The sequence below is a fragment of the Mytilus galloprovincialis genome, chromosome 4 (genome assembly GCF_965363235.1).
Source record: "Mytilus galloprovincialis chromosome 4, xbMytGall1.hap1.1, whole genome shotgun sequence".
Classification (NCBI taxonomy): Eukaryota; Metazoa; Mollusca; class Bivalvia; order Mytilida; family Mytilidae; genus Mytilus; species Mytilus galloprovincialis.
In genome coordinates, this window is record NC_134841.1 from 59137413 (window position 1) to 59281591 (window position 144179).

The 144179-nt window shown below is 32.4% G+C and overlaps 3 protein-coding genes and 2 long non-coding RNA genes across 11 annotated transcripts; 4 read left to right on the forward strand and 1 right to left on the reverse strand.

Annotated features, from left to right (window-relative positions):
* Positions 1-288: 288 nt before the first annotated feature.
* Positions 289-7120, reverse strand: LOC143072560 (uncharacterized). The gene is made up of 3 exons (XR_012977235.1): positions 3157-7120; positions 1997-2115; positions 289-307 (listed from the first exon to the last, which is right to left on the reverse strand). It is a non-coding gene; the product is annotated as an uncharacterized LOC143072560 (long non-coding RNA).
* Positions 7121-9651: 2531 nt separating this feature from the next.
* Positions 9652-73079, forward strand: LOC143072558 (uncharacterized). 7 transcript variants are annotated; one of them, XM_076247554.1, is made up of 16 exons: positions 9652-9859; positions 14078-14301; positions 15298-15404; positions 16815-17000; positions 29381-29486; positions 38287-38400; positions 46194-46314; positions 47520-47588; positions 59428-59560; positions 60235-60393; positions 62371-62564; positions 63329-63455; positions 66187-66409; positions 69364-69551; positions 70623-70757; positions 72240-73079. In XM_076247554.1, the coding sequence occupies exons 2-16, from the start codon at positions 14085-14087 to the stop codon at positions 72993-72995; spliced, it is 2835 nt and encodes a 944-aa protein (XP_076103669.1). In that variant the 5' UTR covers positions 9652-9859; positions 14078-14084; the 3' UTR covers positions 72996-73079. The 7 variants fall into 7 exon arrangements, with proteins under 7 accessions (XP_076103669.1, XP_076103671.1, XP_076103668.1 ...); XM_076247556.1 differs by having other exon boundaries at positions 9652-9839; XM_076247553.1 differs by having other exon boundaries at positions 9652-9817.
* Positions 73080-109709: 36630 nt separating this feature from the next.
* Positions 109710-113876, forward strand: LOC143072561 (uncharacterized). Its single transcript, XR_012977236.1, has 3 exons — positions 109710-111033; positions 111678-111827; positions 113648-113876. It is a non-coding gene; the product is annotated as an uncharacterized LOC143072561 (long non-coding RNA).
* Positions 113877-122263: 8387 nt separating this feature from the next.
* Positions 122264-131748, forward strand: LOC143070677 (ileal sodium/bile acid cotransporter-like). Its single transcript, XM_076244877.1, has 4 exons — positions 122264-122324; positions 127299-127730; positions 128202-128406; positions 131167-131748. Exons 2-4 carry the CDS (start codon positions 127330-127332, stop codon positions 131629-131631), a joined length of 1071 nt encoding a protein of 356 aa, XP_076100992.1. The 5' UTR covers positions 122264-122324; positions 127299-127329; the 3' UTR covers positions 131632-131748.
* A 1767-nt stretch (positions 131749-133515) lies between these two features.
* LOC143071055 (uncharacterized) lies at positions 133516-139483 on the forward strand. The gene is made up of 3 exons (XM_076245132.1): positions 133516-133644; positions 134265-134378; positions 138175-139483. The coding sequence occupies exons 1-3, from the start codon at positions 133516-133518 to the stop codon at positions 139357-139359; spliced, it is 1428 nt and encodes a 475-aa protein (XP_076101247.1). The 3' UTR covers positions 139360-139483.
* Positions 139484-144179: the final 4696 nt, after the last annotated feature.

Here is a 144179-nt window from a genome sequence, read left to right on the forward strand (position 1 = left end):
TGGCCCCAATAAAGGTCCTATCCCCCCTCTTATATGTAAAACATATTATTTTTAAGATGACTTCATCAAAATGTGTTTGATGTAACTGCTGTACAGTCAATGTGATTTGGAGTGAATTCTATACAACAAAATATCATTTCTTGTCTATAATAATGTAAATGCAATTCATCACATGTATAAATCTGGTATGGTCATTCTTTGAACTTCCATTCCTGTCGACACATCGGACACAGTTGATTAACCTGCTGGGAGTTTAACCATTTCATAATACAATGGATATGGAAACAGTGAGAACATTCTCCCCAAACTGAAATTGAAAAAGTTAAATATGAATTAGTAATTACAGAAATAATGAAAGCTTTATAATTCCTCATAAAAAAAATTTTTACCAAAAAATATCATGAGTAGAAATATTTAAAAGTTTACATAACTTAAAATGCTTCACAATACTTAGAATTGTCTACCCAAGGAATCGATTACCTAATCATATAGTCCGAGATTACTCTGATGTCCAACGGCTGTTTTGCCAGACAAGCTGGGGCCGTGGCAAAACAGCCGTTGGACGTCAGAGTAATCTTGGACTACTAATCATATAATTAGCTGTGTTTGGGAAAACCGTTTGGATCTTTGTATGTTTTAACGTTTTTGATTAAGCAATCCCGATGAGGATTTACGGAAAACCGTTTGGAACTTTGTATGTTTTAACTTTTTTGATTAAGCAATCCCTGATGATGATTTGTACTCAATATCCACCCCTGGCATAGAAAATTTTAAGCCTGGTATCTATGATGATTAAATTATACAGTGCCATTCATGTCTCAAAGTTGTTTATATTTCTACTTGTTTCTACTAGTTTCAATAGCATAAGATTGTCTCCAATAGTTTTTTTTTCATTTTCTCTATGTGAATGTTGTGTTTATATATTGAAACATATAATGCAATAAAAAATAAATAAATTAGTAAGCTGTTGCTAAATACAATTGAAGGCCAGTACCGGTATTTTTTTCTGTTAAACATATAATTTGTTTGACTAATATGCATGAGTTTAGTTTGGTGTCCATTATCACTGTACCATTATAGATATTTGTTTAGGGGCCAGCTAAAGGACGCCTCCATGTGAGGGAGTTTCTCGCTGCATTGAAGACCTATTGGTGACCTTCTGCTGTTATCAGATCTATAGCGGGGTTGTTGTCTCTTTGACACATTCCCCATTTCCATTCTCAATTTTATCCATCTACTAAGTAACACTGAACATTTTTCTTTCAATCAAAATCCTTTTAATGTAACACATTTAAATTTACATATATATTGCTAAACAGGTGTCAGACCACTAATTAAAAATCCCTATCTGTCCAACCAAATTTTGCAATTTTCACAGCTTTCTAATTTTTTTACCTTAAATTTAACTTCATAGAAACCAGATACATCCCGAATTGTACATGTATCAGCTTTCTACTTGCCAATTTTCAACATACCTTTAAAATTATATAAGAAAGAAGAGGGTTTCCGAATGGAGGGACCACTAAAAATAACCCCTGGTTTTCTGGAAATCTAGTATACTATGGAGTGCATTAATCTTCAATGTTGAATGTATAAAACTCATAGACAAGTAAATTTTGGCTCAAAATGGTCTTACTACATTTCTCTTTCAACAAAAGTTTCATATCTGCCAATTTGTTGGTTAGTTTAAGTAAACAATGATATCAAATGCACTTTTTTTTGTCAAAGTAGGCCTACTTTCACATACATTCTAGATAGGAGGGAGTAATTGGTGGTCTGACACCTATACATGTGTTTCTGGAATTACCCTCCTCATGTAAGCTTGACATCAAATAGTCATAAACATACTTAACATAGCAACCTCAATGGTTTGAGGCTAACTTTATCCAGGGAGTGAAGTTTTCTTCCCAACTTTTGTAAACATAACACCTAGCAATGCACTTTAGTTGATCTTTATTTTCATATATATACTAGTATATATGTATCACTAATTTACCTAAGGGACAGTCATCTCCAGGTAGCTTGCAGTCTGGACAACAACCATCAAAAGCCATCCTACATATTCCACAATTCTCATCATTAGCAACCCATCTCCATGTAGCCACAGCTGTCCAACTATCAATAAATACATATGATCTTGATTTATTATAAAATCATTTTTTTTTATTCCTACAGGGCTCAGACCACAATTATTCTTCCCATTGGTTGCAATGCATTTTTTGATAAAAATCAAATTGAATTTAAAAATTTGAACCGCAGCAATCATGAAATAAATTTAACTGTTATACAGTTATATGTCCCAGGACAATCCATCAGTGCTTTTTCTTTTAAGAGCCATATTAACATGCCAATGGTAGGATTTGAATCTTGAATACATGGTGAAGGCTAATTTTTACCCTACTTTCATTTTGGCCATATCACTACTTTTACTTTCAACAACAAAGTTTCTCAACATGTTTTACTTATTTCAATATATATGCAACTGACATGACTGATAGGACCACTTAAATACCGGTAGTAAACATTTCAAAGAAAATAATAGTCAGAATACTTAAGAAAAAATACCCCATATAATAATTTGGAACTATATTCCTAGACCACAAACAAAGGGAATGTATTGTGGTTTGAAGCCACATTTGTATGTTGTGCGTTGAATTGTAATGATTGGTTTATGGCTTCTTCATCTCATTATTAACAGTTTAAAAAGGTTTTAATTTATAAAACTTAAGGGGAATTTGTTAACAAAATTGTTTGGGTTAATAATCAGAGCTTTTTCTTTGTGATATTTCACATCAGGTTATCCTGATGCAAATTTTAGAATGCTACTAGTATACAAGGGGGGAGGGAATAAAAAAACAACCACGATTGGTCTAGGCTTGAAAGTTATCTCATTGGCAGTCATACCACTTCTCCTTTTTTTTTAATATATGTATGAATATTAACTGTTTGGAATATGTCAATAATAGAAGTCTGACAGCAACCATTTAAGATTGATTGATTGATTGATTGATTGTTGGTTGCTTAACATCCAGTGGCAAAACCATTTAAGATAATATAATACAATAATCATGATAATAGTCAACCCACATATTTATATATATTTAAATAAAAATAATATTTATTCAACTTGATATTCAGATTCTCATAAATACTTACCCTGAAAGTTAACAGTCAAATGAAGCAGAATCAAATATGAAAAAGAAATACAATAAACATGATATAACATTAAGGTTGTATATTATATACATTTATAAAGCTGTTTCAGTTTTTGTCTCTTTAGAAATTGAAGCTTTTGAAATATAAATAGACAAAATCATGGAAATGAATGGCAATAATTATAACTTCCATCAAGCCATGGAAGTTAAAACAATTGACAATGATTGAACAAAAATATATTCCTTCAAACTGGATATGTATTTATCAAAGTTGTACAAAATGGAACATGTAGAATGATGTTTGTTTTTAGTTGACATGTGTTTGGTTAATTATAGTAAGGTCAGTTCGATTGGGATACTGAGATCATGCACGATTGAAGTTTGAACTCCTGTGGTTTACAGTCAATCAAGCCATTGCAGTCAAAGTGCACAGTAGCACAGTAACATTTTGCCAAATAAATAATATTATCAATTATATCATTTATTTTCTGATTTGAAGACCACAAGTATGGGGAAACCAGTACAAGCTGCTTAATACCTGTAAATTGATATGAACTTTCCACAATATCATACTCATATTTATCATGTTTATAATGAATTAATAAAATGTGTGCTTGTCTTTGCAAGTGGCGACTCCCATGTAAGAGTTTGTGGTTATTAGATAAACATGCTTGAGTTTACGAATTAGAATTTAAACCTGCTTCCTTAAACTAGCAGGGAGACTTGTACCTGTTTAAAATTGTACAAGCATCTCTATATATTCTTATCTACATCTACATGATATACATGTACAGCATTGAATCTCTATGCTCAGCTAACTGGCATACATTTAAATTTTATGCCAAACAAAAGCACATATGACATAAAAGAATGTCATCTTAATCCAAATATTTGATAGCATGGAATCAAAAAAGTTGTATTAGATAGATGTACAGTACTGGGTATACTGAAGCAAATTGTTCCTTTCAATTAAAAAATGTACTATGTAAATGAATTATAATCATTTAGTACGTGTACATTTGTAGTACCCTCCAATTCATACCCTTGCAAAAACCATTTCATACCACAAATATCTATTAGCCAAACAGGAGTCACAAAATTACTATCAAATCTAAACCCCAACAAAACATGTGGACCTGACAATACAAACGGTAGAGTACTGAAAGAATTAAAAGAGCAAGTGTCACCAATACTTAAATTAATATTCAGTAAGTCATTAGAGTCGGGGGAAACACCTAAAGATTGGAAGCATGCAAACGTTGCTCCAGCTTTTAAAAAAGGGGAAAAATATAAACCTGTAAATTACAGACCCATATCATTAACATGTATATGCTGTAAAATCATGGAACATATCATTACAAGTAACATAATGTCACATTTAGAACAAAACAACATTTTATATAACCTACAACATGGCTTCAGAAAAAAATTGATCTTGTGAATCACAATAAATTAACTTTATTCAAGAACTATCATCTAGTAATAATAGTAACATACAAATTGACCTTATCATTATGGACTTTGCTAAAGCGTTTGATAAAGTTCCTCACCAACGATTACTTTACAAACTTCAATACTATGGTATAAGGAAAAATACAATTTTAAATGAATTATGACTTCTGAAATTAGTTTTGTAACGATGAATTAATTAATTTAATTGATTAAATTTATAAATAATAATAGCCTTCTAAACACGAGCGTATGAACTTAAAATTGTACTATTTTATATTTGAATTAGAATCAGTAACCTTTAATATTTGAAACAGATCATTACCAATTGCAATGATATCTTTATTTACATATTCAGGAATTAATGTTCTCATCATAATGCACAAATACTTCAGCTATTTTAAAAATTTGACAGGAAATTTAAGGATGTTCTTTAGAATGGAATCGAAAAATAAAGAACAGCTATTCTTTTCAAGTGTGAAAAACATCAACAAAATTTCTACATAATCAGGAATGTCCTTATTAAAATAGTCTTTGTCTCACAACGTATAATACTTTATTTATTTGACCAACGATGTTTAAAAAAAAAAGACAGAACGAATTTAATGTCATCTTTACCTATTTTTCAGTGTTATTATAAGTCTGTTTTAACTGTTTTAAGAATAACCCTAAAACGGACAACTTGAAGCAGTTTATTCTTTAAATTTCTGTTATTGAATATCAAGAAAGAAAATAAAATCCTGAAATTGATTTGAAACTTTGATACTTAATAGTTTTCCTGGAATTAAAATATTCTCATCCCTTGGGATAATTAGTGTACATTCAGTTGCATATAATATTACATGCATGTCGGAACAATTGTGATGAGGCCTAAATTAATATATTGTTTGTTTCCTCAATCCCGACCCTGCCTAGCCAGGTGTGGGTAGGTAGGTAGGGAAATAATTTTATTTTTCCAAAAAGCTTGAACATTATCGGACGATCCAGCAAGCCTGAAAATCAGAAATGAATAAAATAATAATTGACTTAGTTTTGACAATAAAATTTTATGAGTAGCACCATTTTTGCAGGGTCGGTTGGGATTGGGGAAACAAACAATATTTTATTTTAGGCCTGATGACAAATTTATTCTTTTATTCAAGAACAATCTAATTGAAAATAAATCTGTGATTTTACTATGTCCATAACTTCGATGAACCAAAGCAAGTTACATGTATTTAAATCAAATTGGTTTTTCTTCTTCTTCGTTTTCTTATTTTGGTATACAATAGTCTATCAACATTCGATGATTACATACTGTTGTCATACGTGGACTAGTCTATTTACAAAACTTTTACCCCAATTTACACAAAATGTATGTTTCTTTCTTATGTATACATGTATATATTTTAAATTGCGCTATAGTTCCGTAACTTTATATCCAGGCGTATAAACCAATGGTCGTCAAGTGCGTACATTTTTTTAAATCAATATTTCTGGTATGTTCCAATCTGTCCTTCACTATTGACACTGAGTATATACTTACATTTTCCCAAATTTACTCTTGGAAAAAATGTGTAAATAGATTTTTATATACTCAAATCTTTTTTTTATTTGGTATTATTTAGATTTTTATAAATAATATTCTTTACACCAGAAATGTTATTTATAAACAAGGGTATGAGTTTAGTAATGACTGGTTCATCACTTTCGGACACGCAAGACAGAGATGTATATTATACACCTGATAGTAAAAAATGGAAAGCTACAAGTTATCGGCCCTGTACACTCCTCAATACTCTCAGAAGTGAAACGATGCATGAACTTACATGTCCGACAGGAAATCTTTTGAATACCTGGAAGTGTCACCTCACAATACCTTTGGGGTAATACCTTTAGCCATGCTGGTGATCAGATGAGGGAAGGTCCGAAGGTCTGCATTTATTTAAATCACATATAAAAATGTCATAATGAACAAATTAGATTTTCGAAAACAATTTTCACGATACACTTTTTTATGATGATCTTTGACTTTTAACTAATTCCAATATAAACAGTTTTAAAATGAGAGACCATGGTTATTTAAAAAATAATAACATTTTCTGTATCGAGTTAGTTACATGTAGTTGGATAAAAAAAAAACGTATGATTGACAAGATATTGACCCGCAATTACGACTACATCAGGTGACTATAGTTTTGGTCCTTAGACATAATGGTCTCTTAACGGGATGACAAAATGGCAGCAAGAAGGGAATTGACACTCTAAATTTAAAATCGATGGTGATCTCTTATCTAGCAGAATAAACTTTAATATCTATGAATTTGAGCATTTTTATACAGAATGGACATAAATATATCAATTTTTGGTTTTTTGCAAAGTTTTCCTTTAAGACTCTTTGCTGATGATAGCATCATATATAAAGAAATTAAATCTCACTGTGATAAATTACAAGAAGATCTAAATGCTGCAGCAAAGTGGGAAGCAAATTGGCTTATGGCTTTCCAACCTGATAAATGCACTTAACTTACAATATCACGTATGGACCATAATTTGGTATTCGGCCTTTGGTTTCTTTTTGTATCCTTTTTTATAAGTTCTAAAACTTTAACTTTTATTCTGTGGGTTGTGTTGATGTTAGAATAGTATTAATGGAACAATTGAGTTTTTCGAAAAAAAATTAATACATTTTGATTCACCGTTTACGTGACAGGAAACAAAACAGGAAACCAATCTTTATTTTCTTTATTTTGCACAATATATTTCAAAAGACATAAATGAACACCATTACTAGTGTTACTTGCTTCATGTTAATATTTAAAATCTGTTTTCAATGTTAAATTAAAGTTTTTTTTAAACGCGACAGGAAACAATAAGAAACCGAAAGCATTTTTTTAGTTTTATTTTATTGCAAAATCTGCTTAAAATGATCTGAACAGTATACTTTTTCTTAAAATCCATCTTAAATGTAACAGTATTATAAAACTCCTAAATATGTGCTTGTTTTGAAAACAATTAGTACAATTTATTCAGGAATTTCCGTATTTTCTTCATTGATACAGGATACCATAATCGTTGTATCTTGATGTTTTAGCCAAAAAAATGTATTTATATTTGGTTTTGAAATTCCAGTTATATACAATTTATTCCAAATCATTGGTAATGTAAAATTCTTTAAATCTAGTAAAGAAAACAACTTTTAACTTGGAATTAGCATCTTTAAAACAGGCACCATGTGATATTTGTGACCTGTACACCATCTACATGGTTTCCACATTTTAACCTACTTTAGTGGGCTAAAATCAATAAAGTACTTCCTTTCAAGTCATGCATGGTAAAAGTTTACTTTTCCTTTGACAAGTTTATTGCGTTTCTGATAAGTGTTTGCAGAACATGAATAAAAAAAATTAATTAAAAATTGTGACAAAGATACCAACTTTGTACATTCCAAGTGTAACGGTACATTAACATGTATTTTTTATTAAATTATCTTTATTCACCTTAATATCCAGTAATATTTACTGCTGAAGCTAAATCAATCCAACGAACATCGGCACCATGATAGGAGACGTAATTTCGATTGAATTTTCCAAGGACCCTTTACATCGTTATTGGGAAACGAAGTGTGTTAAAACGTCGGTCAAATCTGAAATCGATTTTGTCAAGTCATTGGGCATTTATTTTCACACAAGATCGTATGTAACATTATGCACATAGGAAAAATAATAGACCCCCGGCGCAATCTCTTTGAAAATTGTATTATCCTTTTTTAAACAAGACGAAACAAGCCTACAGATTATGTTTGCTTACATCCCGTTGGAAACAAATACAATGTTTAGACCTAGTATTTTGTATATCCGGCTGTAAGGGCGTGATCACATGTTAGTCACATGTTTCACGTATGACCGGAAATGATTAGAACTTAACGACAAAAACAATTTTAATAAATAAATGGACTTCTGTTTCGTGTGAAATGTGACGCATAACGATAACGTCATTTTCTAACTTAATTATTACGAAGAACAAAACAAGAATGTAAATCATCTCTGATTTACCTGTTTGAACATCTCGCGAGAGTTCGTATTTGCATATTGTTGCAAAGAATTCTTTTACAACAAAGCAGATTAAACCATCTAAAATGTGCGTTACGAAATGGGAAACCAAAATAACGACAGTGTTCTTACACCTGCTACAGAAATACTTATAGTTCTTGGCATTTTCTTCTCACTATTCTTATTGGTCGATGTTCTTTGTTATTTTAAAGCAAAAATTACGAATTTGCCGGTGACGATTATCTATAAATTAGTCAGCGTTATGCACTTCGGACGCGAAAAGTAACGCGAGAAACGACACACAAATACGGTCGTATAATCTTTGAAATTTGTTAATTTCAATTTTTTTTCTAGGGAAGAGTAGCATACACTTGTATGTTGATAAAAATAATGGCATCTTTAGATGTAGTTACAACTTTTCTTACAGTAATTCACATTTTATTACTTTTCTATAGTTATAGGAAACGGAGCCCAATAGCAAATTATGGTCCATATAAAGGAACCATATTTACACTATAACATCCTCCATAGTCACATTCTCAAATCTGTTACAAATTATATATGTACAAACATTTGTACATGTGTACAGAGACATATAAATTATACATGTATTATATGTCTCTGATGTGTATTAGAAAAATTACTTTAATCATCCTTGGCTCATATAAACCGATTATGACACTCTTAAAACTGTCTAGTTCTATGGCCTTATTGGTTGCTCTGAGCATTATGCGGTATTCTGTATTAAGTATTGAAAAACTTGCTTTTTACAGTCACTTTCATGATTACAGCTTGTGTCTGTTGTCAGTCTGAGTTGTGGTGATTGTATTATCTCCCTTATGACTGTTCAGGGAGACTTCATGCTACCAGATTTATCAGTTACTGTCTTTTTGTTATCTGCATTTAAAACATGACAGTAAATACGACAATGTATTAATGAAATATTTAAAGTATTCTAAGAAAACCAATTAGACATTTATATTATATGATTGCAATGTTAACATATAACAGTTATTTCAAAACTAAGGGATCCCGGGAAAATGGCGCCGCCCATGAAAAACATTTCCCAAACTTTCTGCAGGTTTAAATAAAAATAGCGGAGCAGGATAATGAAATATAGGAAAAAGATTGAACTTCTTAAACTACTTCCACTTTAATCCGTCACACATGCAACTCTTTATGGTACAGACAGATCTCAGAATGAGTCCGTTTTATGAAATTATGGTGAAATTTTAAACACATGCATGACTAAATTTTAATCACCCAAGTGAGATCAAAACTACCTGTAATTACATGAAATTGTAATTAACTAAATATCTAATATCTTCTTAGTAACAGTTACAAAAGAACCAGGTTTATAACTAATGTTTTCAGAGGCGGATTTAGAGGGGGGCCCCGGGCCCCCCCTTTTTGGGAAAAAAATTGGTTGCTTATATAGGGAATCACTGAAGTGTGACTGGAGTGGGCCCCCTCTTAGGTCAGTCAGTGGGCCCCACTTATGAAAATTTCTGGATCCGCCACTGGTTTTCATGTTCTATTTTTTAGTTTGATTACCTCCAAGTTTTGTTTTCTATGATCTAACTATGCTTATATAAATGTGCAAACCCAAAATACGCTTACCTTGCATTTACGTTTTCAAAAATAACATTTTCCAGATTACGGTTTCAGTGATATTGATTTTGCTTTAACACGCAAATAACTATAACAAAAGCAATACTCTTGTGAAGTTTTACGATGATCTGAGAAAAAATACCGTATGAAAGAAACGGAACTCTGATCTTTTTCACACAAAAAGTTACGTAGGACATTAAGTTATTGCATTTACGTAAAAATTGGATAACGGGCGGATCCAGCCATTTTAAAAAGGGGGGTTCCAATTACATGTCCCCATTCAAATGCATTGATCGTCCAAAAAAAAGGGGGGATCCTCTGGATCCGCGCCTGGATAAATGAGTGTTATAATTCCTGTTTTTTTAATTGCGGTTCCTTTTTTTTTTTATTTTCATGTCTAATTTAATAAATTCAATCAGAAATCACTATATTTTTATCGAACTGACGAGGATACATATTTATTTTTATGCTAATCTATAGCAAAATGGAATTGGTACCAACATCGTATGCAACTTCAATACATTCTTTAACACGCACACACATCAATCATTAAAACATCTTTTGTCAATAAACATAATAAATGAGAAAATCACAATAACATTTCAAATAGAAGGTAACCATATATCCTCATTTAGAAATATCAAATTCAACTCATATAAAACATATAATATGATGGATATAAATTTATTTTAATACATTTTTATTCATTATTTTTCAAAAATATTTATCATATTCTCATTATGTTAAATTTATATACACTTTTTTATACAGTAAAGAATTTTTTTTAAAAGTCATAAAAAAATCCATTAACATCCCAATTCACTAATCGTAGTCCAAGTTTGTTCAATATATTTCTGCATATAAGTAATGGTAGGCTGAGTTTGTTATAGTCCGATTTTGTGATAGGCTGATTTTGTTTTAGTTCGAGTTATCCAGCAGCGATATCAAACATTTATTTTTTCGCTTCTGTTAGGGTCAAATCGGTTTAAATTTCACCTTGATTCATCACAATATCTTTATCATGTTTCGTCACAGGTCTCAAACAATTATTGTTTACACCTTTATGTTAGGAAAATAATTAACATCATGAATATCATGAACATGATTTGTCAAAATCAAATGATTTTTTATTTTAGAAAGAAAGTGTACATTTTATCATCATACATCAAAAGTTACTGTTAACGCCATTAGGCAAAATTTTCAATGTTATTCTATATGAAAGTATTCACATTACAACCCTTTTACCTGTAAAAGTGAACGAAGTCAGAAACCTTTAGAATACTTTACCATTTCCAGTAGGTAAATGGAAAAAATATAACAAAATTGCTTGTAAAAAAGGTTACAGGAAATAAAGTCATTAATAAGAAGCATCAGTATGTTCAGGGGTTCAAATTAGCGGTGGTCCGAGGTCCGCGACCTTCCACTTTTGCAAGCGGACCTTCGTTTTGGTTACTAGCTACGCCCGACGGACCTTCGATTTGAAAGAAATTAAAAAATAACTTGGCAGACCTTTTTATCAAAATTTCCAAATAAACGATCTCAAAATAAATTCTCATCTTTATTATTCATGACAGCAATATTCATTTTGTCCAAACGCTAATTTTATACCGAAAATCGCAAACAAGTAATTTGTAAATCCGAGTGAAATCGTATCTGACTGACAACATCAACATTGAAAAACAATGGATGCCATATATAAACCGGAAATGAAGATAATTACAATACCGGACCAGTTTCCGGGACGGATAAGGGTAATTTCGGGTTTGCCGATCAAATACAATAAAAAAAAATGTCAGGCTTGAAGTTGTGACAAAATACATCTAAGATTATGAAATATAATCACTAGAATTGAAAACCAAAAGATATATGGAAAAGAAAGAAAGACCAGAAAATATTTTAGGTTGAAACTCAAAATTACTTAAGTTTTTTAGTTCACAAATTTCCATGTCAACATCCAATACAATGTGACAGCATTTTTCTTTTTTCATTAATACATGTGGATATGACATGCAGATGTTTTTAAAGTGTAAACAAATTACTGCAATTCCAAGGGGTAATTTCTTCTCAATTTTTAGGGGCCTGTAAATAGCTGGAAGTTTCGTACTTTATTATCAAAAATAGTGCAACTAGATATGATACAATGTAACAAAGTAACAAGCTCTAGTGGACTTTTAAAATCGAGTTGAAGTAGTGTGAGCCCTGAGGGAATGATATAATTAGTAATTAATTACTAATCTTTGTTACAACACACCTACCAACAGTGACACCCTACCAATTAAAAAAAAATAAAGATGATATGAATTCATAATATACAAGACAATTATATTTATTAATTTATTGAACATATTATACAACAGTGACACTGACAATGTAACAAGATAACCTAACACCAAAGGCACAATAATTTTGTATCTTACTGTGTTATAGAATATTTCAAGTAAAAGTAGGACCTGCAATTTAGGCTGTGGACCTTTCAGTTTTGAGTGTCAAAGGTCCTGGACCTTCCAGTACCAAATGTTAATTTGAACCCCTGATGTTGGAATGCACATAAAAAGTCACAAACAGCACAGAACCAAAATTGCACCAAGTACTCAATTTGCAACCATTTGGCAAAAGTTGTAAGAAAAATCTAGACTAAACAATTGGTATTTATGTGATTTGACATTATGCAAGTCTTACAACATGTACAGCTTAGTTTATTTAAATAAATATGTATACACAAAAAGTTCACTGTATATGTCAAAAGATATCTAGTTTTCATGTTCACTCCTAAAATTAAAATTAATTGAAACGTTGCCATGCGACATCAACTAAACTTCATCTTTTAAAAATGAGTGATTCAATTATGTTACAGGAATTCATTTTAAAAAAAATAACACAGACATACCTGCCAACTGTCACTATTTGCAGGGGATTTCCCCCATGAAAGGTCAATGAAAATTTTTAAAGAGTAATTTTTGTCAACATTTTAAACAAAACAGTTAATTTTACAATACCTTAGGCTTCAAAAGGTATGAAGAAGCCAAAAAAACAACAATAAGATATATTTGGAGGCCCCCTTGAGGGTTCTGTAGGATTGTAAGAGCCACCTTGCATGTAAAATCCCCATGGGCATTTTAAAAAGTTGGCAGTTATGAATACTATTGTCAAATTGTTCTAAATAAAGAATTGAAACAAAACATTAATTATTCGAATTTTACGGATGCGAATATTAGCATGATCAGCATCGATGCAATTTCGGTACTCCTCATTACATACATATAATACTGAATCATGGATCATTTGGAGGTTGGTTCAAACCAATTTTACTATATTTCGGTATGGATTCAAAATTAAACTGGTGGAACTACATGTACATAGTAAATACATGAAATAAGGATACATGTACATCTTCAAAATAAACACAGAATGGAAACTTTTGTCTGGATCATTAATAAATGTAGGTGAAAAAAACTGCAAAAAATATGTGCAATTTGGGTAATCTCATAGTATGTACATTTATGAAATAAATAACTAAATGGAGTTTTTGAATGTTTAGAAAAAAGTTATAACACACCTTATTGCTATTTGTCTGCCATTATGATTACTGGACATCACAAAGGTTCCTGTAAAGGTTTGACGACATATTAGAAAATATCTGACACCTCAATGAAAAAGTGATTGTTAATGTATGACGTCAATAGTTCAATAGGGGCTAGTAACACAGATTTCCAAATAGCAATCATATATTTTTATTTCCTAAACATAAATTGGTACAAATATACTAGAATTAGACAGACCTTTCCCACTTCATCTATTACATGATTAATGAAATAAATGCTTGTTTTGTAGATGTGATATGGATTTCCCCGACAAATCATTTCCGTACCAACTGTACAAACCAAGTAAGAAAAGAGAAGTATTCCTTTCCTATGGTTCTCATGACAACATAGATGTTGATAACATAACAGAAAAACAGTTTTATCCACAGAAGATTCCTGAAGGTTTTTTGAACAAGAAGATCTCATTGAAGCCTTGTAGACCAACACTTCCATTGCATGAAGAACCACAAATTGGTAAGCATTGCCATCTCTTTGCCATGTCCTATGCTAGATCTAAACCCAAAATCTTTAACTTGTAATAGAAAGGTAGAAATACAACTGGCATTTGGTTAACATTATAAGCCATGTTTCCAGTCATCACACATTAAGTATGGCAGATTTTTGTCAGACTTATAGATAATTGAACTTACAGCATATATACATGTAACCATATGCATGATACCTGTAATAATATAACTTTGGGTGAAATTTTGCTGTGGTTTTATTTAAATTAAATCCATTTTTCTTATTAAAAATATTAAAAGAAAACCTCGCTATAATTCAGATATACAGATTTCAATTTTGCTTTCCTACACCCTTATAGGTTGCATTTTGTAAATACAGTTGTTTCTCAAACCATGCCTCTTTTGGGAAGATTTAGAATATTCATAAAAAATTAATTTTGTTTACATACTGGTTCCCAGTAATGCTCTCTGTGTTCCATCTCATAGAGACATAACTTGGGAATGTTACTAGTAAATATACATGTGCATATTGTTTACATTAAAATCTGTGGTAACCCTTCATTCAAAGTAGGGGTAGTTAAGAAAACTAGTTTTAGTTTAAACTCTGAAAAGTTCAGGGCATATAAACATTGAAAATATGACGCACAGCCCTATATTTTGACCTTTGAAAAAAATAGAAGTGCATATGAACTTTCAATTCTAGGATAAGATTTTTTTCAAAATTTCATAGTAAAAGTGGTATAGTTTTAGCTGAAAAAGGAGTTCCAATGGGAAATTGTATTTGGCAAAATTAACAGAAATGCAACCTATAAGATGAGCATTTTGCTTCATGACATACATGATTTCATGATTTTCATACAAAAAGTTAACCATTCCTGGTTTAATTAGGCAAACTTGTTATTATCTAGTGTGTACTAACAAAACCCACACAAAATTGGTATCCAACAAAAAATAATGAATACACAGTAGTCAGTTTCTTATATATTTTTTTCTTTCTTTTTCACAGTTGAATACCCTCTGAAGGACAGAGTAACTGATCCAGTAACAGATGAAAGGAAGGAGATTGTTAGTCTGATTCATAATCTAAAATATAACAGAGGAATAGTTAGAGTGGTAAGAAAGGCTAAGTTTGTAGCATATGAAATGCAGGAAATTTATAACAAGGGTACTAAACTTTAAGGTACAATTTAGAATAGCGAATGGAAATCAGGGAATTTGTTTACGAGACAACAACCTGACCAAAGAGCAGAAACTAGCTCCATACCACCAATGGAACTTCAACACAGTAAGAAATTCCCACACCCGAAAGCCAGGGTTCTGCTGACTCCTAAATAATAATGTAAACTATAGCTACATTTTTTTGTAGTTCAGGATAATGCATGCAATAGCCACACTAAACTCATACAAATGAATCAAAATTGATAATAACACGGGACTTTTAAACAATATTAATGTGCAACAGTATATCAATCTTGTTCGTATTCATTTCATATTCATTTGACATAATCAATGCTGATTGCCTTGATATAGACTTATTGTGCTGCTGTAAAAAACTCCAATTAATCAAACGATCTGATTTTAGAATGAATTTATTTCGAAAGTTGACATGTTTTTTAGGTAAAGATTGCATGAAATGCAAACAATATAAATGGAAGTTTTTAACAACCTTGACTGGCTATACAGCCCATGCACAGTTGGCAATGCAATCAAAACCTTATGTGACTGACTTGATATCTAAATCTTCCAAGGCTTATCACTACCTTTTTGATACACAAAATATAGTGCATTGATCATAATATTCTATGCATCCTATCCATGAACATTTCCAGAAATTATATGCTCAGATATTCAAGACACAATATGATGTCACAATTGTCAAGAAAATAACATAACTTTTGCAAGGTGCAGGAATCTAATATCTGTTCTAAAAATATAAATGATGTCATTTTTAAAGTCATGAAAAAAAAAAAGAGTTATCTTCCTTTGTCTAGAATTGCTGTTAAATAAACAACTACTAATGCAATAATTAATTTTACTTCCTACTGATAAATTGAAGCAATCTTTACCATTCAGTGCTTACAAGCACTTTGATTACTTTGAGGTGGTTTGCATAATCTTAATTACAACTATCACAGAAAATTGACAAGAAGCATTACTCTGTTTTTTATGTTTATGAGTACTGATTATGAAGATTCTCAAAGTTTTTGTGACATTTCAACAAAATTTTGGTAGCTATTGAAATAAAACATTGATAGTAGAGCTTTTGAGACAGTAATATTTCAAAATATGCTCAATTTTTTGTGGAAAATTTCTCCAAACTCAAAAAACAAAACAATTCCAAATTTTGAATACTTAGTTATAGTATGTAAAACTTCCAATATATGTGAAACACATTTATAAACTAACTTTAAACTATCATAACAACAAATTATAATTCTACTTTGTTGTAATTTTTAAAAATACTATAAAATATCAGCTGTCCAATAAACAATTATCATAAATAGTTTCAATTTTTATTTGCAGAAACCTGGAAACACCTCAAGAAAATCTGCAAATTTCAAATGCTTCAATGGTTTAAAGTCAAGACTTGAACAGTTCAATGTTCAGGATGAGAATAGAGATGATATTATGGTCAATGATTTTTTGCCAAAACAGTTTCACCATTTAGAGCATCTATACCACAAGTACAAAGATATTACAGAAATACAGGTATATTGTTTTATAATCCTATTCAAAGAGAAAAGGTTCTCTCCATGTATTTATTATAAATGTGTCCATTTACTCATCGTTATTGCCATGGTGAGCCCAATTATGGAAAATTTATAGTTGCTTTATAAATTGACTATTACTTGTCTCCTTGCTTTAAAAATCCAATATAAGGGAACATATTTTACGTAAACATCTTAATGATTGTAAAAGTAAAAATGTCTACCATGTAGTTCAAAAGAAAAATAAAGAAACTGAAGAAGGCCAATGTCCGAAACGTCTTGAAAATTGGTTTAATACTACAATTATATTACTTGTCTGTTTGAAAAAATTGATAGTGGAAGTGATTTTTAAATATAAATTATATTAATGTATATACAGTAGAGGGGGGATAGGACCATTATCAGGACTTCAGAATCAGGTGCTTTTACGCTCAGGATTTCAGGATTGAACCTACGGGATCCCGGAATTTTTATTTTGAATTTCGGGATGTCGGGATTCAAATTTGTTTAAATTCGGGACCTCAGGATTTCCTGTTTTTAAGCACGAGATTTTGGGATCTGTATGTCAACAATTGATATAATATGTGTTTTTCTATTGGCTACATTATGTAGCAAATTATGTGGCAAGAAGCTATTGTGTTATATAAAAAAACAAATAATCATGTATTGTCTTGGTCTCATTAAGAAACTATGAAGAGGCATTAAAGGGAAACTCCGCAAAAAAATGAAAAATTGATATTTTGTTCTTGAAGCATAATAAACCACATGTTCATCAATAAAAAAGTTTAATTCTGTATGTAAAGAGATCAAAATCAATTTTTGAAATTAATTATCAGTTCTTGGAAATCGCCATCTTGTCGGCATGTCCGATATAAAATGTCACGTGACTTCTGATGATATCTATAAACCACAAAGAACAAACAGATTCGGGGATTACCGACCATGCGTTATCATCAATCAATCGGGTATTGCCGTAGACGTCATACATTGTTAAAATGTCTTGCTAAGTGTAGGGTTGTTCTGTCAAACAAGGTTGTGACAAAAGTGTACATAGTTTTCCCGATCCCAGTTCCACAACACAAGAAAGACATGCATTGCATGGTTGTGCAGCCTTAAAGTAATAGCAAAAAGTTTCATCTATAGCAAGCTAAGTTGGTGTGTGACGACCATTTTGAACAATCTTCTTTTGAGAGAGATTGGTAATTATATTCTTTTAATAACAAAATAACCTAGCAGTGCTGATAGCTATAGTTATCAAATCCTTATATGATAAGATCTCGTTGATAAACACATATATAGATTTGATGAGGAAGAAAAGTTTCAATTATAAGAAAGACAAAATTAATGCAGTGTTCTTGTAACAATCAATGATATACAAAAGATTCATTAGTATGCCTCTTTTATTTAAAGTACATTGATTTATATCAAGAATATTCCCGTATATAGACAAGGCAATTTTTCAAATTAATAAAGTTATACTATTATAAATAACATTTTTTTTTAATTATGTTATTCAACGGCTATTGACAAGGAGCGATGTTAGGAAGAGCTTTAGCTTGGACATAATATGTTGATATACAAATGAAATATAATATTTCCAATTCCAGGTTATAGAAATGTAAATATCAAAATATCGGAAATTTCAATTTCTTTATTAAAAGAGTTGTTTTTTTTAACTTATCTTTGAATGATATACGGAATCAATTCAGAATGGTCATTTGTAAAGACACTTTACAGTAAAATGTGTGAACCTATCTGGTATATTCGGTGAAAAATGTATAGGTTTTGTTTCCTTTTTAGCTCACCTGGCCCGAAGGGCCAAGTGAGCTTTTCCCATCACTTGGCGTCCGTCGTCCGTCGTCGTCATCGTCTTCGTCCGTCGTCGTCATCGTCTTCGTCCGTCGTCGTCGTCGTTAACTTTTACAAAAATCTTCTCCTCTGAAACTACTGGGCCAAATTAAACCAAACTTGGCCACAATCATCATTGGGGTATCTAGTTTAAAAAATGTGTGGCGTGACCCGGCCAACCAACCAAGATGGCCACCATGGCTAAAAATAGAACATATAGGGTAAAATGCAGTTTTTGGCTTATAACTCAAAAACCAAAGCATTTAGAGCAAATCTGACATGCGGTAAAAGTGTTTATCAGGTCAAGATCTATCTGTCCTGAAATTTTCAGATGAATCGGACAACCTGTTGTTGGGTTGCTGCCCCTGAATTGGTAATTTTAAGGAAATTTTGCTGTTTTTATTGGTTATTATCTTGAATATTATTATAGATAGAGATAAACTGTAAACAGCAATAATGTTCAGCAAAGTAAGATTTACAAATAAGTCAGCATGACCAAAACGGTCAGTTGACCCCTGAAGGAGTTATTGCCCTTTATAGTCAATTTTTAACCATTTTTTCGTAAATCTTAGTAATCTTTTACAAAAATCTTCTTCTCTGAAACTACTGGGCCAAATTAAACCAAACTTGGCCACAATCATCATTGGGGTATCTAGTTTAAAAATGTGTGGCGTGACCCGGCCAACCAACCAAGATGGCCACCATGGCTAAAAATAGAACATATAGGGTAAAATGCAGTTTTTGGCTTATAACTCAAAAACCAAAGCATTTAGAGCAAATCTGACATGCGGTAAAAGTGTTTATCAGGTCAAGATCTATCTGTCCTGAAATTTTCAGATGAATCGGACAACCTGTTGTTGGGTTGCTGCCCCTGAATTGGTAATTTTAAGGAAATTTTGCTGTTTTTATTGGTTATTATCTTGAATATTATTATAGATAGAGATAAACTGTAAACAGCAATAATGTTCAGCAAAGTAAGATTTACAAATAAGTCAGCATGACCAAAACGGTCAGTTGACCCCTGAAGGAGTTATTGCCCTTTTTAGTCAATTTTTAACCATTTTTTCGTAAATCTTAGTAATCTTTTACAAAAATCTTCTTCTCTGAAACTGCTGGGCCAAATTAAACTAAACTTGGCCACAATCATCATTGGGGTAACTTGTTTAAAAAATGTGTGGCGTGACCTGGCCAATCAACCAAAATGGCTGCAACGGCTAATAATAGAACATAGGGGTAAAATGCAGTTTTTGGCTTATGACTCAAAAACCGAAGCATAAAGAGAAAATCTGACAGGGTTTAATTGTTTATCAGGTCAAGATCCATCTGCCCTGATGTTTTCACATGGATCGGACAACCCGTTGTTAGGTTACTGTCCTGAATTGGTAATTTTAAGGGAATTTTGCCGTTTTTTGTTTTTATCTTGAATATTATTATAGATAGAGATAAACTGTATACATCAATAACGTTCAGCAAAATAAGATCTACAAATAAGTTTACATGACCAAAATAGTCAATTGACCCCTTAAGGAGTTATTGCCCTTTAAAGTTAATTTTTAACATTTTTCATAAATTTTTGTAAATTTTTAGAAAATATTTTCCACTGTAATTACTGGGCCAAGTTCATTATAGTTAGAGATAATTGTAGCAACAAGAATGTTCAGTAAAGTAAGATCTACAAACACATCACTATCACCAAAACACAATTATGTCATGAATTTATCCGTGTCCATTGTTTAACATGCACAAGACCAAGGTGAGCGACACAGGCTCTTTAGAGCCTCTAGTTAAATTTTATTTCGTTATCTTATTAAATATATTTTGGCTTCCTCCCGAATTGACAAAAGGTATGTCAGAAATATTGTTAGATGTAACGTCAGAGTGACAAATTCAGCCAGGTATTCCAAGGACGTATATTCGATACATGTCCCTGTGTATTCCAGTGACATCCTGTCGACTAAAATTCGTATGACACAATTAAACAATAAAGGTTCATGCATGGTCTCTTTATTGATGTACCCGGTGTGCACAGGTAACATTTAATGAACCACATATTTGTGTCCGACAATCTGTTTTAAAACAATCATAAACATGATCTTTGAAATTTTTGAGAACTTAGATAATGTTTTGTCATGATTATGGAGCCTTTTTGTGAAAAAAAAAAATATTCATGCAAATACAAGCTTTTGTCGATTGACAAAGATGCAGATATACAGTAATGGAACACTTATAGTCACTTGAAGATAAGCTTAGAATCCCTTCTATGTCTGTCCGGTTTTTTGTCGAGCCTGCAACTTTTGTTGCAGAAAGCTCGACATAGGGATAGTGATCCGGCGGCGGTGTTAGCTAACTTCTTAAAAGCTTTATATTTTAGAAGGTGGAAGAACTGGATGCTTCATACTTTGTATATAGATGCCTCATGTTACGAAGTTTCCGTCAGTCACATGTCCAATGTCCTTGACCTCATTTTCATGGTTCAGTGACCACTTGAAAAAAAAGTTCAAATTTTTTGTAATGTTGAATTCTCTCTTATTATAAGTAATAGGATAACTATATTTCATATGTGCGTACCTTGCAAGGTCCTAATGTCTGTCAGACAGTTTTCACTTGACCTTGACCTCATTTCATGGATCAGTGAACAAGGTTAAGTTTTGGTGGTCAAGTCCATATCTTAGATACTATAAGCAATAGGGCTAGTATATTCGGTGTATGGAAGGACTGTAAGGTGTACATGTCCAGCTTGCAGGTGTCATCTGACCTTGACCTCATTTTCATGGTTCAGTGGTTATAGTTAAATTTTTGTGTTTTGGTCTGTTTTCCTCATATTATATGCAATAGGTCTACTATATTTGTTGTATGGAATGATTGTAAGGTGTACATGTCTAGCGGGCAGATGTCATGTGACCGTGACCTCATTTTCATGGTTCAGTGGTCAATGTTAAGTTTTTAAGTTTTGGTCTTTTTATCTAATACTATATGCTATAGGTCAACTATATTTGGTGTATGGAAATATTTTATGATCTTTATGTCAGTCGCGCAGGTTTTATTTGAACGTGACCTCATTTTCACGGTTCATTGCACTGTGTTAAGTTTTTGTGTTTTGGTCTATTTTTCTTAAACTGTAAGTAATAGGTCAACTATATATGTTGTATAGAAGCATTGTTAGCTGTACATGTCTGCCTGGCATGGTTCATCTGACCTTGACCTCATTTTCAAGGTTCATTGGTCTTTGTTTAGTTATCTTGGTTAATGTTAAGTTTATGTGACAGTTGTTATAAAGCTTAACTTAATACTTAGGACTATCAACATAATATCAATGATTAGTATAGAAGGCGAGACATTTCAGCGTGTGCACTCTTGTTTTTGTTTGTCTTATGTCCCTTATATCTTTATAAGGATTAGGATGACACGGGAATTTGTCATTGTATTAAAATTAAGAAGTGTCGATAGAGTGGCATATTGAAAACAATATATAACCGAATAGAGAAAAAATAAAGAGAAAATGGGAACTAGTTATTGCAAAGAAGCGGATATAAAAAGAGAGGCACATTGGGAAACAAATGTTTGCATGACAAAGTTATTGCTCGCTTTGATATTTTTAGTTATACAAAATCACACATCGTGTTCCTAATTGATATTCAGGTGCACTTTACTTGATGTCTGCATAGCGGCATGGTTATTACTTAAAAATAATTAAGTTTTCCATTTGTTATATCGTAGTGTTGCTGTGTTTCTTTATTAATGATTGTGTAAACTGTATAAAGAATCTTCATACCCGTTTAGTTATTGCCTATAGACGTTTGATTATTGTTACATACGATATATAGAGAGAGAGAGAGAGAAGAGAGAGAGAGAGGGCATGGTCCGAGATCATGTAATGACGCTCATATTTTTTTCTACCATCATCATTTTATTCATGATAAACTGCAGTAAACATCGATGTTTTTACACCCAAACAAAATAGGAGTAGTATATACCTTCAGAGCTTCTTCGTGGTATATATTTGTGAAATATATACTTTTATTGAGAGAACACTCACCAAACCAAAACGAACGATATAACCATGCAGGCATTAAGTTTTCGTCAGACACAAGATAAAATATCACTCTCAAAAACGTATATATGCATGCAGTTTCGAATATCAAGAACAATTAGCGGGCGATGTCTATAGGTGACTGTTTAGTCCGTTTACAAACTGTTAGAGTCAGACATGCCACTTGTACATTCTTGGAAGCCATCATGAACCACATTCGACGATGGGAACTCTTCTCTGATGGTGTTGACAACATAAGCTTATATGGTAATTCTGGTTATCTGTATACAAGTGGTTGGTCTCGTCTGTCCCAACAATCATATTAACGGAACGCTACTAGTCTGCTTTTTCTGGTAGAGAGGACCTCTGGAACTCATCCTCAATGGCACTTATACGTCAGAAAACTTACAAGTATACAAGTAAAGATTGTTTCAAGAACAACGAGGTTGGGACGAATTAATCTATATAAAATCGTCAATAGCAGTTATACATTACTAAGATATGCCTTTTATTACAACTACTGTACTCACTAATTTGGATAATTGACCGCTATCCTGTTCAACATTGCACGCAATTATCCTGCATAGAATATAAAACAAACTTGTAAAAAAAATCCTCAAACAAAATAATGTATTAGATAAGATTTATAATATATGTATATATCCATTAATGAAATAAACGATAATTTATAAGCATTCTTTTCACAAATGATTTAGTTAGTAATTGTCAGATTAATTCAAATAAGTAAGAACTAAATGTTAAAAAAAAAATCATGCTAGTTGCACTGTTGTATTTTTTTCAATTAATCACTTTAAAATTGCGAAAGAATTGCGATACTTAGCCTTTAAAAATCGCCAGATTTAAACACAAGTTAAAAAATTCCGGTAAAGTAAATCAGATGTGCAATAATTTTTATTTGGGAATCGCAACATTTAATTTTTAAGGTTCTTTCAACTTAATATTTTACTTGTATGTTAATTGCATAGAACTAGAACATTATCTGAAATTGTTCCATTTTTATATTGCATACACTTCCGAAATTAAAAATTTATTTTCAATAAATTTATACAATTAAATTATTGTTTCTCTATTGTCATCGGTGTATTAAACTCGCTATACCCTTTCTGTTAATTCATTCGAAATGACAACATTCACAGCTGTGTACAATTGAATTCACACCTGTGTACACCTGAGGCTAAATTGCTGCAAGGTAAAGTTCAAACCAATTCTACGCAAATCGACAAATATACAATGACTCTACAAAATAATATACACCGTCTTTCCACACATATTTTTCATTGAAATGGTTATCAAAGTTATAACGGTAAATAAAACGTAAAATATTTTCAGTTCAAGATCAGTAAAAATGTTCAACAGATATTTTATGAAAAAATCTGAACTATAATTTTTGAAATTAATTTGAAAATATTTATATTTATATAATTATATAGGAAGTTTTATTCAATAATACAAAACGGTACACGCACGTTTATTTTGATATTGTGGTTATTAACTACGACCAACGATCTGTGCGCTTTTAATTACGTAGTATTGTGAGAAGAAATTAAGACTTTAACAGATTTAATTTTTTCCCATGATTCAACAAATCAGGCTAAAACGTCACAACCCACTCTCGTAGGTCAAGCAAAAAAGCTACAAATACTTGATTTTCTCCGTTATTAGAAGGAATATAAATATAAAACTTTGTGATTGTGTTTTTTATGTTAAGACCAACATATTAAGATGATAAGTAAAAAATCGCGGAATTTCCCTTTAATTGTAAAAATCCTGTCAGATGTAATAAAAATTGGTAATGTTAATGTTATTATCTAATTATTTGATTTAATGTCTTTATTTCTGATAGACAGATGAATAATGAATTGAATTAATTACTTTTGGTCACTGTGACCCTCTGACTATTTGACCTCTCAATACCTCATATTAACAATATGTCAATACATGATATAATATGTGTTTTTCTTTTGGCTACATTATGTAACAACAAATGATGTGGCAACAAGATATCATGTTATATAAAAAACAAATAATCATTTATTGTCATGTAACAGCATCAATTTGTGATAACAATAGGCAAATCAGTTGGATAAGATTAAAACTATCAATAATTTGTCTTTATAATGGTATTAATTAATATTTATAGAAATGTTAGGACAAAGGAGAAAATTTGGTAAGGGTCATATTTGGCAATTATAAAGTTCAATGTTACATGATAAAAAATGTTTTAAGTTGACTGAAAGACATGTGAGAAAGTTTTATTGAACAATTTCTGTCATATTTTTTTTTCTAAGTGGCGATTTTTACATCCCAGTTAGGTCAAAATAAGGGATTTTGGCAAAATTTGACAAAATCGGCAGGATTTCAGGCAAATTTAAGATCAGGAAACATAGAACACAGCTGTTGACAACCTAAATATTCAAGTTAGAGATGTAAAATGTCATTACAAACATTATTTTTAAAGATCTTTTCTGTCATGCACGGGAAATTTACCAATTTTATTGGACTTTTTTGAAAATCAAAATGGGTACTATTTGTGACAACACAGGTATGGTGCTCCCTTGATGTTATTTTGGTGACAAGGTTGAATAACATATAAAAGCTAAAAGTTGTGTACCTTTGAAATATGATATAAAATGTACATTTAAATGACATTGATGAACAAGTATGTTCAAATAAATAGGAAGTCAACAAATTTGTTACCTTAGTTGTAAAGTTTTCCAATAGTAAAGGTATAATTTAAATGTTTAAGGAATCACTAAAAATGTCAATGCTGCATTGGAAATACAAAATGTTCTCTTAACTGTTACATAATACTAGTATTCAACTAGAATAAACAAATTATTCATTCTTTATAACATATGAAAAAAGATAATTTTAGCTCATTGAATGATTTAAGTTTTAAAAAGTTTTAGCATTGAATTTATTAAACTGAAATGTTCTTCGAATTGTTATATCAATTTTATCATCCTCGTTAAAAGCCTAAAGGATTTTATCAAAAATAAATTTCAAAAAGATATGGTTCAGTTTTTGGGCAAAAAGATTATCATGAAGACTGCCCCAGTTATGTGCTGTTCATTGCCAGGTTATTTGTACATTATTAACAGTGACTTGATTTCAAGCATATTTTAAAGAGGAGAAGAGGGAATGTTCATCCTCAAAAGGAAGCTATTTAAAACCAAGAGTTCAAATTTAAAGTTGTGAAGTTGAAATCATCCCTTGAATCAAGAGTTGGTTGACCATTAAAGAATATCTATTTCACAGATGATGACAGATTAGTTCCCATTGTTGTAGCCCAATCCCATACTCCTTTCCCCCTTAATGTGACCTACCAAGTGAGACTATCACCAGGTTTATTATTACATGAGCAACACAAATGGTGCCACATGTGGAGCAGGATCTGCTTACTCTTCCAAAGATCACCCCTGGTTTGTGTTTCTCAGTCTTTACTTTTCTATGTTGTGTTTTGTATACTGTTGTTTTGTCATTTGGTCTTTGTTTTGCCATGGGGTTGTCTGCTTATTTTCAACTTAAGAGTTTGTATGTCACTTTGGTATCTGTAGCCTCTCTTTAAGTGAGCAGGTCAGGATCTGGTCATTCTGATCTTTTTTCATTCACCCACTGTAATAAACTAGTCTAGATTATTTATGGATTGGACCATTATCAATCATGTATCTTGTAATAAAAAGATATACATATCCAGCTAGTCTGCTTCAGTTTTTTAAAAAAAAGACAGATTTGGTAATGTTGAATACAATAATAAAATTAGCATTAAAATAAGTATCATGTTTAATACTTTATCTTGCAATGATGTTGTCATAAAGTTCTTCTGCTGGTATCCTACTTCTGTTTTGAGCTTAGTAAACGGTTAGGTAGCAATACACAGTTAGGAGTTTAGTTTCGCATTATGGCCCCTGTGGATTTTTCAAATAGGAAAGCTATTGTGAAATAAAATTCATTTTTAGACAGATGAGTGTTAATTTAGCCTTCGAAGGTAGTTTATAAGAGCATCAAGATTATTTTTTACATGTTTTATGGGCTGTTTTCTGTTTGACAGTCCGTATTTTCATAGCTAGACCGGCCATCGGTCCAGAAATTAATGTACTGTTTACAAACACTCTTTTTCTACACGAAGTTTTTGACGCAATTTTACAAACAAATGAGATGAAAGACATATGATTTTCATTGGATTTGCTGAATGATATATGTACACAGTTTCAGAAAAGGTATTACTTCAAGCAATTGAAATTCTACTTTTAGTCAAATTTTGGGGAAATATGTGACATCTTTCCCCCCCTTTTTGCAATATTTTATAACAAATAAATGCAGATTGTTGCCATGGATACACCAAAAAGAAATTATATTTTACCATTTTATATACTGGAAATAAAATCTATGAAAGATTCTGATTACATACATATGCCCATATATGACACAAACAGTAAGCTTGATATTGCAAGAAAGCAATGAAAAGGGAATGGTAAAATTCATAAGGGCTAATTTTATTATTTTTTCCTAACTGTTTATTGCTACCTTATGGCATACTTACCAAGCTCAGAATTGTATAATTTAAGACTTTTCATGCCACAAATCTATTGATATTTAGATTCAAAATCAACTTCTGAGTAAATTAAGTGTTTAACAATGACAATGTGTGTCAATTTTATTGTTTACAGTCCTTAGCAACCAAAATTAGACATTTTGACACTAGGCTTTTATTTGTACTCTTTCGGCTTAACGCTTGCTTCTGATGGATTGGGCTGCATGTAGTAGCACAAGTATTGAACGCGTTGGTTTTTTTCTTGCGAATATATCATATTATTGTTTTTATCAAGATTTCATGTTACATTTTGGCATATATTAGATGTATAGTTAAATCAGATGTAAGAAATTGATCCCCATCACCAAGTTTTAATCAAGTCTTTGGTATGCAATAAGCATAAAGATTAACATTTTTATGATTAAAATTGCTCAATTTTGTACAATGGTGCATCATCAGAGATCTTATTATGATATTCAACATTAAAAAACTGCCAAAAGAGGTACAATTTTTAAGATTTGGCTAAACATTGAGGTAGAGACAAGATTTTACACTTTGACTTGGCACCTTTCTTAAAATCAGTTTTTGTCGCGTTTCAGTGTCAACTGCTAACCTTCATAAAATATTCATTACTCAACCAATTTTCAAAAATAAAAGGCCAATTTACTCGTTTTAGCTAGCAGAACTCAGAAAATAAGTTAAAAGGGAGATTTTGAAAAAAATATTTACTATTAAGGTAGCAATACACAGTTAGGAGTTTAGTTTCGCATTATGGCCCCTGTGGATTTTTCAAATAGGAAAGTTATTGTGAAATAAAATTCATTTTTAGACAGATGAGTGTTAATTTAGCCTTCGAAGGTAGTTTATAAGAGCATCAAGATTATTTTTTACATGTTTTATGGGCTGTTTTCTGTTTGACAGTCCGTATTTTCATAGCTAGACCGGCCATCGGTCCAGAAATTAATGTACTGTTTACAAACACTCTTTTTCTACACGAAGTTTTTGACGCAATTTTACAAACAAATGAGATGAAAGACATATGATTTTCATTGGATTTGCTGAATGATATATGTACACAGTTTCAGAAAAGGTATTACTTCAAGCAATTGAAATTCTACTTTTAGTCAAATTTTGGGGAAATATGTGACATCTTTCCCCCCCTTTTTGCAATATTTTATAACAAATAAATGCAGATTGTTGCCATGGATACACCAAAAAGAAATTATATTTTACCATTTTATATACTGGAAATAAAATCTATGAAAGATTCTGATTACATACATATGCCCATATATGACACAGACAGTAAGCTTGATATTGCAAGAAAGCAATGAAAAGGGAATGGTAAAATTCATAAGGGCTAATTTTATTATTTTTTCCTAACTGTTTATTGCTACCTTATATTCATATTGCTGTTTACCACACAGTTCAATTTGGGGCCCTCATTTCAGTCCACTTTAATATAAGTTGTATTGATTTCATTCAAAAACACATTCATCTTTAAAACACTTTTAATTTTAAATATTTAATTTTAACATAAAACAATATTTGTAGGAAAATTCAAAATGTATTTGTTCTTGCTACCAAAAAAGGGAAAGGCTCGGCAGTCTTGCTTCCCTTACTATTTCAAAAGCTCAATTTTTTTCTAATATTTTCCTACAATATATAAAAAAGAAGATGTGGTATGATTGCCAATGAGACAACTATCCACAAAAGACCAAAATGAAACAGACATTAACAACTATAGGTCACCTTACGGCCTTCAACAATGAGCAAAGCCCATGAAATGAGCATACCGCATAGTCAGCTATAAAAGGCCCTGATAAGACAATATGTATTGTCTATGTATATTGTACTATATTGAAACTTACATGCTGCTCTTTACTTTTGTACAATACTTGTATTAAGATATTTACAGAATACCATTAAAACTTCTGTTTTTTTGCAGAAAGTGAATTCTTATTATGCAGATGGTTGTCTGGGTTACCTGCCTTCAAGTTCACCAGAGTCAGCTGGGTGTTTAATTAGACCATGTGGAAGTTTTCAAGAATTCAGTATCCTTTATCATTTGAAAAACATGTCAGGTTTGAGAAACAAATTATTTAATGTATATAGTTTTTTTTATCATTTTGTTCCATTTATTTTTGGTAGGGCTATTGCACATACATTTATCTTAATATTAGTAAAGGAGACAACTTAATCAATTTTTTAATTTTTCTTAAATGTAAAGAATTTAAAAGGCTAAAAAAATTCTGATTATATATACAATTACTGATATCTGACTCACTAAAGTTTTGTGAACATCATAAGAATACAACATGATAAATATTGATGATACTGTGTGATCTTTTCTATTCAAAAGTTTAAAAAATGTTTATTTTTATACAATTTTTAGAATTTGTATTTTAAAAAAGCATTAGAGTGTTCTTACTTGAAGGCGCCATCCTTTATTCAATACCACCATAGATTTATTTATTATTTATTCCTCATGTTTCATTTACTATTATCTAAAATGACAACTTTGCTACAATATTATTGATTTACAGTTTTTAGATGTGGGTTGTTTAAGTTTCTGTCAACATATCAATTTCAAATTTTGTCATGATATTTTTACAGGAATTTATTTTTTTGCTTTAAATTTATAATACTGAACTAGTCACAATTCTGGTAATATTGTTTGTCCATTCACTTGTTAACATACCATTCACTGAAAAGCCTTACAGGACAAATGAAAGAATTTTACAGTAGTAGAGGGCATTAGGTTTTCTTGTCTGTCTATTTTTTTCATCTCTTGGCCTGTTCACTCTTACATTATTCTGCTCGTCAGTCCGTACCATGTTAAAGGTTTTGTTTAATGTAGTTAACTTACCATGAAACTGAAGTCACATCAGATGCAAACAAATTACTACTGCACATGTACATTATGAATTAGGAATTTGACCCAGATTTTGTGGTTCACAGAACATTTTTACAAAATGTGATTGTGTAAAAGGGGCATGATGTCCTATAAATATATACTGCAGCTGTGCTTTTTGCACAGTCAAATTGCATTGAGGGTATTCATTTTTGATAAACTGTAACTATATCACTGTGTTTGTAATGTTTGTAATGTTTGTACATGTATTTTTCCATAAAGTTTTATTTATGATGTCAAGGAAGAATACACACTTACAGCAGTTAACATTTATTTTTCATAGAATTTTTTTTGTATTTATTATAAAAAGATCGATATTCTGACCATCATGACTGTAGGTAAATATTCATACAAAATTCCACTGATGTAGAAAGGGATGGCAAAAAATGAGATTTCCTGTTGAATAAAACTCAAAATTATTGCAAACTATTTTAAAGCAATATCCCACAAAGTAATAACGTAATTGCCGTAGACTGAAAAATCCCCTAATTGACAGTAGAGCAATTTGATTGGGTAGAACGAATTGACATCACATGATTTTGACGCCATTGAAATTTGATTGTAAACAAACAAGGTCAGAAGGTTCAGTATCATGGACAGCATCGTACATTGAGTTACTAAGAAACAATTATGAGTTACCAAGCTTGACAATGCATGGTAATAAAAAATGAAAGCTAAGTCTACAGAAAATTTAAAAAAAAAATAGCCTTAGGATAACGACTTATCAACATACCTGGATATATATAGATATGTTTATGTTATATGATATGATGAAGTCCAATTAAGCTGACTGTATATTATTCCATAAAAAGCAATATGGCCTTCAGTACCATAAAAACAGGATCAATTAATTTGTAATTTTAAAAAATATATCATAACCAATGTAATATATCAATACCAAAATTGTTTTTAGAGACTAATTTATTTTTAATCAAGACATCCATTATGATACAGAACAATTCATGTCAGTTTTAGCCGGAAGTTATTGTTAACAACTATGTCTAATTATTTTGTTATTTTCACAATTCTGAGTTCATAGTAACTACATCATGGAAGAGCTATACTTTTATCAAGATGGTGTGCACTGAGTGAATACTATCTTTTTTTTCATGCAAGCAGTGTACAGAAAATTTAAGCAGGAGGCATTTATTTTCGTGGGTACTAATTTTCTTATTGGACTAAAGAAAACTTGCATGATCCTGGAAATTTGATTTCATGGGTTATTCAAAACCTGCATACAAGCCTACAGAAAAAATTTCATTTGTTGAACATTTAATTTCGCGGTTCACATGTACCCACAAAGTCCATGAAAGTTGATATCCAACAAATAATAATGAACCCACAGTATATCCATAGTATGTACAGATTATAACATGCCCTTTTCCATATTGGCCCTGGTATCATCCCGAGACTCCCATATCGGCCTCGAGGCTTTAGCCGAGGGCCGATATGGGTCGAGGGATGATACCAGGGCCAATATGGAAAAGACATGTTATAATCTATTTATCAGATATTTAAGTTTGGCAGAGAGGAGAAAAAAGTTCAATTACAACACCGTCATTGTTCGCCGTTGTCGTTAAGGACGCAATGATGTCACGTCATTTGGAATCAGGGCACAATATCAATATACTCTTTTTTGCCCCGGGCAATTTTGAGGTTATTGCATATGCAAAACCTAAGGTATTCATAACAAATATGTGATAAATTAATTTATTGCTAGCCAGGCAGTGATCCTTTCTGCTACTTATTTTAGTATGATAGTGAGACAACAGTTATGTTCATTGTCATTTATAATTCAGATGACTGTTGTAGTGTATTATTTCAATACTCAAATTGGTTTGAATTTCTCTATGGTAAAGGTTTGCTTCACTACATTAGTAAGTACAGTGTGGATTGATAAGTGCTTCTCTGTTTATATGCCTAATGAATAATCAACTTGTGTCTGTCACCAATCTAATTAAAAACCGATCTCTCATAGCTCCCGTTTTCTGATATGTTGCGTGGGAGATCTAACGAAACCCGCTTTGAGGTCACATGTGAGTGACCTTGTAGGTGTGCCTTTTTCGACCAATGAAATTGAGCCTTCCACAATCTTGGAAGTTTAACGTAAGGTAAAGGGATGTAACTCATTTTATTTACGACAAAATCGTCAGTCAAAATAATTCATAAACTTTTTTGATTGGCTTATTAATAGGTCGTCAACTCATTTGCATATCATTATAAATTCATAACTTTTAGTTCACTCACATGTGACCTCAAAGCCCGTTTCGTGAGATCTCCCACGCGACATATCAGAAACAGGAGCGATGAGAGATCGGTTTTTAATTAGATTGTTCTGTCACACAACCATGTGGTAAATCTGAAAACTAAGCAAGTTGCCTTGCCTGTCCCTGTTACAATTTGGTCCCTTTTCTATCATATAACTTATGTGGTGATATTTAAAGAATATATTGCATGCAATTTGTTCACCTGAAGAAATTTTAACTTTTGTTACAATAATAGAGGGGCATAATGTTTTCTGGTCTGTGCATCTGTACGTCCATTTATTTGTCCATTCTTTCATTCCTTCGTTCATTTGTCTGTCCATCTGTTCCGCTTCAGGTTAAAGTTTTTAGTCAAGGTAGTTTTTGATAAAGTTGAAGTTCAATTAACTTAAAATTTAATATACATGTTCCTTATGATATGATCTTTTAAATTTTAATGTCAAATTAGATTTTTGACCCCAATATTAGGGCCCACTGAACATAAAAAATGATAGAACGAGTGGGACATCCTTGTACTATGGACACATTCTTGTTTATTTCAGCATATATAACAAAAACATGTCATTGTAAAGAGAAAAATTCAGTGCTTCTCTTTCAAAAATAGATTGAAGTGAATGCCTTTTAATCTCTTTTTTTAAAACAAACAAAAATCATCACAGCTTTCTAGTGTATACAAAAGTCATGAAAGTTTAAATTGATTGTTTTTATGCCCCACCTACAATAGTAGAGGGGCATTATGTTTTCTGGTCTGTGCGTCCGTTCGTCTGTCTGTTCATTTGTCCGTCCGTCTGTTCGTTCGTCCGTCTGTCCCGCTTCAGGTTAAAGTTTTTGGTCAAGGTAGTTTTTGATGAAGCTGAAGTTCAATCAACTTGAAACTTACTACACTTGTTGCTTATGATATGATCTTTCTGATTTTAAGACCAAATTTGACTTTTGACCCCAATTTCAAGGTCCACTGAACATAGAAAATGAAAGTGGAAGTTTCAGGTTAAAGTTTTTGGTCAAGGTAGTTTTTGATGAAGCTGAAGTCCAATCAAATTGAAACTTAGTACACATGTTGCTTATGACATGATCTTTCTAATTTTAATGCCAAATTAGATTATTTTCCCAATTTCACAGTCCATTGAACATGGAAAATGATAGTGCGAGTGGGGCATCCGTGTACTTTGGACACATTCTTGTTAAATTACAGTCTTATATTTCTTCACCTTATTATCCTGAAGTTGCAGAATAGTTTCCACTAAACTTAAACCAAAAACAATTGATTAATCAATTAAATTGCTTATTTCTAGGTAATTATAATTTCTCTGATACTTTTTTTAAATTTCTTCAAAGTCTTTTTGAACTGATCAAATCTAACACCCACTCTACTTAGTTTCTAAACTTGCAAAACCAAAGCTAAGCTATCAATAACCAGAGCATTCAAGAAGGCACATGCATGCATAAAGATTTAAGCTGTTTTTCTCAAGTTTATGCTTAATGTGTTCAGAATTTGGAGCAATGATTTGAAAACAGTAACATAAACTTGAATTAGGTTCCCAAATTTCTCATTTAAAAATATATTGGTTTCTTTTATCTCTACCCATTCAGTGGCAGATACAGAAATATTCATAAGTTGGGGCCCACTGACTTCCTAAGAGGTGGCCCCGCTCCAGTCATGCTTCAGTGATTCCCTAAATAATCAACAAAATATTTCCAAGAAAAGGGGGGCCTTTAATATAGGAGTCTTTTAGGACAGATATAAGTTATTGACTATTAGAGATTGAATATGAGACATTTCTCTTTTGTCATTTGTTTTCCCTTAAAAATGTCTTCCTTGAAATAACCCCATTGCCACTTGGGATAACTATAACCATGATAACAACTTAATTGATCCTTATTTGATATCCTTGTTTTCAAGAATAGACTAATTCATTAGTTATTGAGTTATAGTTTGTGTCAGTTTCCAAATTAGTAATTGAGATATTTTATAGGATTTTTCATTATTAATGCTATTGATTTTGGATTAAATGATGATATTATATATATGTGTTAATATATATAAATCTATATTATATATCACTTGCCATAATTGAACTTGATAGTTAATTATTGTCCAATCACTGATTGTGGGCTTTCTGTATTGGTATGATTGACAGCTTTGCTAAGACCATATAAACATATATTCATTAAAGATTTATCAAATAGAATAGAAGTTATGAATGTATACTATAAAATTCTTAAAGATCAGGTGTATAGTTTCCAGTGAATGATCTCTTAAATTAGTGTTTGAAACAATTTATTTCCAAGCAGTAAAAATTCTTTGTGGCTATAAGTTAATTTCATTGTGAATACAGAAAAGGGTTTAACAACAGAAAAACTGTTAAGAATATGCATTAGTTCGATTTTTTTAATAGTATATGTTTTTATTTTAATAGATTGTGAAAATTTCATACTACATACAAATTATCTTTGAAAATTGGAAAAATGGTCTCAGTTAAAGACAATTTATCAAAGACATTCGAGGAGGATTTAAATCTAACTGAAATATTTCAACGCTCTTTTTACTCAGTGAAATCTACACAGATTGAACTAATTACGCAGTTTGTTACATTATCCATAGTGAATTTTGTTGTTCTTATTCAAGATTTTCTGATAATACGTCTAATTTGTGCGAAAAAGAACCTCCAAACACCAGCTCATTTCTTAGTTGTCATGCTCCTGACGTGGGACAGCGTAATGTTATTGATATTTTCACTTTCGTCATTCATTATATTGTCAAATGGTGGCATATGGATAAGTGATACTGAATGTCATTTGCTTTATTTTTTCATGCGACTTTTTCGAGGATTCCAAATCGGCAACTTTACATTAATTGCTGTGGAAAAGGCACTATTTATTATTTTACCATATAAGTATGAAGTTATTTTTGATACAAAAATACCAAATATTATTGCTTTTGGAATTTATACTTTAACCAGTTTGTTGTGTGTAACAAGTTTTTTTGAACCGGTGCAATTTTTGAGTGGACCGTTAACATGTGTAAATGGAATATTTTCAAGTAATAGTCCTTATCTTACAATAGGAATAATCGTAAGAGGAATTCTTTTCTTCATTTGCATGCTATGTCTCTTCTTTGTGGCTGTGTTTGCAGCTTATTTTAATCGTAAAGAGAAACGAACAATAAAAAATATGACCAAGAGCGTTCAGAAAGAGTTTTTTCATGGCATGCTACGAAATATAGCCATTAATTTATCATTGACTTGTTTTTGGGGTACGCAGTGGGTGTTTATCTCACTGATGAATAATTCTGAAAACAATGAAATGCTAGGAAGAATTGCTGCCATATTGTATCACTGCTTTGTTGCCATGGTAAACCCAGTCATGATTCGACTATGTTATAAACCTATCAGAAATGCTATGAAAACTAATTTTGTTAGTCCAACTGATTCTAAAGAGGAAGAGCTAATGGACGAAAATATGTCAATACATGGATTTTTGCTTGGCACCAGTCGAACGGAACTATTTACTGTAGATATACAAGACAGTCATCTGAGAGATGCTACTTCTAATCAATTAAAAAATACTATGTCATATGTTTAACTATAAAGCAAATTAAAAAAACAAATAGAATAATTGATATCAGTTTGTAATATCTATGTTGTAATCTTACTTGTCTCTTCCCTCTTCCTCTCTAATAAAACAGTGCAAATATTAGTTTTAAAAATGCTGATTAGGACTTGGGTGATAATTATTTGGTCACGGAGTTATGGTCTTTCGACTTTGAAACTTTTGCTTAGTTTACATGTATTAACTTGTGATTTGGTCAATTTAAGGGGAACTATTAGTGGTAGATCAATGATATAAGATGTGCAGTTGTATTAGCATTGGCACATTTCATTTCCTTAAAGATTTATTTTGCACTGCCCCTTCAGTCATGGTCTATTGACTTTGAATGTGTTGCATTATTTGCATGTTAAGGTGGTACCTAACACTACAGGGAGATAACTCTGTAATATCAGCTAAATGTTTTAATTACATTGCGTTGTGAAGGCAATATAAAGCTTCTGAATGATCAAAATAAGTGTTTGTCAAACTGCTATATAACCAGTGTAATTTTTCTGATAAAATGCTTGGTTCAAATTTTTTGAATTTTTTATATTTTTGTAAAAGGGTCAAAGTAAATACTTTGTCAAAATTTTATGAAAATTAAATGAGCCAAATTGATTTTAGTGTAAGTGTTGGGTACCACCTTAATGTTTGTAATTGAATGAGTTTAAGATGAATGATTAATGTTAAGTCAAGATGTTTGGCATGCAGTTGTAATTGCATTTGCATATTTAAAAATGTTATAATTTATTGAAGACATTGAGCCTCAATGAGTATAATGAACATCAACCCTTGCCTCCATGGATTTTTTTAAATACTTGATTAGCATAGGATTTTTTCAATACAAAAAAATGATCATGATTAAAGTATTAATCCATTGTGAAAACTATTATTTCATCAATGAAATACCAGTCAGATATTCTCATAAATATCCTTTTTATATAGATACAAGTTTTATTAAATCTGATAAATTTTTTTCAACTGAGGCACTACACAGTCGTCAAAAGGCGTCATTATGGAAGAAAGGGTTAAAGGAAACCAGGGCTGTTATAACAATCTGTTTTTTCTTGATCTTAATTATCTTAGATTGGTATGTCACTGTACTAGTTGCTTCAAAAATGTGAGTCCATAATCAATACATTAAGAAAGTTCATGAATGTTCTTGGTTTAAACTTTAAATCTGCTCACAGAAATGATGTTGTTTTAAGTGGAAGAAACATGTCTGAATTTTGAAATATTGTAAATTCAAAAATTAATATGTGCATTTATTATTGCAATTTTGTTATTTAAGACTCAAAATGCAATTTTAATTTTTGAATACAGAGACAAATCCTGTTTAATTCATATGAAACAATCAAAATGCAAGTTTAAGTTATTGCGAATATACATGTTGCATTTTTCACAATAATAAAACATTGCAATAATTTCTGAATTTACAGTAACAAAAGAAAAGGAATCTCTCTGAAAGTATTGAAAAATACTTATTATAAGAGTACAAAACTGCCTTTGGGTCAGATAACTTATACCCTGTTGTCATTAGTTTATATAAAAACCTGACTTTCATTTTCTTTGTTTTGCTCTTAATTTTCCATTTTTTTACACCATTTAAAAGTTTACCATGTCCCAATGAGATAATTACAAGTTCTTTGCATGTTACCAGAAAGAATGTCAAGGTGTGTCATAATGTCTAAATAACTAATTCTAAAACAGAAATCTATGAAGGTAATCTCTGTAAATGTTTCTACTCTTGAAGTTAGAAACATTATGAACCCTATAAAAACACAGAATTTTCCCCCTCTCTGTCACCTGAGGGCATTAAGTGTTGCCCGCTTGTCTGTTAGACTGTATGTATGTCCCAAAATTGGTTTCTGTTCTTTAACTTGAGTTTACCTCACTTAATTTTATGAAACTGATACACAATGCTTATAAACTTAAAGCACATATCAAGTTCTAATTTGGGTGACATCACTGTTATCCTTCTTGAGTTATGCCCCTTTATAACATTATATGCAAGTGGGTGCTTGTATAAAACCTACATACTTTATCTGTTACACTATATATGAAGATTATTTCTTCTTTAACTGTTAGAAATATCATATTTGGATTATGATGAAATGGAATGTGTGACTGTAAAAAACATTGGATATATAGATACTTGTGATGAAATATATGGAACCACTGCTGGCTGTACCAGAGGTAAAGGTGGGTATAATGTTTTTTAACCGTTCTAATTTTAAATGATCCAGCATTTTGGAGGTGTGGCATATATTGTCAAACCATATGTCTATATGGGGGTAAGAAGGGATGTCATCCCTTGAGTTCACAGAAAATTAAGCTGAATCCTGAATTCCTGAAAAAATAAAGCATACTGTCCAAGAACTTAAAAAATAATCTTTAATTTGGTAGGGCTAAACAATATAAATACCAAAGGAGTAGGGGCATTAAGGCCTGGTTTTGGCCCAAGAAAATAAAATGTTTGATAACTTTTTCAAATTGGCACATAATCTTTAGAAATGCATAGGGTCAAGAAATATAAATGAAAAACATTAAGATTCTTATGTGATGACGTCACAATTACGTCACAATATGTACTGTTTTCACAAAAACGATGAAAATTCAGAATTTATGCAGTTTTCTATCTTTATTTCTGTTGTGGAAACATCGTGCGCAGCCAAGAAACAACAAAATAATTTAACTGAAGCTTTATTATTACTATTGACAAAATCTCACCAAGTATAAAGTTGTTTCTTGGGTGCGCACATACTTTTCCAATCGGAAATATACTTAAAAAGTTGATGAAAAACAAGGAAAATCACAAAATTTTACAAAATATGCAAATTAAGGCATGATTTGTTGCCAGGGTAACTTGTTCAATGTCCAAAATTATTTTGTTTTTCTATATACCTTCTACCTGAGATACTTTTCAGTAATTTAAAAATATGTATGATAACTTTTAAATTTGCAGTAATTTTTGGGGCAAATAAGGGCCTTATTGCCCCTACTCCTTTACCCTCAAATAAAGACCCAATCCCAACATTAAATCTGAGAGAACTAGCACTTTCTGACCTATAACAACTAATAGAAAAAATTCATACATCTAAGACTTAAATATCAATCAGTACACATCTTACATCCAATAGATTTAGTGTAACAGTGAGAGAAAACATAACCTTGTTTCTTAATGTGAATTTTCATACAAGCAATTTTTTTACTTAGTAAATTCAAATATTTAATAAAATAAATACCTTCATGTGCTACTTTTACAGATGAAGTGTAAATTTCTGTTTTTCATGCACACTTGTATATTCTTATGGCAGATAGCCAACATTTTTGTTTCAAAGATAGAAACATGCAAATATTTGTTGAAACATTAAGAATATCATTTTTATATAAGTGTGTTATATTGGTAAAATTAAAATTGAGAATGGAAATGGGGAATGTGTCAAAGAGACAACAACCCGACCAAATAAAAAACAACAGCAGAGGGTCACCAACAGGTCTTCAATGTAGCGAGAAATTCCCGCACCCGGAGGCGTCCTTCAGCTGGCCCCTAAACAAATATATACTAGTCCAGTGATAATGAACGCCATACTAATTTCCAAATTGTACACAAGAAACTCAAATTAAAATAATACAAGACTAACAAAGGCCAGAGGCTCCTGACTTGGGACAGGCGCAAAAATGCGGCGGGGTTAAACATGTTTGTGAGATCTCAACCCTCCCCCTATACCTCTAACCAATGTAGAAAAGTAAACGCATAACAATACGCACATTAAAATTCAGTTCAAGAGAAGTCCGAGTCTGATGCCAGAAGATGTAACCAAAAAAAATATACAAAATGACAATAATACATAAATAACAACAGACTACTAGCAGTTAACTGACATGCCAGCTCCAGACTTCAATTAAACTGACTGAAAGATTATGATTTCATCATATGAACATCAGGCACAATCCTTCCCGTTAGGGGTTTAGTATCATACCATCATAACATATATGAGAAGAACATAACCCGTGTCATGCCAACAACTGTTTTTAGAATAAATGTGTTTAGTTCCGATGCAAAGACCTTATCAGTGAGTCAATATTAACGCCAAAATATGTAGTTTAGTTTGAATCGATCTAAAGTGAGCCAATCTCACTTCAAATGTGAATGATTACCATTGCATAGAAATAATTTATGCGCATTTACAGCGGCAAACCTACACATCCCTGTATATATATTATCAGTTTTTCATTGTTTAACCTATATTTCTCTGTTTAATGATCTTTGTGTACATGCATATGAAAACAAACTGAAAACATGTTGTCTTGACCATAGCATAAATTTGCGAAATCAATGTCTTCTTTTCATTTGTTGATTCTGCTTTTTAAGAACCACAATTATTTTGTTATGTTGTAACTTGGTTGCTACAGATATTGTTTCAAAATTAAAGAAAACACCAGTATCATAATTTTAACTTGTGATTCAAGAGAAACAATAACTTCATCCAATTTTTAGCTCACCTGACCTGAAAGGTCAAGTATGCTTTTCTCATCACTTGGCGTCCGTCGTCCGGCATCCGTCGTCCTGCGTCCGTTGTTCGTAAACTTTTACAAAAATCTTCTCCTCTGAGACTACTGGGCCAAATTTAACCAAACTTTGCTACAATCATCCTTGGGGTATCTATTTTAAAAAATGTGTCCGGTGACCTGGCCATCAAACCATTTTTCCAAGATGGCCACCATTGCTAAAAATAGAACACAGGGGTAAAATATATATTTTGGCTTATATCTTTAAAACCAAAGCATTTAGAGCAAATCTGATATGGGGGTAAAATTGTTGATCAGGTCAAGATCTATCTGAATTTTCAGACAAATCGGACAACCTGTTGTTGGGTTGCTGCCCCTGAATTGGTAATTTTAAGGAAATTTGGCAGTTTTTGGATATTATCTTGAATACTATTATTGATAGAAATAAACTGTAAACAGCAATAATGTTCAGCAAAATAAGACCTACAAATAAGTCAACATGACCAAAATTGTCAGTTAACCCCTTAAGGAGTTATTGCCCTTTATAGTCAATTTGTCATTTTTTGTAACTTGTACAAAAATCTTCTTCCCTGAAACTAATGGGCCAAATTTAAACTAACTTGGCCACAAACATCCTTGGGTATCTTGTTTAAAAAATGTGTCCGATGACCTGGCCATCAAACCAAGATGGCCGCCATGGCTAAAAGAGGGACGAAAGATACCAAAGGGACAGTCAAACTCATAAATCTAAAACAAACTGACAACGCCATGGCTAAAAATAAAAAAGACAAACAGAAAAACAATAGTACACACCACACAACATAGAAAACTAAAGAATAAACAACACGAACCCCACCAAAAACTAGGGGTGATCTCAGGTGCTCCGGAAGGGTAAGCAGATCCTGCTCCACATGTGGCACCCGTCGTGTTGCTTAAGTGATTACAAATCCGGTAAATAGTCTAATTCGGTAGGTCATATTCATGAAAGGGAAGGGGATTGTAGTTACGACGTAAGGAACATATCCGATATCATTTGTGAAACGGTTATTCCATAACGGTCAACCAACTCGTGATGGCGTCCGTAAAATTTACGAAGGGATGATTTCAACTTCACCATTTGGAACTCTTGGTTTAATAGCTTCCTTGTGAGCAGCAAACCTCTATCAAGAAAATCATGATAGGAAATGCAAGCACGGGAATATCGTATCAATTGGGAGATATATACCCCGTATGCAGGTGCTGCTGGAATGTTGCTACTTAGAAATGGAAAGTTCACAATTGGAAAGCTGAAATCATCTCTTTTGTCGTAAAGTTTTGTTTTCAACCGACCCTCATTGTCAATTTCTAGATGTAAGTCAAGATATGAAGCCGACTTAACTGTATCTGTAGTATCCTTTATCTCTAGTTCGATTGGATAGATGCGTTCCACATAGTCACCAAATTTTGAATTGTTTAGTGAAAGAACATCATCTATATAGCGGAAAGTAGAGTTAAAGGATATTGCTAACTTCTTATCTTTCTTCCTAAGAAGTTCCTGCATGAAGTCAGCCTCATAATAATAAAGAAACAAGTCGGCGAGTAGAGGGGCACAGTTTGTTCCCATTGGAATGCCGAAAGTAGAACACAGGGGTAAAATGTAGATTTGGCTCTTATCTTCAAAACCAAAGCATTTAGAGCAAATCTGACATTGGGTAAAATTGTTGATCAGGTCAAGATCTATCTGCCCTGAAATTTTCAGACAAATCGGACAACCTGTTGTTGGGTTGCTGCCCCTGAATTGGTAATTTTAAGGAAATTTGGCAGTTTTTGGTTATTATCTTGAATACTATTATAGATAGTGATAAACTGTAAACAGCAATAATGTTCAGCAAAATAAGACCTACAAATAAGTCAGACATAACCAAAATTGTCAGTCAACCCCTTAAGGAGTTATTGCCCTATATAGTCAATTTTAACAACTTTTTCGTCATTTTTTGTAACTTGTACAAAAATCTTCTTCTCTAAAACTACTGGGCCAAATTTAAACTAACTTGGCCACAATCACCCTTGGGTTTTTAAGTTTAAAAAATGTGTCCTATGACCTGGCCATCAAACCAAGAAGGCTGCCATGGCTAAAAGTAGAACATAGGGGTAAAATGTAGATTTGGCTCTTATCTTCAAAACCAAAGCATTTAGAGCAAATCTGACATTGGGTAAAATTGTGGATCAGGTCAAGATCTATCTGCCCTGAAATTTTCAGACAAATCGGACAACCTGTTGTTGGGTTGCTGCCCCTGAATTGGTAATTTTAAGGAAATTTGGCAGTTTTTGGTTGTTATCTTGAATACTTTTATAGATAGAGATAAACTGTAGACAGCAGTAATGTTCAACAAAGTAAGATCTACAAATAAGTCAACATGACCAAAATTGTCAGAGAATCCCTTAAGGAGTTATTGTCCTTTATAGTCAATATTGAACAACTTTTCGTCATTTTTGTAACTTGTACAAAAATCTTCTTTTCTAAAACTATTGGCCAAATTTAACCAAACTTGGCCACAATCATTACTAGGGTATCTATTTTAAAAAAGTGTCTAATGACCTCGCCTACCAACCAAGATGGCCGACATCAGTAAATATAGTAACAGGTGGGCGACACAGGCTCTTGAGAGTCTCTAGTTTTCAAGTGTGTGTATAAACACAAAAATTGGATAAATTAGTTCAATTTATACACAGTGTTTACAGTTTTCCAGATAAATAGGTCAGATCAATTGCATTTTTAATTGTAGTGTGAACGCACTGGTTCAGATTAGACCAATAGAGATTGTTATGATAAAAAAGATATTGTGAATGCTAACTGGTTTTATTTTCATGATACAAATTAGATATATTTTGTCACCTTGGCCAATATGAACACTTTAGAAACCAAAGGTTCTATTTCAGTGATAAGTTTTTTAAATAAGTGGAAAAATAGATTACACCTGAAAATAGAAAAATGATAGATGGTTAATTAGGTATTCATGCTGATTAAAAGTTATTTCTAAACCATAATACTACATTTAATAACAAAATATCTGTTAAACTAAGCTATTTGAAACATCAAAACAAACATTCTCGCTGCATTTAAGACCTGTTGGTGACCTGCTGTTGTCTATTCTTTGGTCTGGTTGTTGTCTCTTTGACACATTCCCCGTTTCCATTCTCAATTTTATTTTACATTGGTTGCCTTGGGCTGTTTTCAGCTCTATTGTCAGATTGTTGTCTATTTGACACATTCATTTCTCCATTCTCAATTTGATATATCTTATTATCAACATTAATAGGATAACTGCATTACAAGGTTTCTACACTGAAATTTAAAAAATTTTAATCTTTGCTGCATATTGAAGGAAAAAAATGTAAAAAATCATAAATGATTCCAGTAACCAAATTTTTAGTGTTTATACTATATAGTCCCTAGAATGATAAAGCTTCCCAAAATAAGCACTCCATATTCTGTGTATTACTATAAACACTTTCAATACATTTTGTTCATTTACTATAAACACTTTCAATACATTTTGTTCATTTACTATAAATACTTTCAATATGAAAATTTCTAGATTAAAACATGGTTTTTTAAAAATCTTTCATGGGATACTACATCCAAGCAATTAAAGGCATAGACTTTTTACTGAAGATTTTTTTTTTATTATTGAGATCTTTAAAAATTGAGTAAAAATGTCAGACTAATCATTGCAATTTTGGGATCAAATTCACACATACATATGTGTATCCAATATTAGAAATATTATTGCGATACTTGACGACATTATTTGCCTCGATAAAAACCTAGCAATAATTTCTTAACTGACATATATATTATTAAAAGTCTCCAGTTATTCCATTATGACAGAAACTAAGGAATAACCCTATATAAAATATCAATGGTTTGAAGTTTGATTTAATTATATCTGGTCTCCTATATAGAATCAATGTAAGATGTTAATGTCTTTGTACTTTGGTTAATTGATCTATGTTTGTTATTGAGAATTTTGAAATAGTTTTCTTGTCCATCTTACAGAGTTCATTTAATGTTCACATCTTTATGAAATAAGAAATGAGATTCTCGTGTTTTTCTTATACCTGTAATTAGACTTAATTCAGCATGAAAATCAATCATAATTTTTAGTGTCAATAATAACAAGGACGTTGCTTAATGCAAATCTGATGAGTCAATGCCATTTACAGTGTGTTCTTATTTTGTGCTCTTAAACTGCTCTTCTAGGTTAAGGGAAGGTCGAACGTTCACAAGCAAGTCTTAACCTGCCACATTCTTTATGTGCCTATCCCAGGTCCGGACCCTAATTTAGGGTTTTTCATCACAAAAGAAGCTTTTTTTGTCATATTTGTTTTTTCTTTATTAAGTTTTCTCTTAAATCAGGCTGCTTGTTCTCTCAGCTTGAAAAGTTTTACATTTTGCAATGTTGGTGCCTTTCGAAGGTGACTATACAGTATGAGTTTTGCTCACTGTTGACTGCTGAACTTTGACCTATAGTTGTTTACAACCATGTGATGTAGACTCCGGTAGATAGTTGTCTCATTAGCAATCATTGTTGAAGGCCATACAGTGACCTATAGTTGTTAATGTCTGTGTCATTTTGGTCTTTTGTGGATAGTTGTCTCATTGGCAATCATACCACATCTTCTTTTTTTATATACCACATCTCCTTATTTTTAAAACACTTACTATAGTTGAGACATTGGATACTGTTGATTCATTATTATTTATGGGGTACCAATTCTATAGGATTTTGTGTGTATATCACAAATTAAAATTATCAACGTTAACACATTTTTTAGAAGGCTGCATGCAGACAGACATTGGCAAAAGCATGAAATCAAATATCCACCAAAAAAAAGTTATTCTAAATCCTTGAGAGTTTGTACCCACGAAAATAACTGTATCCACAGTATCTAGGTAAATACCTGGTAATTGCTTAATGAAATCAGAGAAGTAAACTCAGAGTTTTGGTGAACTTTGTTATTCTTTTCCTCAAGTTTAAAAACAGAAGATGATAAATTTTTAGTGTAAAATGTCTGAAAATTTTTGAGACTTGAGGAGGAAAAATTGAAATCTTTTTAAAAACCTGTGGTTTCAGCAAATTTTGTATTATACAAACATATAGGAAATTTGAAAGTGTTTGTACACTTTAATTTGTGGTACACTAGGATAAAGTCCCTGATACACAAGATACACAAGTAATTTAGTACCCAATCAATAATAATAAAACAATTCAGTGATATCTATCAGAAACAAAGAAGATTGGACACCTTAAAATAAATAAATTTATATGGCCTTTTTAACTTTTTTGGATTTGAGCGTCACTGATGAGTCTTTTGTAGACGAACTGAACATCTGGCGTATATACAAAATTTGATCTGGGTATCTATGAAGAGTTATTTAATGACTTTAGTCATCATTGAAAAGTTTTCATAATTGAGATTTTTTCTGTTGTCTCTTTAAGGTTTTATTGTATCCAGGCATTTAACAAAATGCAAGATGTATAGTTATGCAGATGATTTGAATCTACCACTTGTTGGTGAATTACAGTTAGAGAGTTGTCATCCAACATCACAGTGTCTTAGGTTAGTAGTTATTTTCTAAATCAGACATGAAACTGGCATTTATTTTATTTGATTCCATATTTTAAAAAAAAAATGGATTTAGAAGTTTAGGATGTACAAATGTCAGGTAAAGGACTTTTTGTCAGATGTCCCCCCCCCCCCCCCCCCCCTTATGATACAGGATAAAATATTTTGCCCCATGTCTACCTCTTTTTTCATATGATACATGTATCTTATAAAAGGTCATTTATCAAAATTTAAGCAGATTCTAGATTTTTATCCTTTGAAATGAATCTGAACCCATTCACCACCCCTCCCCTTTTAAGTAAAATAATCTCAAAAAAAGAGCTCTGTAACCTATTAATATTTAAAGCTTATTTTGTTCCTAAACTAATGCTCTTCTGACTTTAAGTTCAATTTAAAATTCTAGAGCTTTTTTTATTTCAATTAAGTACATTCATAATAAAAACTTAATGAAGGTAGCCAGGTGATGGTAAAAATATATTCTTTTTTGTCACATCTATTTTTGTTAGTAGAATTTGAATAAACGAAAAAATGAAAGGTCAAAAATGATATTTTGAATATATCCTTGAATAATTCAAATTTATTTAAAATCATAACTCCTTCACTACTTTTTAGTACTACTGAAACTTTCTCAGAATCTTAACTATGACAATTTAAGGAGGCTCGAGGGTACAAAAATTTCAGTAAAAATTTAAACATTTTTTTTTTCATTACAAATTTTATTTATTATTTTAGTAGTTGTTACTTTAAAATATGGTACAAAAATCAATAAAAAAAATCAATTCGTTTGGCCCCAGATGACTTTTAAAATGTACATAAAATTGAAAAAGCTCCAAATTATCTCCCTTTGGTACACTTTTTTCTGATTTATTTACATTTCCTCTAGTTTTACTTAACCTTTGTGGTAGTAGTCAAAGGATTTAGTCAGACTGTCCTACTGTAAAAATGCTGTCCATGTTGTCCAATAAATAATTATTTAATATTTTTAGACATTAATGATAATAGAGTGAATTTAAGGTTGTACAGTGTTGATGAGTGGTAAAAGTTAAAAAAGGAAAGATTCAGAAGCTGAAGTGTATCTTGATCATTCTTTACAGCCATTTACTTAAAAAATAGAATTAAAATTTTGATATGACCTTGCAAAATATTTTTAAACAGAATTGTTGTCTTTGCTATCACAACTTATTTTTTTTTATTTTCAGTCCATATATACCTGGAGAATGTTTGACAGCAACTAATATAGGGTCTGTTTACCTGTGGTCTCAAGAAAGGTAAATTTGGAAACTTAGATTATAGAAAATCTTGATCAAATACTGTTTGTTGGATCATTATTATTGCATACTAATTTTCATGGGTTTCGTGGGTACAGATGAATGGCAAATAAAAATGTTTAATGAATGACAAATTTTCTATCAGGTTGAATGTAGACTTTGGCAAAACCTCAAAATCACATATCCATGAAAAGGCAAGTTTTATCTGATCAAATTGAATTTCATACCTGCCAAGTTTTCAAAATGCCCATGGGGGTTTTGCATGAAAGATGGCTGCCATACTCCTAAAAAACCTTCAAGGGGGCCTTCAAATTCAGTGTAATGTTGTTTTTTGGCTTCTTTATACTTTATACGTCTCAATTCATTGTAAAATTAATTGTTTTGTTAAAATTTTGGACATAATTGCTCTTTGAAAATTTCAATTTGGGAGCCTCCATGGGGGAAATCCCCCGCAAATAGTGACAGTTGGCAGGTATGGAATTTTTTTGGTAGATCAACACAGTCAATAGATATAAGAAGATGTGGTATTAGTGTGTTGTGATCATATTTCGGTACGTGATTGTTGTCCGGTATTTAGATAAACCTTGATGTTTTGAGTTCTCCCATCTGGAATGGTAAATATTTCATAAATAAAGCGGTTAAGTGTGTGTTCATTGTTGATTGAATATTGTAAATATTGTATGATAAATTATATGAATTGACTAAGATTACATTAGTCTGTGTATTATTTTAGTTACTTTAAGTTCCTATTGAGAAATTCTGCGAGTCATTTAGATAAACCTTGATGTTTTGAGTTCTGCGAGTCATTTAGATAAACCTTGATGTTTTGAGTTCTGCGAGTCATTTAGATAAACCTTGATGTTTTGAATTCTGCGAGTCATTTAGATAAACCTTGATGTTTTGAATTCTGCGAGTCATTTAGATAAACCTTGATGTTTTGAGTTCTCCCATCTTGAATGGTAAATATTTCATAAATAAAGCGGTTAAGTGTGTGTTCATTGTTGATTGAATATTGTAAATATTGTATGATAAATTATATGAATTGACTAAGATTACATTAGTCTGTGTATTATTTTAGTTACTTTAAGTTCCTATTGAGAAATTCTGCGAGTCATTTAGATAAACCTTGATGTTTTGAGTTCTGCGAGTCATTTAGATAAACCTTGATGTTTTGAATTCTGCGAGTCATTTAGATAAACCTTGATGTTTTGAATTCTGCGAGTCATTTAGATAAACCTTGATGTTTTGAGTTCTGCGAGTCATTGATGTTTTGAATTCTGCGAGTCATTTAGATAAACCTTGATGTTTTGAGTTCTGCGAGTCATTTAGATAAACCTTGATGTTTTGAGTTCTGCGAGTCATTTAGATAAACCTTGATGTTTTGAATTCTGCGAGTCATTTAGATAAACCTTGATGTTTTGAATTCTGCGAGTCATTTAGATAAACCTTGATGTTTTGAGTTCTCCCATCTGGAATGGTAAATATTTCATAAATAAAGCGGTTAAGTGTGTGTTCATTGTTGATTGAATATTGTAAATATTGTATGATAAATTATATGAATTGACTAAGATTACATTAGTCTGTGTATTATTTTAGTTACTTTAAGTTCCTATTGAGAAATTCTGCGAGTCATTTGGTTTTACGGGGAAAATGGCATGTTTTGATGTCAGCCGGGACTTTGGAAAACAAACTTTGGAAGCTAAAACTTAAATGCCTAGCTGATCGAATGTTTTTCTGAATTACATATTTGTATTTTATTTACATATTTCCAGTAACTATTTCGTCATAAAACAGTGAAATCCGTGACTGATATTTTCTGGAGTCTGAGTCAATGTTATTTAAACTAGGGGGTTTCCACATTTTTATATTCTATTGATATTTATTACTATTTAAGCAGACTATTTGATTATTAGATTGATTGTTATATTCTATGTTTTCATGAAAGTCTGAAGTAATAATAACGATTTAGAAATTGAAGTATGTTCGTGACTTTTTATTTGCATTTTGAATAGTTATGACAAACCGCTCGCAAAACGCATACATTCAAAATAAGTGGAAGGTGAATTGTAAGCTGTACATGTCTGCCTGGCATGTTTCGTCTGACCTTGACCTCATTTTCATTGTTCATTGGTCAATGTTTAGTTTTCTTGGTTAATGTTAAGTTATTGTGCCAGTTGTAATAAAGCTTTGTATTTAAGACTATCAACATAATATCAATAATTAGTGAAGAAGGCGAGTCATTTAAGCGTGCGCATTCTTGTGAAATTTTACCATGAAAAATAAATAAATTGGGTTTGATGTTGAAAATTGAGAAAATCTGGCAGTATGCACAAGTTGGTCGTAACGTGAAACAGACGTTTTTGTGTAATACTGCGTTTGCCCTTAGATAGATATATTGTGATTATACTGGTTGACTATAATAGGTTGTCATATTAGAATTGGTCCATAATTTTGATTTGTGTCACATTTTCTTTGAAAAAGTGAAATGTTGCTGTTGAAGGAGTACTTTTGATAGATGCACTGTTCTGCCATTGAATTTCCATAAATAATACAATTCTTTAATCCTATTTTTCTGTTGATAAAAGAGTATAAGCATACTGGATTTGAACACTTCAGATCTGAAATGATAATATAAAAGATTTTCTCTACCTATTATATTTTTCAAGATAAAAAGACCTCCTTTTCCATAGAAAATTTGTAAACAAATTAATATTATAGAAAATTGAACATACTTGTTGAACTTTTTCTGAGATTTGAGAATTTGATGTTGTCAGCTTTTGTGCAGATTTCTATTTAAATTCATGAATTTTGAAATCATAAAGCAAATACATAAATCAATATTCAAACCATATCAAGGATGTCATATGAAGAAACTATGATGCTTGCTTATATTCTTATGACCTTTCAACAAAAAACATCAATCACTCAACACAAAGACTATGATATAACGTTTCTTTGATAGAGTAAAATTTCAAAGGGACATTGTCTTTTGAAATATAGCATAAGTCTTGATAAATTAAATCTATATATAAAGGAAGGAGGGAAGAATATACACAAAAGCCTTTGTAATTTGAAACCATGTATACTTTTTTTAATGGCTGTTTATTATGTCCATATATTTTTTGAAAATCAAAACTATTGATTTCCAACCAGTCTAAACTGGATCTGAGCATTTGTATCAGAAGCCTGTTCTTGTTAATGTTTAGTAAATATAAATAACTCAGAATGCAAAGGAATCTGGATGGATGAAATTAGCAGATTTTTTTAAAGGTTCTTTTGTTATAAGATAAACTAGAAATCTTTGTTTCGAATGACACGATGACAGCTCAAATAATTGACTTGAAATTGGTCTCTGGTATAGAGTTGTATCATTGGTAATCATACCACATCTTCTTACTATTATTATAAGTTATTTAAAGTAGAATAGAATCTGACCTTGACCTCATTTTCATTGTTCATTGGTCAATGTTTAGTTTTCTTGGTTAATGTTAAGTTATTGTGCCAGTTGTAATAAAGCTTTGTATTTAAGACTATCAACATAATATCAATAATTAGTGAAGAAGGCGAGTCATTTAAGCGTGCGCACTCTTGTGAAATTTTACCATGAAAAATAAATAAATTGGGTTTGATGTTGAAAATTGAGAAAATCTGGCAGTATGCACAAGTTGGTCGTAACGTGAAACAGACGTTTTTGTGTAATACTGCGTTTGCCCTTAGATAGATATATTGTGATTATACTGGTTGACTATAATAGGTTGTCATATTAGAATTGGTCCATAATTTTGATTTGTGTCACATTTTCTTTGAAAAAGTGAAATGTTGCTGTTGAAGGAGTACTTTTGATAGATGCACTGTTCTGCCATTGAATTTCCATAAATAATACAATTCTTTAATCCTATTTTTCTGTTGATAAAAGAGTATAAGCATACTGGATTTGAACACTTCAGAACTGAAATGATAATATAAAAGATTTTCTCTACCTATTATATTTTTCAAGATAAAAAGACCTCCTTTTCCATAGAAAATTTGTAAACAAATTAATATTATAGAAAATTGAACATACTTGTTGAACTTTTTCTGAGATTTGAGAATTTGATGTTGTCAGCTTTTGTGCAGATTTCTATTTAAATTCATGAATTTTGAAATCATAAAGCAAATACATAAATCAATATTCAAACCATATCAAGGATGTCATATGAAGAAACTATGATGCTTGCTTATATTCTTATGACCTTTCAACAAAAAACATCAATCACTCAACACAAAGACTATGATATAACGTTTCTTTGATAGAGTAAAATTTCAAAGGGACATTGTCTTTTGAAATATAGCATAAGTCTTGATAAATTAAATCTATATATAAAGGAAGGAGGGAAGAATATACACAAAAGCCTTTGTAATTTGAAACCATGTATACTTTTTTTAATGGCTGTTTATTATGTCCATATATTTTTTGAAAATCAAAACTATTGATTTCCAACCAGTCTAAACTGGATCTGAGCATTTGTATCAGAAGCCTGTTCTTGTTAATGTTTAGTAAATATAAATAACTCAGAATGCAAAGGAATCTGGATGGATGATATTAGCAGATTTTTTTAAAGGTTCTTTTGTTATAAGATAAACTAGAAATCTTTGTTTCGAATGACACGATGACAGCTCAAATAATTGACTTGAAATTGGTCTCTGGTATAGAGTTGTATCATTGGTAATCATACCACATCTTCTTACTATTATTATAAGTTATTTAAAGTAGAATAGAAGTCAGATGAAAGAAATAAATGTTCAATTAGGAAGAATAGAATAAGTATTTATACTGAAATGTTCCACATTTTAAAAAAAAAAGTTCACTCTACCCTTCACAGGCACTTGTCTCAGGCAAAAAAAATCCTATATTATATATACCTTATTATCGCTATTTTACGAAATTTTCCTGTGATCTGGCTGACTGATAATTTCCTTTCTCAAGGGAGTCGAGCGATATGCAAATTATCGCTAGAAACTAAAGGGGCATGTGGCGTTAACCTCAGCATAGGTAAAATAGCGATAAACAGATTATCATTTTTCATCTGAACTCAATTGCTTTTCTCACTTTCGCCATTACAGCTCAAGCGAGAAAATCAATCTTGTTGGGATGATCAACGATAATCTATAAATATAACAATTATTATTAAGGTTTATAGGGGAAAAAATTCTGAGACATTAGTGCCTTTTCTATCCTTCTATTTACAAAGGTTTCTGACTGGATTTATCTTGATCATAAAGTGTCAACAAGTGTAGGGTTTTCTTTGATATCAACACAAAATCCACCTACTGATAGTAACAATAGTATTATTACCCTTGTGACAAAGTTGAACATACAATTTGCTCCGTCAGGTTATTAGCAGAGTTTTCCTTCATTTGATTGATAATTCATTGTCACTTAATTAATGTTACTTATTATAATGAAATTCTCATATTGCAGATGTGTTATAGTTGTTATGTATATTGTGATGACATTTTTGGTGGTTTTCATAAAACAATTCAGGTAATCTAAGTCAGATTGAAGTCAATAATTATAAGGATCTGATAGCTGTTACACTTCATGTTGATTACTTGATTTTCTGAATTCCATGTAATATTTGTTCTAATTGATAAAACGATTACGGCCATCTTAGTTAATGTACATCCCAAATTATAAAGTTGTGGGTATTTGTTGCCGCTATCAATGTTCGCTAGAGGATGTTGCTGGCTAAGCGGCTAAGTGGCTTCTTCTGCAGTAACTACTAGCTTGTCAACACTGAGGTTGTGACTTGGGCTCTTGGCAGGTATATTCATAGATTTCATGGTTGTAGTTTATCCCAAAATTAAATGACAAGCAAAGCACAATGGAGAAGGGCCTTATTTAGCTTAAATATTAGTGTAAATTGAAAAGTTACCATACATTTCTTGAAATTGCCTAACTATGCTTAGGAATTTATAAATACAAATTAATCTAACATTTAACAAGTCACCATGGCAACAAACCATGACAAAACTGTATATTTTGTAAATTGTCATGATTTTCCTCTTTTATATCAACTTTTACGTATATATACAAGAATGGGAAAGTATGTGTGTACCTGATAAACAACTTTATTATGGTGAGAATATTTTAATATTTCCATTGAACTTCTCTCAAATTGTTTTGTTGTTCCTTGGTTGTGCATGGTGTTTTTACAATGGAAAAAAATACAAGAAAACTAAAAATTTTTTTTTTGGTAGTTGTGTTTTTTCCCGCATAAAAACAGTGGATATTATAAAATAGTGCAACAAAATATATAGATTACTAAAGTTACTAAACAGTAAACAACAAAAATGCGTCACAAATAGTATCAACAGGTCAAATTAACAAGAAAGTACCATTTGAGACATGCATTGATATCATTGAAATCTAGGGTCCATATAATTTCAGACTTGTAACATATGGTATACGACCATCATGTTAGTTCATGACTATCAGTGAAAGAGAGTAAGAAAATTGAATGGACAGCTGAAGAACTGTACCCTTTCTGTACTACTATTTAAAATTTCTGGACTCTTGTTGAGAGTTGTCTCATTGGCAATTATACCACATCTTATTTTTATCAATAAAGTCTCACTTAAATAAAGTACTCAAATAGTTTATGTGTAATTAGTCTTTGCATTTGTACTGCTTATAATCCTCATTTAAATCTTCTTATGGTATTTATATTTCAGTTATTATCTATATTATTAATGCTTAGGGTATCTTGCAACAGAAATCCATATTAATTTGTGACATACTGTCTTTCAGTATTTCATTAATTATGTTTCGGATAAGGCTGTCAGGATTTAGACATTAAACATGAATAGAAAAAGATGTCTGACAAACAGGAAGTAATGTATTATTCCTTTAGCTGACATTACTTTTCCTGTGCAAGGAAATTGTTAACAAACTCTATCACTATTATTCTTTTATAATTGAATAATAAATTCACCTTTTCAACTTTGGAACCTGGAAAATATTGTATTGAACAAACCCTAACACAATCATAGATCATAAGCCTTGAAGTATTAAACTATTTGTAGAACTTTAATAACTGATTTTAAGTGTCCTGAAGTGACAGCTTGAAAACAATATGTGCTATGATATTAATATCTTGGTAAATATAAAAGACATATAGATTCCACAACTGCAACAAGTGTGTTACGATATGTCCCCACTCAAGACAGTTTTAATATTTAAAGCGTGAAGCTTGCCAAGCTTTTTAAATAATTAAAATTTAACTGTCCAGAATGGAGAAATATTATAATAAAATTGAGAAAGGAAATGGTGAATATGTCAAAGCGACAACCACCCGACCATAGAGCAAACAACAGCCGAAGGCAACCAATGGGTCTTCAATGTAGCGAGAATTCCCGCACCCGTAGGTGTCCTTCAGCTGGCCCCTAAAATATGCATAATAGTACAGTGATAATGGACGTCATACTAAACTCCGAATTATACACAAGAAACTAAAATTTAAAATCATACAAGACTAACAAAGGCCAGAGGCTCCTGACTTGGGACAGGCGCAAAATTGCGGCGGGGTTAAACATGTTTATGAGATCTCAACCCTCCCCCTATACCTCTAGCCAATGTAGAAAAGTAAAACAATAACAATACGCACATTAAAATTCAGTTCAAGAGAAGTCCGAGTCTGATGTCAAAAGATGTAACAAAAGAAAATAAATAAAATGACAATAATACATAAATAACAACAGACTACTAGCAGTTAACTGACATGCCAGCTCCAGACCTCAATTAAACTGATTGAAAGATTATGTCTTCATCATATGAATATCAGGTACAATCCCTCCCGTTAGGGGTTTAGTATCATACTATCATAAAATATATGAGAAGAACATAACCCGTGTCATGCCAACAACTGTTTTTTTAGAAATAAATGTGTTTAGTTCCGAAGCAAAGACCCTATCAGTGAATCAATGTTAAAGCCAAAATATGCAATCTTTAATGACCTGACAACAGTATCGTAACTATATCCCCTTTTAATAAGTCTATTTAAAGGTTTTGTTAGTTTCTGAGGAGAATACTGACATTTTTGTGCTTTATAAAGAATATTTCCATAAAATTTTGGATGTGAAATACCTGAACGTATAAGATGTCTGCATGTTGAGTTATATTTACGAATTATTTCCTTATACCGGTGATAAAATTTAGTAAATGTTTTGACCAGTTTGTGATATCGAAAACCCTGGTGTAATAATTTTTCAGTAATACATAAATTTCTCTCGCTAAAGTCTAATACATTGTTACATACACGAGCGAATCGTACAAGTTGAGATATATAAACACCATAAGATGGTGACAAGGGAACGTCACCATCTAAAAATGGATAATTAACAATAGGAAATGAAAAATCATCTCTTTTATCATAAATTTTTGTATTAAGCTTCCCGTTTATGATATAGATATCAAGATCGAGGAAAGGGCAGTGGTCATTGTTATCATTAGCTTTATTTAAAGTAAGTTCTACAGGATAAATTTCTTTAGTATACATACTGAAGTCGTCATTATTTAGAGCCAATATATCATCCAAATATCTAAAAGTATTGTTAAATTTTTGTATCAAATGTTGTTTTGATGGGTCTTTGCTAATTTTAGTCATAAATTGTAACTCATAACAATACAAAAACAGGTCCGCAATAAGTGGTGCACAGTTAGTCCCCATTGGAATTCCAATAACTTGACGATATACGGAATCTCCAAAGCGAACAAAAATGTTATCAAGTAAAAATTCAAGTGCATAAATAGTATCAAAGCATGTCCAATTGACATAGTTCTTTTGTTTATTGCTACTAAAAAATGATCTAAAAGAGTTTGAACATATGTACTCGCATTCCGACTTTTTAAATGCCCAGTTAATTAGGGATGTGAATTTTTTCTTAATAAGAATATGAGGCAAAGTGGTATATAGGGTAGAAAAATCAAAACTTTGAACAGATTCAAAATCACCAATATATGCATGCAATTTATCAAGTACTTCCAACGAGTTTTTGACACTCCAAAAGTAATTAATTCCACTATTTTCAAAGGCCTTATTTGAACAATTTATTATCAGGTTTTTTATTGTACCAAGTGTACTAGTAAGTAAAACAGACAATTTAGTAGTTGAACAATGGCTGGAAGATGAAATAAATCTATATTTGTAAGGTTTTTTGTGCAGCTTCGGAAGCCAGTACATAGTTGGGACTTTCATTGTGTTTGGTTCTGCTTGTAAAGAAGTAGCTAAAAGTTTATGTTTGTTACAGATGTCGTTTTCTGAAAATGAAGTCAGTGGGAATGTTGGTGAATTGGTGATTTCCTTTTGCAGAACCTCTATATAAAATTTACGTCAAACAATAATGATATTATTAGCAGCTTTATCAGCCGGAACAAAAACAAATTCCTTGGCTAGTTCTGTTAGTTTATTTTTGATACGCGTAATAGGGTTTTTATAGTTTTTGTTGAGGGTAAAATGTTCTTTAAAATGTTGTATTCGAATATCAACTATCTTCATTACTGAATTAAAAAAAGAGTCCAAAGATTTTTTGTCAGCTTTTTCCCGTTTTACCCATTTCAAACAGTAGGCGCGGAGTGAGTCGTTGATGATATTACGACACTCATTCCAGTTAACAGTTGACGGGGGACGATATTTAGGTCCTTTACTGAGGAATGATTTTAACTCTCGGTCGCGAACGATGTTAAGGTCTCCTGTTATAACATGGGAAATTGGTCCATAGGTGTATTCTGAATTACTGCAATTACACGACATAGGTGTATTTTCAGTGATATTTACATCTTTACACAATTGGCTATAATTAAACACATATTTTCGGGTAGATTTCTTGTAAATATAACAAATGAGAGGGAGTTCAGTATTATCAAAATATCCAGGAATTTGGTCTTTAACAGAATGGTCGTTAAAAATACCGGCAATATTTACAAAATCAAAACCTTTATTGACATACTTTATTTTAATAAAATGTTTTTTATGATCTTCAGGGCGATCAATTTTTGGAAACAGTTTAGAATAACAATATGCCATTATAATTTGGACAATTTCATACTTAGGACTGTAATATGAAATTGTGTTGCAATCCTCTAAAATTTTATTTAATTTATTTATAGGTAAAGAACAAAGCTTGGTTAACAGATAATGTCTGCCGTTGTTTTTTGAAATGGAAATTAGGTCCGAAATATTTGTATGGTTGGTCCGAAATTTTCTTTGATTGCGATTTTTTCTGCGTCCATGAGAACGATTTTTACGAACAGTTTTAGAAACTATATCCAAAATGTTAACAGAATCGGTTCTTGATATATTGCCAATTCCCATGATATTATCATTAAGACCGAGAGGGTAGACTGTCTGTAATTTTTTAATCCAATTTAATTCATTTATTTTTCGTGATCGTACAAACTTGGAATGAGATTCACCAGGCTGCTTATTTACTACTTCTAAAGGTTGAACTGTTAAATATTTAATAGGATGACTGTGCTTCTTAAGATGTTGATAAATGATACTTTTGAATTTATTGGGTCTTTTAAAACGATACAGGTGTTCTTGCGTGCGTTTAGATAAATATCGCCCAGTTTCACCTACGTACTGAATACCGCATCCCGGTTTGTTTCATGTGAGTAAATAAATAATACTGTTAGTTTTTCAAGTAATATCAGTTTCAAAATTTAGAGAAAATGTGCGACCATTAAATGTGGACCTTACTGTATTGTTGGTGGAAAGACGGGGACACGTAAGTCATTTTTTGGCATGACACTTATCGATAGAAGGGTAACCACGATTTTTATTGTTAAAAACGTTAGCTATTGTAGTATTTTTAGATAAGCGATTCTGAAGATTGAGACGTGTAGATACCCTTTGAACGAGTTTAGTATTTAATATTTTTCCATTTCTAGGCTTCATATTTGTTTTTTGGTATGTAGATTTATTAAAAAGGAGCAAAGACTGGCGTCCAGAATATGAACCATCACACAGTAGATTAAATTGTGTAAAAATGATAAAACTGTTCGGCTCAAGACGTCACACAAGTTATAGTGGTGAAATCTGTTTCTCTAATGATTTTTGTCCTTCTTTTCAAAGATTTGAAGAAAGTTGTGTACTTTTTATGTAACGTCATCAGACATTATCGCCTTTTTTCATGACGTCACAAGAAAACTTAACGTCACAATTGAACTTCGACCAATGATATGCCTAGAACAGATTTTTCACTTGTGAGGAGAAATATTTTTCTCACACGGATCAAGAAATGTGAAAATAGCTTAAGAATTAGAGAAAGTTGATTTATATAGAAAAATTAGTTGAATATATTAAAATGTAAACTGATAGATGTGGTGCAATTGCAGAAAAAATCAATGTCAATCAAAATTTGGAGGTATCAAGTCAGAGATAAACTTATATGAGATGTACAGAGACATGCAAAAAGTATTTGGTCACAATGGCGTCATGATTACATTCTTACAGGTGACTGACTTTTAAATGGCCTAGCCCCACATCATTCATGTCACTGAGTATTACTGTACTAATCTTTTAGTGTTGTGCATCACATGGGCTACCATCATGTGACGTTTACTGTCATCTGCCATTGTTGTTTTGTTGAAACAAGTAAAATAACAAAATGAGTAGAAAAGGTCATCAGAAATTAAGACACATATTTTAATGAACTAGAGGAAACACCTTCTTTTTTCTCTGTTCCCATGTACCTATGTGAAATTGTACTAACAAAAAATGTAATTGCCAACATTCTTGCTTGAAATCTAAGCAGAAGTAGAATTTATTTCATTCATGAAAGTATTATGCAATTTCAGAAAAGAAGAAATGTTAAAACCAAATGAGCACAGATTCTCCTGTCGAGACCAGTGGCGACAAGCAATATTTAGCAGCCATCCAAGGCAGCTTTTGTCAGCTGACTGTACTAAAGTAGAATTGTTTGATTTGAGGGTAAGCGTAGGAAAGAAGATTGCACATTTACCAAAGCAAAATTCTGAAAGACATATTTTTGAATACATGAGTTGCTTTAGTTATTTTTATATGAAAAAGATATTGAATTTTAATGAAAGCACTCTGTTCATTTGGAAAAAAAAATATTACTGGACATCACAAAAGTTCCCCATAAATTTTGACGTCACACAGTGAGATCTACAAATAAGTCAGCATGACCAAAACTATCAATTCATCCCATAAACAGTTTTTGCCCTTTAAAGTCAATTTCTAACAACTTTGTAACAAGTTTTTGTAAATTTTTACAAAAATCTTTTCCTCTGAAACTATTGAGCCAAGTTCGTTATAGATAGAGATAATTGTAAATAGCAAGAATGTTAAGTAAAGTAGTATCTTAAAACAAGTCACCATCATCCAAACAGAAAATTTTCATACATTTTATTCTTTGTCTATAATGTGTGTCCTTTGTTACATATGCACATATAGACCAAGGTGAGCGACACAGGCTCTTAAGAGCCACTACTTAATAAAGTTAAAGAATATAACAGTTACAAAAAATATAATAAAGATAAATGTTCAGTGATTTACACCCTGCAATTGTAGTTTTTATGTCCTAAAGTTATCTTCTTTAATAAAGTTGAAAAGTTTTATCACCAGGGAACCTTTCATTTCAGAAAAAATCCAATGATGGAGTGGACTTGTTTGCCTTACCAAGTAAATTTCTACATCCAAATGAGAGAATACGGATAATTAAACAACATTCACCATTTTTGTATGTTATAGCAACAGACTACATGCTGATTCTTGTAGACGAACGTTTTCCTGGGCATCCTGTAAGATATGCTTTATTTAGGTCAATGAAATTTCCTCATCTGTAAACTTCTTTATTCTTCCAAAGTGATTTCAATAACCAAGATTTTCACAAAACTTTTATTATTTAAAAGATATTTCTAGTTATGTTCTCCTTCGCTTTGCTCATCGGAACATAAAACTTTTTTGATTATTTCAAATTAAGACAACTGAAGACAGGTATGTATTGCGAGACACACCTAAGCAGTTTTATTAAACATGTGAAGTATTACAACAATATGTTATTTACTCATTTTTAATTCCAAATCATTGGCACAATCCTAGAATTACAATCTACAAATACAAATAATATGAATTAGAACAAGAAAAACTTTCATATAAAATCATTATAATAAATAATATCTAAATATAACTGTCGAACTTGCTTTGGTGTTTTTTGGATAATTAGAAAAAAGTACAATAAGAATTGTATAATGATCTTGAATGGAATTACTTCTTATAACGCAAAGAAAAGTAAATAAAACTTTTATTAAATAAGATATATTAATAATTTTCTTTTAATGAGATAAGAGAAAAAGGAATTAAAATTTGTTGCATTGATTGATGACACAAAATTGATACATGCACTTATCTATATAGTTCTTGGATTCAATAAATGTTCAGTGTATTTTTAATAAATATATATCTTAAAAACGATACCATTGAAAAATTCTACTGCATTTTGGAGAATATTTTCAACTATTACTCATTTTAATCTGATATTCTATATGAGGGGAGTACACATACATTACTATCAATGAACAATAATAAATTATATGTCAAACAAAATAATGCTAAACATTTTTATACTGCACTCGTTCTATTTGAGCAGTCAAAATGCGTTGACTGTATATTTCTATGTCATATACAGTCACTGACCCGATATCACATTTCCTCATGAATATTTAAATAGAAATTGCCGAAATAATATTGAATTATTCATATGACCTCTTCAACCTGTTCTTGTTTCAAATGCATACAACGATGGGTGGAAAGACTCAACATTGTTTCTTTTGCAATTATTGGGAAAACATATTTAATTTGCTTATATTTTTTGTTTGCAACCTATAAATCATTATGTTTTATGCTTAAGGTTGATATTTAAGTCCATACTCAAACGATTTCGTTCACCATCGAGTGTTGGTTTCAACAGGTAAATGTAAATTTCATGGTGTTGTATATTTCTCTGCGAGCATGATGTGAGGTCTTTTTAAAGGGTGTTTCCCCTAATATTTAAATCAAATAAATAACCTTAACGCATTAAACAACAATTGAAAATGTTTTTTTTAGATTGCAGTATAAAGACAATAATAGTGCATTGACTTGACATATTAACGATATAAGGATTCGGCCCGAAACGGGGAAATAGCTCGGCACAGCCTCGCATTTCCCCGTTTCTAAGCCTCATCCTTATATCGTTGATATGTCAAGTCAATGCACTATTATTGTCTATGTCTGACACTACCTAGTCTCACCACCGTCAGGCCTTTGGTCAATTGTTTGAAATTACTAGTGTTATATATCATCCTCTTTAGTTTTTCACCTCAGATAGGAAATTAAGAATAATTGGTTGGGTGATTAACCCATGTAAACTATAAGATATCTTTTATTCAGGTGTATCTAAAACATATATAAGTAACTAAATAACACTTACATGATGTATACCACGTTCACAAAAACATATATATTAGTAACTTAATAACACTTACATGATGTATATAACGCCCACAAAAACATATATAAGTAACTTAATAACACTTACATGATGTATACCAGGTCCACAAAAACATATATTAATAACACTTTCATGTATACTAGGCATGTATGCATTTGAGACTTGGTTTCCATGTCCTGAAATCTCTAATTTGAAAATGCTTGCAAAGATTGAATACACAGAAATAAAAATGAGGTGGTAAAAAAATTTCAGGGAAAAAATTAAAAAATGTATACCATAATTTTAGCTTTTACAGTGGCAACATTTATTAAGAAATCCTCCTCAGTATATGTCTGTTCTGGCTGATATAGGCAAGGAAAAGCAGAGCCTCATTTCCATTGCAAGTCAGAATCCTATGGAAACTTATTGTTATATGTTTCAAGGTGGAGTTCACAAAACACTCCAAGGAATTGGATCACCCTGGCAGTTGACAAGGATTGAGTAAGTTGACAGTATTTGAAGTGGCTCTCCCTCAAGGTAATTAGATATAAAAAGATGTGGTATGAGTTCCAATGAGACAACTCTCCATCCAAGTATATATGTAAAAGTAAACCATGATAGGTCTTCAACAAATATCTCTTGATCTTGGTGGGTACCTACTGTTGTTTTCAGGATTTGACATATTAGCTTGATAATTTAATAGATAGACAGAAACCATTTACAGCAAAAATGATCAACTACAGTATACAAGATTTACAAAACTTCCTATTTGACAGAATCTGTCATTTGACCACTTAGAGTATTAATTATCTATAAATGACATTAATGACATATCAATTTATGCCCATTATCTTGCAATATTATCTTATAATAAAACTGGGTGAGTAGTTAATTCCACGATTAACACCCACATACAGCAGTAGCGACCTAATTTCAAGCTGTGTTTAAATATGATTGCGTGAAATTGAAATCGACATTATGCAAATGAATATCAATACTTCTGATAACCTGTTTCAGGTGGATAAAAATTTCTATGCAAAGTCTGTTACTGTTAATATTATAACCCTACAAAGCAGACTCGAATTCAATTTTAATTTCGTATTTGAATGCTCCAAAATTAGTCACAGTCTTATATTTGTATATGTATATGGCACTTGCATAAGGTTGATATCTATCTGATACAGCTCTTGTACAATGCATATGATCTTATCATGCTTCAAATTATAGGCCTTACATTGATGTACTATGATGATTAAATTTTTCAGTGATTTCACCAAATTTGATGAGATATGTAAAACAACAGATAAAATTTCTGTGGAACACAAGTACAAGAGAGATTCTTTATTAGGCTTACAGTGTGTACCATTTAAAGATGGATTGGTAGCTTATCAGGTAAACATACAAAAATCACCTCGTTCTAAACTCACAAGTGTAATAAGTGTGTAAATAGGTGATAATGAACTATTGACACATGCTGCAGAATTGATTTTCGGTATCTGAAAATGCACACCGTATTAAGACAATCTATATGTATTTGAGCAATATTTTGTATTTAGATGAAATATTATATGCTTTTTAGATAAAAATTGAGAATGGAAATGGGGAATGTTTCAAAGAGACAACAACCCGACCAAAGAGCAGATAACAGTTGAAGGCCACCAATGGGTCTTCAATTTAGCATGAAAATCCCGCTATCGGAGGGATGCATCAGCTGATTGAAAGATTATGTCTTCATCATATGAATATCAAGCACAACCCTTCACAATCCCTCCCATTAGAACTTATCAAACTGGATCTCAATTTTAAATGAAATGATATGTGTAGCCTTTATATGTTCAGAGATGCAATCAATTAAAAAAATTGTGAAAGTTCTATAAATGTAAACAATGAATGTAATATCCTGAAAGTGCATTTGTTCACATTAAATTGTGATTTTTCGAAAATCTGTCCTAAATTTTGTTTCTTACATAAATCCTAAATACCATCCAATTATATTACTTATACTTAACCTTGAGATAAAATCATAGCTTATGATAATTAATTATAAAATTGCATGCTCTTGTAGTTTAATCAACTTAGGGAGCTTAGTTATTGAACTTGTTAAGATTGTCAGTAACAGGAATTAATTTCTGATACCTTTACGTTATTGATTCCAATTAAGTTTACAAAGATTATATGATGTTAATAAGAGAGACCATGTCAATACTTTATATAATCATTGCTGATACTTAGCAAAGTCATGAATACTCGTATTAATAGTAATGATCATCAAAAGAAGGTGTTTATATAACTTAAGGGGGCTCCTGGGTATAAATCAATTTTTTTTTCTAATATAGGATTTTGCTATATTTTTTCATAATTCAACTTTTTAAAAGAAAAATGAAATAAAAAAATGGGGTCACCGTCCATTTAAGCTCACAATCTGACTCCGGAAGAAGCATACATTTTTGTTCATGTCCTTTTTTTCTGTTGAACTAATAGGAGAAATAAAGGTAATATCGAAATAAAAAAATAACCTAATTACAGAAATCGCTTAAATTTTACAATTATTTAGTTAATTTATAGCTTATTTGAAAACAATGATAAAAAAATATAGGTCACCGATGAGTTAAAAAAGATATTTCAAATTTAATGCTAAAAAATGGCATTTTTGCACCAAAGGGAGATAATTTGGAGCTTTTTCAATGATATAAACATTTTAAAAGTCATCTGGAGCCAAACCGAATCAATTTTTTGGGTTGATTTTTGTACCATATCACAAAGTAATAACTAATAGTGTAATGAATAAAACTTGTAATGAAAAAAATAAAGGTTTAATTTTTTGCTGAAATTTTTGTACCCACGAGCCACCTTAAGTAGGTTCCTCATCTGAGTTTGTTTATGTTTATACCTTGAACCATTCATAGCATGATATATGGTTTTAACCTTTGTATATTTTTTTAAGAATTAAAGGTATGTTTGCTTAAATTTCTTTTCTGGTATAATTGAGTGTTTTTAGTCAGATATTCCATTGACAATATATCCTACATGGTGTATTCATTATAAAATAAGAAGATGTATTTTTGCTAATGAGAAAATTACTCAACAGTCCAAATGAAGGGGATTTAAGCATCTATAGGTCTTCAAATATAAGGAAAAGCAATAGAGTATAGCCATCTAGCCGACATGATGAAATATGAAACAATTAAATAAAAAAATCAACAGTCTGTGATTTATGACAAAACCAGTAACAAATATGATAGACAGCTGCAACCAAGCACTGAGGCTCCTGACTTGGCACTGAGGCTCCTGACTTGGGACAAAGACATAAAGAAAGTTCTAATATCATAGATATAAGAATATGTGGTATGAGTGCCAATGAAACAACCCCATTCAAGTCACAATTTATAAAAGCAAACCATTATAGGTCAAAATACAGCCTTCAACACAGAGCATTGGCTCCTACCACACAGCAATTGTTTAAACGTTTTAATGGTACCAAACCTTCACACTTATCTGAAACAAAAGTGTAACAACACAACATAGAAAGACACACTATAAAATATCAATTGAAATGGCTTAACTCAATCAAATGACTTATAAACGCAGGTGAACATACATTGAACGAGATGAACTTATAAACATGTTTGTGAGCACTCAAACATTCCTAATTTTGGACAGTGGGTAACAACACTATTGATTATTTCTGATTCTATACCGGGGAATGTTTTATACCTGTACATTTTAAAAGTGTAGTCTTGTAGCTTATGCCCCTTTAAAATCACTTTTGACACTATCAGTGGATCATTGTGTCCTCGTGCACTTAAAACCGCCCTTTGAGATTCTGAAAAGTTGGCAACTATACAAAAATACCAAAGATCCTATGAAAGACCAGGAAAGAACCTATTACTTCTTAGCAACTTAGAAATCCAAGATGGTTGTCTCCATGGAATATAGTTTATCAGGGCATACCATAATATGTTTTTCACAGAACTCCATAGATCATGAGATAAAGGATCAATAAATTGGATGAATTTATGCTTTTGACCGTCCTAATAAAAGTGAAATGACAAACATCTTTGATGCAGAATTGATTTAAGGAAGAAGTAGTTTAACAACAAGATGAACTCACTTTTAATTTCAGTTGGATGTTCATGGGGACATTTACTACCAAGTATTTCAGCCAACCAATCAAAATACTGATAAAACATATGCTGCAGGACCAGGCATGAATGACCTTGTTCTTGATGAAGTCACATTAGAGAAAGGAAGAAAATGGATAAAGGGAGTTAATAAGGCTTGGGATGAATGGAATGATGATGAGACCAGATTTGTACATTCTTCAGATGTCACAAGTTTTTTTGAGGGTATTATTATGGTGTAAATTTTATTAAACAGTTCAGTCCAGTTCAGTCAGTTTCATATATTTTCCTTCATTAAAAGTGGAGCACTATTTTAGGGTACAGTCATGAACACTATATACAACTGTTTTATAACATAAAAAAAAGAAAGAAATACCTGCAACCATTCAAAGTGAAAATTGTCATATAAAACTAGAGCATTTAAGAGTTATCATACTTAAAAGTTCAAAATGTACAGTTTGTTACATAAGTTGTACATTTCAAACACAAAAAAATGTGCATTATTTAGAGATACTAAAATCAATATTGCTAGGCATTTATTAAAAAACATGCTGGGTTTTGTTTTCAAAGATCAAAAAATATAAAAGATTACAATTTGATGTAGTTTAGTGCCATTGGTGTACAGTTGAAGGTACATATTCTTTATCTTTTATTCTACATTGTTTGCTCTCTAGTAGAAAGTTGTCTACTTGGCAATAATTCCATGTTCTTATTTTAATTTTATGAGTTCTACTGTATAATATACCAAAAAATATTAATATGCAAAGGATAAATTATCATCTCTAATATTTATGAAATATTTATTTGAATATCCAAATATATTTGAATTCCATGTGATCAACATTTTTATTCTCGTCCTGATGATTTTTCTGCATCTATAATTGATATACATATATAAGCATTTTTATTATATACTTAGTAGTAAATACAGAAAAATTGTATGTGTAATACAATCAATGACATCCGTGCTGTATCAGCCACCCGTGATGATATCGATATCAGCACGGTTGCAAAAGCTTTATCACACGTTTAATCTGTATGACGTCATTCTCTATCTATTTCATTATAATAAAGTAAAAGGCTGTTCCAAAACATACCATTGACGAAATCAATAATGAAAATGATAAGTGTAAGGCATATCCATTGATATAACATGCACCAGACCATACACCATATTGTTGTTATATCAGTGTATGAATTCCAGACAGTTTGGGTTTATATCTATTGTATTATTAGTTTTGTAAATGTAGTTGTGACAAGAATCTCACATGTACTTACACAGGTAACAACCATTCCAGACAGAAGGGTTATTGAAATTTTGTAATGCAATATATATACAATATATGTGTCATAAGTTAATTAGTCACAGCATATCAAAGTGGCAAATGTATTTCTTTCCTTTTGAAGTTGCAAATATATTTCTTTCCTTTTGAAGTAGCAAATACATTTCTTTCCTTTTGCAGTTGCAAATATATTTCTTTGAAAATTGAAATCCATTGAGTATGATTAATATATATAGAATAATAGGTAGTGTCGTTTTTGATACTGACTATATCATGTGCAATATCTAAACTCGCCCTTCGGGCTTGTCTAGATATACCACATGATATAGTCCGTATCAAAAACGACAATTTATTCGGTAATTATGACGTCACACAATGTATTGCCTAATATTTTCAGTGATACAGCCAGTACGTTGATACTCGAAAATATAAAGCAGTAAGATCAAAGGGAAAATATATGAATTGCCGATAAAGTAATTTATTGGAAGTAAAATGATTTGCAATAATCCTCAGAAAATATTTTGATATTTATAAAACTGAATTGCTTTCATGTAAAACAAAGAAAGCAAATAAGTTTTGAAATATTTTTTTGGGGAAAAGGGGGGCTAGGTCTGGGGGTTTAAACATCCCATTTTTGTTTGACAGTTAATGCTCATTTATGAAGACATATGGGTGAAACCCCTCCTTTTTATATGACGTCCATGTGTTAAAACCCCTCTTCTAAAAATGTCTGACTCCTTTAGATATTGTCAAAACCATGAAATCATATATTGACAAATGTGCAAGTTTTCAGCAATCCACGAAAATTGATACCCATGAAAATAAATGAATCCACAGTAACACACTGGATTGGTCTTATTTTATTATTATAATACAATTATTGAAACTTACAAAAAATTAGTAGAATAATCATGTTATATTAATATAATTTAATTTTGGATGTAACGCGTCTTCTGATTGGCTGACGTTATTTTGTTATGAGCCCATAGACATAATTTAGTCATGTGACCGTGACGTCATCAACGTTTTTTCATGGTTTTCTACGGTTTGAAATGGAATAGAATTAAATTATAAGAAATGACTGTAATATTTTTTCTGTATATTCGAAATAACATAAATAATGTGGTGCACACTGTTAAATAACCTGCTACGGGCGTTATTCAGTGTGCACCAAATTTTTTATGTTATTTCTTCATAGACAGAAAAAATATTACAGTCATTCCTTAAATAAAAAGAAAATAATTTTAATTTTATGTTAATATTCTATTCTAAAAAAAATCTGCCTTTTTATGTCATTTTGTCTCTCTATCTCAGGTAGCCCAAGAAAATTATAGCCTTAATAAAAGAAAATTGTGTGGATTATCTATTTTATTTTCATTTCCATGGATTGTTGTTGTTCTTTACATCAAAACAGGTGGTTGTTTCAGAATTAAATAAATGTTTATGGGTAGTCAGGGTAAAAAAAGGTGCTTTCCCTTTATTCAGCAAGCAAACACTTTTAAAGAAACCATTAAACAAGTATTGTTCAGTTGAATTTTGGAGTTCAGAAGATGCGTATACTATTTTAAGAAGAAATTTTTGAAAACTGTTATCATTTTTCAATGTTGGGGCCTTATATAGCCGACTATACATATTAGTTTTTTTCATTGTTGAAGGCTGTACAATAGCCTATAATTCCATACTACCACTTCTTTTTAACTCAGGTGGATAGTTGTTTCATTAGCTATCAAACCTCATCTCCTGATGTTTATATTATTATGCTTTACAATGTCTTAGTTCCAACTTCATAAAACATTAAAATAACTGAGAATTGAATTTGAATAAATGAATTTTAACTGAACAAGAGAAGTTGGACATTTAGTATTTCCAGTCTTATTTTAGTATTTTATTTTTTAGAGATAGTCCTGGAGAAACCATCCCATATTATGTGTCAGCTTTGTAATGGAGACATAGATACTAATGATGCTGGTGATGATAATATGGATGGAAGCAAACAGGACAAGGGAGATAATTCTTATGAATTTTGTCATGCCTGTAGACAGTACTTAAGGACAGGAAAACTGATTGCTAATAATGCATCAAAAGTAAGCTAGGAATTGAACAAAAGTAGTATTTCTGATTGTATTTGTTTTATCTCCAGTTTTTAAAGTATCCTGTTTTGTGTTTTTGATAAAATTAACATTTTCATTTCTTACTGTCTTTACAAAACAAATCAAATATTGTTCTTTTAGTAAATAAGAGAATAAAAAGATGTGGTATGATTGCTAATGAGATAACTCTCCACCAGTGATCAAATGACATAGAAGTTGACAAGCATAGGTCACTGTATGACCTTCAACAATGAGCAAAACGCATATGGAATAGTTAGCTATTCTAAGTGTTTTTGAGAAATTAGAGAAGATTTGTATTCTTTCTCTGTTACAGGTAACAACTGTCTACACTATCATATTTATAGTGAAAAGAAATGATTTTAAAAAAAATCTCATATGGTATGATATTTTTGTGATGTACCTTTGATTCAAGAAAAAAGGAAAATACCTCTAAAAATCAACAATATATAACCCCTGAAAAATAAACCAAGGAGATGAAATTTATAACAATCATTCACCAAGGATCAGAGGAAAAGGATGCAAACTACAGGGCCTGTACAGCCTTCAATAATGAGTAAAACTAATAAGGCCAAAAAAAAGTCTATGTCTGTTTAAGATTACATCATCAAAATAAGTAGGGTAGGTAGGTCGGTATTTCTTTTTTATTATTTTTTCCATTTTATTTTTTGCACCATGATTTTGAGTTGTGTCCGTCTTGCAGTGGTCTGAGTTGTCCATGGGTCGAGTTTACTGGTGTTTTAAAGGATTGGATTATTTCCCTTTGTTATTGACTGGGGGAAAAAATGGCAGCAAAATGTTTATTTCATCACACGAGTCACTAATTTCCTTAAAACAGCTATCATATTCATGATTATGAACATTGGGATGTATCAGGCAACACTATCTTCACTTTGAACACGAGTTCAGAATATTTCTCACTTTACGACGGAATTAAAATGGCTTAGGGTCACCACTCAAAATAGGGTAGGTCGTGTAACCGTAAACAGACATATATTTTTTTTGGCCTAAGACTTTAATAATATAATCAGACTTATCTTTTTGCAGGATAGAGTTTGTAGTATTTCTTCAGAGGAACTGAGGTCTCTCCCTAATGTTGCCTCCCTCCCTACAGATGTTCTCAGTCAGATGATAACAAGGTTATGGAAGGAGGAACCTGTTGATGACTTACTGCCTCTAAGGGTAATTAATGGATTTTATTTTTCAATGTAGGCTAAGAATTCTATAAGAGAACAAGAGTACTAAAATACTAGATATATTAAACACCAAATTGAGATAAACTTTACTTGAATATACTTTTCAGGCTGTCATGATAAATTTAGGATGTATTCTTCTGACATTTCAGTCTTGTTAAAATCTGGAATTATTTCCAAAATATGGGATAAAGTGGAAAATATCAATGAATTTAAAAAATGTTATAATCAAACTTAACTCTGTGAAAAATTGTGTACTTACAAGGAGTAGTTTTTGAGTAATCAATTTTTCAAATTTTATTACCGATCAAGTCAGTCTTTTTAGCCAAAAATTTGAGAAAAGGGGTAAGGGATACGATAAATTATTTTACCAGAAACATGAACATTCCATATCCCTTTTTTTTTTCAAAGGACAAGGTATGATAAGGCCCGTTTCCCCCCCTTTTTTTTCTCATTTCCGAACCCTGCTGACGGCCATCTTGGATGATGGATCAGCTACAAAGAAACAACACTTGGTCAGCACCCCATAAGGAACATTCATGCCATGTTTGGTTTCATTCCATTCAGTGATTCTCTAGAAGAAGTCATTTGTATGCATTTCCCATAGGTTCCAATGTAAAAATAAGTCCCCCGCTGGCGGCCATCTTGGATGATGGATCAGCTACAAAGTAACAACACTTGGTCAGCACAGGTCCAAAATTAAACTTTGTTTAATTTCAACAAAAATTGAATATATGGGTTCTTCAATATGCTGAATCTAACCATGTATTTAGATTTTTTATATTTGGGCCTGGTTATCAAATTGATCCACATTGAGGTCTAAAGGGTCTTAAATTGAACATTATTTGATTTCATCAAAAAGTTGATTTCTTGGGGTTCTATGATATGCTGAATCTAACCATGTATTTAGATTTTGGATATTGGACCATAATAGGTAAATGTCCAATTTAAAATTTTTAAGTTTTTAATTTTATGTTCTTAGACCACATTCATTCTGTGTCAGAAACCTATTATGTGTCAACTATTTAATCACAATCCAAATTTAGAGCTGTATCAAGCTTAAATGTTGTGTCCATACTGTCCCCAACTGTTCAGGTTTCGACCTCTGCAGTCGTATAAAGCTACACCCTGCAGAGCATCTGGTTGGTCATGCTTTTAGATACTAGTATTGTTTAAAAATTGCGATATAGTCTTACTCATGACAAGTTACAAATCAAGTTTGAATGTTGTTCCAGTCTGAATATTTTGTGCAGGGTTAAGGTCCTTAGACTTTAGAAAATTCACTTAAGTAATATTTTTCCAGCACTTTTTATTCATGCTTGAAGATATTGACTTGATATTTCAAATTTATTTCACACCATGATTGAGTTAGAATTTTGTTCCAATACATTTTTACCCTCTTTGAATAAAGGATTAGTGGGTTCAACATGACTTTCTTAAATGTTAATTTACACTTGTATATCTTTCTCAGGATGAAGAAGTAAAGAAGAAGCTTGAAAAGCCTAAAGAAAAGAAGAAAAGACCAGTTAAAGAAATAAATATTGATGGACTCCCTGCAGCCCTTATAGAGATGATGGTAGATACAGATGACAACAATTTTATGGATGACATTGAAACTGGTGGACTTATGACTGCAGGAGATGATAGCATGGACCTATTTACTGATGAAGATTCTCAGGATAATAACGAGAGCATTGAAAAGGGAGATAAATCAACAATAAGAAGTACTGAACAAGAAAGTTTGGAAACAGCAAGGGATACTCTAAAACTAGGAACTATTAATGTATTAACAAAAGAAAAAGTAATGAAAGACTTGTCAGCTCAGAGAAAGAGACATTCTTCTGTATCAAGTTTTTCTAGTATTCAGAGTTTGGGATCAACAAGATCAAATTCTCTTCCTGGTTTTATGAGAACACCCACAAGGAAATATCAATCACCTGTGAAAAGGCAGACGGTCATAAAATCTGAACATGATTCCGATATATCAAGTGCAGATCTTTTGGATGAGGAATTTTTATCTCAGGAATCCAGACAAACTATACAAATGTTTTCAAATGTGACAGTGCAGCCAAGTTTTCAAGATCTATCTGATCGACAAATTGACTCTGCTTCAAAACGTGTCAGAATTGATTCATTACCTAATAGTTCAAATATATCACAATTAACACCGTCCATGTCACCACAGAAAAAGAACAGAGTGAAAAAGAAATTTGTATCAGGGTTTTAATACAAATTGATTTTAACAGAATATATAAATTTAAATTATATGTTTTATTTAAATATGTAAATAAAAAACATCCTTTTAAGCTCATTCTTACTAAATCGATTTTCTTTATTTAGACCTTGATTTTTGTCTTGACTAGACAGAGTCAAAAAGCGACACATAAGTATGCTGTTTCCAGGGCGTCTGGCATCAACAATTGTATTAGTTTGTAATTAGGTCTAGTTTATGGTGAGAAAATTGAGTAAGGTCAATGTTGTTGTATTATCATTAACACATCTTATTTTCATGGTGATTATTTGGCCCTGCCCCCTTAGTCATGGTCTACTGACTTTGAAACTTTTCTTTGTTTTCATGTATTAGTTTGTGATTAGGTCAGTTTATGGGGAACCACTCACTATTGGTAGGTCAGTAATATTTGGTATGTACAATTTGCTTGTAGTTGTAAGCATTGGCATATCTAATTTCCATAGAGATTATTTGGCTACACCCCTTAGTCAAGGTCTATTGACTTGTGAAAGTTTTGATTAGTTTTTGGGATACGATTGCTTTCAAGCAATCTGTAGACTTATACCGGTGGCTCAGAGCATTGCCCTCACGTCAATCGTTTTATTCTAAACATTAAAGAACATCTCAGATTCTTATGATTGTCTTGCTTTAAAAGGTAAAAACAAACAAAGGGATTGAACTTCAACAACTTTCCTATAATGTTCTTTTCATATCTTCATGTTTGATAATTCCCTTGACTTATATGCGTGTTTTAAACAACACGGAAAATCAGAATTAAGCAGTATTTATATTTAGTATTTTTATAAATTTAGAAACACGTCAGAGGGAATTCCCAGTTTTGATAAAATACGAGAGTTCTCTGAATTCCGATAAATCTATTTCCGTCATTTAAGAACTGAAGTGGAGTTTTTCTTATATGTTACCGTTATGAAACTGATATTTGAGATTGTACTTCCATAAAGAAATAGAGAACCATCTAGGTCGTTTAATAAACATTTAATATATGTTCTTGCTCAAGGGTTTATTTTGGAAATCATGCGCATGCGTATAGTTTTCTTGACTTCAAGGGGTTTTAGATTGAATGGTTGCTGTGCATTCTCCACTCAATTAATTAATTTATAACTCATGGGATCTTTTCTATGTATTTCTGCTATTGAAGGTTATTGTTGTTGCATAATTTTAAATCATATGCATCATTTAAATTAGAATAAATGTTGTCCTCATCATCGAACACCCCTTCAGACGAAATGGAGTCTTCCATATTATCGTTTCGAGTTGTCTCCCTTCCGGAAGTAACTTCCGTGAATTCTAAATCAAAACAAAACGTCGAGTATTAGCTCGTTCTGTCAATAAACGTCGTATTGAAAACGATCGCATTTTAAACCGATAAATGTGTACGGAAAGGAGTCATGATCACTGACCCAAAGGAAATTAAATATTTAAAGAGTTAGGAATGGGGTTCCTCCTAGAATTAATGTAGGAAAATAGGTGATAAGATACGAAGTGAAATACCTTCTCTCAGTTTGAGCACATCGAAGAGAGAAGCGAGAGAAGCTCTACTGTGATAAGCGACTTTGGTATATTTTTACCCCCTTATTGATAGGATTTCAAACTCCTGTGGTCTGAGCACAGGCAATTGCGTCTATCCATTGGAAGACCCACTATCAACGTATATTTACGAGTAAATATATGTTGATAGTGGGTCTTTCAATGGATAGAAACAAGTGCCTGTGAGTCTGAGTCTCAGTGACTGCTGTGGAAAGTAAACTTGGAATTGATAGTACAAAAATAAAACATAGGCCTGATTACATTGTTCATACACTTTTATCCGTGATTGGCTATTTTGTAACTATTTTAAACGTACAGTTGAATTAGTTTTGAAAATAATATTATCCAGCTACATGTATACATGTACATGTGTCAATGAAACAACGGCAATCGTATCCCTCAGAGCAATCTGCTCTTTGATTATGTACCGGTACTAGTTTGTGATTATTTATAGAATAACTAATCGAAGAATTTAAATAGAGAAAAATATTCAACGAGTGACCGAACAACACATTAATTCACGAATGCGCGTAGCGCATGAGTTAATTATCAGTGTTGTTTGGTCACGAGCTGAATATTTTTCGATATTTAAATTCTTTAATAAGTTATTCTTTTTATTACATTGGCAAATGGCTTTTTTTTAAAGAAATTAACGTAAAACATGTAAGGAACTATATCTTTTTTCTACGCATTCACAATTTATTTTGATCCGCTGTTATCGACGTCTTGACAACGCCTATTGTTGTATCACGTCAGAGAGTGAAACAACCATGTTTATTTCACATGTGAAATTATCGGTTTTTATTTAACTGGGAAATCAATGTAATTTATTGCAACCAATGTAATAAGTCAGTTTAAGGTGGCTCACCCCAATAGTGACCCCCTTTAGATTTTTTTATTTTCACATTTTCTGTAGATTTTTTTATGCTGAATCCAAAAATGCACAGAAAAAAAGGGGGTTACCAGGCTCGTTTTCCCCGTAAATTGAAGCGAAATGTGCGATTTTGACCCTAAATCCAAACATGTCCACCCTTTCAACAATAATGGTTACATCAAATTCAATGATTTTAAAATCAAGTCAGTATGATTTTTATGTGAAAGAACATTACAATTTGAAATGTAAACCTTTCCTTTGGTTGTTTTTGACTTAAAAATTCTTTTATTTTCAGATTAATGTCTAAATTTTGCATTTTCTAATTTCAGTTTAAGGCAAAAAATATTGGTTTAATCGATTTTTCGTAAAAATTTCCCCGGTAGATTTTTTCACAGGCACTCTTCTCAGAAAATTTTTTTCCTATATACCTTAAGGTAGATCACAAGTATATATTTTTAGAGACAGATTTTTTTTATAATTTGCCAAAATGAAGATTTTACTATGCTCTTTTCAAAAAATTAATAAAAAGTATGGGTCACCGTGCTATTTTTCAAGCTATGAGGCGTTGAAAATTGCCAAAATTTGGTTAGTTTGTTCATGGAAAAACACATTAGTGTGCATAAAAAAAATTCTATGAGATAGAATTTTGAAATAAATTGTGAGAAGAAAGGTTTCATAATATGTTTTAAGAAAATAAAAAGAAAACATGGTGTCACCGAACTTGTTTTCTTGCTACAAGTAAAAATAAAAAATTTCCCTATTAGCCCAGTATAAATTTTGTACTTAAAGAGTTATCTTCCCTTAAATGGCTCATTTGAAAAAAATGATTTTAAAACCAAAAAAAATTATATTTGTTAAAATATTTTGTATAATACGATTAATTAACAAGTTTTCTTTAAAAGGAACAAACAGTCTAACCATTGAATTGCAAATCTGTCTCCAAATTTGCAGATTTAGGCAAATAATTAGACCGATTTTGTACTGTGATTGTACAATCCAAGATGGCGGTATACCATGGATCTACCTTAATATAAGTATATAGGAATTTTTTTTTCTGAGACAAGTGCCTGTGGATTTTTTAAAAACAGATATGTCAAAGCTATGAACTTTTCGAACATTTTAAGGCAAAATAAAATGGGGGTTACCAGGCTTTTAAAAAAGTTGCGAGCTTTTGTTTAACCCCTCTACCCCATAAGGTCTGATTTCAATGTACTCCATTAATTACTTAATTGTGAATTCTTTATTGATGGCTTTAATAAAGTAATGTTTGTAATTATATCAATAAACGATGGCTGAATATAAATGTGGTTATCGTATTACTGTTTGTTATCAAAAAGCGATATTTTGATTATTTTGGTGAAATACGGTAATTTTGTCTGGCGCGAGTTGCTTCCCTCTAAATTTGGCGCCATTATCGGACCAGAGGAACTTCAAGGTCGCCATTGCCGAGCAGCATACTATATTGATGAATACGACCATGTATATGCATAACAAACATTGTGGCGAATATACAACGATGAAGGTAGAGTTAGTACATAAGAAAAAATAAATTTCGATATATTAGACAGCCAAATGTTATCAGTATCACGAAAAATACAAACTTGGGGTTGTCTCAAAATACTCTCACCCTACTGTTGAAAATCACTGCGGCTGAAACCTTGCACGGGCTCAATTTCTGTTCCATGTTTAATCGTTATAGCTGTTATCTTATTGATGTGTTTATTTTACCCTTTACAGAGAAGTTGTAAACATGTCTGGCCAGTTTTGAAAAATATCTGCAAACGGCCGAAGAGGAAGGGGTGACATCTACTATGAAGCACCACAACTGTCATTTTTACGCTACCGTTACTGTTAGTGTCAATGAATTAGTCTTTGTTAATCATCATTTGTAATATCTAATTTCGTAGCCAAGTTAGGGTCATATGTATGTGGGGTACCAGGGTTGTCTTTAGGGCCGGGGATTTCGCCCGGCAACTTCGGCTTGTGGACCCGGCTACTCTAGCGGCAAGTATGACCTGACTTTTTGAAAAAAAACACAGAGATCAATATTTCTCCGTTGCAAGTTTTTGTTCCGTGATTTTAATTGTGTACAAGAGATACATCGAGTAATCCAAGTGAATTAGAGTGTTTTGGTCATTTTTACAGGTTAAAGCTTTTCTACGACGCTGCGAGTTTTTATCACGATGACAACAATAGAGAGTATCATTAATTGATAAAACAAAACAACAATTCGCTGAAGGCATGTTTTCAAAATGTCAATACAAGCCAAAGACCAAAAAGTGACAAGGACAGTTAGTCGCCTTTTATGGAGACAAAAGCTATATTCATAAAAAGGCTTTGGGGTTTTTCAATTGAAATAGTAGCAAGCTGAACTAACTTGAAAGATAATAATTAGAGACAAATCTCGTCTGTACTAGCCAAATTTTACAAATTTAAAGTTGTAAAAAATCATATCATGAAATTGAATGATGGTTAATTACATTTTTTGGGTAATCAGTAACACCCCATGGTTCTATTATTTCCATAGGAAAACACCTGAGATGTCCCCAAATAATATAGGTGCTCCTATCATTGGAGGAACATTACACAGTTGTGTACACACACATGGCGGCACGGAACACGATCGGAAATCCATTTGACGATATCTAAACGTATCGAAACGAAGTGAAAAATATTGTGCGCCACGTGGGCGCTTACATAAGTCACTCTATGCGCCATTTCTGGTCGATATGTGCTATAGGCACAGGGCGCACGACCTTCCCGATCGCTGTAAACAATGAACAAACAGTAAAGTCCTATTATCATAGGAAGTTAGCACTCATATAGAATAAATAACATAAATCAACAATTTTTAACATATATCTTATCTATAACAAGGAAAAAACATATTTACAGCATAATAAAAATATAAAATCAAAGTAAAGAAGTACTGAACATCAGATGACCGCAGGTTCTTGTGGATGGTCAAAAGCACATGTCACAGAAACAGATCACATCTCTATACCTGAAACTGAGGTTAATTTACAGAGATATTTTTTTCTTATACAAGTTTGTGCTTGGATGATGAATAAATGACAGGAAATTCACCGTCACCGTAATAACTATCATATTGTAGTGATACAAATCAGTATACCTTGGACTATTATACTAATATAATAATAGTCCAAGAGAATACACTGGTTTGTTGTTATATATTATATTAATATTACGGTTGCATGTATCATGTATTTTAATATATAATATGAGGCAGGCCTGTGAATAGGGACGAAGTCTGTATGAATTAATTTTTAGCTCACCTGGCCCGAAGGGCCAAGTGAGCTTTTCCCATCACTTGGCGTCCGTCGTCCGTCGTCGTCCGTCGTCGTTAACTTTTACAAAAATCTTCTCCTCTGAAACTACTGGGCCAAATCAAACCAAACTTGGCCACAATCATCATTGAGGTATCTAGTTTAAAAAATGTGTGGCGTGACCCGGCCAACCAACCAAGATGGCCGCCATGGCTAAAAATAGAACATAGGGGTAAAATGCAGTTTTTGGCTTATAACTCAAAAACCAAAGCATTTAGAGCAAATCTGACATGGGGTAAAATTGTTTATCAGGTCAAGATCTTTCTGCCCTCAAATTTTCAGATGAATCCGACAACCCGTTGTTGGGTTGCTGCCCCTGAATTGGTAATTTTAGGGATTTTTTGCAGTTTTTGGTTATTATCTTGAATATTATTATAGATAGAGATAAACTGTAAACAGCAATAATGTTCAGCAAAGTTAGATTTACAAATAAGCCAACATGACTAAAATGGTCAGTTGACTCCTTTAGGAGTTATTGACCTTTATAGTCAATTTTTAACCGTTTTTCGTAAATCTTAGAAATCTTTTACAAAAATCTTCTCCTCCAAAACTACTGGGCCAAATTAATCCAAGCTTGGCCACAATCATCTTTGGGGTATCTAGTTTAAAAAATGTGTGGCGTGACCTGGCCAACCAACCAAGATGGCTGCCATGGCTAAAAATAGAACATATGGGGTAAAATGCAGTTTTTGGCTTATAACTCAAAAACCAAAGCATTTAGAGCAAATCTGACATGGGTTAAAAGTGTTAATCAGGTCAAGATCTATCTCCTGAAATTTTCAGATGAATCAGACAACCTGTTGTTGGGTTGCTGCCCCTGAATTGGTATTTTTAAGGAAATTTTGCTGTTTTTGGTTATTATCTTGAATATTATTATAGATAAAGATAAACTGTATACAGCAATAATGTTCAGCAAAGTAAGATTTACAAATATGTCAACACGAATGAAATGGTCAGTTGACCCCTTTAGGAGTTATTGCCCTTTATAGTCAAATTTTAACCATTTTTTCGTAAATCTTAGTAATCTTTTACAAAAATCTTCTCCTCTGAAACTATTGGGCCAAATTAAACCAAACTTGGCCACAATCATCATTGGGGTATCTAGTTTAAAAAATGTGTGGCGTGACCAGCCCAACCAACCAAGGTGGCCGCCATGGCTAAAAATAGAACATAGGGGTAAAATGCAGTTTTTGGCTTATAACTCAAAAACCAAAGCATTTAGAGCAAATCTGACATGGGGTAAAATTGTTTATCAGGTCAAGATCTTTCTGCCCTCAAATTTTCAGATGAATCCGACAACCCGTTGTAGGGTTGCTGCCCCTGAATTGGTAATTTAAGGGAATTTTTGCTGTTTTTAGCTCACCTGGCCCGAAGGGCCAAGTGAGCTTTTCTCATCACTTGGCGTCCGTCGTCCGTTGTCGTCCGTCGTCGTCGTCGTCGTCCGTCGTCGTTAACTTTTACAAAAATCTTCTCCTCTGAAACTACTGGGCCAAATCAAACCAAACTTGGCCACAATCATCATTGGGGTATCTAGTTTAAAAAATGTGTGGCGTGACCCGGTCAACCAACCAAGATGGCCACCACGGCTAAAAATAGAACATAGGGGTAAAATGCAGTTTTTGGCTTATAACTCAAAAACCAAAGCATTTAGAGCAAATCTGACATGGGATAAAAATGTTTATCAGGTCAAGATCTATCTGCCCTGAAATTTTCAGATGAATCGGTCAATCGGTTGTTGGGTTGCTGCCCCTGAATTGGTAATTTTGAGGAAATTTTGCTGTTTTTGGTTATTATCTTGAATATTATTATAGATAGAGATAAACTGTAAACAGCAATAATGTTCAGCAAAGTAAGATCTACAAATAAGTCAACATGACCAAAATGGTCAGTTGACCCGTTTAGGAGTTATTGCCCTTTATAGTCAATTTTTAACCATTTTTCGTTAATTAAAGTAATCTTTTACAAAAATCTTCTCCTCTGAAACTACTGGGCCAAATTAATCCAAACTTGGCCACAATCATCTTTGGGGTATTTAGTTTAAAAAATGTGGCGTGACCTGGTCATCCAACCAAGATGGCCGCCACGGCTAGAAATAGAACAAAGGGGTAAAATGCAGTTTTTGGCTTATAACTCAAAACCCAAAGCATTTTGAGGAAATCTGACGGGATAAAAATGTTAATCAGGTCAAGATCTATCTGCCCTGAAATTTTCAGATGAATCAGTCAATCGGTTGTTGGGTTGCTGCCCCTGAATTGGTAATTTTGAGGAAATTTTGCTGTTTTTGGTTATTAGGCCAACTAAAATTAATTAGTAGATTTTCATCCAAATTTTTGAAAAAAATGGGGCGGGTGGGAGGATTTTATTTTTTAAATTTTATTTCATATGAAACCTTCTGGTCACGGTTTATTCATATATGCAAGTGTAATAATAAGCTTATATCATGTAAATACATCCATAAGGTTCTTGTATAAGACAGTAACAATCAAAACCAAGGAGTAACCAAAGACTCATAAAACCAAAAGACATTTACATCAACAGTTACAAATAATAAGTAGGAAACAACACGAACTCCACTAAAAACCAGGAGTGAAATCAGGTGCTCCGGAAGGGTAAGCATTTCCTGCACCGTATACGGCTCCCGTCATGTTATTTCTTTGTTCAGTTCGGTAATGATGGAAGGTTATTATGACTGAGGAAGAATATCACTGAGATATGATTTCTGGCACACTTTTGTCATAATGGCCAATCTGCTCATGATGGCGACCATAAAATTGCTTGAGTGATGACTTTAATTTGATTGATTCATAGCCCTGTCTTATCAACTTTTGAGAAAGCAGTATTCCTCGTTCAACAAATCAACGTACTTTGAGCTAGCTCTAAAGTAACGTATCAATTGAGACACATATACTCCATATGCTGGTGCCGCTTTTTCAAATTCGTAAATATATATCTCTGATTGGCAATCACTGTTATTCATGTAATTGCCGCTTTAGATACCTATTTTATAGTAAACAGCAGAAATGAGGAGAAATGCTCTCTTCGGTTGGACTACCTCCATCAAATGTATTTTGCTTTCTAAGCAATGTTTTGTTGTCCTAATAAAACGAAGCAAATGCATTGGTATGCAACACGAGTACGATAAGTACAGAATAAAATGAAAACTTAAACAGTGTTGAAATAATAGGGTTGGTCCTTAGTATGCAAGATGCAAATATAATTACAATGTAAAACATAAAGTTGTTTAATGACTCTATTGTGGGTATTGTGACAGAGGATGTTTGCTGTTTTTCTACAAAAAACGAAAGGCATGGCTAAATCTAAATCTCTAAGAGCTTGCTATAAATTAATAAATAAAAAATGCGTATGTTTGTCGAGTTTCTGAACTCAATATACCGTCACCAATCTAAAAAGTTCATGCTTGTGTCAATTTCTTTATTCCAGTCAAATGTGTTCCACGATTCTTACGCTTTTGGGTTTCATTCACAGTTCAAATTTCTTGACACAAAGTCATTGTATAAATAAAATAAATCCAAGGTGTTTTATTCACAAACATTTGTGTCATTTGTGACATACGGCGATTTGCGTTTTTGGACACAGCATATTACTCGTAACCCGAATATTTCATTTTTGTCAGCTAATGTTCCTTGACACAGATAACAACGAGAAAACCTTGTATAAATGACCAAGATCAAAGAGTCTGAGCTATGTTTGCTGTTAATAAAATACAAGTTGAGTAAAATGTCATTTATTCAGAAATTAATTTAAAATGCAACTTACATCTTAACAATTATAATAGTACAGCATAAATGACAATGACTTTAATAAGCAAAGGTGGGGTTGAAAAAGTGCCACACCGTAACAAAATAAACATAAAAAAAAATGACAAAAATAAAAGTGAGTTGAAAAATTAACTCACCAACATATGTATATACAAATTATATAAACAAGTATACATGAATATTGTAATTAATTCATGTTTAAAGAAAAAAATAAATGTCCTATATAATAACACTTAAAAGGGAGGGAAATGGGAGGGTTTTCAGATAAATTCAAAACGATCTTTTCTTTCTCCCAAAACAAAGGCGAATGACCGCATGTCCAAGCACATGTAGAAATTTGATATTAATTACCGATTTTAAGAACTGACCAATCAGATAATGTAATTAGATGATCATGCATTGAACATGATGTAGTCCTTGACCTCATGTTGATATACTTAAACAAAGAAATGCCTTCTACACACATGGCATTAATAAAATCAATATCATCGGAAATTCCAGCCAAAAAATCTTTTATTTACAATAAATGTTAGCCCTTCTCGTAATCAATCTCTATTCTCGGTAAATGATGTTGTCATCATAGATCAGAATATATCGACTTAATGATTTTAGTAAGAATACTCTGAGAAATACGAAAACCGTATTTTAAAACAGGAAGTTTTACATGAAGCGAAATTATCGACAGTTACCGGTAACGGAAATGAACAAAATCCGGAAATCATAATTTTTTCAAAAATAAAAAAAATCGGGGCGGGAAGATTTCAGAGGGGCGGGCGGGGATGAAAATCTATCAATTAATTTTAATTGGCCTTATCTTGAATATTATTATAGATAGAGATAAACTGTAAACAGCAATAATGTTCAGCAAAGTAAGATCTACAAATAAGTCAACATGACCAAAATGGTCAGTTGACCCGTTTAGGAGTTATTGCCCTTTATAGTCAATTTTAACCATTTTTCATAAATTAAATTAATCTTTTACAAAAATCTTCTCCTCTGAAACTACTGGGCCAAATTAATCCAAACTTGGCCACAATCATCTTTGGGGTATCTAGTTTAAAAAATGTGTGGCGTGACCTGGTCAACCAACCAAGATGGCCGCCACCGCTAAAAATAGAACATAGGGGTAAAATGCAGTTTTTGGCTTATAACTCAAAAACCAAAGCATTTTGAGGAAATCTGACATGGGATAAAAATGTTTATCAGGTCAAGATCTATCTGCCCTGAAATTTTCAGATGAATCGGTCAATCGGTTGTTGGGTTGCTGCCCCTGAATTGGTAATTTTGAGGAAATTTTGCTGTTTTTGGTTATTATCTTGAATATTATTATAGATAGAGATAAATTGTAAACAGCAATAATGTTCAGCAAAGTAAGATCTACAAATAAGTCAGCATGACCAAAATGGTCAGTTGACCCCTTTAGGAGTTATTGCCCTTTATAGTCAATCTTTAACCATTTTTCATAAATCTAAGTAATCTTTTACAAAATCTCCACTGAAACTACTAGGCCACAATCATCTTTGGGGTATCTAGTTTGAAAAATGTGTCCGATGACCTGGCCATTCAACCAAGATGGCCGCCACGGCTAAAAATAGAACATAGGGGTAAAATGCAGTTTTTGGCTTATAACTATGAATTCAAAGCAACTAGAGCAAATCTGACAAGAAGTTAAATTGTTAATCAAGTCAATATCTATCTGCCCTGAATTTTTCAGATGAATTGGACAACTGGTTGTTGGGTTGCTGCCCTCCAATTGGTAATTTTTAAAGAAATTTTGCCGTTTTTGGTTATCTTGAATACTATTATAGATAGCGATAAACTGTAAAAAGCAATAATGTTCAGCAAAGTAAGATCTACAAATAAGTCAACATGACCTAAATGGTCAATTGACCCCTTAAGGAGTTATTGCCCTTTATAGTCAATTTTTAACAATTTTCATTAATTTGGTAAATATATGTAAATTTTTACCAAATATAGTTCTCTGTTACTAATGGGCAAAGTTCATTATAGATATAATTGTAAGAAGCAAAATCGTTCAGTAAAGTAAGAACTTCAAACACATCACCATCACCAAAATACAATTTTGTCATGAATCCATTTGTGTCCTTTTTTTAATATGCACATAGACCAAGGTGAGCGACACAGGCTCTTTAGAGCCTCTAGTTGGTTATTATCTTGAATATTATTATAGATAGAGATAAACTGTAAACAGCAATAATGTTCAGCAAAGTTAGATTTACAAATAAGTCAACATGACCAAAGTGGTCAGTTGACCCCTATAGGAGTTATTGACCTTTATAGTCAATTTTTAACCATTTTTCGTAAATCTTAGAAATCTTTTACAATAATCTTCTCCTCTGAAACTACTTGGCCAAATTAAACCAAACTTGGCCACAATCATCTTTGGGGTATTTAATTGAAAAAAATGTGTCCGGTGACCCGGCCATCCAACCAAAATGGCTGCCACGGCTAAAAATAGAACATAGGGGTAAAATGCAGTTTTTGGCTTATAACTCAAAAGCCGAAGCATTTAGAGAAAATCTGACGTGTTAAATTGTCTATCAGGTCAAGATCTATTTGCCCTGATATTTTCACATGGATCGGATAACCTGTTGTTAGGTTACTGCCCTGAGTTGGTAATTTTAAGGAAATTTTGCCGTTTTTTGTTATTATCTTGAATATTATTATAGATAGAGATAAACTGTAAATAGCAATAATGTTCAGCAAAACAAGATCTACAAATAAGTTTTCATGACCAAAATAGTCAATTGACCCCTTAAGGATCGAAGTTATTGCCCTTTATAGTTAATTTTTAGCATTTTTCATAAATTTTTGTAAATTTTTAGAAAATATTTTCCACTGTAATTACTGGGCCAAGTTCATTATAGATTGAGATAATTGTACCAACAAGAATGTTCAGTAAAGTAAGATCTACAAACACATCACCATCACCAAAACACAATTATGTCATGAATTTATCTGTGTCCCTTGTTTAATATGCACATAGACCAAGGTGAGCGACAGAGAGCCTCTAGTTTTGTAACTTATATAATTGTTAAAAAAAAAAGAAACAGAAATACCGTAACGTTTCCGATTTTGGTTCTGTTGTTAGAGATTTGACTTGGGACGTTATTTAAGTTATGACGTCATGTTCAATGTAAACCAAGAAACACAATGTATCAGGTAACGTTAATTCAGTATAATCAAAGACAAAGAATTATTAAAAATGAAATATTGGTATTGTGTTCCTTGAGTTCCTATATTTTACTAGACAACTAAGTCTCAAAACAACGAGACCGGAAGAAGGCAGTAGATTTCTGCGTTCTGCACAAATGCAGGAATTAAAAAAAGCAAATAAAAAATTTATGCATGATGGAAATTTAGGCGATAGTAAGACATTGGAGTGACCTCAAGGTCATCCTCTGTAAAAATATATGCCCTGGGGGTACTTGTCACAGTATTAAGGTGAGATAATCAATCCAAATGACTTCGTAGGGGGTGAACAATAAAGATTTGTTTTATACTGTCAGGTTTGAGGTAACGGTAGGCTATACTTTGTGTATAATGTATTAAGGGGAGATAATCAATCCAAATAACTTCATAGGGGGTGAACAATAAAGATTTGTTTTATACTGTCAGTTTGAGGTAACGGTAGGTTATACTTTGTGCATAATGTATCAAGGGGAGATAATCAATTGAAATGACTTCATAGGTGGTGAACAATAAAGATTTGTTTCATACTGTCAGGTTTGAGGTAACAGTAGGTTATATATACTTTGTGTATAATGTATTTAGGGGAGATAATCAATCCAAATGACTTCATATTGAGTGAACAATAGAGATTTGTTTTATACTGTCAGGTTTGAGGTAACAGTAAGTTATACTTTGTGTATAATGTATTAAGGGCAGATAATCAATCCAATTGACTTCATATTTGATGAACAAAAAGATTTGTTTTATACTGTAATGTTTGAGGTAATGGGAAGTTATACTTTGTGTATAATGTATTAAGGGGAGATAATCAATCTAAATGCCTTTATTGGTGGTGAACAATAAAGATTTGTTTTTTACTGTCAGGTTTGAGGTAACGATAGGTTTTACTTTGTGTATAATGTATTTAGGGGAGATAAACAATCCAATTCAATTGACTTCATATGGGATAAACAAAAACATTTGTTTCATACTGTAATGTTTGAGGTAAAGGAAGGTTATGCTTTGTGTATAATGTATTAAGGGGAGATAATCAATTGAAATGACTTCATAGGCGGTAAACAATAAAGATGTCTTTTATACTGTCAGGTTTTAGGTAACGATAGGTTATATATACTTTGTTATAATATATTTAGATGAGATAATTAATCCAAATGACTTCATAGGGGGTGAACAAAAAGATTGTTTTTTACTGTCAGGTTTGAGGTAACCTTAGGTTACACTTTGTGTATACTGTATTAAGAGGAGATAATCAATCAAAATGACTTCATACCGGGTGAACAATAAAGATTTGTTTTATACTGTCAGGTTTGAGGTACAGGTAGGTTATACTTTGTGTATAATGTATTAAGGGGAGATAATCAATTCAAATGACTTCATAGGGGGTGAACAATAAAGATTTGTTTGATACTGTCAAGTTTGAGGCAACGGTAGGTTATACTTTGTGTATAAGGTATTAAGGGGAGATAGTCAAACCAAATGACTTCATAGGGGGTGAACAATAAAGATTTGTTTTATACTGTCAGGTTTGAGGTAACGGTAGGTTATATATACTTTGTGTATAAAGTATTGAGAGGAGAAAATCAATCAAAATGATTTCATCGAGAGTGAACAATCAAGATTTGTTTTATACTGTCAGGTTTGAGGTAACGGTAGGTTATACTTTGTGTATAAGGTATTAAGGGGAGATAGTCAAACCAAATGACTTCATAGGGGGTGAACAATAAAGATTTGTTTTATACTGTCAGGTTTGAGGTAATGGTAGGTTATACTTTGTGTATAATGTATTAAGGGGAGATAATCAATTCAAATGACTTCATAGGGAGTGAACAATAAAGATTTGTTTGATACTGTCAGGTTTGAGGTAACGGTAGGTTATACTTTGTGTATAAGGTATTAAGGGGAGATAGTCAAACTAAATGACTTCATAGAGGGTGAACAATAAAGATTTGTTTTATACTGTCAGGTTTGAGGTAATGGTAGGTTATACTTTGTTTATAATGTATTAAGGGGAGATAATCAATTCAAATGACTTCATAGGGGGTGAACAATAAAGATTTGTTTTATACTGTCAGGTTTTAGGTAATGGTAGGTTATACTTTGTGTATAATAAATTAAGGGGAGATAATCAATCAAAATGACTTCATAGGGGGTGAACAAAAAAATTTGTTTTATACTGTCAGGTTTGAGGTAATGGTAGGTTATACTTTGTGTATAAGGTATTAAGGGGAGATAATCAATTCAAATGACTGCATAGGAGGTGAACAATAAAGATTTGTTTTATACTGTCAGGTTTGAGGTAACAGTAGGGTATACTTTGTGTATAATGAATTAAGGGGAGATAATCAATTCAAATGACTTCATAGGTGGTAAACTAAAAAAATGTTTTATGCTGTCAGGTTTGAGGTAACTGTAGGTTATACTTTGTTTATAATGTATAAAGGGGAGATCAGCAATGCAAATGACTTGATAGGGAGTGAGCAAAAAGATTCGTTTTATACTGCAATGGTTGAGGTAACAGTAGGTTATACTTTGTGTAAAATGTATAAAGGGGAGATCATCAATCCAAATGAATTCATAGATGTGAATAATAAAGATTTGTTCGATACTGTCAGGTTTGAGGTAATGGTAGGTTATATATACTTTGTGTATAATGTATTAAGAGGAGATAATCAATTTAAATGATTTCATAGGGGGTGAACAATAAAGATTTGTTTTATACTGTCAGGTTGGAGGTAACGGTAGGTTATAAGATTGTGTATAAGACATTAAGGGGACATAATCAATCCAAATGACTTCATAGGGGGTGAACAATAAAGATTTGTTTTATACTGTCAGGTTTGAGGTAATGGTAGGTTATACTTTGTGTATAATGTATTAAGGGGAGATAAGCAATTCAAATGACTTATAGGGGGTGAATAATAAAGATTTGTTTTATACTGTCAGGTTTGAGGTAATGGTAGGTTATACTTTGTGTATAATGAATTAAGGGGAGATAATCAAAATGACTCCATAGGGGGTGAACAAAAAAATTTGTTTTATACTGTCAGGTTTGAGGTAATGGTAGGTTATACTTTGTGTATAAGGTTTTAAGGGGAGATAATCAATTCAAATGACTGCATAGGAGGTGAACAATAAAGATTTGTTTTATACTGTCAGGTTTGAGGTAACGGTAGGTTATACTTGGTGTATAATGAATTAAGGGGAGATAATCAATTCAAATAACTTCATAGGGGGTAAACTAAAAAATTGTTTTATGCTGTCAGGTTTGAGGTAACTGTAGGTTATACTTTGTTTATAATGCATAAAGGGGAGATCAGCAATGCAAATGACTTGATAGGGAGTGAGCAAAAAGATTCGTTTTATACTGCAATGGTTGAGGTAACAGTAGGTTATACTTTTTGTAAAATGTATAAAGGGGAGATCATCAATCCAAATGACTTCATAGATGTGAATAATAAAGATTTGTTTGATACTGTTAGGTTAGAGGTAACGGTAGGTTGTATATACCTTGTGTATAATGTATTAAGGGGAGATAATCAATCCAAATGACTTCATAAGGGGTGAACAATAAAGATTTGTTTTATACTGTCAGGTTTGAGGTAATAATAGGTTATACTTTGTGTATAATGAATTAAGGGGAGATAATCCATCAAAATGACTCAATGGGGATGATCAATCAAGATTTGTTTGATACTGTCAGGTTTGGGAACGGTAGGTTATACTCTGTGTATCAAGTATTAAGGGGAGATAATCAATCCAAATGACTTCATAGGAGGTGAACAATAAAGATTTGTTTTATATTGTCAGGTTTGAGGTAACGGTAGGTTATAAGATTGTGTATAAGACATTAAGGGGACATAATCAATCCAAATGACTTCATAGGGGGTGAACAATAAAGATTTGTTTTGTACTGTCAGGTTTGAGGTAATGGTAGGTTATACTTTGTGTATAATGTATTAAGGCGAGATAATCAATTCAAATGACTTATAGGGAGTGAACAATAAAGATTTGTTTTATACTGTCAGATTTGAGGTAATGGTAGGTTATACTTTGTGTATAATGAATTTAGGGGAGATAATCAATCAAAATGACTTCATAGGGGGTGAACAAAAAAGATATGCTTTATACTGTCAGGTTTGAGGTAATGGTAGGTTATACTTTGTGTATAAGGTATGAAGGGGAGATAATCAATTCAAATGACTGCATAGGAGGTGAACAATAAAGATTTGTTTTATACTGTCAGGTTTGAGGTAACAGTAGGGAATACTTTGTGTATAATGAATTAAGGGGAGATAATCAATTCAAATGACTTCATAGGGGGTAAACTAAAAAATTGTTTTATGCTGTCAGGTTTGAGGTAACTGTAGGTTATACTTTGTTTATAATGTATAAAGGGGAGATCAGCAATGGAAATGACTTGATAGGGAGTGAGCAAAAAGATTCGTTTTATACTGCAATGGTTGAGGTAACAGTAGGTTATACTTTGTGTAAAATGTATAAAGGGGAGATCATCAATCCAAATGACTTCATAGATGTGAATAATAAAGATGTGTTTGATACTGTTAGGTTAGAGGTAACGGTAGGTTGTATATACCTTGTGTATAATGTATTAAGGGGAGATAATCAATCCAAATGACTTCATAGGGGTTGAACAATAAAGATTTGTTTTATACTGTCAGGTTTGAGGTAGTTTGAGGTAATGGTAGGTTATACTTTGTGTATAATGAATTAAGGGGAGATAATCAATCAAAATGATATCATAGGGGGTGAACAAAAAAGATATGTTTTATACTGTCAGGTTTGAGGTAATGGTAGGTTATACTTTGTGTATAAGGTATTAAGGGGAGATAATCAATTCAAATGACTTCATAGGAGGTGAACAATAAAGATTTGTTTTATACTGTCAGGTTTGAGGTAACAGTAGGGTATACTTTGTGTATAATGAATTAAGGGGAGATAATCAATCCAAATGATTTCATAAGGGGTGAACAATAAAGATTTGTTTTATACTGTTAGGTTTGAGGTAATGGTAGGTTATACTTTGTGTATAATGAATTAAGGGGAGATAATCAATCCAAATGACTTCATAGGGGGTGAACAATCAAGATTTGTTTTATACTGTCAGGTTTGAGGTAATGGTAGGTTATACTTTGTGTATAATGTATTAAGGGGAGATAATCAATTCAAATGACATAGGGGTGAACAATAAAGATTTGTTTTATACTGTCAGGTTTGAGGTAATGGTAGGTTATACTTTGTGTATAAGGTATTAAGGGGAGATAATCAATTCAAATGACTGCATAGGAGGTGAACAATAAAGATTTGTTTTATACTGTCAGGTTTGAGGTAATGGTAGGTTATACTTTGTGTATAAGGTATTAAGGGGAGATAATCAATTCAAATGACTGCATAGGAGGTGAACAATAAAGATTTGTTTTATACTGTCAGGTTTGAGGTAATGGTAGGTTATACTTGGTGTATAATGAATTAAGGGGAGATAATCAATTCAAATGACTTCATAGGGGGTAAACTAAAAAATTGTTTTATGCTGTCAGGTTTGAGGTAACTGTAGGTTATACTTTGTTTATAATGTATAAAGGGGAGATCAGCAATGCAAATGACTTGATAGGGAGTGAGCAAAAAGATTCGTTTTATACTGCAATGGTTGAGGTAACAGTAGGTTATACTTTGTGTAAAATGTATAAAGGGGAGATCATCAATCCAAATGAATTCATAGATGTGAATAATAAAGATTTGTTTGATAATGTCAGGTTTGAGGTAATGGTAGGTTATATATACTTTGTGTATAATGTATTAAGAGGAGATAATCAATTCAAATGACTTCATAGGGGGTAAACTAAAAAATTGTTTTATGTTGTCAGGTTTGAGGTCACTGTAGGTTATACTTTGTTTATAGTTTATCAATGGGAGATCAGCAATCCAAATGACTTAATAGGAAGTGAACAAAATGATTTGTTTTATACTGCAATGTTTGAGGTAGCAGTAGGTTATACTTTGTGTAAAATGTATGAAAGGGAGATCATCACTCCAAATGACTTCATAGATGTGAATAATAAAGATTTGTTTGATACTGTTAGGTTTGGGGTAACGGTAGGTTATATATACCTTGTGTATAATGTATTAAAGGGAGATAATCAATCCAAATGACTTCATAGGGGTTGAACAGTAAAGATTTGTTTTATACTGTCAGGTTTGGGGTAATGGTAGGTTAACCTTTGTGTATAATGAATTAAGGGGAGATAATCAATTCAAATGGCTTCATAGGGGGTAAACAATAAAGATTTGTTTATTGTCAGGTTTTAGGGAACGGTAGGTTATACTCTTGTGTATAAGGTATTAAGGGGAGATAATCCAAATGACTTCATAGGGGTGAACAATAAAGATTTGTTTTATACTGTCAGGTTTAAGGTAATGGTAGGTTATACTTTGTGTATCATGAATTAAGGGGAGATAATCAATCAAAATGACTTCATAGGCGGTGAACAAAAAGATTTGTTTTATCATGTCAGGTTTGAGGTAATGTTAGGTTATACTTTGTGTATAAGTCATTAATGGGAGATAATCAATCGAAATGACTTCATAGGCGGTGAACAATAAAGATTTGTTTTACAATGTCAGGTTTGAGGTAATGGTAGGTTATACTCTGTGTATAATGTATTAAGGGGAGATAATCAATTCAAATGACTTCATAGGGGGTGAACAATAAAGATTTGTTTTATACTGTCAGGTTTGAGGTAATGGTAGGTTATACTTTGTGTATAAGGTATTAAGGGGAGATAATCAATTCAAATTACTGCATAGGAGGTGAACAATAAAGATTTGTTTTATACTGTCAGGTTTGAGGTAACGGTAGGTTTTACTTTGTGTATAGTGAATTAAGGGGAGATAATCAATTCAAATGGCTTCATAGGGGGTAAACTAAAAAAATGGTTTTATGCTGTCAGGTTTGAGGTCACTGTAGGTTATACTTTGTTTATAATGTATCAAGGGGAGATCAGCAATCCAAATGACTTGATAGGGAGTGAACAAAATGATTCGTTTTATACTGCAATGGTTGAGGTAGCAGTAGGTTATACTTTGTGTAAAATGTATAAAGGGGAGATCATCAATCCAAATGACTTCATAGATGTGAATAATAAAGATTTGTTTGATACTGTCGGGTTTGAGGTAATGGTAGGTTATATATACTTTGTGTATAATGTATTAAGAGGAGATAATCAATTCAAATGACTTCATAAGGGGTGAACAATAAAGATTTGTTTTATATTGTCAGATTTGAGGTAATGGTAGGTTATACTTTGCGTATAATGAATTAAGGGGAGATAATCAATCAAAATGACTTCATAAGGGGTGAACAAAAAAGAGATGTTTAATTCTGTCAGGTTTGAGGTAATGGTAGGTTATACTTTGTGTATAAGGTATTAAGGGGAGATAATCAATTCAAATGACTGCATAGGAGGTGAACAAAAAAGAGATGATTTATACTGTCAGGTTTGAGGTAATGGTAGGTTATACTTTGTGTATAAGGTATTAAGGGGAGATAATCAATTCAAATGACTGCATAGGAGGTGAACAATAAAGATTTGATTTATACTGTCAGGTTTGAGGTAACAGTAGGATATACTTTGTGTATAATGAATTATGGGGAGATAATCAATTCAAATGACTTCATAGATGTGAATAATAAAGATTTGTTTGATACTGTCAGGTTTGGGGTAATGGTAGGTTTTATATACTTTGTTTATAATGTAGTAAGAGGAGATAATCAATTCAAATGACTTCATAGGGGGTAAACTAAAAAATTATTTTATGCTGTCAGGTTTGAGGTAACAGTAGGGTATACTTTGTGTATAATGAATTAAGGGGAGATAATCAATTCAAATGACTTCATAGGGGGTAAACTAAAAAAATGTTTGATGCTGTCAGGTTTGAGGTAACTCTAGGTTATACTTTGTTTATAATGTATAAAGGGGAGATCAGCAATCCAAATGACTTCATAGGGAGTGAACAAAATGATTTGTTTTATACTGCAATGTTTGAGGTAGCAGTAGGTTATACTTGTGTAAAATGTATGAAGGGGAGATCATCACTCCAAATGACTTCATAGATGTGAATAATAAAGATTTGTTTGATACTGTCAGGTTTGAGGTAACGGTAGGTTATATATACTTTGTGTATAATGTATAAAGGGGAGATAATCAATCCAAATAACTTCATAACGGGTAAACTAAAAGATTTGTTTTATACTGTCAGGTTTGAGGTAAGGGTAGGTAATACTTTGTGTATAATGTATTAAGGGGAGATAATCAATCCAAATGACTCCATAGGGGGTGAACAAAAAGTATTGTTTTATACTGTCAGGTTTAAGGTAAGGGTAGGTAATACTTTGTGTGTAATGTATTAAGGGGAGATAATCAATCCAAATGACTTCATAGGGGGTGAACTAAAAGATTGTTTTATGCTGTCAGGTTTGAGGTAATGGAAGGTTATACTTTGTGTATAATGTATAAAGGGGAGATAATCAATCCAAATGACTTCATAAGGGGTGAACTAAAAGATTTGTTTGATACTGTCAGGTTTGAGGTAACGGTAGGTTATACTTTGTGTATAATGTATTAAGGGGAGATAATCAATCCAAATGACTTCATAAGGGGTGAACTAAAAGATTTGTTTTATACTGTCAGGTTTAAGGTAATTGTAGGTTAAAAACTTATACTTTGTGTATAATGTATTAAGGGGAGATAATCAATCCAAATGACTTCATAGGGGATGAACAAAAAGATTGTTTTATACTGTCAGGTTTAAGGTAAGGGTAGGTAATACTTTGTGTGTAATGTATTAAGGGGAGATAATCAATCCAAATGACTTCATAGGGGGTGAACTAAAAGATTGTTTTATGCTGTCAGGTTTGAGGTAATGGAAGGTTATACTTTGTGTATAATGTATAAAGGGGAGATAATCAATCCAAATGACTTCATAAGGGGTGAACTAAAAGATTTGTTTGATACTGTCAGGTTTGAGGTAACGGTAGGTTATACTTTGTGTATAATGTATTAAGGGGAGATAATCAATCCAAATGACTTCATAAGGGGTGAACTAAAAGATTTGTTTTATACTGTCAGGTTTAAGGTAATTGTAGGTTAAAAACTTATACTTTGTGTATAATGTATTAAGGGGAGATAATCAATCCAAATGACTTCATAGGGGATGAACAAAAAGATTGTTTTATGATGTCAGGTTTGAGGTAACAGAAGGTTATACTTTTTGGAAAGATTAGAACTTGTTCTAAATCTTTACTTAGGCACTGGCCTCCCTAACAAAACAACAGGTTAGCTACTGTTACTAAATGTATTCACACTGAAATATAGTTCCCTATGGTTCTCATGTATGTGCAAATAATACACATACAAGCTGAAAAAAATTGTTATATTATTGGAGCAGTTCATTTAAGAATGTATGTCATTAAGGTGTTGATGCACAGGCTTTTTTTAAAAACATTTTGATTAGTTAATGGGGTATTGATACAGTACTAGGATGATTGACAACTGTCATTATCACTAAACAATCAGAGACAAGGTAGACCTTTAATTACAATGCCCCACCTCCTAAACTGTCAATCAAATTGACCACATTACATATCAACCTCAGTCTTGTATATTGCGGTGTATGTATAATTATGTAAGACTCAATATACAAATATTTGACCTCATGATTGAATACACAAATGTACATATTAGATGTTTGATATATAGGGATGATAGATTTATTTATTGCCAATTACTTTTGATCTACATTACATAAAGTGATTCTGTAAATTATATCTGAAAGATAAATGATTAATGGATTAACAAGAGCTTTAAAAAAAATGAAATATGAATATAAATATGAATATGTAAAAGGTATTCAAGTATAAGGCCTATAATTTACTTTATACATTTCCAATAATCATCTGTAATTATCAACAGTTTAGATTAGTTCACTTTTTTTTATAAGGAATTGGCTTGAAACAGTTATAAATTTTAAAACTTTTGGTTATAACAAACCATTGTTTATTAGTTTATTCCCCATCAATCATTATATCTTTTTAGTCATTTGAATTTTTATTAGAAGTGAATATATATTTTTGCAGTCATGAAAGAATCCACATTTCAATAAAATATTTTTTTTTAATTCGTTAACATTGAAAAAGTACATTTTAATGCCCTTTGTTGAAAAATACTTAAAAATTGATCAAAAAACACTCTTCAACTTTTAATCTTCAATGTCATATAACCTCTGTTTCAACTTACAAAATGCCCCAAAATAACATTTTTAGATTATTTTTGATAACACTTTAACGTTTTTAGCTGTTGCTCTAGATTTTATGTCTTACAAGGATAGTTGGGAACATTTACTAAAGAGTTTTTGATTTGCAATTTTTCATAACAGTTAACATTATTTCGATAACATATAAACTGTAGTTTAGATAAAATTGTGCAAATTAAGAGACCCATATTATTAAATGTGAACTCAATTTATCCTCATACTGGAAAAGCATGTTTCCTTCTAAAGACCTGCTGTTAATGCAATTTTCAGCAATAGTGCTTTATTAATGTTCATTTTTCCCCACCATACCTTAATATGAAATAATTCAAACTACTCTTCTAATCTTTCCATCAGTGATTTCCATCACTTTGATTGTATAATGTATTAATGGGAGATAATCAATCAAAATGACTTAATAGGGGTGAACAATAAAGATTTGTTTGATACTGGCAGGTTTGAGGTAACGGTAGGTTATACTTTGTGCATAATGTATTAAGGGGAGATAATGAATCCAATTGACACCATACAGGTTGAACAAAAAGATTGTTTTATGCTGTCAGGTTTGAGGTAACGGAAGGTTATATCAAGGGGAGATAATCAATCCAAATAACTTCATAACGGGTAAACTAAAAGATTTGTTTTATACTGTCAGGTTTGAGGTAACGGTAGGTAATACTTTGTGTATAATGTATTAAGGGGAGATAATCAATCCAAATGACTTCATAGGGGTGAACAAAAAGATTTGTTTTATACTGTCAGGTTTAAGGTAAGGGTAGGTAATACTTTGTGTATAATGTATTAAGGGGAGATAATCAATCCAAATGACTTCATAGGGGCTGAACAAAAAGATTGTTTTATGCTGTCAGGTTTGAGGTAACGGAAGGTTATAGTTTGTGTATAATGTATTAAGGGGAGATAATCAATCCAAATGACTTCATAGGGGGTGAACTAAAAGATTTGTTTAATACCGTCAGGTTTGAAGTAACGGTAGGTAATATATCCCTTGTGTATAATGTATTGAGGGGAGATAATCAATCCAAATGACTTAATAGGGGTGAACAATAAAGATTTGTTTTATACTGTCAGGTTTGAGGTAATGGTAGGTTATACTTTGTGCATAATGTATTAAGGGGAGATAATGAATCCAATTGACACCATACGGGTTGAACAAAAAGATTGTTTTATGCTGGCGGGTTTGAGGTCATGGTAGGTTATACTTTGTGTATAATGTATTAAGGGGAGATAATCGATTGAAATTACTTCATAGGTGGTGAACAATAAAGATTTGTTTGATACTGTCAGGTTTGAGGTAACGGTAGGTTATATATACTTTGTGTATAATGTATTAAGGGGAGATAATCAATCTAATTGACACCATACGGGTTGAACAAAAAGTTTGTTTTATGCTGTCAGGTTTGAGGTAACGGAAGGTTATAGTTTGTGTATAATGTATAAAGGGGAGATAATCAATCCAAATGACTTCATAAGGGGTGAACTTAAAGATTTGTTTTATACTGTCAGGTTAAAGGTAATTGTAGGTTATACTTTGTGTATAATGTATTAAGGGGAGATAATCAATCCTATTGACTTAATAGGGGGTGAACAAAAAGATTGTTTTATGATGTCAGGTTTGAGGTAATGGAATGTTATAGTTTGTGTATAATGTATAAAGGGGAGATAATCAATCCAAATGACTTCATCAGGGGTGAACTAAAAGATTTGTTTGATACTGTCAGGTTTGAGGTAACAATAGGTTATATATACTTTGTGTATAATGTATTAAGGGGAGATAATCAATCCAAATGACTTCATCGGGGGTGAACAAATCAATTGTTTTATGATGTCAGGTTTGAGGTAACGGAAGGTTATAGTTTGTGTATAATGTATAAAGGGGAGATAATCAATCCAAATGACTTCATCAGGGGTGAACTAAAAGATTTGTTTTATACTGTCAGGTTTGAGGTAATTGTAGGTTATACTTTGTGTATAATGTATTAAGGGGAGATAATCAATCCAAATGACTTCATAGGGGATGAAGAAAAAGATTGTTTTATGATGTCAGGTTTGAGGTAACGGAAGGTTATAGTTTGTGTATAATGTATAAAGGGGAGATAATCAATCCAAATGACTTCATCAGGGGTGAACTAAAAGATTTGTTTTATGCTGGCGGGTTTGAGGTCATGGTAGGTTATACTTTGTGTATAATGTATTAAGGGGAGATAATCAATTGAAATGACTTCATAGGGGGTGAACAATAAAGATTTGTTTAATACCGTCAGGTTTGAGGTAAGGCTAATTAAAATTAATTGATAGATTTTCATCCCCGCCCACCCCTCTGAAATCGTCCCGCCCCGATTCTTTTTATTTTACAAATTTAACGATTTCCGGATTTTGTTCATTTCCGTTACCGGTAACCGTCAATAATTTCGTTTCATTCGAACTTCCTGTTTCAAATTTCGGTTTTCATATTTCTTGTTTCGAGTACTTTAAAACGATTATGTTGACAAATTCTGCTGCTCAATGATGACAGTATCATCAACGGAGAATAGAGATAGATTGCCAGAAGGGCATGAAATATTCGGGGCTACGAGTATTAAATACGCTGTGTCCAAGAACGCAAATCGCGGTATGTCACAAATTGGAAATTTCTTTCATCAGAAAATTGTGGATTTATTTAATAATACATTCGACTTTGTGTAAGCAAATTTGGGCTGTGAATGATATCCAAAGTGCAAGAATCATGAAAAAAATTGGTAGAAAAAATATAACTGAATTAAAGAAATTGACAAAAGCACGAACTTGTGAGATCTATGACCGTATATTGAGTTCAAAAAGTCGGCAAACATACACATTGTGTACTAGAAAACCCTTAGATTTACCTATGGCTATTATTTTTGTTTAAAAACACAAAATACCATTAAAAGAGTATTTAAACAATTTCATGTTTTACAATGTATAATTATATATGCGTCATTCTTGCATACACGGTAACTTGAGAATCTTAAAAGCGCCAACTTAACTATTCCCAACACGTGTTTGAGTTATCATTTCATTCATAATACTTTTATCGCATACCATTGCATTTGCATAAGTTTATGGGGACTACAAACCATCGCGTAGAGAGCAAAATAAATTTATAGTTGGTAGTCAAACTGAATAGAGAATTTCTCCATGGTTTTACTGTTTACTGAAAATAGGTTTCTAAAGTAGCAATTGCATGTAGAACAGTCGTTGCAAATCAGAGATGTTTATTCAAGAATTATAAAAAATATGTACAACTCTTTTAAATGTTCACACATTTACATGGTATATCTGTAAGCTACATTTTGTAATTATAACACTTGCATATATATGAAGGCCTATGAAGTACACGCCACAAGAAGGTTTCAAATTAAATAAAATTTAAAAAATAAAATCCTCCCACCCGCCCCATTTTTTTCAAAACTTTGGATGAAAATCTACTAATTAATTTTAGTTGGCCTAACGGTAGGTTATATATCCCTTGTGTATAATGTATTGAGAGGAGATAATCAATCCAAATGACTTCATAGGGGGTGAACAATAAAGATTTGTTTTATACTGTCAGGTTTGAGGTAATGGTAGGTTATACTTTGTGCATAATGTATTAAGGGGAGATAATGAATCCAATTGACACCATACGGGTTGAACAAAAAGATTGTTTTATGCTGGCGGGTTTGAGGTCATGGTAGGTTATAGTTTGTGTATAATGTATTAAGGGGAGATAATCAATCCAAATGACTTCATAAGGGTTGAACAAAAAGATTGTTTTATGATGTCAGGTTTGAGGTAACAGTAGGTTATACTTTGTGTATAATGTATTAAGGGGAGATAATCAATCCAAATGACTTCATAAGGGGTGAACTTAAAGATTTGTTTTATACTGTCAGGTTAAAGGTAATTGTAGGTTATACTTTGTGTATAATGTATTAAGGGGAGATAATCAATCCTATTGACTTAATAGGGGGTGAACAAAAAGATTGTTTTATGATGTCAGGTTTGAGGTAATGGAATGTTATAGTTTGTGTATAATGTATAAAGGGGAGATAATCAATCCAAATGACTTCATCAGATGTGAACTAAAAGATTTGTTTGATACTGTCAGGTTTGAGGTAACGGTAGGTTATACTTTGTGTATAATGTATTAAGGGGAGATAATCAATCCAAATGACTTCATAAGGGGTGAACAAAAAGATTTGTTTGATACTGTCAGGTTTGAGGTAACGGTAGGTTATATATACTTTGTGTATAATGTATTAAGGGGAGATAATCAATCCAAATGACTTCATCGGCGGTGAACAAATAAATTGTTTTATGATGTCGTGTTTGAGGTCACGGAAGGTTATAGTTTGTGTATAATGTATAAAGGGGAGATAATCAATCCAAATGACTTCATCAGGGGTGAACTAAAAGATTTGTTTTATACTGTCAGGTTTGAGGTAATTGTAGGTTATACTTTGTGTATAATGTATTAAGGGGAGATAATCAATCCAAATGACTTCATAGGGGATGAACAATAAAGATTTGTTTAATACCGTCAGGTTTGAGGTAACGGTAGGTTATATATCCCTTGTGTATAATGTATTGAGGGGAGATAATCAATCCAAATGACTTCATCGGGGGTGAACAAATAAATTGTTTTATGATGTCAGGTTTGAGATAACGAAAGGTTATAGTTTGTGTATAATGTATAAAGGGGAGATAATCAATCCAAATGACTTCATCAGGGGTGAACTAAAGATTTGTTTTATACTGTCAGGTTTGAGATAATTGTGGGTTATACTTTGTGTATAATGTATTAAGGGGAGATAATTAATCAAAATGACTTCATAGGGGATGAACAAAAAAATTGTTTTATGATGTCAGGTTTGAGGTAACGAAAGGTTATACTTTGTATATAATGTATAAAGGGAAGATAATCAATCAAAATGACTTCATAGGGGATGAACAAAAAGATTTGTTTTATGTTGTCAGGTTTGAGGTAACGGAAGGTTATACTTTGTGTATAATGTATTAAGGGGAGATAATCAATCCAAATGACTTCATAGGGAGTGAACAAAAAGATTTGTTTGATGCTGTCAGGTTTGAGGTAACGGAAGGTTATAGTTTGTGTATAATGTATAAAGGGGAGATAATCAATCCAAATGACTTCATAAAGGGTGAACAAAAAGATTGTTTTATGATGTCAGGTTTGAGGTAACGGAAGGTTATAGTTTGTATATAATGTATAAAGGGGAGATTATTAATCCAAATGACTTCATAAGGGGTGAATTTAAAGATTTGTTTTATACTGTCAGGTTTAAGGTAATTGTAGGTTATACTTTGTGTATAATGTATTAAGGGGAGATAATCAATCCAAATGACTTACTAGGGGGTGAACAAAAAGATTGTTTTATGATGTAAGGTTTGAGGTAATGGAAGGTTATAGTTTGTGTATAATGTATAAAGGGGAGACAATCAATCCAAATGACTTCATAAGGGGTGAACTAATACTGTCAGGTTTGAGGTAACGGTAGGTTATACTTTGTGTATAATGTATTAAAGGGAGATAATCAATCCAAATGACTTCATAGGGGGTGAACAAAAAGATTGTTTTATGATGTCAGGTTTGAGGAAACGGAAGGTTATACTTTGTGTATAATGTATTAAGGGGAGATAATCAATCCAAATGACTTCATAAGGGGTGAACTTAAAGATTTGTTTTATACTGTCAGGTTTGAGGTAACGGTAGGTTATAATTTGTGTATAATGTATTAAAGGGAGATAATCAATCCAAATGACTTCATAGGGGGTGAACAAAAAGATTTGTTTGATACTGTCAGGTTGGAGGTAACAGTAGGTTATATATACTTTGTGTATAATGTATTAAGGGGAGATAATCAATCCTATTGACTTCATAGGGTGAACAAAAAAATTGTTTTATGCTGTCAGGTTTGAGGAAACGGAAGGTTATACTTTGTGTATAATGTATAAAGGGGAGATAATCAATCCAAATGACTTCATAAGGGGTGAACTTAAAGATTTGTTTTATACTGTCAGGTTTGAGGTAATGGTAGGTTATACTTTGTGTATAATGTATAAAGGGGAGATAATCAATCCAAATGACTTCATAAGGGGTGAACTAAAAGATTTGTTTGATACTGTCAGGTTTGAGGTAACGGTAGGTTATACTTTGTGTATAATGTATTAAGGGGAGATAATCAATCCAATTGACTTCATAGAGGGTGAACAAAAAGATTGTTTGATGATGTCAGATTTTAGGTAACGGAAGGTTATAGTTTGTGTATAATGTATAAAGGGGAGATAAGCAATCCAAATGACTTGATAAGGGGTGAACTAAAAGATTGTATTATACTGTCAGGTTTGAGGTAACAGTAGGTTATACTTTGTGTATAATGTATTAAGGGGAGATAATCAATCCAAATGACTTCATAGGGGGTGAACATTAAAGATTTGTTTTATACTGTCAGGTTTGAGGTAACAGTAGGTTATACTTTGTGTATAATGTATTAAGGGGAGATAATCAATTGAAATGACTTCATAGGTGGTGAACAATAAAGATTTGTTTAGTACCATCAGGTTTGGGGTAACGGTAGGTTATATATCCCTTGTGTATAATGTATTAAGGGGAGATAATGAATCCAAATGACTTCATCAGGGGTGAACAAATAAATTGTTTTATGCTGACAGGTTTGAGGTAATGGTAGGTTATACTTTGTTAAGTCTCCCAAACAAAGTTTGGAGACTTATTGTTTTTGCTCAGTTCTTATTATTTTTATTATTCTTCTTTTTCTTTTTCTTTTTCTTTTTCTTTTTCTTTTTCTTCCGCCACATTAAAAATGAACTTGTCCGCAGCGTTTCTCCATAACCCCTGGTCAGATTAACTTAGGGTTTCATAGAATGTTAGACTAATATGTCTAGGTGAGCCATCGATCTTTCGTTTGTGGATTGGGGTCTTTTAAGGGGTATTTTGGGGGGCAGAAAGAAGGGAGGGGTTTACTATAGAACCCTATGGGATTTTTTTTTCTAAAATTTTCAAATGAATATAACTTGAAAACTATAAGTGATAGATACATGTAGTCTTCAGAAATGATTAAAGGACAATAAAACAAATCACATGAAATATAGAAGGAGTCCCTGGGGGTCCTCCCCACCCTGTTCAATTTGAAAATGTGCTATTATCTTGTAAACGGTCCAGATCCCCACCCCTAAACCATATATATTCTTGTAGGGGACAATAAAACAAATGAAATGAAATAAAAGGGAAGTCCCTAGGGGGTCACCCCACCCCCTCTTGTTTGAAAACTTGTAAACGGTCAACATCCCCACCCCTTAACCATATATATTCTTGTATGGGACAATAAAACTAATCAAATGAAATGTAGGTAAAGTCCCTGGGGGATATCACCACCCCCTCCTGTTTGAATACTTGTAAATGGTGGAGATCCCCACTCGTAAGCCATATATATTTTTTTATGAGACAAAAAATCAAATCAAATGAACATGGGACAATATGAATGGTGAGTTATGGGAGCTTTGTTTGGGAGACTTCGTAACAGCATCCTGTTACAATTACTTCTTGTTTATAATGAATTAATGGGAGATAATCAATCCAAATGACTTGAAAGTATGTAAACAAAAAGATTGTTTTATACTGTCAGGTTTGAGGTAACGGTAGGTAATACTTTGTGCATAATGTATTAAGGGGAGATAATCAATCCAAATGACTTCATAGGGGGTGAACAATAAAGATTTGTTTTATACTGTCAGATGTGAGGTAATGATCGGTTATATTTTGTGTATAATGTATTAAGGGGATATGATTAATGCAAATGACTTAATAGGTGGTGAACAATAAAGATTTGTTTAATACCGTCAGGTTTGAGGAATAGGTAGGTTATATATCCCTTGTGTATAATGTATTAAGGGGAGATAATCAATTGAAATGACTTCATATGGGATGAAGGGGACATTGATGGATATCAAGAATGTTGATCGAACATGAAATGAAAATTAACGGACGTCTTACGGACATGAACAGATTGTAAAACGTAATCTTTTCGGCGTCTGTTTGCGCTATCCGTTAAGGTGTAAACGGTGCTAAAATCTCCGGTCACACCTGACCAGATAGCACGAACGGATAACTTTTTTTCAATCCGTTCGTATCCGTGAAATGAGTGTTGTTATCCGTTAGACGTCCGTCCATATCTGTTTCATTTGTTCAGTATCCACTTGATCAGTCGACGTCCGGTTGGTCAGGTGGAAAAATTTAAGCATGTTAAAAACCTTTGAACAGACGTTCAACGGATGAAGTGTCCAGTAGGCGTCTGTTTTTTTTTTTTTTTTGTGATACTTGTACCTTCTGTGTTCGTTTTGTATGCGTAACTTGTCCGTTATACATCTGTTGGAGGTCCGGTAGACAGGTTCACTAACAGACTTTAGGTAGCAATAAAAAAATACTAAAATTTGCCCTTATGAATTTTACCATCCCTTTTTCCTTTCTTTCTTTTAATATCAAGCTTACTGTTTGTGCCATATATGGGCATATGTATGTAATCAGAATCTTCCATAGATTTTATATCCAGTATATAAAATGGTAAAATAGAATTTCTTTTTGGTGTATCCATGGCAACAATCTGCATTTATATGTTATAAAATATTGCAAAAAGGGGGGGGAAGATGTCACATATTTCCCCAAAATTTGGCTAAAAGTAGAATTTCAATCTCTTGAAGTAATACCTTTTCTGAAACTGTGTACATATATCATTCAGCAAATCCAATGAAAATCATATGTCTTTCGTCTCATTTTTTTGTAAAATTGCGTCAAAAACTTTGTGTAGAAAAAGAGTGTTTGTAAACAGTACATTAATTTCTGGACCGGTAGCCGGTCTAGCTATGAAAATACGGATTATCAAACAGAAAACAGCCCATAGAACATGTAAAAAATAATCTTGATGCACTTATAAACCATCTTTGAAGGCTAAATTAGCACTCATCTGTCAAAAAATTAATTTTGTTACACAATAACTTTCCTATTTGAAAAATCCACAGGGGCCAAAATTCGAAACTAAACTCCTAACTGTGTATTGCTACCTTACCGGACGTAAAAAGGATAAAATGGATGCGAGACGGACATGAACGGAAGGATAGCAGAACGATAATTGATTATAAAACACATACATACCAATTGAAAATCGTGTCAGAAAAAGCAATTATTGGTATGTTGGTTTTCTTAAGTATCATTAATATTAATGGCTTTTAATAGCTCACTACATGTATGTGGTATGGGCTTTGATCATTGATGAAGGCCGTATGGTTATCTATAGTTGTTAATTTCTGTATCATGTTGGTCACTTGTGGAGAGATCACCTCGACCTGTCATAGTCAGAAGGAGAACTGTTTTAGGACAGAATGTAGAACTATCTGCTGACACTGTAAGACAGTTCTAACCTAGAACTGATTTGGTCAGTTCTACCTAGAACTGATTAACACAGTTCAACCTGGAACTGCTGCTGACAGTTCCCCCTAGAACAGTTTTAGACAGTTCTACCTAGATCTTTGGTCAGTTCAATGACTAGAATAGTTCTACGGCTAAAAACTTTCTTCAAATAGAACAGTTCTACGATTAGAAAGAATCTGATATATGTTAAAAAATTATAAGTTACAATGTACAGAGGAGATCATTTCTAGCCTCTCATTAGAACTGTCAGAATAATCTGTCATTGAACTGTTCTAAACTATCCTAGAACAGTTCTAAGCAGAACTATCAGAATCAGTTGTAGGTAGAACAGTTTTAGACAGTTCTACCCTAGAACCGATCCTGAAAGTTCTACCTAGAACTGATTCTGATAGTTCTGCTTAGAACTGTTCTATGGTAGTTTACAACAGTTCAATGACAGATTATTATGACAGTTCTAAAGATTTTTGATCGGGTTGTCTCTTTTACACCTTCCCCGGTTCCATTCTACATTTTATGTAAACGAAACAGTAACTAATCAAAACAACAGTACCTATAGAGGGGACCATAAAGTATTCAACAATGAAAAGGTTTATGTACATATCATCCTCTAATTTCTAAAGTGTCCTTATAGTTGATAACATGTGTAATTACATTGAACACAAATAATCACATTACCGCCATCATGACTTAATAAAAAAAAAGATGTGGTATACTTGCCAATGAAACAACTCTCCACAAGAGACCAAAATGACACAGAAATTAACACTTTAGGACTCCTGACTTAGGACAGACACATTCATACAGCAAAGGTTATCAAAAGGTTTGACAAATGTTACAATATAAGAAGTAAGGTAAATGAGTTTTTCATGATGTCAGGATAATATTCTAACTATTTTCAATCATATTTCTTCACAGGTATTTTGTTGATAGCGGTATCTTCAAAGGAAAGCGGAAAAAAGGCTTAAAGCATGCTTCTGATACGAAAAAAACCATTTACAATATAGGACAAAAAAGAAGACGCATTGAACATCATCCTCCAATTATCCGCTGAATATAGATATTAATTCATCTACGTTTACATATGACCAACACGGAAGTATTTGGTCAAAGGATTGCAAGGACACACTCTTTAATAGTACTATTCCTTCAACTAATAAGAACAATTGTTTAGAGGAAGATGAACTCTTGTCAAGCCTTGACTGTTCATTTGAATCGTTGGACATCACAGACGAGGATATAGAAGGACATTCTCGTTACGATGATATTTCATCATTATTGCCAGTTGTATTGGAACAAATGGAAAAAGTTGGAAAGGGTGATATTTTGTTAAAATTTTTAAACCTTATGAGTGAGGGTCATTTCCCAACCTACAATATCGCCTTTTCGTTGTTTTGCAATGTAGTAGAACGGTTTTCCAAGGAAGATTCTCTGCATATGAGATATTCTGACAGTACTCTTCAGTTTTTATACGACCGCAAAAATTGAAAATTTTTTGGTCGTATATTGGTATGATGTTGGCGTCGTCGTCCGAATACTTTTAGTTTTCGCACTCCAACTTTAGTAAAAGTGAATAGAAATCTATGAAATTTTAACACAAGGTTTATGACCACAAAAGGAAGGTTGGGATTGATTTTGGGATGTTTGGTTCCAACAGTTTAGGAATTAGGGGCCAAAAGAGGGCCCAAATAAGCATTATTCTTGGTTTTCGCACAATAACTTTAGTTTAAGTAAATAGAAATCAATGAAATGTAAACACAAGGTTTAAGACCACAAAAGGAAGGTTGGGATTGATTTTGGGAGTTTTGGTCCCAACAGTTTAGGAATTAGGGGCCAAAAAGGGGCCCAAATAAGCATTATTCTTGGTTTTCGCACCATAACTTTAGTATAAGTAAATAGAAATCTATGAAATTTAAACACAAGGTTTATGACCATAAAAGAAAGGTTGGGTTTGATTTTGGGAGTTTTGGTCCCAACAGTTTAGGAATAAGGGGCCCAAAGGGTCCAAAATTGAACTTTGTTTGATTTCATCAAAAATTGAATAATTGGGGTTCTTTGATATGCCAAATCTAACTGTGTATGTAGATTCTTAAGTTTTGGTCCCGTTTTCAAATTGGTCTACATTAAGGTCCAAAGGGTCCAAAATTAAACTGATTTTAACAAAAATTGAATCCTTGGGGTTCTTTGATATGCTGAATATAAAAATGTACTTAGATTTTTGATTATTGGTCCTGTTTTCAAGTTGGTCCAAATCGGGGTCCAAAATTATACTTTGTTTGATTTCATCAAAAATTGAATAATTGGGGTTCTTTGATATGCCAAATCTAACTGTGTATGTAGATTCTTAATTTTTGGTCCCGTTTTCAAATTGGTCTACATTAAAGTCCAAAGGGTCCAAAATTAAACTAAGTTTGATTTTAACAAAAAATGAATTCTTGGGCTTTTTTGATATGCTGAATCTAAACATGTACTTAGATTTTTGATTATGGACCCAGTTTTCAAGTTGGTTCAAATCAGGATCCAAAATTATTATATTAAGTATTGTGCAATAGCAAGAAATTTTCAATTGCACAGTATTCAGCAATAACAAGAAATCTTCAATTGCACAGTATTGTGCAATAGCAAGAAATTTTCAATTGCGCAATAGCAAGAAATCTTCAATTTCACAGTATTGTGCAATAGCAAATATTTTCAATTGCACAGTATTGCACAATAGCAAGAAATATCTAATTGCACAATATTGTGCAATAGCAAGAAATTTTCAATTGGAGTTATCTTTCTTTGTTCAGAATAGTAGTTGAATCAACTTAAATCATTGTTTTACAATATACAATGTATATTCACTTTTACTACCAACCAATCTTTACCATTCAGTGATAACAAGCACTTTATTTTACATTTTAATATTTTATGATGTATTTAAGAGTAGTTATTGTTGCAAACTGCATTAGAAATTTGAATTGATATCAGTTTTGGAAAAGGGGAAAGGGGGATGTGAAAAGAAAATGGGGGGGGGGTTAAATTTTTCTTATTTCAGATTTCATAAATAAAAAGAAAATTTCTTCAAACATTTTTTTGAGAGGATTAATATTCAACAGCATAGTGAATTGCTCAAAGGCAAAAAAAAATATTTTAAGTTCATTAGACCACATTCATTCTGTGTCAGAAACCTATGCTGTGTCAACTATTTAATTTTAGATTTAAATAAGAAATCTTTAATTGATTTGTAAAATCTTGACATTTGTTTTGTGTAGAAAACCCATATAATGTCAAAAATTTGATCACAATCCAAATTCAGAGCTGTATCACGCTTGTATGTTTTGTCCATACTTGCCCCAACTGTTCAGGGTTCGACCTCTGCAGTCGTATAAAGCTGCACCCTGTGGAGCACCTGGTTTTGGATTGGTCGCAAATTGTTTGGTGGCAGATTTCTTCGTTTTATGTCTGGTATGAAAAATGAAACAGAACAGCTGACAAATGCAACAACTCGTTTCGACCCACTTAAATCTCGTATAAATTTTACATGTCCGTCTGAAAGCATTCTTTGGGATTTAAATCCATTTGGAAATGATTTGCCTGTAACATTTGAGTCTTGTATAATGGAGAAAATGATCGAATATAAAGCTATTCGTAATATGGATTCAAAGACGTTTGTTCTTATGTTTGATGGGGGAAAAAGTCAAAAGAGGCGCTGATGTAGATCTGTTGGGGTTTGAAAAAGACATGACGTTACAACAGAGTCAAGAAGTGAGAGACCAAGATATAGAAGCTTTACGTTCACTTGAAATAACTTAACCAAATACAAGAAACAACAAATGATGTGTTCTTGACACCTAAAGATATGAAAGCTAATGTCTTAAATCAGCTAAAGGCTACAAACATTATATTGTCAAGACATCTACACGAGCTGAGAAACCTAAAATGTAAAAAAGAATATGCACTGAACAAACTGATGGAAAAAGTCGATGGAGTTGATAGGAGAAAATCAAAATTTGCATTTTCTATTGACTTGTGCAAAACAAACATCTGGAAGATAGAAAACGTTATTGAACAAATAACAAATTTTCAAAAATGCCTTTGCAAAACTGGTGCTTTCGTTAACGGTGTCGGTCATTTATATGCTAAATTGAACATTATCAATTTTGGTATGAAAAATGAAACAGAACAGCTGACAAATGCAACAACTCGTTTCGACCCACTTAAATCTCGTATAAATTTTACATGTCCGTCTGAAAGCATTCTTTGGGATTTAAATCCATTTGGAAATGATTTGCCTGTAACATTTGAGTCTTGTATAATGGAGAAAATGATCGAATATAAAGCTATTCGTAATATGGATTCAAAGACGTTTGTTCTTATGTTTGATGGGGGAAAAAGTCAAAAGAGGCGCTGATGTAGATCTGTTGGGGTTTGAAAAAGACATGACGTTACAACAGAGTCAAGAAGTGAGAGACCAAGATATAGAAGCTTTACGTTCACTTGAAATAACTTAACCAAATACAAGAAACAACAAATGATGTGTTCTTGACACCTAAAGATATGAAAGCTAATGTCTTAAATCAGCTAAAGGCTACAAACATTATATTGTCAAGACATCTACACGAGCTGAGAAACCTAAAATGTAAAAAAGAATATGCACTGAACAAACTGATGGAAAAAGTCGATGGAGTTGATAGGAGAAAATCAAAATTTGCATTTTCTATTGACTTGTGCAAAACAAACATCTGGAAGATAGAAAACGTTATTGAACAAATAACAAATTTTCAAAAATGCCTTTGCAAAACTGGTGCTTTCGTTAACGGTGTCGGTCATTTATATGCTAAATTGAACATTATCAATTTTGAATCAACAAAACTTGAGAATTGTAAAATCACCTGAAAAGCTGCCAAGTAGTGTGAACGTTTCTGATTTAGTTACTGTCAAGCAAAGGTCAGAGAAATGGTTCAAAGAGAGGTCAAAAATGAAAGTGACTGGTAGAACAATATATAGAGCTCTGGGCTGTGATGGTTTGAAGTTTCAAAAAGAACATTTCGACTCTGTTTTAAATGGTATATCACCTGGACGAAAAGGAAGCGACTTTTTGTTGAATTATTCGTTAGAGTTTATATGTAGCCGATGATGAACCCGGTATACCAGCAATAGAAAGATTTAAAAAACAAATGCACCTAATAAATTGGCTAAAACAGGACGTTGACTTTGGAGATTTTCCCCCATACGGTGCTCGGATAAAGGGGTTGTCGCATATACTCTACGAAGGACTTTGAAGCAGCAATGAAGCAAAGTTGTTCCTTTATGCACTGTCTAAGAAAGTAACATACTGTGTCCGAGCGCCAAATACTCTTTGCTCTGAATCTTTTTTCAGCACTATGCAAGAGATGGATCCCTGGGGACAAGGTGTGCTTACTAAAGAAGGAGTGGAAAAACATATTTCTGATTTCACAAGCATCACTGCAATGAAGATGAAAAATGATAAGTAGGTACAACTTTCAATTAAATAAGTTTTGTTTTGTTCATTTAAAATTGATAAATGCACAAACTATTCCTGGGTATGAAAAGCATGGGTGCTTACATATATGTTTAACCTCGTCGTATTCTTTGCATTTCTGCCTCGTGTTGCAGGATCGTAGTCAATGAATTGGTGCCTGTCTAGCATTTGTGGTTTCCTTTTATATAAACGGTCGTCATTTTTCTCTATGCATTCGATTGACATTTCGTATTCAGTTTTTTAAGCTTCATTTAAATAATTTATGGATTTTGTCAATTGTTGGATCTGCCTAAGCACCTGTTCTGAATTGAGTTGTTGAGTTTTATTTATTTTTTTTTTGATAGAAGGTGATTTGCAGTTATACCACATTCAAAAACTTTAACACCTTGACTCATTCTATTACAGACCTCTGAGACTACACATAGTTACTAAAAGATAGTTCAAAGTCAATACCAACAAATTAAACAAAAGGTTTTTATGCAAATTGTATTCATTATAATTTTACTTGTACACATATAGTTTTAACATTTCACATCCTAAATAATAGGCGAAATAACATGACGGTTGTGTAAAGAGATTTATCATAAATTTTACATTTATTCATTACTTCTTATTTGACCTTTCTTCCACAGACCATTTTTTATAAGAACTAAAAAGGATGCAGCTTATCCGTCTGTTTCAACTGAGAATGACATAAGTGTAGAGGACCCAAACATGGAAGATGACGACTCTTTAAATTGCTTCTGTAGAACAAATGGTTGGATTTGTTGTATAATTCCAAAGTAAGTTAATTGTTTAAACTCAAATGCAACATTGTCCCCTTTTGTTTTAAAGAGTTGACTCACAATCCATTTTAAGGAAACATTGCTCGGTTTGATTTTTTTATAAATCAATGAGATAACTTCGTTTAATGAATAAACCAGAAGCAGCAAATACAAGTAAATGTAGGATATTATAAGCCCTATTTGTTTTCTTTTCTGAAAATGTAAAACAAAGATGTCTTATTAAATTCAAAATTATTATCTCCCCTTGATTTGAAAAGCTAGGATTTTTTATGGAACTGTTAACTAAACTTTATCTTTTTTATAGTTTAGTTCTTAAATTTCAAATTTTATGTATCAATGTCGTATATTAAATAAGTCTTGGTAAGATATTATTCAACCCCAAAAGTATTTTGAAACAGTCCAGAAGAGATTATCAGTAAAAGATCACACTGGCCAAATCTACCCCAATGAGAAAATTTGTGTCGAAATACGCACCTGTTGGAGTACCTCTTAAGATTATCATAAAAGATTATATAAAATAATTTCTCCAAAAAATGAAAAAAAATGCAATGCTTAATGAACTGATTTCAAGAGAGGAAATAATTGGACCATTTTTGTCGAGCCTGCAACTTTTGTTGCAGAAAGCTCGACATAGGGATTAGTGATCCGGCGGCGGTGGCGTTACCTCACTTCTTAAAAGCTTTATATTTTAGAAGGTGGAAGACCTGGGTGCTTCATACTTTGTATATAGATGCTTCATGTTACGAAGTTTCTGTCAGTCACATGTCCAATGTCCTTGACCTCATTTTCATGGTTCAGTGACCACTTGAAAAAAAAGTTCAATTTTTTTGTAATGTTGAATTCTCTCTTATTATAAGTAATAGGATAACTATATTTGATATGTGCGTACTTTGCAAGGCCCTCATGTCTGTCAGACAGTTTTCACTTGACCTCGACCTCATTTCATGGATCAGTGAACAAGGTTAAGTTTTGGTGGTCAAGTCCATATCTCAGATACTATAAGCAATAGGGCTAGTATATTCGGTGTATGGGAGGACTGTAAGGTGTACATGTCCAACTGGCAGGTGTCATCTGACCTTGACCTCATTTTCATGGTTCAGTGGTCAAAGTTAAATTTTTGTGTTTTGGTCTGTTTTTCTCATACTATATGCAATAGGTCTACTATATTTGTTGTATGGAATGATTGTAGGATGTACATGTCTAGCGGGCAGATGTCATGTGACCTTGAACTCATTTTCATGGTTCAGTGGTCAAAAGTAAGTTTTTGAGTTTTGGTCTTTTTATCTAATACTATATGCCAAAGGTCAACTATATTTAGTGTATGGAAATATTTTATGATCTTTATGTCAGTCGCGCAGGTTTTATTTGACCGTGACCTCATTTTCACAGTTCATTGCACAGTGTTAAGTTTTTGTGTTTTGGTCTATTTTTCTTAAACTATAAGTAATGGGTCAACTATATATGTTGTACAGAAGCATTGTTAGCTGTACATGTCTGCCTGGCATGGTTCATCTGACCTTGAAATCATTTTCAAGGTTCATTGGTCTTTGTTTAGTTATCTATCTTGGTTAATGTTAAGTTTATGTGACAGTTGTAATAAAGCTTAGCTTTATACTTAGGACTATCAACATAATATCAATGATTAGTATAGAAGGCGAGACATTTCAGCATGTGCACTCTTGTTATTGAATTAGAAGAGGAAGCTATCTATGTTCGTTAGTCAAATCAGAAATGTAATACTAGTACAAATGTAACTATAATTCTCTTGCGATGTCATTGTTATCATCATTCTACAATATAATCAATTTTCATTTCAGAGACCATTTTTTTGACACCAAAGCAAGAACAAGACGAACAAGAAAAGTCAAACCGTTCAAGTTCACCAATCTAAAAGAGCAAGCTAAAGGAAATTTACCCATAAGAACTCAATATTCGTATCGCATAAATGAGACAAAGATCCTTCCTTCAAAACGCTTAGGATTGAATAGTGTTTAGGTTTTTGTGTTTTATTCTGAATTTCGAGTATGAATAAAATTTTTACATTTGTGATATTTTCTGACATAATGCCTCGTCCTCATTTCAATGCTCGAATGGCTGGTATAGGTGTTTTCATTTATCTTTGATAGTTCAACTTGTTTAAAGAATATAAATTTTCTTTTAAAAATTATCAAAATAGCAAGCAAGAATTAAGTCAAAGAGATCGCAAGCAAGCAATAAAAGTTCGTTTTAATTTTTGGGTTTTTTTGCCATATATTGAATATTTAAAAGCGGTATATGAAAAATTTTCTATGTTTGATGATCAAAAAAAAAAACTTGTAGATCTTTTCATGCTAATGATATTTTCTATCAAAACTATTTTTTATCTAATGATGATTTTGGTCAATTTTAGTTCCAATGGACTTAGTCGTTTCAAAGGAGTAGATTTCGAAAAATGTCGACAGACGAAAAACGGCGACGGAATCCAAATGATGAGATTGTGTGCTATCACTAGCTCATTGAATATCAAAACTATACTGTGTTTTAGAAAAGCAGAGGCGGATTTAGGGGGGGGGGGGCCAGGGGGCCTGGGCCCCCCTTTTTTGGGAAAAAATTTTGTTGCTTATATAGGGAATCACTGAAGCGTGACTGGAGCCGGCCCCCTCTTAGGTCAGTCAGTGGGCCCCAACTTATGAAAATTTCTGGATCTGCCACTGAAAAGCATTGAAATACTGTTAAGTGTTGATATTCGGTGCAAATGCTTGTATTTTTCATATTGACTTTAGACGATTTTACTGAAATTGATTAACAAGAAGTTCTGATTAGTTCCAGTTGTTTCTTATGTTTCTATTTACCTAAATAGTCTCCTATTTATTATACCCCCGCTTTAAAAAAGGGGGGGTATACTGTTTTACCTCTGTCTGTCTGTCCGTCCGTCCGTCAGTCCGTCCGTCAGTCAGTCCGTCCCATGAAACTTTTGTCACATTTTTCTCAGGAACTACACATCCACCCTTTCTGTAATTTGGTATCAACATTTATATATGTCAGCCATACCGTGTGATGCGTTTTCAGATTCATCACTTGACAACTTCCTGTTTACCGAACACTTGTCTGATTTTACACATGAGAGCCAAGTTGAAAATTTTCGTCACATTTTTCTCAGGAACTACAATACAAGGATTTCTGAAATTTGGTTTCAGGATTTATATAAGTCAGCTATACCGTGTGATGCGTTTTCAGATTCATCACTCTACAACTTCCTGTTTACCGAACACTTGTATGATTTTACACATGATAGCCAAGTTGAAAATTTTCGTCACATTTTTCTCAGGAACTACAATACAAGGATTTCTGAAATTTGGTTTCAGGATTTATATAAGTCAGCTATACCGTGTGATGCGTTTTCAGATTCATCACTCGACAACTTCCTGTTTACCGAACACTTGCATATTTTTACACTATTAATATTATCCACTTGCGGCGGGGGTATCATCAGTGAGCAGTAGCTCGCAGTTTCACTTGTTTCATTTGATAATCTATACATACAGTGTGTCTTTCTATGATTTGATTTACGCTATTGTGTCAGATAAGGTTGAAGATTGGTACCTTTTAAAAACTTTAAACCCGCTGCATTTGTTTGCAATTGTCCTACGTGAGAATTATCATGTTAAGTAGTTGTCTTTTTTCTATGTGGTACATAAATGTTTCTCGTTTTATTTTTTTATAAAGATTATATCGTTTGAATGATTTTACACTAGAAACTTTTGGAACCCTTTGTAGGTTGATGTTCAATGTGGAAGACCGTACTTCGATATATAATTGTTTACTTTTACAAATTGTAATCTGGATTGAGAGTTGTCTCCTTGGCACTCATACCACATCTCAAATCTTAGATATATATAAGCGTGGTAGATTTTTTGTGAATTAAAGATTGATTTGTTTAGCCGAAAAATCTTGACGATAAATTTGTAGAGTGTTATTACCACAAAACACCAGCAATATGGGCTATGTAGATATTTCAGTTTGCGTTTAAAAAAAAGAACAAAGGGAAAGAAAAAAACAAAACCAGAACAAAAACATCATGTATTCGCTCGTAAATAATGTAATGTAAGTAAATGAAACAATAAATGAAATACAAAGAGAAACAGTCTCAGTTAAGAAGTATGTAAATACATTCCAAAAATAACAAAAACAAAAAATATCTATAAAATAGAATAGGACAACAAATGTAAAATAGTAATACAGTAAGAAAATCAAAAGAGATAGAATGTAAAAAAATAACAAATGTAAAATAAAATTGGAAGATAAAAAAAAACTAATATATAACAAATGATAAACAAAGAGAACAAATGCATCTAACACTAGCATTTTTAAAAAAATGGCCGGGGTGCAGAAAAAGCCGTTATCAATATGAGATAGACTATAAAAGGAGTTTTTAAATATTACAACAAAATTTGATAACGAATTTTCGCTTCTTCAAAAGTTATGCTATACTTCTAAGAGGTTTGAAATCTGTAAACTGAGTTTGGTACAAAAAAGGAAAAAATGTACAATTTGAATTTCAAAAACTTTTATTTTACTTCATTTTCAAGTCTTTGCATCAGTATTGTTTTCATTTGTACCATTTACAAATGAAAACAATACTGATGCAAAGACTTGAAAATGAAGTAAAATAAAAGTTTTTGAAATTCAAATTTACAAATGAAAACAATACTGATGCAAAGACTTGAAAATGAAGTAAAATAAAAGTTTTTGAAATTCAAATTGTACATTTTTTCCTGGAAAAAATTGTGAATCTAGGTTGAAATCAATTATTATGGTTCATTATACAGTATGGGCGTCCTCGGCCAACTATATAAGCTGGTTTTGCATTTTGTGCAACCCGGCCATAAACTGACAAAACGATCAAACTAAAGAAAAGTTGCACTTATTGGACAAAATGTATATTTCCAATGACTAACTTCCTGAGCAAAAAATGAAGCAAATTGCTTATTAATCTTTTTGATATACTAGTATACATGTAAATGTCATTCTTTAAATTTATTTATTTATTCAAAACACGGGCATAGTAAACATCATGCACCAATAGCATAGTTGTATTATGAAGACCTATAAAGGTTACCAGGAAAAGCCTCCTTGAAGTAATCAGTTGAAAAATACATTTTGTCTCACTAAATCTACTATCAGAAATTCAAGATCCTACCTAGTAAGTGTAAATTTCATTTTTTATTAGCTCACCTGACCTGAATAGTCAATTTTTCTCATCACTTGGCGTCCGTCGTCCGTAAACTTTTCAAAAATATTCTCCTCTGAAACTACTGGGCCAAATTTAACCAAACTTGGCCACAATCATCCTTGGGGTATCTAGTTTAAAAAATGTGTCCGATGACCTGGCCATCAAACCAAGATGGCCACCATGGCTAAAAATAGAACACAGGGGTAACATGCAGTTTTTGGCTTATAACTCAAAAACCAAAGCATTTAGGGCAAATCTGACATGGGGGTAAAATTGATAATCAGGTCAAGATCTATCTGTCCTGAAATTTTCAGATGAATCCGACAACCCGTTGTTGGGTTACTGCCCCTGAATTGGTCATTTTAAGGAAATTTTGCTGTTTTTGGTTATTATCTTGAATATTATTATAGATAGAGATAAACTTTAAACAGCAATAATGTTCAGCAAAGTAAGATTTACAAATAAGTCAACATGACTGAAATGGTCAGTTGACCCCTTTATGAGTTATTGCCCTTTATAGTCAATTTTTAACCATTTTTCGTAAATCTTAGTAATCTTTTACAAAAATCTTCTCCTCTGAAACTACTGGGCCAAATTTAACCAAACTTGGCAACAATCATCTTTGGGGTATCTAGTTTAAAAAATGTGTCGGGTGACCCGGCCATCCAACCAAGATGGCCGCCATGGCTAAAAATAGAACACAGGGGTAACATGCAGTTTTTGGCTTGTAACTCAAAAACCAAAGCATTTAGAGCAAATCTGACCGGGGTTTAATTGTTTATTAGGTCAATTTCTATCTGCCCTGAAATTTTCAGATGGATCGGACAACTGGTTGTTGGGTTGCTGCCCCTGAATTGGTAATTTTAAGGAAATTTTGCAGTTTTTGGTTATTATCTTGAATACTATTATAGAGATAAACTGTAAACAGCAATAATGTTCAGCAAAGTAAGATCTACAAATAAGTCAACATAACCAAAATTGTCAGAGACCTCCTTAAGGATTTATTGTCCTTTATAGTCAACATTGAACAACTTTTCGTCATTTTTGTAACTTGTACAAAAATCTTCTTTTCTAAAACTATGGGCCACAATCATTACTAGGGTATCTATTTTTAAAAAAAGTGTAATGACCCTGCCTACCAACCAAGATGGCAGACATCAGTAAATACAGTAACAGGTGAGCGACACAGGCTCTTGAGAGCCTCAAGTTTGGGTTTTTTATGTAACGTGAGGGATACTAAATCTATGTACTTTCCTTGTGTTTGGTTGACAGGTGTCTAGTCAGAGGTGACTCGTATTTGTACTCTTTTCCACATACAGTACACAGACGTGTTTGTTGGGTATTGTGTTTAATTTGTTCGTGTCTATGCAAATTTCTCTGATGTGTATATTCAGATGTGCATTTTGGACACTTGAAGTTTTTTTCTTGTGTGTTTCCACAGCCTAATTTGTGCTCCTGGTACGTCCTAAACCGAAATAAATGTTTTACAACAATTATCACACTTTAGTTGATTACCAAGCTCGATGTGTGATCTTCTGCAATGAGCGTTAAGCTGAACTTTTGTTTTAAATTTCAAATAACAATACTGACACTCGTGTTTGGTTTCCCCCATATGTTGTGTGTTTTCATGGTAAATTCTGGACTCCCTTCTCGTGAAGATTTGATCACAAAAATTGCAAGCGACTCCAGCGGTTTGTCATAAATGTGTGATAGTAATATGTGATTTCAGCCTGATTATCACAATCAAACCGTTGCCTGTTCATTATGGATGTATCTAAAATAAATATTAACTACTAAATCTTAAAAAATGAATCGGAATTGACGATAAGCATCATGGTAGAATGATTAAATTATTGCAAAGACGGTTGTTTGGTAAAACGAGGTAGACATCCACGAATAATTAACCTATGTTTCTCTCTTCAAAATCGGTTTGAGTTACTCTTAAATTTCGTGGTGGGCGGATATTGCGAATGCCCTCGTCACACTAGACCACGATCGCACCACGCTCACCGCGATATAAAATAAATTCAAATCGTGCTGAGGTCGTGGTATATATAAGTAGCATAAAACGTCGCGGAAAATTCGTTATTTTCATGGTTTTTTTTCTGCTACAACGTTCTCATTACGCTTCTATACAACGATACCGCTACGATTGTACCACGTTCTCTTCTCACCACGATTATTCTGCGCATAAGTTCATGTGGACAGGACACCCCCCCCCCCTTTTTTTTTTTACCAAAATCCGGTATTTTTTTCGTTTTGTATTGATTTCAATAATTTTATCATTGGAACAAAAACATACTAGTAGAAGTAGTAGTAATATATATAGTGGTAGAGACAGAGGTCCTCGGGCGTTATCCTGATCCAGTAAAAATGTTAGACCGACCAATCCAACCGGAATCACAACATATTGCTGGTCAATGTAGATCAAATATCGATGTTTTAATGAAAGATAGTGGAGATGACACAATGATATGTGTCATGCATGGTTGGCCCGTTGGAAAAAAGAGACACGAGGTCCAAAATACATACAAACAAAACCTGGAGAGCTTTTATATCTTTATGTGAAAATGACAATGAGCACGACTATAGAGCTGGAAATGGTCGTAGTAATATGATTGTAGTCAGGTCTTAAGAAGAGCGTGATGAGGACACCGGGCTTGATCGTGCTAGAATCGACTTTTGTAAAGGATATGGTCTTGAACAGCTAAGCATAACCGTAGAATAGTCGTAGTGGTTGGGTCGCATTAATAAGGTATAGTCTAGTGGTTGTAGTAAGGTAGTAGTAACATCGACGTTAGATCGTAGCGCAGTACATGTATCTGCGAGTAGAATCGTGCTCACGAACCGTGGCACAGCGATCTTTGTGAAGTACGCCCTTAAAGCTAGGTTCACACTGCCGATCAGATCAACTCGACCAAGCCCGATCAAGACAAATTACGTGATCGGGAGACTGGTCTGACTCAATCGACAAGGATGTTCGGGATAGTCTACCCTACTCGTCATCGATCTGCTCATCTACCCGAGAGTTTTTGACATGTCAAAAACAATCGAGGAAGGACCGAGGAGCAAGTCACTCGAGAAGAGATATCGAGAATTCGTTGAGTAGCGGTCGAATTGGTCGGGAAAGGATCGTGTAGAGATCGAGATTGGTCGGAATACAACAACTGATCGGAAATTATGTTGTATTCCGACCAATCTCGATCTCTACACGGTCTTTTCCCGATCAATTCGATCGCTACTCGACGAATTCTCGATCTCTTCTCGAGTGACTTGCTTCTCTGTGATATTTATATATGAATCAAGATTGCACAATGTATTATGTAGATCAAATTGGAAGTTCAAGGTCAATATTGTCACCAAGACTTTTAGTCCATATATATATAAATGTGTTGTGTTCTAGTTCAACCTCTCATCCTCATGACAATTGCACAGAATTCCACTACACGTGGTCAAAACAAAGAGACAGTAGCACAATATTGGGATACAGCAGTCAACATCATAATATAACCATATAACCTTCATCACTAAAAAAAATTTACTTGTTTCAACAACGACCCACAAAATTTAGACAAAGACATAAGCAAAAATATGAAGGACAAGAACTAAAAATTGACAAAAGCACAATATCGGGATGTATAAGTACCGGTCAACGTCATAAGTATATATGATTGAAAATGGATACACGTATAGTAAGGGTTAAAAATACAAAAGGACAACAACGGGAAATTTAACACGTAATTTTAAACATGATAAGGTATGACGATAACACCGTCAATTCATGTATTACTTGTGAAGTTGATATGCAATATGTATCAACAAGGTTATTTTATATTCTAATTAACATAGCTAGACACCTATGCTGTGTCAAACATATAATCACAATTTAAAAGCTTTGAATGTTTTGTCCATACTTGCCACAGTTGATCATTTTATAAAAATTTTACAAGGGCTAAGGTTTTGTCAGAAATAGAAGCATACATTTTTTTTCAAAACAATAATTATTTAGAACAAATATTGCTATTATATGGTAACAAGATAGAAATGCAGAGGTCAATGTCATGCAATTTTTTTCAGCAACGACCCGTATATGATATTTGATATAAAAGTACCTTTTACCTCTTATATATGAATCAAGATTACACAATGTATTATGTAGATCTAATTTAAAGTTCAAGGTCAATATTGTCACCAAAGCCTTTTAGTCCATATAGGTGTATATATAAATGTGTTGTGTTCCTGTTGACAAAGTTCCAAAATTCAGATACTAACATGAAATTGCTTTTCAATTATAATTTTGAATTCTGTCCAAGTACATACCATATGTTTTTAATGACCTTTTGTGTAGATAACCGTATGCGTTGTAGTGCAGTGACTTAATTAAAGTCATAAGAAACGAGTGACCGGTGAAAAATAATATTCTTCCAATTCTTGAACCAATGCATTCAAACATCATAAACTTAGTCTTCTGTTCACGATTTTTTCATATTTTTCGCATAGATTTCGTATAATCGTCAATTTTTTTTTCAATCGGTCAGTGTTGTGAAAATATGGCAGGTAATTAAAATTCGTGTTTTGAAGCCGAAGTTTAACGATTGTCACCTGTTTGTCAACAAACAACAAAATATCAACAAAAAAGCATGGAAATTGAGCACGTGTTTAACATGTAAATTCAGATAATAGTTTATTTTAAGGACATCCATGCGTATTGCGATCACCGGATTTTTACGAGATGGGTCACACTGAGGTCACTTTGCATACGGAGAATATGTCGGGGAAATTGCTTCCTAGAAGGAAGCAATTATAATAAAGTAAACTTCTTCTAAATATGAATAAATTAAAGAATTTTCTTCAGAAAAAAGTATATGTACATACGTTTTATAATGAAAACTATCCATTGAGTTATAAAAAAAACATATGCATTTTTTTTTTTAATTTGAGGTTTCTTATGACTTTAAATAATTAAGAAACAATTGTGCTCAAAAATAAATAAAACATATGAACAAGTCAGTGATACAAGTTACAACAGATTGAAATGAACATTCAGCCTGGACATATCCTCCTGATATATTCCTATCCCCTAAAAAATCAAATAGCCGCCACGAAGTATTTGTATAGTCGTACTATATAAATACATGCCGTCGCCTTAATATACTAATAATTATGTCGATAATGGCGTACCATACTACTAAAGTGCATTTTTGTTTCCATTGATTGTCTTTCTTTATACAACTCTGGCAGACGATTTTTCATTTTAAGATTATTGATATAAAACAGGAAAGGTAAGATTTGAACAATAACATCCGTATAGCTACTATATATCATAAGTTTGGGTTAGCTCGAAAGTTTATTTATGACATGTTTATGTCATGTTGCAAAAAAAAAATATTATGGAACATAATTATGTATATTGATTTGAAGGTTATCTATCTTTTATGATTTATTATAATACTAGTTCGCAAATTAAAGCACGTGTTTCATGTTATTTTTATATTCGAAAGAACTGTCCGATAGCATTTAAATTCAATTGCATTTCAGATGATATTATTGATAGTATAACATAGAATTTTTCAAATATTTTATAGCCTCATCAATATTTATAATTATCAACCATAATAATATATTCATTAGCCGGTAATTAATTACAGTTCAAATGTTCTGCACAATTATAAAACTGGACATAATCTACGGTGTGCAAAGTAGAACAATTTCAATACCAACAATAACAAATAAGCCTATATATATAAAAGAAAAATAAGGAGGCTATGAAAACATACCAAAAGGACAATCAAATTAATAAAGTTTAAAAGAAATCGATAACACCATGCTTAAAGAACAACACAGAATAAGATAAATTTGGTGTATTGACTGTCTTCTGATTGGTTAAAATTATTAGTTTTATTTTCAATGTTGTCAATTTTGATGGCGACACGCCCACTCTGACGTTGTGTATTCATACGCCAACGTTGTTATTGTTAATATAAATAATATAAAATGTTCCTTGAGCCTTATTTTTGATAAAAATTTATTTATAATGAATGGCAATAATTTATTTTGATTTTATTGAACCATAAAACTAATTTTAGACTCTTCACATTTTACATAATTCGCGGATTATTCAATGCGAAGAGTCAAAAATTAGTTTTATGGTTCAATAAATTCAAAATAGATAATAGCCATTCATTAAAACTATAAGACAAAACAGAACAACACAGAAACTATATAAGACACTGAAAGCAACATGTTTTTTTTCAAGAACAAATTGTAGAAATACACAGATTATAGCATCTTTGGCAAACAAAATCGAGTTTAATTGCCGATATTTTTAATTGATAAATTATTTTTCAATTCAAGTCAATTCAAATTTTTTTCAAATTTTATTGGCCATATCAACTTTACAGTTTTTGACATATAACAAAAACAAAAACAAAGGGAGACAATAAAAGAGGGACGAAAGATACCAAAGGGACAGTCAAACTCATAAATCTAAAACAAACTGACAACGCCATGGCTAAAAATGAAAAAGACAAACAGAAAAACAATAGTACAAATGACACAACATAGAAAACTAAAGAATAAACAACACGAACCCCACCAAAAACTAGGGGTGATCTCAGGTGCTCCGGAAGGGTAAGCAGATCCTGCTCCACCTGGCACCCGTCGTGTTGCTTATGTGATTACAAATCCGGTAAATAGTCTAATTCGGTAGGTCACATTCATGAAAGGGAAGGGGATTGTAGTTACGACGTAAGGAACATATCCGATATCATTTGTGAAACGGTTATTCCATAACGGTCAACCAACTCGTGATGGCGTCCGTAAAATTTACGAAGGGATGATTTCAACTTCACCATTTGGAACTCTTGGTTTAATAGCTTCCTTGTGAGCAGTAACCATCTATCAAGAAAATCATGATAGGAAATGCAAGCACGGGAATATCGTATCAATTGGGAGATATATACCCCGTATGCAGGTGCTGCTAGAATGTTGCTACTTAGAAATGGAAAGTTCACAATTGGAAAGCTGAAATCATCTCTTTTGTCGTAAAGTTTAGTTTTCAACCGACCCTCATTGTCCATTTCTAGATGTAAGTCAAGATATGAAGCCGACTTAACTGTATCTGTAGTATCCTTTATCTCCAATTCGATGGGATAGATGCGTTCCACATAGTCACCAAATTTTGAATTGTTTAGTGAAAGAACGTCATCTATATAGCGGAAAGTAGAGTTAAAGGATATTGCTAACTTCTTATCTTTCTTCCTAAGAAGTTCCTGCATGAAGTCAGCCTCATAATAATAAAGAAACAAGTCGGCAAGTAGAGGGGCACAGTTTGTTCCCATTGGGATGCCGACAGTCTGTTGAAAAACACGTCCTCCGAACGTTACAAATATGTTGTCAATCAAGAAATCAAGCATCTTGATAATATCGGTTTCAGAGAATTTTTTGTTTGAATCAGAGTGACTCTTTACAAAGTATGATTTATCCCTCCTTAAGACAAGATACTTGTATCTACGTTGGCCATTCTTTTTTATGAAGAAAAGTAATACCAACTCTTTCAATTTGTCTTTTAGTTTGGAATGTGGAATACTTGTGTAAAGAGTAGAAAAGTCAAATGTTTTAATACTGTTACAAAATGAAAGAGAGTTAGATTGTATGTACTCTAAAAGATCTTTGGAATTTTTAAGTATCCACATCTGATTCACGCCACCTCTAGAATAGGCAGTTTCACAATAACGTTGAAGCCCGTCTTTGATTGCTGATAAAATAGATGTTAATAATTTAGAAAGAGGTTTCGTGGAGCACTTGGAAGACCCAGCAATATACCGTTGTTTGTAAGGACACTTATGTAGTTTAGGTATCCAATACAGTGATGGAACATCCAGTTCTTCATCTTTGGTTGAAATACCAAAGGAACAAAGAACAGACCTATGATTATCCAGGATTTCCTCTTTTGTAAGTGTCGTGAGGGTATATGTTGAGTTTCCAAGTGAATTGTCTATACCTAATTCGTTTATCAAGCAATTAATGTAGTGACTTTTACAGACAAAAACGATGTTATTTGGGGCTTTGTCTTCGGGGACAACAACATATTTATCATGGAGGTCGGATAAGTGTTTAGCAACATTTGGGTCTTTAAAGATTGACGTAGCATGGGCATTGATGGACCCATTCAGTTTCTTGATTCTGATTTGTATTAAAGACCTCACTGCCTTAATCCATTCGGATAGAGTGTCTACGTCTTCCTTTACACGTTTAGCCCATTGCCTGGCATAATCCTCGACTGAGTCCATCAAAATTTTAAAGTTGTATTTCCAATTGATGGATTTAGGCTCACGATATTTCGGACCTTTCGATAACACATTTCGTAGAGAAGTGTTATTAACAATGTTAAGGTCACCGGTCTTAACGTGGCCAGCAGGATTATATATGAATTGGGAACTAGCACAAGTGCAATCAGCAGGTTTAGACTTGAAGTCGTCAATATCGAGATTCTGCAAAACGCGTTTGTAATTGAAAATTTTAGTTGCAATAGGTTTGGTATAGGTATAAGAAATTATTGGTACAGACTGGTCTTTGAAATAAGGAGGTATTTTCGATTGAACTAATTTATGATGAAGGATATTGCCTAGGTTGACGCCATCGAGACCTTTGTTGGCAAAGGAAAGATTTAGAAAAGATCTTTTCTCTTTTTCATCTTTTCCAATGCGAACTGGCTTAAAAAGTCTGTGACTTGCAATATCCGAAATTATAGCTTGAAGTTTGTATTGGTTTGAATGAGGGTTTGTAACAGTGGATTCCAAACATAAATTGAACAGAGAATGAAGTTTTGAAAGTGGTAATGAATAAAGTTTCGTGCGAATGTGATGAATACCTAACGGCTTTTGTATGAATGACAGCAAGTCATTAATAGAGACATCATGCAGAGAAGGTGATGTATAATGACGATGACCATGACTGCGTCTACGTCTAGGAGTCGAGTTGAAAATATTCATCACATTCACCGAGTTACACGAAGGACTAGATAGAATACCTATACCATCAATTTTGTCATTGCAGCCATACGGTGTTGCAGTTCCCAATTGTCTAATCCAGTAGTCTTCTTTTTGTCTACGGAGAGTCGTTGAAAGATTAGGATTGTTAGAGCTATGGTATATCTTTTCGATAATGCGAACTGTCATAGAAACGATGGACTGATCGGGCTGATTGAAATGCTGGTATAGAATGTCGTTAACATTGAGGTTAATGTCTGATCTATGACCGCTCATACGTTTGTTTAGCCTTCCTTTCGTTTCACCGACGTATACCAATCCGCAAAGGTTGCACTCTAATCCGTAGACGACATTTATCGATTTACAATTCAGATCATCGTAACTTCTGGTAAAATATGACTTCTTGGTCAAATTGCTAGTGAATTCAGCATCTGTAATTAAAATAGCACATGTTTTGCAGCCTTTGGTCTCACATTTTGAAATGCGACAGTAACTAAGTAACCCAATATATATGTGTATACAGGTTCAAGTAAATATTAAAGGGTCCCCTGTCCTCATTTCCATTGACCTTTTAATAACGGATCCTAGTTTATTCACTTGTGTTGGTGTTGATTGGTTAAGTATGTATATAACTTTATCATTGTCAGTGAGATTTGCAAATGAATTATCTTCTATGAAAATGTAATTAAGATATGCTAATCTAATATTAGAATTGTGAGAGCAATTTATTAAGAAATGCTTCTTATCATCTAGTACTTTGCAGTTTTTCGAGGAATTTCAAAATGTTTCCTTTTTCAATTAATATTGAATGATCACTGATTCTAAGTTTTGTAATTAATTTTATATAATTTTTATCACGATTTTCTGTATAATCTAAGCCATAAAACATCAGTGTTTACATATTTTAAATCAGTATTCAGTTTAATTTCATCATACATTCCATGTTAACATCTTGAATATAATCATGATAATATCACATTTTCTATAATAAAAACTTGTCAAAGATCCAAGGCTTTACCACGCCAGACGTGCGTTTCGAAAACGTAAGACTCACTGAATAGTGACGCTTTAACCAATGCAACATGGAGTTGAAATGCACCGACATTTAAAAGAACAGCATTTTCTAGTGGGCTTTTGATACCACCGAGGACAATTTGTTCACCAGCAGTGACTTCGACCAAGTGGTTGTAAAAGAAAACCATTAAAGATACCAGGCTTATAATTCTTAACAGGTTTCGTAGACATCTTTCATTATTTATATTTCAGAAAGCCTATATATAAAAGTTATAATCCAGCGATGGAAGATCCACGAATGTTTCAAATCATTCAGAATACCAGTAAAGGAAAAATATATTCTATAAATGAAACATTAATCAATGAAACCATTTCATCAACCTCACAGTCGCCTCTTAAAATAGCAGCCGATTTCAGTGTTAAGATTACACTTATACTTGTAATGCTAGGAATGGGTAATACTGTTGAAATAAAGATTCTTATTGGTCACCTAAAAAGGCCAATTGGAATCGCTATTGGAATGCTCTCGCAGTTTGTTGTTCTTCCAGCTGTTACATTCGGTCTTGCGCATGCTCTCCAGCTTCCACCAATACCAGCCCTTGGAATGCTTGTGATTGGATGTTGTCCAGGAGGTACTACTACAAATGTCTTTTCTTACTGGACGGATGGAGATGTAGCTCTAAGGTATTATTAATCTCATCAAAGTGTAAACTGAACGTGAAAAGAAATCGCATCATTAAGTTCTACACGGATATACATTTTACTCAAAAAATACTTCTTACTCAATCTTATTAAAATCCACATGTACCACAACTCGCATTGTCGTATGATAAGGGGATAACGGGATAACGATATTTATAGAGACCTTTATTTCAATTATGTTGCTTTTAAGTATTTTTTTCTTATTTAAGTCGGTCATTAATTCAGATAAACGGACAGTATACGTGTTATTAAAGCACTTTAGAAGTTGCTAAAAGAAAAGACACACACAGAAATAATATATTAAAATACATGGGTATGATTTAAACAACCACACACATGTGCAATTCATTTACCAATCAATACAGTTAAACAGTTTTACATGTATAATTTTCAAAAATCTTGAAGATATTGTCTTTGAATCAATCACTAATTGTGTTACTACTTTTCTTACAGTATTTCTATGACAGCTGTATCAACAGTTCTTGCCATGGGTATGTTGCCTTTGAATCTCCTTATCTACAGCAGAAGCTGGACAGATGAACCTTTGATCATACCATACGTTAACATACTTATATCTTTTGGACTTACATTAGGACCTGCTCTTCTTGGAATCTTTATCAGATGGAAATTTCCAAAGGTTGCTGATGTTCTCGTCAAGGTATGGTCATATTACTTTTATGTTTATATGTTAATGTATGATATAAAAAAGGCAACAGAAGTATGCTGCTGTTTAATAGTCATAATTTGATAAAAACAAATCCGGTTAACAAACTAAAACCGAGGGAAACACATAAACTATAAAAGGAAAACAACAAAAACACCGGAATACAGTATAAACAAACACAAGAACTATTAAATCAGAAAAATACACAAATATATGATATAATTGTATATTATAACATGTTAAGGGTAAAATAAAAACAGACACCTCCCTTGAATTTATGACAGCACAGCAGAACTTCAAAACCGACATATAAACTGTGCGTCACACGAATGGACCAATGTCACAAAACGTGACGTATTTTTTGTGACGTTAATATTATCACAGGTTAATAAAAAAAATAGATAAGATGATAAAAATTAATTCAGTAATGAGAGCTTAGTCTCATTATATTTATTTGACAAACACTCATGTATACTCCCCCTGGTACATGAGAATCTTAAAAATGGGTCCCAGCTGGGCTATCTATTTTGATATTTAAAAGGATATTTGTTTGGCTTTGTTGGGAAATCGTCAATAGCAAAAAGTGAAAGTGTAAAAAAGGATTTGGTGCAATAAATTTAAATATACATCTTCTTATATCTATTAACCTATTCACATGTTTTGGTATTGACATTGGACAATGAACCTTAAGTTGCATTGAATTAAGACTCACCACTTTGGTATTCATACAATAATATTTGATAGTAAGATATGTTGCATAACTAAGAATGGTTCGATATTATTGACTTTAAACGCACCCTTGTTAACATTTTTATCTTAGGTTATTTGTTATAGAATGTTATACTTCTGTGTTGACACGAAATATCACTGATATTGTCATAATTATAAATTAACTGTTAACCAAACTTTATGTCGTCAATGCTTTGTAACTATGTAACTCATTTGAACATTTGACTTCGAGTGTCACTGATGATTCTGTGTAGACGAAAAGCGTGTCTTTTGTCCAATATTTGAAGCCTGGTATCTATAATGACTTTATTCACCATGTTCTCAGAAACAGTTTGTTTTGTAACTGTTGTTTATCTTCGTCTTTTTTATCTATAGTTTTTGTAAGATTGTTTTTAATTTTTAATTTGGAGTGACCCATTAAAATTGTTTACCTCTCATTTAGTATCTGTATAAACATATTTTTAAAAGATACGAATCCGTTGAATGTTCTACAGTATTATTATGAGTGCGTGCTAGAGATTTGAAAAATCAAAATATTTAAAATTTATTTCTTTAAAACCTGTAAAATAATTGATATAATGGCGAAAAGAGGATTGAACATATTTTTGATTAATGCCTCATAATTTATGCGTTAGTGAGTGCACTTAACCAAATGTATAAACTCAGAAAAATATGCGGTCATCATTAGCTTAAATTATAATAATATTGATAAAAATTTGTCATGGTGGGATTCTTGAAGTATCACTAAAATACAAAATATGAAAAGAAAACAATATAACAATCGCGACAAATTAAAGTAATACTCGATGACTAATCATTGTGTCAAAAGAAACATATATTGTATACAATAACAATTTTCGATATGTTTATGTCGCTTGAAGGCCACTACATGTTTTCCGTTTTAAATCAAGACGAACCTGAGTCAAGGCCTTAATCAATTTCTATTAAATGTTTAGATGAGATATGTATTAGATATGTATCCCACTTTGACTTATATAAAATCCTGTAAAACACAAACTGTATCAGGTATACTGGTTCACATTCCTGTTTGAAAGCGGTCCTTAATCGATATCAGTTCTCGGTTCTACGATTTTATGGCTGGTACCAATCACTGGTTATATCTAACAATTTCATAAACTGAAACAATCCCATTTTAGCCAAAATATCAAAAGTGACTCCACCGCTGTCAAAGCTAATTAACTACTTGTATCTTAACCAAGGCAAATTATATGTGATAAGGGTGCACATGCAGTTCAGTTTAGTGATTTACCGTAGGTATATTTTAATAATCGAGTGGTCAAGCTCGATTTATAATACGCTAGTGGTCAAGCTCGATTTATAATACACGAGTGGTCAAGCTCGATTTATAATACACTAGTGGTCAAGCTCGATTTATAATACGCAAGTGGTCAAGCTTGATTTATAATGTTGTCGACGAGGGTTATTTTTAACGACATTGATTACCCATAATGGCCTTGCATTATCGACCATCAATTAAACGCGATTAACTTTATCAAAGCGAGACTTTGTACCATCAAAACATATCATACTGGTGTCAATTGACATGAGGTACAAGATTCATCCAGAGGGCAACAGTGTTGATTCTGCATGTTTTGCAATAGGTTTAACAGGAAAATAATTTGGAAGTTAACACTGATTTGGAAATTTATATATATATAAGAATCAATTTACCAACTAAAGCAAAATCGCCGCAGATACTGGGTTAAATTGCACAAAATATTTTGTTATGACATGACAAAATACGGGAAATAACAATGACAAAACAACTTCAGATAATCAAAACCAATTCGTTTATACCTTTTATTATAGAAGTACCAAAAATACAATTGAATAACATAAAGCAAAAACACAAAACAAAACCAACCCCGACTTTAAATCAATGTATAGTAGATAAAGTTTGTTTTTTAAAACAAAATGATTAAACACTACAAATAAATCTATTGTAAAAAAATATTTTTTATTGTATACCTGAACCATTTTAATTTTATGTTTTTTTTTCTTCAGGTTGGATCTGTAGCAGGTGCATTAGCAATTCTATTGCTTTTAACTTTACTAAGTATACAGTATCCCTTCATGTATCATTCAACATGGAGGATATATGTTGGAACACTAATTCTTCCGTTTGCTGGTTTCCTTTTTGGATACCTCGTAGCACTATTACTTCGTCAGGATCACGTGAGATGTAGGACAATTGCCTTGGAGACGGGTATACAAAATTTCCCGCTTTGTATGAGCTTGTTAACGTTGACCTATACCAACGACGTGTTTGCAGAAATTTCTTTGTTTCCATTACTTTATGGTGTAACATGTATACTTTGTAGCTTAGTGTTTTTAGGAATTTATAGGTTAGCTGAAAGAATGAAACAATATAGAAAATATAAGAAAAGTTCAGGTACAGATATTTCTGAGGACAAAGCTGTCAGCTCCGCTTTGAAAATTAAATCCGACGATGCAGAGATTCGTCTGTAGCAAGATTTGCATTATCGTGAAAATTTGAATCTCAATCATATTGTTGACTCCTGATCAAATACAGATTTATATGTGTTTTGTATTGATTTTCTCAAAATAAATCTCAATATGTTCATTTCAATGTGTTCGAATGAGTATTCGTCACACCATTTCGCACACATTCTATCGTTAATTAAGAATCAATAAACATACTAGCCGTGTCAAAATACTTTGAATGTACGTAAATTCACATTATTAAAGATCCTAAACAAATTATGTGTACCTTTATGTACTGATGTCAGAACGCCACATTTCTTGAGTTTTAAACTAGTTGTAATCATGCTATCCCTTTTCCTCAAGTTTTACGGACTCTAATTATTATATTAAATGTAATTTATATTTCAGAGTTTAGTATGAATTAGTACACATTTTTGTTTAACACTTTCCCTTTCCCACCGGTACAGCTTACCGGTGAAGCAAATTTTAAGAAATTTTTGGGGCATTTCAGAGACTTGTTTCATCGCCATTTGCTGGCGTACAGATGTGGTTAAGGGCTCAAATTAATCCCCAGATTACCAGCAATGTGACTTACTGTGCATTAAACTTTTATCATTATCGGGTTATAGTCAAGTCGACTCTGATGACATGTATTTTTAAAAAGAAGGGCATAGAAAACTGTTCTTTTTAGGCGAACTATTACTTTTTTCAATAATTGTGCAGTGAGTTTTTGACGAATAGTATTAAATTAATAGTTCTAATTAGTACACTAGTTAAAAATGTAATCTTTAGTGTACCAGCGCAATCGCAAACTTGAAATGCGCAAAAAATCCGACGTCAGTTCTTAAAGATTTTATGGTAAAAGAGACAAAAATCACTAAAATATCCTTATTTTTTTGACAAAAGTTTAAAATAGATGAAACAAAATATGGTTTCGTAAATGTTGGGCTATGATAGAGTTGAAACACTTTTGTTCAGATAAAGAAACATGTATATTTCAATGCGGGAAAATGACAGACGAAGGAGTTGATTCTTCCTATATTTGCGTAAAAACCATGCATTTAGCAACAAAAATATGCCATCTCAACACATAATTTGTAAAAGAAAACAAACTGGGTGAGGATCTTTGTAAGTTTGTTTGTTCACTATTTAGAAGTAGAGATTAATGTTATATCATAAATTAAGGTATTTACCTGACATATGTACATAAGGATTTCAATCTCGTTGGTATTACTGGAAGTTCAAAAACGCGCGGGAACTTTATGTTATGCTACATCCGGTTCACCACGAACTATCAGTTTTCTTTCTCGGCGACTTGAAAGACAGTCGTGTTTATAAGTTACTCGTAATTCTGTCGTTTTGAGATGGCAGAGATATTTCTCCGTTAGAAGATACGTTGGAGGATTTCTCTCGTGACGGTGAAGGGCAGAAGCCACGTGCACCTACAACTTCGTCAGTAGTTACGAAGAAGAGGAAGTCCAGGTCCAAGTATACTCTACTAGAAGAAAAATGGAACGCTAAATTTGGAAGCCTTAATAGTAAGTTGGACAGTATGTTTGAATTTATTAAGGGACAGACAAGTACCGCAAATATACAACAATACGTCCGAAAGTGGAAATACGCTGTCACAAAGACAGTCCAGTTCTACTTCTAGTCTGTCACAAAGACAGTAAGGTTCTCTGCAAGTCAGTCAAAATGAGAGACACGTAGGTCTAGAGATTCTGATAGTGAATCAGCTGATGAACGTGATGATGCTATGTCATTATAACCAGGTCAAAACGAAGTAGTTTGGGTTCTGGCACAGAGTCTGACAATGAAGGCGCTAATGTTGAACATTTGTCAAGCAAACAAAAAAAAAAATTTGGGAGGATGTCATTGCCAAGAAAACTGAGAAAAATTGGCATTACCATGAACGATTCTCCAAAAGAGGTTCTAATGGATCACTGGCGTGCGCTCAAACCTAATTTAGTATTAGCCTTTGCTGAGGAAACTAAAGAACTTTTTCCTGTTGATGAGGAAACAGAAAAATTCCTACAGGTACCAACTTTATACGATTTCATTGGAAATTGTTTAGTTGAAAGACATGGCAGTAAAGCCTCTTTTTCTAAAGGAAAGAATTTGCATTCACAGCCTTACAAAATGCTTGAAAGAATTGCATACAGAGGGCAGCAGGCAAGTTTTATGGATATTGTCATTTGCATGTACATGCAACAGAGTCTGGGTAATTTATTAGAATACTAACAGGACACCTAACATTGACAAAGCAATTCAACAAGTACGGAACATGTTTGCCATGTCCACGAAAAAGTTGGATCAAGCTGGTAGAGCAGGTGCTTTTCACCATATTATCAAACATCAAATGTGTATGACAGATACATCTATGTTTCTCCTCCATGATTCGAGAGACATTTCAGACCTGCCTCTTACTGGAGAAGGTGTTTTTGGTGACAATTTAGTTTCTGCTTTAAAAGCGAGAAAAGACAAAGATAAAACTCTTGATGATTTGTTACCCGATTTATTCCCAAAAGATAGGAAAAGAAAAACACCTTTGACAGATGATTTTAGTAAAGCTTAGAAGTCTAAAATAGAGAAGTCAGACCAGAACGAAGACAAGACTTCAGAGAATTTTCGTATCCCAAATGTGTATTCAAACACAGGAAATAGAAAGTTCATCAACAAGACAGATGATGGAAAATTCTCCAAACCAGACACTGGTTACAAAAAGACTCCCTTTCCGGCTAGAGAAAGAAATTTCTATAGAAAATGACAAGGTGAGAATAGTGTTATTTCCGGAGATACCAGTAGATGGTCGTCTTGTTCATTTTTTTCCAAAAAGGGAAGAAATTACAAACGACAAATAGGTTTTGGCTATATTTCAAAATGGTTACAAACTAGAATTTTTACAAAACCTCCCTTTTTAGGAGTCAAAAAGACATTTGTAAATGTCACAAATTTGGAATTTTTAAAACAAGAATTAAAAAATTTATTAGAAAAAGATTCTGTAGAAATTGTGTAAAAAACACATATTCAGACAGGTTTCTACAGCACACTTTTCTTAGTAGAAAAGAAAAACGGGAAGTTGAGACCCGTTAGAAATTTACGACCAATGAACCAGTATCTCAAGAAACTACACTTCAAAATGTATACAATGACCAAGGTCTTAAATCTAGTCAAGAAAGGAGACTGGGCTTGTTATTTCGATTTAAAATATGCTTATTTACATGTACCTATCTTTCCAAAACCTCAAATACATAAGGTTTGCAATAGACGAAACGGTGTATCAGTTCAAAGTACTATGTTTCGGTCCAACAAGCTGACCTCGCCCTCGGGTATTTACAAAGACAGTCTCAGTGGTGGCAGCACATCTGAGAAAACAAGGGATAAGTAGTATACCTAGACGCCTGGCTTATAGTCGATCAGCAAAAATCACTCTCCTTACTTCTCCAGGTTTTATAATATACACAGAAAAGTCAGATTCAGTTCCAACACAAACAATAACATATATAGGAGGATTATTCAGACTAGATCTAGGACTAGTGTATCCAACTCCAGAGAGAATAAAAAATTTGAAAATAATAATAATTCAGGTAATGAAAGGTCAGATATCAGCAAGACATTATTTGAAAGTTCTTGGCTTAATACCTTCATGCCTAGAATTGATTCCAAACAGTCGTCTGTTCATAAGAACAATTCAAACGCACTTGTTAATAGTTTGGAGACCCTCCAAAATGAGTCTAGAATATCAAATCCCATGTACACGAGAGAAGAAAGCTCATCTAGCATGGTGGTTGTGTCAAGCAAATACAAATAAAAAGCGGTCTCTATTTCAAGAGTCAACAAGTGTAAGAATCACAACATATGCCTCAAAGACAGGGTTTTTTTTTTGGGGGGGGGGGTGATATTTAGGGACTCGACCAGTACAGGGTCTGTTGTCGACAAATCAATTGGAATTGCTCAATCACATAAACAATCTGGAGTTGGAAGCAGTATTTCTAACAGTCAAATATTTCCTTTTTATCTTAAAAAACAAACATGTACCAATTCGTTCAGACAATACAACAGTAGTACAGTACATAAACAAACAAGGGGGGACACAATCGATCCAGCTTTGCAGTCAGACGTGGAATCTCTGGAATATGGTTTTGAGAAACAAACTTGTAATCAAAGCAGCCCACATTGCGGGGGTAAAAATATTCTAGCAGATCAGCTGACCCAGGATCAAAGTGAAACCAACAGAATGTATATTACTTATTTAAACGGACTATTTTTTTCCAGTTAACATAACATACACTCTGCAGTTAAAGTTTAGATTTCATAAACCATCCTGAATTTTTAACAAATTTTGATAGAAGATTCTTACAGAACTAGTCAAAAGATAGTATCTAGAGGAAAATTATAAATATTTTTTTCCCTATTTTTGTTGGGCCTGCGACTCACAGCAAAAAGAGGCGAGACACTGGGTTCTGCAAAACCCTTAAAATTTTGATAGCTGAATACTCACTGATTTTCTAATTAGTATTACCATAACTTTTGATCAGTTGACCATATTACTACATTGTTTTAACAGTTAGTAAATAGGTGTAAAAATTCATTTTAAAATCAGTAATTACTGGTAATAACTTGGCAGTTTTAGGAATTACTTGTATTTACTAAGTGCATCGGGAATTACATGTAATTCCTAAATTTTAGTAATTACATGTAATCCCTAATTTCACCTATTTACTGTAACATATATATTGTTCGTTAGACCGTGAGATTTCACGAAACATCCCCTTTCACTAATTTCTGCCACGAATACTGAATTAGCACCAGCTTTGTATATTTCTAAAACGACATTATGAATATTCTGACATATTGTCCTACAAGAACTGTCCGACCGAATATCATTTGCACCTATGTTGACAAAAACCACATTGGGTCCATACGATTTTAAATCTTGTAATAATTGTTTTGACACGTGTTCCGCTGTCATTCCACCTTGACCGAAAAATCTGCACTCGCCTGGGACTCTCATATTTCCGGAACAGAAGGAAGAAAGTCTATTTACAAAACTGCTCCCAAATATAGCATACTTAACCATGTTTAAATGCTTAACTTGTTTGTGCACGCAATTCAAACTCGAACTTATAAATGTGAGATGGAAGGAACCTATCTCTTTACCTAAAAATATCTATCTGATTATTTAGCTGTCTACAATAAACACGAACTTTTACAGTTCATAGTTTACTCAAATCTAAATTGTGTTTATTTAAAAGTTTTTATTTATTTCCCGTCTTTTGTATTTAATAACAATTACTTCTAATTGAAACCATAAAATATATTTATACTGTTATACGTATATGACCCAAGCCCAGGTAATATACGAACTACATATCAATTCTTTATTACTTTAAACAATACAGTAACATATAAACGAAAGTTACAACATTGACATACAATTAATTACTTTACAATCGGGTTGACTATTAGAGATAATTATCGGAATAATCGTTTTTTACAAACATCGTATCATGGACAGTTCATCAGAAATCGGTAACGTCCAATGGCAAATATTTCACACACATCTGAATATGAAAACTGCCTTCATTTCACCCAATAATTAAAAAAAAAGCGATATTATTTAAAACTTTAAACTTGAACATGGTCTGCTTAAAATTTTGAATGAATTTTCACATATTTCAATACTTATTGCTCATCTTCGAAATTTAGTGCCGACTTTTAATTGTCGTCATTTCCCGCAAAATAGATCTGACCCGTGTGTTCAATAACACGGTATTTCCACTCACTTTCAAATTTGGTCAGATTCTTTTAATCATATGCATTTGATTTGCAAAAGAATGTCTTTCGTTGGCTAATTTATTATTTTTCTTTTTAATAATATTTTATGATAAATTGGGAGTTCAAACGTTTATACTGTTACTTTTGTTGACTAGTATAATAATATAGGCTATGCATTTACCATATATGTATCTATACATAAGGGGGACCAGACAGCCTCCCCCTTAATCCGCTTCTACATGTCATGTTTATGCAAACTGACCTATACCTTATTATTAAAAAACGATCGAATATACATGAATCAGACTTTGTCAAAAAATAGCGAAAAATATCGAATGATAGGTATTGTCACATGTGTCAGGTTTATTTAAACATTTTGACTTCTTATATAAACGATTAATTTAAAGTACACATTTATTAAGATTTCCTCTTTTTACAGGGACACAGTTATTTGGTGAAATGGGATGGTTATCACATTTCGGAGTCGACGTGGGAACCAGCAATACATTTACCAGATACAATACTGCAGACATTTGAGTGTCCGAACATCAGCAGTGATCGGCTCCAGTATGCATCATTCAATTTGGAAAAAGCCGTTCAACAGCGACTTTATTCTACTGGGAACAGGATTGTTTTAGATTTTGATACTGACGTCTACAGATTTTGCTTCGGTGTCGAGTCAACCCAGATTCTTTATAAAGCAGACTTTTTAAAGCTTCCTATGTCGACTGCCTGGTATTACAAACTAAAGAAAAACGGAAGGGGCAGTAAACTGTCTTTCCCAGTTAGGATACACTTTGGTTTGCAGAATCTTATGGCCTTGTCCCACAATATATTAAGTTACAGAGCTCCATTGGGGAGGCTTTTAAAGTTGATTTTCAACCTACTGATTACAATAAGTCTTCATTTCAAGATTTACCAGATAAAGAAAAACAAAAAATTAAGGATTTGTTGTTTATTTTAGAAAAATTTAATGTAAGCGAAAGCGCTTACAGAGAACTTACTTTATATTGTGATGGGTTACTACGAAAATATTTGATTTCCCAGTGTCGAGATGATATTAACCATTTATATCATTTTGAGAGAACTCCTGGCAATATCCCTGGTGCATATATTAGCTTAGAAAACGAAATCATTAAATATGTAAAATATCAGGATACAGAGGAAACTGATAAGCTACAAATTAAAATTTCGGGGGATGGGTCAAGAGTTAGCAGGATTTCCAACTTTGTCGTGTTCTCTTTTTCTGTTATAACAGATGGTTTAACTCTCTCTTCAAAAGATCAAAATGTTTTTTGCATTGTTAATTGCAAAGAAGATTATGATAGTTTGAAAAAGTCATGTAAGCCCATATTTGAGGAAATTAATTCTCTGTACAAGAGGGGAACCATAGAAGTTGACGGGAGAAAAATTAATTTGAAAATTTTGTTGGGTGGCGACATGAAATTTTTACAAATTTTGCTTGGCCTAGGGAGTTCACTTTGCAATTACTCCTGTCCTTGGTGTAGAATCCATAAAGGTGAGAGAGAGGACATGGCAAAGCCTTGGGACTTTTATCATGGCAATAACATGAATAGAACAGCACAGAACCTGGAAGAAGATGTTGTACGTAATCATTACGGTGTTCGTGCTCAACCTTTGATCATGATTGAGCCTGAGCATATTATAATTGATGAGCTTCATCTTCTTCTCCGAATTTGCGACAAACTGTTGTCTTACTTGATAAAAGATACGAAAACGCTTGATGACAAAAATGTCATTCATGGGGAGAAGACAGATTTTCTACATCAGCTTGTTGTCAAGATAAGAGAGTGCGGTGTTTCTTTCTCGGTATGGACTAAAAAGGGAACTCAAGGTGAAGTGGAGTGGTCTTCATTGACGGGTTCAGACTATAAGAGACTATTGGAAAATCTTCCCTCAAAATTGTGTTTTCTGATCCACCACGATACACATGATCTTACAGTTGAACTTTGAAATTCTTTTCTGAAACTTTACCGTTTTTTAACTGTAGAAGTTCACCAGTTTTCCAACATTTGGGATGTCTTTGAAAAATGTAAGGAGTGGGTCAGATCTTATTTGAATTTAGGTACACTTGAAAGGAGGGGTTTCGACAGCGTTACCCCTTATATGCATTGTCTTGTATACCATGTTCCATTCCTTACACAGAAATACGGAAGACTGGTGAAATTCAGCGGTCAAGGAGTTGAAAAAATCAACGATGATATTAAAAAGATCCATCACTCTAAGACGAACAAATGGGATGCAACCCTTGACGCCCTTCAAGTTCGCAAACGCATAGAACATTTGACATCAGAGAATTGCGAACGCGAGAAAAGAGATTACAAAAAAACATCAGATACATATTGGAATGACGAAATTTTTCAGCAGAGATCCGCCAAAAAGAAAAAAATAGTCGAAGAAATGGCAATTGTGGCAAACAAATATGTGGAATCTAATACCGTCTCAGTTTCTGACGTAGACAATCTGTCTCTAGACGAGATAAGAGAAGAGCTAAAAAAATTAGGGTCGAAAACCAGGTTGAGAAACAGGGATAAATTGTTAGTCCTCTTAAAGAGTATGAGATAGACGGTTTCTTCGTTGCTACTTTCTGCTTCCTCGTGTCAGGAGCCGATTCACAGTCGGTAGTCAAAAGTAGCACGAAGTCACTGTATAATGATTTTCTAGATTCCGGTGCTGATGGTCTTAATGTATATATGCCTACTGAGTGGTAACCCTTAAATGAACAAGTATTTGATTTTTTTTAGGAGGGGTGATTACGGGTTCGAAATTTTTAGAGACAGTTTATTTTTTCACTTCCTTGACGGGATCTTGAATTTTGATTCTGTTTATTGTGGGTCCTTACCCATTGTTTGTTAACGAAATCCGTCTCATTATGATGCCTTAATTTTTATTTGATTACTTTCTAGTGTGCTTTCTACCCGCATGTAGTGTAAAAATGAATTGTATGTTTTATAACAAATTGTGGTGTATACATAATGTAATATTTATTTTTGTACCTGAATGGATTGAAGATTTGAAAATAAAAATCAATTCATAATATAGTTGTATTGTGTTTTTTTTTTTGTGTTTTTTTTAGGTTTAGGTGAGGTTTCCGACTCAAGCTTTCACCACTCGATAATTTCTTTAATTGTGTATACCAGTAGATATAAGAACTGTGGTATGAGTGCCAATGAGACAACTCTCCATCAAAGTCACAATTTGTAAAAGAAAAACCATTATAGGTCAAAGAACGGTCTTCAACACGGAGCTTTGGCTCACACCGAACAGCAAGTTATAAAGGGCACCAAAAATGACTAGTGTAAAACCATTCAAACGGGAAAACCATGCAAAGGTCTATATAAAAAATGAGAAACACTTATGAACCACATCAACAAACGACAACTACTGAACATCAGGTTCTGACTTATACACTTATACGTTTTAAGATCAATGATATTTTATTAGGATTTATAAAGTTTTTTGAATTAAAAAGATATTTCAACTCTGTGTTCATTGAAAAAATCCATTGACGAATATATACCCCACTCAATGTTTTACATGGTTGTTAAAATTATTAACAAGTATAGTTGGACACATGCTGACATAGATATTGATACAAATATTCCCACAGAGAAATTTATCGCACGCCGCAGCGGGGCGTCTTTATACATACTTGTATCACACAATCCAAGTGCGAAGTGTACTATCTAATGTTATCAGAACAATACATGGCAGATAATTAAAATAATGCGAGATAACTCGTACTTTCCTCTACTGAGGAGAATAGTTGGCCATGAGGAGCTTCAATTGAAATTAACAATTTCGGTTACGGACAAACGTTTACAAAACAATACATTTCAGGTTCCCAGGATAATTTGCCATTTATATAAATCAAACAACACTCCAGCAGCACCCGCATATCAAGTACATATCGTATATATCTCCCAGTTGGTACGATATTCTAGACTGGCATTTCCTATCATGAATCCGTTGATAGAGGGTTGCTGCTTACAAAATAGCTATTGGTCTATAATTTCAAGTGATAAAAGTCGAAAATATTACGACCATCATCACGAGTCGCTTGATTGTTATAAAATATCTGTTTATGAAGACTACAATGTTCAAATTGTCGTTACTATAAATTGCCTCTTTTCCTCCTGTATAACATCAGAAAAATAGATTTTTCACCGAGGGTAAACCGAGAAGAATGAGGGGTTTCATATGTGAGGTAGGATTTGCTAACACTACCGGAGCATCTGCTATCAATCTTTTGTTTTTGGTGGTTGCTACTGTTGTTTGTGTTTTGTTTTTGCCATTATGTCACTTTAACACCGACATAGGAATCTAAATATCCCTTTGGTATCATCCCTTTATCGTCTTCAGTGATATCCATTTACAGCTGATTTCATTGAGTGTGAAGCCAAAGGTTAAATCTTTGGTTAGCTTGCTTGTAAGCTGAACCGTGATGCCATTGTTAGTTCAGGTAAACTACCCATTTTTAAGAGTAGACAAGTCCAGCAGATAACCAATCTATCTGTCCGTTGGACTAGGCTACTATAAAGGAGGGCAGTATACCTGACCTAATAATGACTTCACCGTTCAGAAAACAAGAAAGCTAACCAAAGATATTACCTTTGGATACACACTCAATGAAATGGGCTGTAAACTATTTATGTACTACTGGTAGTAGTTAAGTTATCTTTTTCTTTCGTAAGTTGGCTTGGTTTTTTGTAACATGCTACTTTATTCAAAAAATAATCCGAATCAAGTCACTAGTAGTAAGAATTCAACTGAATCATTTCAAGCAAACAGTGATGAACCAGGTTGCCAGAAATACAGATTTTTCATGAGAGGCATCAAGTGTATAACCAAACGAACTAAGAGTACAACCAGTTATACTAAACACTAAATGAATACAAATTTCATATATATTTATTAATCCTGTAACTACATTCATAAACGTTTCTATATCGGTTTTAATTATATAAAGATTCAACACTAATGAAGTATTCTTAATTTCATATAACCTAAAACGTGTTCATGCATTCATTTAAATAGATTTATACGTCTAGGTCCCAGCATTTCGATTCTTGCATTATTAATAACTCATTTTGTCTATAAACTTCACGTGTGTTACGTATGTAATTGCACTAAACCTAAGTATGAAATTATTCCGAGCAACGCTCAACTTAACAATAAGGAAACGTGGTATGTTTGTCAATTCACTGAAGACCAAAGGAGATGGTTGAAGCTCTATTTTCGTACTATGAATTTAAAGCTCTCAGCACTTCTGTGTTGACATGAATTATCATTTATATGGTCATAATTCTGATTTTTTTTTTTTATTAAAATCTTATTTATTCAAGCGTCATTGATGAGTCGTTTATGGACAAAAAGCGTGTCTTACGCAAATAAAAAAAATCAATCCTGGTATCTACGATTATTTTATTTTATATGTTATCTTATTAAACTTTGGCGTCGATAGTTTCTGAACAAAAGTAAATTTATTCAATAATGCACGTGCCATCCGTTATAAAACCAGAAGCAACAAATATGCTGCATCCCTAAATATTGTAGGGGTAAATTCGGTAAATACATAAACGTCATTAGGGACCGTCCATTTAAGACAATCTCTATCTATGGGTAAGAAAACTTGCAACATATTTTTCTAAACTCTTCGTTCATAAATTACAAAATCACTATGCAAATTAATATCAAACAGGCTTAATGAAAAGTAAAATCACAAAAATACTGAACTCCGAGGAAAATTCAAAACGGAAAGTCCCTAATCAAATAACAAAATCAAATGATAAAACACATCAAACGAATGGACAACAACTGTCATATTCATGACTTGGTACAGGCATTATTAAATGTAGAAAATGGTGGATTGAACCTCTCACTTGTATGAAACCATACAAATGGCTTTATTATTAGCATCAAAACTATCTACTTTCAACTTTGCATAATGTTTACAATTGTATTATTTATAAGCCAGCAGTTTTCAAGTAGATTTGGTTCTTAAATATTAGCTTCATATTATTGATAAGGTAATAGTGAATATACTGGTACGAGTTACTTGATAAATGACAATTCATTAAAATTTGATTTGCAAAACAAATTATTATACATTCTACAATTTGATATATGATTGATTGAGTATTTTGCTAATTTATCTCATTGCATCCAGACATAAACTAAACAATTTTACAGCATCTGTTTTTTTCTTAAATATGAAGTTACTGTAGCATTGTGATTTTTCTTATATTTGTCTGTAATTTTGAAATGTTCAAAAATTATATTGAAATAATATGTGCTAAGTTATGGTACTGTGGTCACGTGATATGCATGCTATGGCATAACTCGTTAGAACGGGTTTAATCTGAAGAACAAAGCTCTATGGTTGATGCACTTTGATATTTGTAATTGCAAATGAAAGGAGATGCATGAGGATGAATTTAAATGAAATAACCGAAGACTAAAAGCTTGTGTAAAATGTGATCATTTATCAGCCACTGTACATAAATATCTATCCGCACATTAAAATAATTGTGTGAAGAATCCTAACGTTCCTGAGGATTAAATAAAATGTCAACCATGCTTCGTCGTTCATAAATATGGAAAGTAAAAGTTGAAACTGAATTGTTGCAAGAATGGCTATATATTTTGCCCAACCAACTTATAATTAACCATTAAAGTTTAACAAGGTTCAATCCACCGTTTTTTACAGAACAAATGCCTGTACCAAGCTTTAAGTTAGGAATAAGACCGTTTAAGTAATTGGTTTGATGTGT

Bases quoted from the DNA above. Each gene is read 5' to 3' on its own strand.
- LOC143070677 (XM_076244877.1), top strand. From the start codon at position 127,330: ATGGAAGATCCACGAATGTTTCAAATCATTCAGAATACCAGTAAAGGA. The intron at 127,731-128,201 runs GTATTATTAATC...CTTTTCTTACAG, and splicing joins GATGGAGATGTAGCTCTAAG to TATTTCTATGACAGCTGTAT. The intron at 128,407-131,166 runs GTATGGTCATAT...TTTTTTCTTCAG, and splicing joins TTGCTGATGTTCTCGTCAAG to GTTGGATCTGTAGCAGGTGC.
- LOC143072558 (XM_076247551.1), top strand. From the start codon at position 9,676: ATGGCGCCGCCCATGAAAAACATTTCCCAAACTTTCTGCAG. The intron at 62,565-63,328 runs GTAAGTTGACAG...TAAATTTTTCAG, and splicing joins TGGCAGTTGACAAGGATTGA to TGATTTCACCAAATTTGATG. The intron at 70,758-72,239 runs GTAATTAATGGA...TATCTTTCTCAG, and splicing joins ATGACTTACTGCCTCTAAGG to GATGAAGAAGTAAAGAAGAA.
- LOC143071055 (XM_076245132.1), top strand. From the start codon at position 133,516: ATGAACGATTCTCCAAAAGAGGTTCTAATGGATCACTGGCGTGCGCTC. The intron at 133,645-134,264 runs GTACCAACTTTA...ATTCAAACACAG, and splicing joins AAACAGAAAAATTCCTACAG to GAAATAGAAAGTTCATCAAC. The intron at 134,379-138,174 runs GTGAGAATAGTG...TTTCCCAGTTAG, and splicing joins TTTCTATAGAAAATGACAAG to GATACACTTTGGTTTGCAGA.